The sequence below is a fragment of the Oncorhynchus kisutch genome, linkage group LG29 (genome assembly GCF_002021735.2).
Source record: "Oncorhynchus kisutch isolate 150728-3 linkage group LG29, Okis_V2, whole genome shotgun sequence".
In the NCBI taxonomy this organism is placed as follows: Eukaryota; Metazoa; Chordata; class Actinopteri; order Salmoniformes; family Salmonidae; genus Oncorhynchus; species Oncorhynchus kisutch.
This window is the reverse complement of record NC_034202.2, coordinates 3,215,403-3,353,895: the sequence shown is the minus strand read 5'-3', so window position 1 is coordinate 3,353,895 and position 138,493 is coordinate 3,215,403. Positions and strand designations below refer to the sequence as shown.

The following is a 138,493-nucleotide window of genomic DNA, read 5'->3' as shown; positions in this document are numbered from 1 at the left end:
ACCCCCAAATAAACACACCAGTCTATCATCATTTGGATCTTTAATAATTTCACACTATGGATCTTTAATCATTTCCTCACATAACACCACATAATGTTGTGACATTTGTCATGTCCATTGTCTCTAACTAAGCCCTGCCTGATTAAAATATCAAACACTCTATTTGTGTTAAGAACATCTGATGAGAGAACATCGTTAATGAGGGACTGACGGCTGTGTGAAGTACTAAAGGAGCCAAGCTCTGGGGTGTTTTGGAGAAAGAGAGAGAGCCTGCCTAACCATCATTAACAAATGTCCATACACACACACACAGGCATACTCAAACACACATTCTGACACACCAGGATAAAAGCGCACACACTGACACATGTCAGGATACATAAACTCAGTAAAAAATAAACGTGAACATAACAAGATTCAACAACAGACATAAACTGAACAAGTTCCACAGACATGTGACTAACAGAAATTGAATAATGTGTCCCTGAACAAAGGGGTGGGGTGGGGGGGAGGGTTTAAAATCAAAAGTAACAGTCAGTATCTGGTGTGGCCACCAGCTGCATTAAGTACTGCAGTGCATCTTTTCCTCGTGGACTGTACCAGATTTGCCAGTTCTTGCTGTGAGATGTTACCCCACTCTTCCACCAAGGCACCTGCAAGTTCCTGGACATTTCTGGGGGAAATGACCCTAGCCCTCACCCTCCGATCCAACAGGTACCAGACGTGCTCAATGGGATTGAGATCCGGGCTCTTCGTTGGCCATGGCAGAACACTGACATTTCTGTCTTGCACGAAATCACGCACAGAACGAGCAGCGTGGCTGGTGGCAGTGTCTTGCTGGAGGGTCATGTCAGGATGAGCCTGCAGGAAGGGTACCACATGAGGGAGGAGGATGTCTTCCCTGTAACGCACAGCGTTGAGATGGCCTGCAATGACAACAAGCTCAGTCCGATAATGCTGTGACACACTGCCCCAGACCATGACGGACCCTCCACCTCCAAATCGATCCCGCTCCAGAGTACAGGCCTTGGTGTAACGCTCATTCCTTCGACGATAAATGCCAATCCGACCATCACCCCAGGTGAGACAATACTGCGACTCGTCAGTGAATAGCACTTTTTGCCTGTCTTGTCTGGCCCAGCGGCGGTGGGTTTGTGCCCATAGGCGACTTGATGCCGGTGATGTCTGGTGAGGACAGGCCTACAAGCCCTCAGTACAGCCTCTCTCAGTCTATTGCGGACAGTCTGAGCACTGATGGAAGGATTGTGCGTTCCTGGTGTAACTCGGGCAGTTGTTGTTGCCATTCTGTACCTGTCCCGCAGGTCTGATGTTCGGATGTACCGATCCTGTGCAGGTGTTGATACATGTGGTCTGCCACTGCGAGGACGATCAGTTGTCCATCCTGTCTCCTTGTAGCGCTGTCTTAGGCGTCTCTCACAGGACGGACATTGCAATTTATTGCCCTGGCCACATCTGCAGTCCTCATGCCTCTGTGCAGCATGCCTAAGGCACGTTCACGCAGATGAGCAGGGACCCTGGGCATCTTTCTTTTGGTGTTTTTCAGAGTCAGTAGAAAGGCCTCTTTAGTGTCCTAAGTTTTCATAACTGTGACCTTAATTGCCTACCGTCTGTAAGCTGTTAGTGTCTTAACGACCATTCCACAGGTGCATGTTCATTCATTGTTTATGTTTCATTGAACAACCATGGGAAACAGTGTTTAAACCCTTTACAATGAAGATCTGTGAAGTTATTTGGATTTTTATGAATTATCTTTGAAAGACATTGTCCTGAAAAAGGGACATTTCTTTTTTGCTGAGTTTTCAAACACTCACTCACACACACGCACACACACTGACACATGCACATACATGACTCCTTCCTCTATTGACACTTTCTGTCCCGGCTACACACATACACACACAAACTGCCTGAGTCATTTGAAGACCAGGAAAAATATTTTTGAATGAGTGTGGAGTGTTTGAAGGAGGATTTGAGGTCCTGTGTGGCTCAGTTGGTAGAGGCACAAACACTATCTGGGTTGTGAGTTCTCGTGGGGGACCAGTATAAACAAATTTAAAAACGTGTGCACTCAATGCTGTAAGTCACTCTGGATAAGAGAAATGTAAATGAGATTGTGCACAAGTCCCATCTGGTGAGGAATGACAACTGTTTTAATACATACACTTATAAAGAGGAGTGGGTTTAGTTGACATGCTATGTCTGTTTCTCTGTCAAGATGTTATTTGATGTCCTGCTGTTTCTACAGCCTTTGAGGGGGTTTGAATTGGAGTATCATCATTAAGGACTTTCAATGAGTCACCCGTGACGAAGACAGATCCTCTTCTTTTTCATTTCCAGTTTATAAGAGATCTGGCTGTTCACTCTTTCACAGGGAAGTTGAGTTCCATTTGTTTCTAATTCATTAGTTTGTCCATTAGTGACCTAAGATGAATCTTTGATTGGTCTGTAACACCATACTGTGTCCCGTTTAGTTGTAGATGCTGTGTCACGCCTGTGATGTGATGTACTGTACAGTCATCCATTTTCTAGGTATCTTAGCACTGTATATTGACGGGACTACAAAAGTATTTGACATCTGGTAGAGGAGAGCACACACACACACACACACACAGAGGTGTTATATGGAGTGCCTTGTCTAGGAATCTGAACGAAGCGGAACACATTAAATATTCCTTTTGAGTGGAACTCCAGCCACATATTTTCAGACAGAGGGATTTTGCTTTGCTATATTTAACTCAATGTGCTGTACACAAGGACTTTGAATGTTCATTTGGAGCAGTCGCAGAGATTAAAGACTAGGACAGTGGGGCCTGTGAATTGGGAAACTGTGGGGCCATTTACATTTATTTATCACTTACGGCTACCATTTTTGCTCCATATTTAATCCCCCCTGCTCTCTCTGTGAGGCTGCCATTTTGGGGAATGCCTGCAGTAGTGGCACTGTCTGGTTGCAGTGAGTGTTTTCATTGATTCAATGTCCATTTTGATGGGATGCTGGGCTGGACATTAAGAGTTGACCCACCTTTTGGGGCCACAAAAAACTCCATCCTGACTGGGTGAGACTGGTGAAACCATAGTGGGTATTGACTGTCGTGGGTTATTTATATATTGTGGTCCTAGAGTGTTTCTGCCGTAAGTTCTGCAGTGTTTAGTTCCAACCAGTTCCAGGAATAAATCAATATCAGAGAATAACTAAACTACACTAGAGCCCCTGGTCTAAAACACATCAACTCACAAACATACGCTTTGTGTTGAGTACTACTGATATAGTCTATGTATGTACATACAGTAACTGTCACCCTGTTGTCTCCTTTGCTGAACTATCACAACTCCCACTGTATTATTTGTAGACTTACCAAGATGATTCAAAATACCGGCATTACGATTACTGCACATTTATATTCCAGCTGTTCATCCTTCTCTATTCCTGTTTTCTATCACTCCTGGTGATAATCTGCCTTTGTTCCAGTGGGTGGATGGAGTGTTCATCGGATTAATGCTAGATTACTTTTAACCTCTGCTAATATCTACTCTCGACTCATTCTGTAATACCCTTTTCACACTATTGTGTTGACCTGAACCATACTGTGCTGGCTCGGATCATTTATCTTGACATGAAGAACCAGGCCAGTGCAGCCCAGCTCGGCTTGACTCAGTAGTGTGAAGAGTTCTACAGGAGTCTGATACATCTGGTGCTGAAGGAGGAAGATGCCAGGGCAGAAGCCAAGGCTCAGATACAGTCTCACTGGAAGGCAAAGCTGCCAGCTTCACCCTAAAAGATGTTCTGTATAAGAAGCTGAACACGTGTGCCGGTGAGGGCACCCCCGAACCACTTGGGGGCAATAGCGCTGACTCGTCTCTGTGCTCTATCCATGACTGGTGCCTCCAGAAGCCTGAGTGTCAGCTGTCCAGGCAGAGCAAAGAGGGCGGTAAGCCAGACAGACTTGATTTCAAGGCCCCCAACATGGAATTTGCCCGGAAGAGGCTGTCGTTCGAGGAGCGAGAAGACAGCGGCATGTGTCGGCTCTCTCCCGGCATTCATGAGAGCCTCCACACCAGCCCTGAGGGCCTGAACCCCAAGATGTTCTCTGGGAGGGGGGAGGGAAGCGCCGTGGAGAAACTCCAGCTCATCTCCTCCAATGAAGGCTCCCTCAGGAAGACCTCCTCGGAATACAAGCTGGAGGGGCGTCTGGTCTCCTTCCTCAAACCCCTGGAGGGCACCCTGGACATTGGCCTTCTTTCCGGGCCAAGGGTGTCTAAAACAGACACCTGCCTCTCTAAGTTGGCGAACAGCGATGGCGGCTCAATAGGGATACCCACATGGCTGCAAAGCCCAGTTGAGCGGCAGGTGTTGATTCCCCTGCTCAAACCCTCTGACAAGCAGAAAAGCCCGCCCACCAGTATACTAAGCCCTGCAGCTGTTGTGGCCCTCAGCAGCCCAGTTCCCGCCAAAGAGGATAGTATTTCCAACACTGGGTTTAAATGCAGTAGCAGTGGTGAGATGCCATGCGACAGACCTAGTCACAGTGAACCCCCTATGGCTTCCTCCAAGGCAGAGGTCTCCGACTTTGGTGGGAAACAAGAGAGCAGGTCCAGTATGATAGCTCACGATCATAGGACATCGCGCCACAGCGCCCACTTTTCCCACTGCGGGAAGACGCCCTCCATACGGGAGGTCAGCAACGAAGACCAGGAGGAGGAGGTTGAGCCACCTCAAGAAACTTCAGCTCCTGCACAGCAAAACAACATTGACGTTTCCAAGACATCCAATACAGTTGTCGCCGCAAAGCCAGGGAATCCCAGGAAGACTGCACCATCCGTCCCTGCTCCAAACGTGGAGGTTCATACAACTGCCCCTCATGTAGCTGTACCAGTGAAGCAAAGTTCAGAATGTCAGTCAGGGCCCAGTTACCTGCAGAGCAATGAGAAACAAGGACCAGCTGAGAATACAGGTAGCATCACTACATTCGTACAATATATTGAGAGCATTCGTATGACCACAGGAATGCAGGCATGAAGCAACAGGTCATGTTTTTTTATATGTGTCAACAACACACACAATGTCCCAGGACCTCAACCCAAGTAAAACGCAAACATACACACACAAGCTAGCACAGATCTGTCTTCAGCCCTGGACTTTGGGCTATTTATGACAGGTTCTTTAACACTGTAGAGACGGAGACAGAAAGAGACAGAGCCTCTGATGTCTACCAGTATGTGTGTGTTTGTCTATGAGTATCGCTTTGGTTGTGTCCCCTGTTTCATGTTTCTTATAGCAGGATTTGTTTTTGACAGTTTTACAAACAACAGTATCCAGTTCAAACCCTTGGCTGTTACGTGAAACATTGGGGCCCTTCTCCTACAGAGTCTGAACTGGGTTACTCCGTGTGCATATAAAAAACCTGGGGGGTTCACACTACAACATCATAGTGAAAAAGCTGCCCGAATGACACCGTGGTTGTCACAGTCTGTCATGGCTCAACAGACGTACCTTCCATTGCAAAATCCGCTCCTGGAAAGTTGTCAACAGAGCACTGCCTGCCAGACTGACTCCTACTGTTCCAGAGTGACACAGGCCTCCTGAGTGGAGCAGAGGTCTAAAGCACTGCATCACAGAGCTATAGGTGTCATTACAGACCTGGGTTAGATTCTGGGCTGTATCACAACCGGCCGTGATCGGGAGTCCCATATGGTGGCACACAATTGGCCCAGTGTCGTCCGGGTTAGAGGAGGGTTTGGCCGGGGGGGGGGCATTGTAAATAAGAATTTGTTCTTAACTGACCTGCCTAGTTTTAAAAAAGTTTAACAAAAACAAATGTACTGTTCGTGTTCCCTGGAGTTTGGTGTCTCTGGTGGGTGTGTGGGTGTCAGCTCGACATGAATAATGGCCTGCCAGTGTGTGTTTTTGCCCGGCAGTGAGAGCGATTAGGTCTGACTTGCTCTGCATGTGACAGTCTGAGCAACACGTGATATACGTCAAAGAAAAGGCTCAGCTTTCATTTTTCCACCGTAACACTTAATTAACTCATAAATGCACTCATCCACAGCAGGACCATTGCTGGTGATCTTCACCTTTTGCAAAATCGTTGAATAAACCATCACAGACTCAGACTCACAGACCCCCCCTCCCCTGCAGACTGTAGTTTCACCACCTGCCCCTGTAAAAGAGAACACTGTTTTTGGAAAGCAATGCAACCTGGTGTGCTGTTTTATACCATTGTCACTCACCCAAAGCATATCGTTTCATTGAGTTCCAAACAACAACTCTCTCTGTTGTATGAATAATACAGCTCTACATGGTGTGTTAATTAATACCAATGGATATTACATTATTACCATGAATCTGATACTGCAGGAGCTGTGGTCACCCAGGGGGATGTACAGTAGGGCAGAGGTTGCTTTTAGATTAGAAGAGTTTATTAGTCACTTGCACAGGGTTGCAGATGAAATTGCAGAGTACAGTGAAATTCTTAAGCGAGCTCCAACAGTGCAGGTCAAAACGAGAATTGAATGAAACAATAATAAAAATCATCACAATAATAATTATATTTACATATTTACAACTGGGGGGGTGGGGAGGCGCAGCAGACGGGGAAGAGAGAAGGGAATAAAACAATAATAAAAATAATAACATATACCTATGTTCAACTGTGACAATGGGGGGGAGGGGGGCTATTCAGCAGCCTGTAGGTCTTCTTGGCTTCCTGTGAGACAATGAGTGTACCAACCTCTGTAAAGCCTTGCGGTCAGCATCGGTGGAGTTGCCGTACCAGGCTGTGATGCAGCCCGACAGTATGCTCTCGATGGTGCTTTTGTAGGACACTGTGAGGACCCTCGGGGGCAAGCCTCATTTCTTCAGCCTCCTGAGGGTGAAGAGTCACTGTCGTGCCTTCTTTACCACGGTGTATGTGTGGTTTGACCATTTCAGCTCGTCAGAGATGTTTACGCAGAGGAACTTTAAGTTTTTGACCTTCTCCATGGCGGCCCCGTTGATGTGCCCAGCCTGGTTCCTCCTGAAGTCCACAATCAGCTCCTTTGTTTTGCTGACGTTGAGGGAAAGGTTGTTTACCTGACACCACGCCTTCAGAGTGTCTACCTTGTCTCTGTAGGCCGTCTTGTTGCTGTTGGTAATCAGGCCTACTACTGTCGTGTTGTCAGTGAACTTGATGGAGTTGAAACTGTGTGAGGCCACGCAGTCGTGGGCATACAGGGAGTACAGGAGTGGACTGAGGATGCACCCTTGTGGATTAGTGTGGAGGAGGTAATGTTGCCTACCTTCACCACCTGGGGACAGCCCGAATGCTTCTGTTCTGCAGAGTTAAATAGAGGACAGGATAAATGGATGACATTTACTAAACAAGTGGAGAGAGTTACAGTGGGACAAAAAAGGATTTAGTCGGCCACCAATTGTGCTAGTTCTCCCACTTAAAAAGATGAGAGAGGCCTGTAATTTTCATCATAGGTACACTTCAACTATGACAGACAAAATGAGAAGAAAAAAATCCAGAAAATCACATTGGCTGACTAAATACTTTTTTGCCCCACATTAAGTGGGGGTGTAACACAGGGATGTGTCTTGGGGCCATTGCCATTCTTTTGCCATGGCCTATTCACCTCTGCCTCTTTGTCTGTATCCCACCCAGGGTCTTCTATTAACCTCTGAGACTGAGGGTTCCCATGGGGCCCAGGGGCTTGGCCTGGCTGAAGGTGTGAGATGGTCAGGTCTCTGGTGAGGTTGACCCCACCATTTGAACCTTCCACAGAGAGAGGAAGACAGAGAGATAAAGAGTGCAGGTGAACCCCTCTGTTTGAACCCTTCTTGAAAAAAGAGTGGGGAAGGGAGGGAGGGAGAGAATCCCCCACTGACAGAGCGATAGGACAGAGAGATCCTGAGAAGAAAACTCTGCTCTCCAAAAGCCAGCCAGGGCCACTGCCCCGTAGCGCTGTAAAGATTAGTGTGTGTGTGTGTGTGTATGTGTGTGTGTGTGTGTGTGTGTGTGTGTGTGTGTGTGTGTGTGTGTGTGTGTGTGTGTGTGTGTGTGTGTGTGTGTGTGTGTGTGTGTGTGTGTGTGTGTGTGCGTGCGAGAGAGAGAGAGAGGCTGAGTGTAAGATATCATTTTAATTTTAACTATTTAATTGGCATTCTTTCTCCAATATATTTACAATGACATAATTCACAGATTTTTATGTTTTACATATGTAATGTATACAATAACTATCAGTGAAGGATCCTCAGAGGAGGAAGGGGAGGAGGACCATCCTCCTCAGTGAATTTCATTAAAACATATATTTTAAACATTAAAAAAGTTGTATTTTTTGATAATACTATACTAAATGTAGTCACGCCACACTGTTTTGAAATTAAGGTCTATAGTAGCCTCAACAGCACTAGGGTGTAGGGTGCAGCATGGTGTAGCTGGAGGACAGCTAGCTTCCATCTATGGGTACATTGACTTCAATAAAAAACCTAGGAGGCACATGGTTCTCACCCCCTTCCATAGACTTACACAGTAATTATGACAACGTGTTCTAACTTATCAGAGCTCTTGCAGCATGAACTGACATGTTGTCCACCTAATCAAAGGATCAGAGAATGAATACAGTACTGAAACCATAAGCTACAGCTAGCTAGCACTGCAGTGCATGAAATGTGGTAAGTAGTTGACTCAAAGAGACAGAAAGACAACTAGCTGGCTTAGCCTACTCAAATACCAGGCTCAAACAGAGGGATGCTATGTTAGCTACAGTGGCTTGTGAAAGTATTCACCCCCCTTGGCATTTTTCCTATTTTGTTGCCTTATATCCGGGAATTAAAATATATTTTTTTTGGGGGGGGGGTTTGTATCATTTCATTTACACAACATGCCTACCACTTTGAAGATACAAAATATTTATATTGTGAAGCAAATAAGAAATAAGACAAAAACACTCAAAACTTGAGCATGCGTAACTATTCAACTATTCAGCTGCAAGTCTCTTGGGGTATGTCTCTATAGCTTGGCACATCTAGCCACTGGGATTTTGCCCATTCTTCAAGGCAAAACTGCTCCAGCTCCTTCAAGTTGGATGGCTTCCCCTTTAAGTCATACCACAGATTGAGGTCTGGGCTTTGACTAGGCCATTCCAAGACATTTTAACCACTCGAGTGTTGTTTTAGCAGTATGCTTAGGGTCATTGTCCTGCTGGAAGTCCCAGTCTCAAATCTCTGGAAGAGGAACAGATTTCCCTCAAGAATTTCCCTGTCTTTAGCGCTATCCATTTCTTCAATTCTGACCAGTGCCTGCTGATGAAAAACATGGTGTTGGGATGGTGTTCTCTGTTTGATGATAGGTGTTGGGATGGTGTTCTCGGTTTGATGATAGGTGTTGGGATGGTGTTCTCGGTTTGATGATAGGTGTTGGGATGGTGTTCTCGGTTTGATGATAGGTGTTGGGATGGTGTTCTCGGTTTGATGATAGGTGTTGGGATGGTGTTCTCTGTTTGATGATAGGTGTTGGGATGGTGTTCTCGGTTTGATGATAGGTGTTGGGATGGTGTTCTCTGTTTGATGATAGGTGTTGGGATGGTGTTCTCGGTTTGATGATAGGTGTTGGGATGGTGTTCTCTGTTTGATGATAGGTGTTGGGATGGTGTTCTCGGTTTGATGATAGGTGTTGGGATGGTGTTCTCGGTTTGATGATAGGTGTTGGGATGGTGTTCTCGGTTTGATGATAGGTGTTGGGTTTATGCTAGCATAGCGTTTTTCTTTATGGCCAAAAAGTTCCATTTTAGTCTCATCTGACTTGAGTACGTTCTTCCATATGTTTGGGGAGTCCCACATGCCTTTTGCCGAACACCAAACGAGTTTGCAAATTTTTTTCTTTAAGCAAATTTTTTTCTTTCTGGCCACTCTTCCGTAAAGCCCAGCTCTGTGGAGTGTACGGCTTAAAGTGGTCTTATGGACAGATACTCCAATCTCCACTGTGGAGCTTTGCAGCTCCTTCAGGGTTATCTTTGGTCTCTTTGTTGCCTCTCTGATTAATTCCCTCCTTCCCTGGTCCGTGAGTTTTGGTGGGTGGCCCTCTCTTTGCAGGTTTGTTGTGGTGCTATATTCTTTCAATTTTTTAATAATAGATTTAATGGTGCTCCGTGGGATGTTCAAAGTTTCTAATATTTTGTTATAACCCAACCCTGATCTGTACTTCTTGGTCTGTACAACTTTGTCCCTGACCTGTTTGGAGAGCTCCTTGGTCTTCATAGTGCTGCTTGCTTAGTGGTGTTACAGACTCTGGGGCCTTTCAGAATAGGTGTATATATACTCAGATCATGTGACAATTAGATTGCACACAGGTGGACTTTATTTAACTAATTATGTGTCTTCTGAAGGTAATTGGTTGCACCAGATCTTACTTAGGGGCTGTAATGTAATGCATTGTAGCAGGTGTACTAATGCGTTAGTTCTATTCTCTATGTTGACTATGACATGACTTTAGCTAATATGGTGACAACGATGTAGGCTGTGTGTAGTGGTTATGATATGGTTTGGCTTGGAATGTTTTTTTCACCTGGTCACATACAGCTGATGTACTGTGCATTGAAGTCCACAAGCAAAGGGAAAATGTGAGACGAGGAGAGTGCATAGATGCGAGAAGGAATACAACGTGGCTGCTATGAAAGTGAACTGTGTTTACGCGTGATCAGGGGTGTATTCATTCCACCTATTCTGTTGGAAAATGTTTCTTAAACGGAAGCAAATGTAACAAAACGGGGATAAACATACCTGAATATGTCCCATAGAAACACTCATTTGCAACTGTTGGACTAATGATTACAGCTTAGACCAGCTAGATGCAGGCAAGAGTGTGCAAAGTGGTATAGAATGTGTCACTCTCTGTCCATGTGTTACTGTCTGTCACGTCAGATGTTTCTCTCAACCTATGTGCACTTAATGTACATTGTCAACTTTTATTCATAGGCTAGGTTGTAGCAACCTCATGATGGGTGTAGGGAAAATGTTTGTATCGTGTAGTAACCTAAACCTATCGCTGTTACATTGTACCTGAATGGAATATGAATGATAGTCATCCAATATACTGTAATAGAAATAAGGCCATGCTCATGAAAAAATTGTCCTTACTCATCTTAAACAGCACCAACAGCCACGGACAACTATGTATTCATACTATGACTCTTACATGGGATGTCTACTACCTTATGACATATTTAGTCATTGTTTGTGTGCGTCTGTAAGTTGTTGTTTATATAAATTTGTATCTGGAGTGTGGATTATTTTTTTTAAACAATACAAAAATATTCACACAAAAATAATCTGCACATGCTTCATGATGGCAAAACAAATAAGCATAAGGCTCTTGAATATTTAAAGAGATCGTCAGCAGATGTGGTTTTCCTTCAAGAGCTACACTTCACAAGAGGAGAAATAGAATATTTAAAGAGTAACTGGGTTGGAGAGGCCTATGCTGCCATCTACTGTATATCCACCCAGGGGCAAACCTGGTATATATATACTACAGACTCAATAATTCATGCCTTCTGGGAGTGCTATAAAGTCCAAAAGTGATGGCAGGGTTAGAAAGCTGGCTATTAGAAATTGTACAATGTAAATGTACTTTTAATCCAGATATCTGCATATTTGAAGACATAGTATATGGGGGTGTGGTGAGATACCCAATGGGTTGGACAATATTATTTTTGTCACTTATATTGACGAAGCTGTCATTTTAATACTGGAAGTAGAATCCAACTGAAGAATCAAATGTTTTATGATCTAAATATTGAAAAAAAACGGACAGATACAACATAACACAATTTTAGATTGGAAACAGGGTGTGGATACGTGTGGGTCTGAGTAAGTGTCGTTCTATGGCTCGCCTTGTCCCCTGATCTTGTCTCCGTGTGTATCTGTGAATTTATGTATATGTACAGCAATAGCTAAATAGGTTAGACCTTGACTAGATTATAGTATATACATATGAAGTGGGTAAAACAAGATGTAAACATGATTAAACTGACCAGTGTTGCATGTCTACACTATGTACATAGGCATTAGCCTCTAAGGTGCAAAGGTTGAGTAACCGGCTGGTAGCCGGCTAGTGACAGTGACTAAAGTTCAGTGCAAGGTACTGGGTGGAGGCCGGCTAGTGGTGACTATTTAACAGGTTGATGGCCTTGACATAGAAGCTGTTTTTCAGTCTCTCGGTACCACCTTTGATGCACATGTACTGGCCATACCTTTTGGATGGGAGAACAGGCTGTGGCTGGGGTGGCTGAGGTCCTTGATGATTTTCTTGGTGTTCCTGTGACACTGGGTACTGTAGATGTCCTGGAGGGCAGGCAGTGTGCCCCCAGTGATGTGTTGGGACCACACCACCCTCTTGAGAGCCCTGCAGTTGCGGATGTTGCAGTTGCCATATCAGTTGGTTATACGTTATACAGCCCAGGAAGATATGCTTAATGGTGCATCTGTAAAAGTTTGTGAGTATCCATGCCAAATTTCTTCAGCCTCTTGAAGAAGCTGTTGCACCTTCTTCACCACATTGCCTGTGTAGGTGGACCATTTCAGATTGTCAGTGATGTGTACGCCGAGGAACTTGAAGCTTTTCACCTTCTCCACTGCTGCCCTGTCGATGTGGATGGGGGTGTGCTTCCTCTGCTGACTCCCGAAGTCCACGATCAGCTCCTTCATTTTATTGATGTTGAGGGAGAGGCTGGCACCACTCTGCTAGGATCCTCACTTCCGCTCTGTAGGCTGTCTCATCATTGTTGGTAATCAGGCCTACCACTGTTGTGTCATCTGCACACTTGATGATTAAGTCGGAGACATGTGTGGCCACACAGTCAATGGTGAACAGGGAGTACAAGAGAAGGCTGAACACACACCCCTGTGAACAACCCCTGTGTTGAAGATCAGCGTAGTGGTGTTGTTGCCTACCTTTGCTTAAATGTCTTACTCACGAGAGCTCACAGTCTTCGGGAGCGGCGGGGGCTGTGTTTTCCTTGTAGCGGGCGAAGAAGGTGTTTAGCTTGTCCGGTAGCAAGACATGGCTGGTTTTCCCTTTATAATCCATGATTTTATGGAGTCCCTGCCACACACTTCTTGTGTCTGAGCCGTTGAATTAAGACCTCCAGAATCTATCGCCCGCGGTTCAAACCCCCACCTCGACTCTATCTCGGGTCGCACATCTTAATTCCGCCATTGAACAAAACGCTTCTGAGAAATGCAGTCCATGATTGTGTCATTGCAGAGGGGCCAAAGACAGAGGACTTCATTTGTTGTTGGCTGTTCTATTTTTTTTTGTCCTCCTAAAATGTATTCAGTGTATTCAAGCCCCATTGATCCCTCCCTCTCTCCTCGGCTCTCTGACGTGTGAGGGACAGAGAGTCCCAGTGGCCGGTGCAAGGTTAAAGGAAGCCTGGGTTTGAACTCTCCGCTCTGAGCCCACCATTATGGAAATCAAACACAGGCTTTGTCTCTCTGCTCCCTCTGTACTGAGTAGATTGATGAGGGAAAAAACAATTTAATCAATTTTAAAATAAGGCTGTAAGTTAAACCAGATCAGAGTCCAGCAGTCAGAATCAGTTCAGCTCTATTGCTGATTATTTGATTCATACAGGTGATTCCTCACAAAACGAGAGCTAAAAAAGACCATTTGCTCACATTGTATATAGACTTATTTTTCTACTGTATTATTGACTGTATGTTTGTTTTTTCTCAACTTGCCTACCTGGTTAAATAAAGGTGAAATAAATAAATAAATGATTTGGGTGATTTTCACGAAATGTAATCCTTAGAAGAGTCATTTGGAGGAAGGATTGTTGACATAAATTTGACAGTTGTATCTTTAAAGCATAATTAAAGTTAGTGTAGTCATCATTGTAACTATCCTGCAAATCACCAGCAGAGGGCGACCATTTTTTATACATTTTCACATTCACTCCATTGAATTGGATCATGACTCTAAAAGTAGCAGAGATCCCATTCCGGAACTTTGATATGCCCATTGGGTATATTATGTTGTCATAACATTAGCCAAATCAACTTTTTATTTAGTCAATATTCATGTTTATATTTTTCAATATGAATAAATGAAGGTAAGAAAATTGTTATTGAAATCAAAATACTACTCGTGTTACAGAGCAAGCGGTAAAGCGTCACATGACATCAAATGTAGCTTTTAAGCACAAAAAATGATTCATTATTTATATTAGATTCATTATTTCTCAATTACACAAATGTCTAATATACTGAACAAAAATATAAACGTAACAAGCAACAATTTCAATGTTTTTAAAGAGTTTCAGTTCATATAAGGAAATCAGTCAATTGAAATGAATTCATTAGGCCCTAATCTATGTATTTCATATGACCTAGGCAGGGGTGCATCCATAGGTGGGCCTGGGAGTGTATAGGCCTACCCACTAGGGAGGCATGCCCAGCCAATCAGAATGAGTTTTTCCCCACAAAAGGGCTTTATTACAGACATAAATACTCCTTAGTTTCATCGGCTGGTCTCAGACAATCCCACAGGTGAAGAAGCCGGATGTGGAGGTCCTGGGCTGGCGTGGTTACACGTGGTCTGCGGTTGTGAGGCTGGTTAGACGTATTGCCAAATTCTTTAAAATGACATTGGAGGCAGCTTATTGTAGAGAAATTAACATTAAATTATCTGGCAACAGCTCTGGTTGACATTCTTGCAGTCAGCATGCCAATTGCAAGCTCCTTCAAAACTTGAGACATCTGTAACATTGTGTTGTGTGACAAAACTGCACATTTTAAAGTGGCCTTTTATTGTCCCCAGCACAAGATGTCCCTGTGTAATGATCATGCTGTTTAATCAGCTTCTTGATATGCCACACCTTTCAGGTGGATGGATTATATTGGCAAATGAGGAAAGTTTAGTAACAGTGATGTAAACAAATGTGTGTACATAATTTGAAAGAAATATATTTTTTGGTGCATGGAAAAATTCTGGAATCATCAAATCAAATCAAATTTGTCACATGCGCCGAATACAACAGGTGTAGTAGACCTTACCGTGGAATGCTTACTTACAAACCCTTAACCAACAATGCAGTTCAAGAAATCAAGTTAAGAAAATATTTACTAAATAAAGTAAAGTAAAAAAATAAAATGGAAAGTAACACAATAAAATAACAACAATGAGGCAATATATAGGGGGTACCGGTACCAAGTCAATGTGCGGGGGTACAGGTTAGTCAAGGTAATTTGTACATGTAGGTAGGAGTAAAGTGACTATGCATAGATAATAAACAGTGAGTAGCAACAGTGTGAAAACCAGGGGGGACCAAAAGTTTGGACACACCCATTCAAGGGTTTTATTATTATTTTGACTATTTTCTACATTGCAGAATAATAGTGAAGACATCCAAACTATGAAATAACACATATGAATCATGTAGTGACCAAAAAAGTCAGTTGTGTTGTGACATGGTAAGGGTGGTATACAGAATATAGCCCTATTTGGTGAAAGACCAAGTCCATATTATGGCAAGAACAGCTCAAAATATGCAAAGAGAAACGAGTGTTTCATTACTTTAAGACATGAAGGTCAGTCAATACGGAACATTTCAGAGTTTGAAAGTTTCTTCAAGTGCAGTCGCAAAAATCTTCAAGTACTGTGATGAAACAGGCTCTCATGAGGACCGCCACAGGAAAGGAAAATGCAGGGTTACCTCTGCTGGAGAAGACTCATTAGAGTTACCAGCCTCTAATGCAGCCCAAATAAATGCTTAACAGACACATATCAACTGTTCAGATGAGACTGCATGAATCAGGCCTTCATGGTCGAATTGCTGCAAAAAAACAATACTGAAGGACACCAATAATAAGAAGAGAATTGCTTGGGCCAAGAAACACGAGCAATGGACATTAGACCGATGAAAAATGTCCTTTGGTCTGATGAGTCCAATTTTTAGATTTTTGGTTCCAATCGCCATGTCTTTGTGAGATGCAGAGTAGGTGAACGGATGATCTCCGCATGTGTGGTTCCCAATGTGAAGCATGGAGGAGGAGGTGTGATGGTGTGGGGCTGCTTTGCTGGTGACACTGTCAGTGATTTATTTAGAATTTAGAATTGATTTAGAAAGGCACACTTAATCAGCATGGCCACCACAGCATTCTGCGGGTATATGCCATCCCATCTGGTTTGCGTTTAGTGGGACTATAATTTGTTTTTCAACAGTACAATGACCCAGCATACCTCCAGGCTGTGTAAGGGCTGTTTGACCAAGAAGGAGGGTGATGGAGTCCTGCATCAGATGACCTGGCCTACACAATCCTCCCAGCCTCAACCCAATTGAAATGGTTTGGGTTGATTTGGACCGCAGAGTGATGGAAAAGTAGCCAAAACATGCTCAGCATATGTGGGAACTCCTTCAAGACTGTTGGAAAAGCATTCCAGGTGAAGCTGGTTGAGAGAATACCAAGAGTGTGCAAAGCTGTCATCAAGGCAAAGGGTGACTACTTTGAAGAATCTCAAATATAAAATATATTTTGAATTGTTTAACACTTTTTTGGTTACTACATGATTCCATATGTGTTATTTCTGTCACACCCTGATCTGTTTCACCTGTCTTTGGGATTGTCTCCATTCCCCTCTAGGTGTCACCCATCTTCCCCATTATCCCCTGTTTAGTTATACCTATGCTCTCTGTTTGCCTGTTGCCAGTTTGTCTTGTTTGACAAGTCAACCAGCGTTTTGTCTCAGCTCCTGCTTTTCCCCAGTCTCTCTTTTTCTCGCCCTCCTGGTTTTGACCCTTACCTGTCCTGTCTCTGAGCCCACCTGCCTGACCACTCTGCCTGCCGCTGACCCTGAGCCTGCCTGCCGTCCTGTACCTTTGACCCACCTCTGGATTACTGACCTCTGCCTGACCTGACCCTGAGCCCCCGCCTCTGGATTATCGACCCCTGCCTGCCTTGACCTGTTGTTTGCCTGCCTCTGTTGCTGTAATAAACATTGTTACTTTGACACATTCTGCCTCTGGGTCTTACCTTCAAACCTGATATTTTCATAGTTTTGAAGTCTTCACTATTATTCTACAAGAAAATAGTAAAATAAAAATAAAGAAAAACCCTTGAATGAGTAGGTGTCTCCAAACTTTTGAGTGGTACTGTAGTTCCTGGATGGCAGGAAGCTTGGCCCCAGTGATGTACTGGGCTTTACGCACTACCCTCTGTAACGCCTTTCGCTCGGATGCTGAGCAGTTGCCATATCAGGTGGTGATGCAACCGGTCAGGATGCTCTCAATGGTGCAGCTGTAGAAATTTTTGAGCATCTGAGGACCCAAATCTCAAGTCTCCTGAGGGGGAAAAGGCATTGTCGTGCCGTCTTCACAACTTTCTTGGTGTGTTTGGACCATGATATTTTGGTGGTGATGTGGACACCAAGGAACTTGAAACTCTCGACCCGCTCCACTACAGCCCCATCGATGTGAATGGGGGTGCATTCGGCCCTAATTCTTATTTAGTCCACGATCATCTCCTTTGTCTTGCTCATGTTGAGGGAGAGGTTGTTGTCCTGGCACCACACTGCTAGGTTTCTGACCTCCTCCCTATAGGCCGTCTCATCATTGTCAGTGATCAGGCCTACCACTGTTGTGTTGTTAGCAAACTTAACAATGTTTTTTAGTCGTTCTTGGCCATACTGTCATGGGTGAACAGGGATTACAGGAGAGGACTAAGCACGTACCCCCGAGGGGCCCCCGTGTTGAGGATCAGCGTGGCAGATGTGTTATTGCCTACCCTTACCAACTGGGGGCGGCCCGTCAGGAGGTCCAGGATCCAGTTGCTTAGTGATGAGCTTTGAGGGCACTATGGTGTTGAACGCTGAGCTGTAGTCAATCAACAGCATTCTCACATAGGTGTTCCTTTTGTCCAGGTGGGAAAGGGCAGTGTGGAATGCATTTGAGATTGCATCATCTGTGGATCTGTTGGGGCGGTATGCGAATTGGAGTGGGTCTAGTGTTTCCGGGATGATGTTGTTGATGCTAGCCAAGACCAGCCTTTCAAAGCACTTCGTGGCTACCTATGTGAGTGCTACTGGGCGGTAGTCATTTAGGCAGGTTACTTTCTTGGGCACAGGGACCGAGAAAGTGAAGGTACAGACACCTCACAAGTCCTCAAGTGGCAGCTTCATCAAATAGTACCTGCAAAACACCAGTCTCAATGTCAACAGTGAAGAGGCGACTCCAGGATGCTGTCCTTCTAGGCAGAGTTGCAAAGAAAAAGACATATCTCAGACTGGCCAATAAAAATAATTAAGATTAAGATGGGCAATAGAACACAGACACTGGACAGAGGAACTCTGCCTAGAAGGCCAGCATCCCGGAGTCGCATTCAGTTGTACAACTGACTAGGTATCCCCTTTCCCTTCCTTTATACTCAGTCCAATTCCACATTTTGTTCAATGGAGACAGTGCAGTTCGGCTCTAAACACACGTTTCTAACGCAGCACGTGAGCAACGCTTGGTGGAAAAAGAAATGAATGGCAGCACTGTCATTTTTCGGCACTCAGGGTGTGTTGTCAACGTATGGCCTCTAGGTGTCAGCCAGTAGCTATTCTAGCCTGGTTCTGATTCGAGCAGAGGAGTGGAAACTGGAAAACTGACTGCACAATCTTGGATTCTACCGAGAATGGTGACAAAACAACACAACTTCCAGGTAATCACTATAGTAGAAAGGTTATGAAATAGGTTACATTGTCACTGTTTGGATTAAATATGAGCAGTGGCTGTAGCACTATGTGAAATTCTTCCCAATCCTCCCAATACTGGTTCTGGGGACCGAAAGGGGTACACATTTTTGTTTTTGCCCTAGCACTAACACACCTGATTCAAATAATCAAAGGACTGATGGGTTGATTAGTTCAATTGTGGTAGTGCTAGGGCAAAAACGAAAATATGCACTCCTTTTGGTCTTCAGGACTAAGATTGGGATGCTCTGTGTAACATATCAATAAAGTGACCAACCCTTGAGTTGACTACCCTCATAGAAATAGATAGCTGCATCAACATGATCAACATTTCACTTTCTCTTCCTTTTTTCTCACTTTCCAACTAAACTTTCCCTGGGCAAAGTTGGTCATTTTACTCACCACTGTACAAAGTACACTAAGTTCTCTACATCACATTCAAATCAATGCTCTGTGTAACATATCAATAAAGTGACCAACCCTTGAGTTGACTACCCTCATAGAAATAGATAGCTGCATCAACATGATCAACATTTCACTTTCTCTTCCTTTTTTCTCACTTTCCAACTAAACTTTCCCTGGGCAAAGTTGGTCATTTTACTCACCACTGTACAAAGTACACTAAGTTCTCTACATCACATTCAAATCAAGCGTTATTTATATAGCACAATTCAGACATAGATGCAATGCGCTTCACTGGAAAAAAACACATTAAAAACTTATATAAATTAAAACAGAAATATCTACTACACAACAAACATCAATTCAGACATAGATGCAATGCGCTTCACTGGAAAAAAACACATAAAAAACTTATATCAATTAAAACAGAAATATCTACTACACAACAAACATCAGAGGATAAAAAACACTAAAGAATAACAATAAAAACAGAAAGATTACAAACCACCCCAAGGAAAAGCAAAGCTAAAAAGGTGTGTTTTAAGATCTCTTTTAAATATGTCCACTGTTTCGACCCCCGTCAGGTTCTCTGTCAGGCTATTCCAGAGGCTGGGAGCATAGTAACTAAAGGCTACCTCTCAATGCCTCTTGGTCCTAGGCTTTGGGCTATTGTGGTTGACACTATCAAACAAAACTAGCATGCAGCCAATGAAACATTTTTATGAAATTGCATTGCCTAATCAGTGATATGGAGTAAACAGCGGAGCTTACAGCTACAGTGAAGAAACGGACAGAGGCATTGGCTTTGCTGTATGTTGAGGCACCCATAGAGAAGGAACTACAACTAGAGGCCAGTTATTCTGTCAGTGAGCAGAGCTCTAGCCTGTCCTGACAGAGGCATTGGCTTTGCTGTATGTTGAGGCACCCATAGAGAAGGAACTACAACTAGAGGCCAGTTATTCTGTCAGTGAGCAGAGCTCTAGCCTGTCCTGACAGGCCTGTCTCTGCTCAGGAACTCATTGTTCTGTTTTTCCTCTCTGTGATTTCACCATAGCCTCAGCAAATGCATTCCACACACACAGTGTACACACCCACACACATACATGCACCAACACTCACCATAGCCTTGAGACATACATTCCCTAAAGTCAGAGGGCAGACCTGCTTCCTGTGACATGTTACACACTCACTCACACTATGAATATTTCTGCTGCAATCAACCTCTTCACTTGAGGTCCAAGATTCCACCCCATGCTTCTCCTAAATGACTAGTATTGGTATTCTAATTCCTAATTCTATGGCTTCTCCCTTGGCCCCTCGGGATAGCCGTGGGTGGATAAAGGATGATCCAGATCACTAAACCCTGACAGAAGGGAATGCAGATCCACTCTGCCAGTCAGATCAATTATTCAGAACAAGAAGATAAGGGCATTCTCACACACTGACTTTTTCATGCTAGACATGCTGCTTTGTGAGTTAATTTATTTTGGCACTAAACCAAGATAATGTAGGCTAGCCTGGTTTGTTAGGCCCACCGGGGTTGACAGACAGAGACCTCGTACAGAATTATACTTTATAAGGCTTATAATATAAAATACTTATACAATACTTAGTTTGTAAAATATCCAGTATATATCCAGTATATATCTGTCAACAATTATATAGGCCTATAGTATTTGGTCAGAGTATTGTTATATAAATGGTTTAATTGTATTGCTCCCTCTACCTCTGAGCAGCCCAAAAGTCTTCACAGATCGTAGCCACAGGGGGCACTTTCCACTGAAATTGAAACCCACCCGCTTGCTGACCAAATTACGTACCTAACTCCAGGCGCAAGGAGGCGCTGCTGTCCATGTCGAGGACACACGGTTCACGGTAGTGCTGTGTTGGTCTCAGCACCTCGCTCAGTGAAAATTGCTTGGAGACCGAGAAGAAACAGTTTAATACATCGTTTCATGTACATGTGTGTGCCACAAGTCTGGTCTCGTACCTCCAGCGAATTCATCTCACGGACACGTGTGAAACAACAATGCGGAGATAATTGAGGGAGACACGGCGCGACAGTTTCTGTTTGTTTTTATTGCGAGTGAAATCACTGCTGGCGACGAAATGTCGGGGAAAATAGAGAGCAAGCAAGGTAAGCAGTCCAGCCGACTGGCGCCTCATACCACTGCTCTATCCTGGGGACTGGGATATCACACACATTGGGGACGGGTAGGCCCGGCTTGGGGGTCTCGTTGCGTCCGGGACTCTTCACATATTTTCCATAGGAGGCGTTTTTTTTGCCAGCCGTGTTTCTCTCTTACCCAGTAGAGTAAACGGGTTTTCCACACCATGGCTGTGTCGGGGTAACGGTGTAGAAATGTTCGCCAGTTAGCGTATGTTGACCAACAACATTCTAGCTAACTAACGTTAGCACTTTTCCTTAGCTTGTAAGATAGTAACGGTACTAACGTTCAAATGGTGCTAGTACTCGAATAAATAACTAAGTATTCGCTCGCTCAACTTAATCTAGATACCTTTCTCCTTTACAGATGTTCTCTAGTTAATGTTAGCTTAACCAGCTGTGCTGGCTAAGTTTTAAACCAGTGGGGCAACGCCACACAGCAACAAGCATATCTTCTGTGCTAGACAACTTATTTGCAGGCTAAGTAACTAAATTTGACCTCCAGCTTTAACTGGGGTTGCAATCACACCGGACTAATGTATCACACCCGCCCTCCCTGTGTTGTCAAATTGACTTTCCATTGTGCACGTGGCATATCTGCTTTGCAATGACATGTGTTGCAGCAGTGTCTGCCACAATATTTACAGTGTCCACGCTGTGATGCAAAAGTGAACTATGTGTAATACAAAGTGAAGGCATCCTTATCTAGGAATATGGCGTTCAGTACAATGGGAGGCCTGACTTCATCGCCTGGTGAAGGGAACTATCTCCGCTAGTAGCCCACCCCTCCAGCTGTCTCTCTGTTTCGCCTCTTGACCCCCGCGGTGATGCCTGCAGCTCACGGTTGCACACACTACACTTTGGGCAGTGGTGGGAGTGTGTTTTCCACAGAGAGACGGCCCACCAAACAGATGTAAAGTTTCCGACTGTATGTCTATTAGTTCTTATGGCAGTAGCAGAGCCATTGGATTGTTGCAACCTGGTCTAAGATTATTTCGTATTATTCTGTACGTAAAGCCAAGACAGAATTTAGTATGTTATGTTTGGTATGGTTACTTAAGGCTGGGTGGGTGTATAACACAAACATCTAGCAACCCAAAGGTAGCAGTTCGAATCTCATTATGAACAGCTTTAGCTTTTTAGCCACTAACTTCATACTACTTTTTAGCAACTACTTAGAATGTTAGCTAACCTTAAATAACTCCTAAACTTATCAGCAAGCTATGTCAGCAAGCTAGCTAACAGTGGCCACCTAGCTAGAATTCGTGACATTTACATTTAGCAAATTCGTAACATCTAGTAAATTGTCATTTGTAACATATCATACGAAATGGGTGATGGACATCCCAAAAATAACATTCCGTTCGATGCAAAAAAATCATAAGAAATGAAGCGTCACAGATTTACGTACAGAATAATACTAACTGCTCTGAGACCAGGTTGATTGTCTGAGCTGCCCTAGATGTGTGCATATGTATGACAGAGTGATATGACATTAAAGGCTGCGTTTTGTCCACACACAAAGATTCACACAATCCTGTCTCTGAGCTCTACAGACAATTGCTTTGACCTCATGGTTGGTTTTTGTGCTGACATGCACTGTCAACCTTATATAGACAGGTGTGTGCCTTTCCAAATCATGTCCAATCAATTACATTTATCACAGGTGGACTCCCAAGTTTTAGAAACATCTCAAGGATGATCAATGGAAACAGGATGCACCTAAGTAAGCTCAGTTTTGAGTGTCATAGTAAAGGGTCTGAATACTTATGTAAATAAGGTATTTCGGTTTTTATTTATAATACATTTGCAAAAGTTTCTAAATACTTGTTTTCACTTTGTCGTTGTGGTATTGTGTTTAGATTGATGAGAAAAAACAAACAATTTAATACACTTTAGAATAAGGTTGGAAAAATGTGGGAAAAGTCAAGGGGTCTGAATACTTTCCGAATATAGTAAATGTTTTCTGCGCTATGAGAACGACTGAATGTCATGTGTGGCTGCCTGGCTGGTCCCTTGGGGTTTGTCCGCCTGCGCATGTTTACCAGGTCACCTGTTCAGTCTGCTGTCTTTGCCGCTCTGTTCTATATGTGTCCATCAATTCCAGATCTGTCCCCCCAGGGCAGGGCAAACAGACACACTATGTTGGATGCAAGTAAGCTGGAAAGAGGGACTAGGCCCGGCCTGGGCGCCATGGAAACAAGCTAAGCTGAGGCACACCAGTGGCACAAGGACTGGATGTGTAGCTACTGTAGGAGAGCTGGAGAAAAGCACATGTTTTGTTCCCCAGAGAGAGAGGGAATGAAGGAAAGATAAATGGGTGTCTGTGTGGCCTGTAAGAGGAATCTTCAGAGTTTGGTCTTGTGGTCAGGAAGAGCGAATTTGTCAAATTCCTTGACACCGGGCAATACTTTAACTAAAGGGGGAGAGTGTATGTACAGTGCACTGTATGTACATTCCGATTAATCGGTCGACCTCTAATAGAGAGAGCTGATGTAAGCGGGCAGTGGTGGTATGTCATGTCACTGTTAGTAATAGTGTCCGTGTAGAAACACAGGCTTTATAATTAGCTCAGTGACTTCTGTCTGACCGGACAGAGCCAATGGAGCAGCCGGCCACAGCGTAACTGATCCATCCATTTCCTTATTTTAGCCTCTCTGCCTGCCCTACCCCTAGCTGTGTGTGCATGCACACGCCTTACAGACCAGACCACAAGTCTTCTGGATGAGCAGGCAGCACAGCGACACTGGCGGCATAAAAAATATATATTTTGCCTCTGCTGCACTGTATAGACTAGAGATAGTCTCCCTTCTCCAGTGTGCTACAAACAAACAATACCAAGTAGCTTTTATTATGACAACAGGGTGTCTCACAGGGTTCATGTAGGTTTTGCTGACTGAAAGAGTGCTCAGCTATAAGCCGTGGTGCTGCAATTTTGAGTATTTTAGCGGTCCCTTGGAATGAGAGACTTTCACTTACTCTGTAGACCTTAGATGTGCTTTAATTGTGTTTGGGAGCGCACAAGTGTGAGGGGGAGCCAGAGAGGGCGGAAACCGACTGGAGGCTTGGTTGGAATGGAGTTACTGACGGAGTACTGTCCTATCTGGAGGAACCAAGGATGGGATAAACAAATGGATGGAGGAGAGCAATGCAGAGCTGAATACTACATTGGAGGAATGCAGTCTTCTTCCAACAGAAGATTTTCATGGTCAGAGTGCTTTACAGTAGCTACTGAGGACACTGTTGGCATCAGTTGGGGAGCCCAGTAAAAATTGTGCTAGGAGTTGCAACCCTGTAATCTTTTATGAAATTCCTCTTGTACAGATCCATTTAGCACTGAAGTGATTCTCTCAGGGGTTGTGCAGCATTCACCCCAGTTCCAATTAATTCCTGGTTATCTGTGGTGTTCAGTCATTTGATGCAGTAGGACCAAGTGATTTGATCCCTGTATATACATCATGGGTCTGACCTCCCACCCCTTAGATCTAAATGCCAATCGATATTCAATGAATCCTTCTCTGGATGTCACTGATACAGACAGCCATAGACTTGCTTTCCTTGATGACTGGCCTGGACTTGTTTACTAAGATCCTCTGCTAAAGGAGACTGGAGTATGTTACTCCTGAAGCCCATTTCTCAATACTTATACAGGATTCTTCTTCAACCTCTCTTGATTCAGGGAAAGTTTTGAGCCAGCTCATCGTTAAGGATATTCTATTCCTATGATCTTTCTACCCATGTTTTGTGGTCTAAGGACGGCAGTTTAGTGAGTGACTAACATGGACACACGTGGACTATGAATTGGCCAATCTTCGGTCTACGTGAAGTGACTGACTGACATGGACACACGTGGACTCTGAATTGGCCAATCTTCGGTCTACGTGAAGTGAGTGACTAACATGGACACACGTGGACTCTGAATTGGCCAATCTTCGGTCTACGTGAAGTGAGTGACTAACATGGACACACGTGGACTCTGAATTGGCCAATCTTCGGTCTACGTGAAGTGAGTGACTAACATGGACACACGTGGACTCTGAATTGGCCAATCTTCGGTCTACGTGAAGTGAGTGACTAACATGGACACACGTGGACTCTGAATTGGCCAATCTTCGGTCTACGTGAAGTGTGGAGTTCATAACACTTACAGCAGCAGCTTGACTGTCAACAACAGTTGTGAAATGACTTCTACTCTGTGAATTTGTCGGTGATCATCATCTAGGTAGCCTAGCTTACATTCCCCTGAGCTGACTGTAAACAGTCGTTGGACAGTAACTCAAGGTTGTGTCAAATTGGACAACCTGGACCAATGTCTGAATGGAGGACTGCAGGACTCCTAGATAGGAAACACAAGCTGGAGGAGCCAAGGCTCTTCTGAAGATGCAGATTCTTTACACAGAGAACTAGATGAGGAACAATCAGGTGGTTTAAACCAACACACACCTGGTCACATCAACAGTAATTGCACAACTATGGGGATGTATGGTGATCCTCAAACACTGATCATGTTTCATATTGAAGCATTTCTATTTAGTGGTCGTTGGTTGAACCGTTTTATTTTACTTGATCTGTTGATTAGATGAAGACCAATGGAAGTATTTGTTAGTTTGTTTCACTCTTGCACCTCAGTAGGCCTATTTTTTTTCTTGCGCTAAATGCCTCCACGCTTGAATATGTTCTTCTTTTGGGATGGATGGAAAAACCTTATTTTCTTCTCAAAGTCGAGCCATTCAAAGCCATCCTGTTTTTAGAGCTTTTATGTAAAGAAAAATAGAAGTGCTGGCCGGAATGCAGCACCGGGGACATTCCTCCCTGGGCTTTTTGTGTATTGTGGCATTTGTAAAGGTGCTCATTTGCTGTACTGCAGTTTAGGGTGGAACCAGCCAGCCAGAGGAGTACACTAGCAACAGCTCTCCACAGCCTGGCCTGTGCAGAGTAGACTGCATGGGCCTGGGCTCTCAACCCTGAGTCGTCTCACTGTTTCATCCATCTGATCCATCTCGTTTCATCCACCAGCTTCAGATATATTGAAAACAGTATTAGCCTCAATGAGGAATTGGTGTTTGCACATTGTTATTATAATTGACCAACTGAAAAGATGGCGCTGAAGAACATGGCTGACGTTTTCTCCCAAACAATTGTTACATTATTTTTATTTTTTTGCCTTTTGTGTAACTTATTTTTTAGCTTATTGTGTACATAATGTTGATGCTACCGTATCTTATCACCCAAAATAACTTCTGGACATCAGAAAAGAGTACTCACCGCGGACTGGAAAAAACTTTTCCTTGAACGAGTTTGATGAGAAGGATATCCTGCTTTCATTGGAACAGGCCCAGATCCACCACTTATGTGTGAAGAAAAGATGCCGGGAAAGGGGTTGCAGATCGGGGATCCTTCTGAGAATCCGGAGGCGAGCGAGCAAACTCCCAATGCCTTCTGTTCTCCTTGCTTACGTGCAATCGTTGGAAAATAAAATTGAAGACCTACTATTAAGATTATCCTACCAATGGGACATTAAAAACTGTAACATCTTATGTTTTACTGAGATGTGGCTGAACGAAGAAACTAACAATATCGAGCTGCCGGGATTTTCCATGCACCGGCAGAACAGAGACGCTACCTCTGGTAAGACAAGGGGTGTGTGTGTGTGTCTTTTGTCATTAACAGCTGGTGCTCAATGTCTAATATTAAAGTCTCGAGGTGTTGCTCGCCTGAGGTAGAGTACCTTATGATAAGCTGTCGACCACACTATCTACCAAGAGTTTTCATCTGTATTATTCATAGCCGTCTATTTACCACCACAAAGTGAAGCTGGCACTAACCAACTTTATAAGGCCATAGTCAAAGAAGAAAATGCTCACCCAGAAGTGGCGCTCCTAGTGGCCTGGGACTTTAATGCAGTCAAACTTAAATCAGTTTTACCAAATTAACAGCCTGTCACATGTGCAACCAGAAAAACAAAATCCTGGACCACACTTACTCCACACACGGAGATGCATACAAAGCTCTCCCCCGCCCTCCAGTTGGCAAATCTGACCATAATTCTATCCTCCAGATTCCCACTTGCAAGCAAAAACTGAAGCAGGAAGTAGTGACTCGCTCAATACGGAAGTGATCAGATGATATGGCTGCTACTCTACTGGACTGTTTTGCTAGCACAGACTTGAATATGTTCCGGGGTTCATCCAATGGCATTGAGGAATACGCCACCTCAGTCATCGGCTTCATCAATAAGTGCATCGATGATGACGTCCCCACAGTGACTGTACGTACATATCCCAACCAGAAGCCATGGATTACAGGCATCATCCACATTGAGCGAAAGGCTAGAGCTGGCCGCTTTCAAGGAGTGGGAGACTAATCCGGACACTTATAAGAAATCCCGCTATGCCCTCAGACGAACCATCAAACAAGCAAAGCGTCAATACAGGATTAAGATTGAATCCTACTACACCAGCTCTGACGCTCGTCGGATGTGGCAGGGCTTGAAAACTATTAGACTACAAAGGGAAACCCTTATGCGAGCTGCCCAGTGACGCGAGCCTACCAGACGAGCTAAATGCTTTTTATGCTTGCTTCGAGGCAAGCAACACTGAAGCATGCACGAGAGCGCCAGCTGTTCTGGATGACTGTGATAACGCTCTCTGTAGTTGATGTGAACAAGACCTTTACACAGGTCAGCATTCACAAAGACGCTGGGCCAGACGGATTACCAGGACGTGTCCTCAGTATGTGCTTCACTGACATTTTCAACCTCTCCCTGTCCGGGTCTGTAATACCTACATGTTTCAAGCAGACCACCATAGTCCCTGTGCCCAAGGAAGCGAAGGTAACCTGCCTAAATGATTACCGCCCCGTGACACTTACGTCGGTAGCCATGAAGTGCTTTGAAAGGCTGGTCATGGCTCACATCAACAGCATCCTCCCGGACACCCTAGACCCACTCCAATTTGCATACCGCCCCAACAGATCCACAGATGAGGCAATTTCCCACCTGGACAAAAGGAACATCTATGTGAGAATGCTGTTCATTGACTACAGCTCAGCGTTCAACACCATAGTGCCCACAGCTCATCACTGAGCTAAGGACTCTGGGACTAAACACCTCCCTCTGCAACTGGATCCTGGACTTCCTGACAGACCGCCCCCAGGTGGTAAAAGTAGGCAACAACATGTCTGCCACGCTCATCCTTAACACTGGGGCCCCACAGGGGTGTGTACTTTGTCCCCTCCAATATTCCCTGTTCACCCACGACTGCCAAACGACGTCTCCAACACCATCATTAAGTTTGACGACACAACAGTGGTAGGCCTGATCACCGACAACGATGAGACGGCCTATAGGGAGGTGGTCAGAGAATTGCCAGTGTGGTGCCAGGACAACAACCTCTCCCTTAATTTGAGCAAGACAAAGGAGCTGATCATGGACCACAGGAAAAGGCGGGCCAAACAGGCCCCCATTAACATCGGCAGGGCTGTAGTGGAGTGGGTTGAGAGTTTCAAGTTCCTTGGTGTCCACATGACCAACGAACTATCATTGTCCAAACACACCAAGACAGTTGTGACGAGGGCATGAGACTCAGGAGACTGAAAAGATTTGACATGGGTCCTCAGATCATCAGTGTTCTACAGCTTCACCATCAAGAGCATCCTGACCGGTTGCATTACCGCCTGTTATGGCAACTGCTCGACACTACAGAGGGTAGTGCAAATGGCACAGTACATCACTGTGGCCAAGCTTCCTGCCATCCAGGACCTATATAATAGGCGGTGTCAGAGGAAAGCCCATAAAATTCTTAGAGACTCCAGTCACCCAAGTTATAGACTGTTTCTCTGCTACCACCCGGCAAGCTGTACTGGAGCGCCAAGTCTAGGACCAAAAGGCTCCTCAACAACTTCTACCCCCAAGCCATTAGACCTCTGAACAATTCATAAAAATCGTATTACTTTTTATTTTAGCCTACTTGGTAAATATTTTCTTCTTCTTGAACTGCACTGTTGGTTAAGGGCTTGTAAGTAAGCATTTCACAGTAAAGTTTGATTTGAAAATGTGCTGTATATCTAATTTCTTATCTCTCCTCGTTTGTCCTTCAAGCATCCACGTGGGTTTGTATCATCCTGATATCCAATAAGGAGGGGACTTGCAGCGCATGGAGCGTCTCAAATAGAACCAAGTTCTATTTTAGCTCTTGACTACGTAGATGTTCGTGGAATGTGGCCGGTGAGGTTTGCGTGTTAACCTTTAACTTTGGTCAGGCTATATTGAAAAAACATTGATTCCACTCATTCTAGGTCAGTTTTGTTTCAAACTAGTCAGTAGCTTTGATTGTCTGTGCCATGTGAAAAGTAGCGGCAACATTTACTTGCGATATTTAGCATTAGCCTCATTAGCCCTGTTAATTTGTAACTTCGTAATAACTGCCTCTTTGGCTCAGCCGGTTAGCAGTGTGTGAACCGAGATACCCTGGTGTGCTGCTAGCTTCGCATAGAGAGAGAGGCTCCATAATTGAGGTGGTTGAGTCCATCATTGTGTAATTACACAGCGCAGAATGGGGTAATGCCTTGTTTTTGTGTGTGTGTTAGAGGTCGACCGATTATGATTTTTCGATTCCGATTATTGGAGGACCAAAAAAAAAAGCAGATACCGATTAATCGGCCGATTTGATAAAATAAAATAAAAATATTTGTTATAATGACAATTTAAAACAATACTGAATGAACACTTATTTTAACACAAAGTGTTTAACACAAAGTGTTGGAGAAGAAAGCTAACGTATAAGTTCCTTGCTCAGAACATGAGAACATATGAAATCTGGTAGTTCCTTTTAACATGAGACTACAATATTCCAAGAAGGAATTTTAGTTTGTGGTTATTATAAGACTATTTCTCTCTATACCATTTGTATTTCATTAACCTTTGACTATTGGATGTTCTTATAGGCACTATAGTATTGCCAGTGTAACATTATAGCTTCCATCCCTCTCCTCGCCGCTACCTGGGCTCGAACCAGGAACACATCGACAACAGCCACCCTCGACGCAGCATTACCCATGCAGAGCAAGGGGAACAACTACTCCAAGTCTCAGAGCGAGTGATGTTTGAAACGCTAACTAGCTAGCCATTTCACATCGGTTACACCAGCCTAATCCCGGGAGTTGATAGGCTTGAAGTCATACAGCGCAATGCTTGAAGCACAGCGAAGAGCTGCTGGCAAAACGCACGAAAGTGCTGTTTGAATGAATGCTTACGAGCCTGCTGATACCTACTATCGCTCAGACTGCTCTATCAAATCATAGACTTAATTATAACATAACACACAGAAATATGAGCCTTTTGTCATTAATATGGTCGAATACGGAAACTATCATTTCGAAAACAAAAAGTTTATTCTTTCAGTGAAATACAGAGCCGTTCTGTATTTTATCTAACAGATGGCATCCCTAAGTCTAACTAGGCAAGTCAGTTAAGAACACATTCTTATTTTTAATGAACTGCCTTGTTCAGGGGCAGAATGACAGATTTTCACCTTGTCAGCTCAGGGATTCAATCTTGCAACCTTACGGTTAACTAGTACAACGCTCTAACCACCTGCCTCATGAGGAGCATGCCTGTTACACGAATGCAGTAAGCCAAGGTAAGTTGCTAGCTAGCATTAAACTTATCTTATAAAAAACAATCAATCATAATCACTAGTTATAACTACACATGGATGATGATATTACTAGTATATCTAATGTGTCCTGCGTTGCATATAATTGATGTGGTGCGCATTCGCGAAAAAGGGCTGTCGTTGCTCCAACGTGTACCTAACCATAAACATCAATGCCTTTCTTAAAATCAATACACAGAAGTATATAGTTTTAAACCTGCATATATATATATAGCTAAAATAAATCCAGGTTAGCAGGCAATATTAACCAGGTGAAATTGTGTCACTTCTCTTGCGTTCATTGCAAGTAGAGTCCGGGCATATGCAACAGTTTGGGCCGCCTGGCTCATTGCGAACTAATTTTGCCAGATTTTTACGTAATTATGACATAACATTGAAGGTTGTGCAATGTAACAGCATTTTTTAAATAATTGTCATCCAAAAATACCGATTTCTGATTGTTATGAAAACTTAAAGTCGGCCCTAATTAATCGGCCATTCCGATTAATCTGTTGACCTCTAGTGTGTGTGTGTGTGTGTGTGAGTCCACTGTGGCCTGTTCAGTCACTTCAGCTGAGCAGTGTGTGTGAGTAATAGACTGTGTCCGACAAGCAGCAGACTGGTGGGAGATCTAAAGACCAGCTAGCTATAGTAGTTAGCCAGTGCAACCACAGCTGAGCCACGCGGCAGTGGAGGCGGGTCCCTGCCTAAAAATGTCATGCTGATATGTCATGTCCACTTATTTGCTTCGTGCCGTGACGGAACCAACTCGTGACGGAACCAACTCTTCTCCAACACACATGCACACTCTGGATATTGGGTAATCAATAATATACTTAATATGGGTCCATCACAGAAACACACACTGTCTGTCCTGCAGCAGTTTGTGTATGTAATGTGGATTCAACCTCTGCTGTATTGCGTAATATTATGTTTCTGTAGCCTCAGCAGAGCAGGGCAGCATAAATGGCAGCAGCCCAGGCTGACTAGGGGATGGGACGAGGCATGTGGGGAATGTGGAACTCCAGGGCTCCCTTTTTAGGTGTGTGAGTGTGAGAGAGAGAGCGCGCGCTGGGAAACGGGCAGGGCTGTGTCAAAAGACAGAATGGGGGTATTTGAAAGAAGGGGGATATTCCTTCACTCCATGGCAGCTGAGTATATCACATGACCATTTTCCCATTTCTGAACCCAGTTGAAATAGGAAGCAGAGAGGGGGGTGTGATATCTCATTCCCTCTCTTCCCAACCCCATGGCAGGGTTTGCCCTCTCACCAATCCCTTAGACATCTGACTCAAAACTGTGATCAGAACCATGAGTTTTGTGATCTGTTGCACCACTAATCGTTACATATCTGGATATTATTTTGACAATATCGCAATACTTCTGCGTATTGGCACCAAAGCATCGTGGTGGCAGGGTAGCCTAGTGGTTAGAGTAACCGGAAGGTTGCAAGTTCAAACCCCCGAGCTGACAACGTACAAATCTGTCGTTCTGCCCCTGAACAAGGCAGTTAACCCACTGTTCCTAGGCTGTCATTGAAAATAAGAATTTGTTCTTAACTGACTTGCCTGGTAAAATAAAATAATAATAGTATCGTGAGGTCCATGGCAATTCCCAGCCCTGCTATCCAAACCATATCTTTCCTCATGATTCGCCCAGTTGCATTCGATTTAATGCTATTGAACCCCCCCCCCCCCCCCCCCTCCAATAGAATGAAATTGGACAAATCATGGTGAAATATACAGTTGTTGAAAGCCTGGGCAGAGGTGAAGTGCATGCAAGTCTTTTCTAATATTCCTTTCTGGTGGAGATTCAGCATGGAGCAGGTGTGTGTGTGGCGCGCTGTGATGGAGCAGGTGTGTGTGTGTGTGTGGCGCGCTGTGATGGAGCAGTGATTGTCTAATGAGAAACGGTCTTATACCATAGTGACATCATGGGCTAAATAGAAGCACTCTACTGTCTTCAGAACTGGATCATTTATTTTTTTTGCCTCATAAAATTATAGGGGAAAAAATGGTTTGTTCTATCATAAAGCTGTGATTGACAAAAGGCTGAGGCTATAGGCTTTCATTCTTGTTATTTTTGAAAGACCCAACTTTAGGACAGCACCTTCGTAGGCTAGAATATTTGGCAAATAATAAATAAATAATTGTTCATAACTTTTATATGTTATTGGTCTTTTAACCTCTCTTGGAGGGATTTTCCCAGCCTGTATGCATCATTTCTTAAGCTTAATTTAAGCTTAGCTTAGTTTAAGCTTAAACTTGATTCAACTTGTCATTTTATTTTTCTATAGGCTATTGGTATTGTTTGCTCTCTCTCATTATTAGTCTCCTGACTACCGTACGTTTTTAGCCTATTCTATTAGCCTATATAAACCAAATAAAGCGTAGCTTTCATATTTATATAGCCTATCGAATGTGGAGAAATGGGAATATAGGCAATGTCTTTTTTAAATGGCTAAACACAAGATATTTAAGGAATATCTGTTTCTATTAAAAAAATGAACAGGTTTAGGCTATAGCCCATGCATCCGACAGAGAGAACAAGATTTTGTGCTGCTTTGGTCTAATTTTCCGCTCTGTCTGGCCTATATTCCTCTCTTGCATTCTGTATCACATATTTCTTGAAATAGGCTATAGCAAATAGTTAAATTACTCGGAATGTCACTTGCTGCCCTGTTGTGCGCTGCGAGACTCCATGCCAATCATGTTCAAATAGCCTAAACTCCTCACACAACTCAGTACCTCGAAGCCAGTTCCAATGCTTTTTGTCATTGTCGCATCACAATGTCGTCACCATTGACGATGGCTGTCAATCATCATCGATAGGTGATGCTATTGTAATATTGCCCAAAACTTTCCCCCTCCTCTCCCCCTGCAACAGGCCGTCTGGAAGCCAGACCGAGGTAGGGACCTAACCTTGCAAGTCCTGCCCCACTCAGAGCCTTTCCTGTGTGTGAAATGTTTCCTGCCATCGTTCTCACCTAGTGCCAGCAATGAGAGATCATTTTCAGCACTGAAACAGAGAGAGAGCTGAATGAACAGGAGGATTGTGTGGCGCGTGAGGGAGAGGCAGAGCGAGAAAGAGGCTAGTGGTACTCTCTTCTCGCTAATGTGCTAAAAGCCATTTACTCATAGTCATCAGTGCTTGCTCACTTCAGCACTGCTTAAGTGTAATTGGCTCTTCTGGGGACTTTGTGCTCAAGAGTGTCTGGCGGCCTTTCTCTAGCCATCTATCTCGAGCTGGTCTGTCTCCTCTGTTTGTGGAGCAGTTTCCAAAAATCTATTTTGGTTATTGAACCTCAGTAAGTGAAGTGGATTCACACCTGGTGTGTCTTGCTCGAGGGCACATAGATTATTGTTTTTTCCCCCACTTTGTCGGCTTAGGGATTTGAACTAGTGACCGTTCGGTTACTGGCCCAATGCTCTAACGTCTAAGCTATCTGCCACCCCCCAGTACAGGACATTAGTGTACTCAACTCAAATCAAATGTTATTTGTCACATACACATGGTTAGCAGATGTTAATGCGAGTGTAGCGAAATGCTTGTGCTTCTAGTTCCGACAATGCAGTAATAACCAACGAGTGATCTAACTAACAATTCCAAAACTACTACCTTATACACACAAGTGTAAAGGGATAAAGAATATGTACATAAAGATATATGAATGAGTGATGGTACAGAGCGGCATAGGCAAGATGCAGTAGATGGTATCGAGTACAGTATATACATATGAGATGAGTATGTAAACAAAGTGGCATAGTTCAAAGTGACTAGTGATACATGTATTACATAAAGATGCAGTAGATGATATAGAGTACAGTATATACGTAGACATATGAGATGAATAATGTAGGGTATGTAAACATTATATTAAGTAGCATTGTTTAAAGTGGCTAGTGATATATTTTACATCAATTCCCATCAATTTCCATTATTAAAGAGGCTGGAGTTGAGTCAGTGGGTTGGCAGCAGCCACTCAATGTTAGTGGTGGCTGTTTAACAGTCTGATGGCCTTGAGATAGAAGCTGTTTTTCAGTCTCTCGGTCCCTGCTTTAATGCACCTGTACTGACCTCGCCTTCTGGATGATAGCGGGGTGAACAGGCAGTGGCTCGGGTGGTTGTTGTCCTTGATGATCTTTATGGCCTTCCTGTGACATCGGGTGGTGTAGGTGTCCTGGAGGGCAGGTAGTTTGCCCCCAGTGATGTGTTGTGCAGTCCTCACTACCCTCTGGAGAGCCTTACAGTTGTGGGCGGAGCAGTTGCCGTACCAGGCGGTGATACAGCCCGACAGAATGCTCTCGATTGTGCATCTGTAGAAGTTTGAGTGCTGTTGGTGAGCCAAATTTCTTCAGCCTCCTGAGGTTGAAGAGGCGCTGCGGCGCCTTCTTCACGATGCTGTCTGTGTGGGTGGACCAATTCATTTTGTCTGTGATGTGTACGCCAAGGAACTTAAAACTTACTACCCTCTCCACTACTGTCCTGTCAATGTGGATAAGGGGGTGCTCCCTCTGCTGTTTCCTGAAGTCCACAATCATCTCCTTTGTTTTGTTGACATTGAGTGTGAGGTTATTTTCCTGACACCACACTCCGAGGGCCCTCACCTCCTCCCTGTAGGCCGTCTCGTCGTTGTTGGTAATCAAGCCTACCACTGTTGTGTCGTCCGCAAACTTGATGATTGAGTTGGAGGCGTGCGTGGCCACTCAGTCGTGGGTGAACAGGGAGTACAGGAGAGGGCTCAGAACGCACCCTTGTTGGGGCCCCAGTGTTGAGGATCAGCGGGGTGGAGATGTTGTTACCTACCCTCACCACCTGGGGGGGCCCGTCAGGAAGTCCAGTACCCAGTTGCACAGGGCGGGGTCGAGACCCAGGGTCTCGAGCTTGATGACGAGTTTGGAGGGTACTATGGTGTTAAATGCTGAGCTGTAGTCGATGAACAGCATTCTCACGTAGGTATTCCTCTTATCCAGATGGGTTAGGGCAATGTGCAGTGTGGTTGAGATTGCATAGTCTGTGGACCTATTTGGGCGGTAAGCAAATTGGAGTGGGTCTAGGGTGTCAGGTAGGGTGGAGGTGATATGGTCCTTGACTAGTCTCTCAAAGCACTTCATGATGACGGAAGTGAGTGCTACTGGGCGGTAGTCGTTTAGCTCAGTTACCTTAGCTTTCTTGGGAACAGGAACAATGGTGGCCCTCTTGAAGCATGTGGGAACAGCAGACTGGGATAGGGATTGATTGAATATGTCCGTAAACACACCAGCCAGCTGGTCTGCGCATGCTCTGAGGGGGCGGCTGGGGATGCCGTCTGGGCCTGCAGCCTTGCGAGGGTTAACGCGTTTAAATGTTTTACTCACCTCTGCTGCAATGAAGGAGAGTACGCATGTTTTGGTTGTGGGCCGTGTCAGTGGCACTGTATTGTCCTCAAAGCGGGCAAAAAAGTTATTTAGTCTGCCTGGGAGTAAGACATCCTGGTCCGTGACTGGGCTGGTTTTCTTTTTGTAATCCGTGATTGACTGTAGACCCTGCCACATACCTCTTGTGTCTGAGCCGTTGAATTGCGATTCTACTTTGTCTCTATATTGACGTTTAGCTTGTTTGATTGCCTTGCGGAGGGAATAGTTACACTGTTTGTATTCGGTCATGTTTCCGGTCACCTTGCCCTGATTAAAAGCAGTGGCTTGCGCTTTCAGTTTCACGCGAATGCTGCCATCAATCAACGGTTTCTGGTTTGGGAATGTTTTAATCGTTGCTATGGGAACGACATCTTCAACGCATGTTCTAATGAACTCGCTCACCGAATCAGCGTATTCGTCAATGTTGTTGTTTGACGCAATACGAAACATATCCCAGTCCACGTGATGGAAGCAGTCTTGGAGTGTGGAATCAAATTAGTCGGACCAGCGTTGAACAGACCTCAGCGCGGGAGCTTCTTGTTTTAGTTTCTGTCTGTAGGCAGGGAACAACAAAATGGAGTCGTGGTCAGCTTTTCCGAAAGCAGAGCGGGGGAGGGCCTTATATGCGTCACGGAAGTTAGAATAGCAATGATCCAAGGTTTTGCCAGCCCTGGTTGCGCAATCGATATGCGGATACAATTTAGGGAGTCTTGTTTTCAGATTAGCCTTGTTAAAATCCCCAGCTACAATGAATGCAGCCTCAGGATATGTGGATTCCAGTTTGCAAAGAGTCAAATAAAGTTCATTCAGAGCCATCGACGTGTCTGCTTGGGGGGGAATATATACGGCTGTGATTATAATCGAAGAGAATTACCTTGGTAGATAATGTGGTCGACATTTGATTGTGAGGAATTCTAAATCAGGTGAACAGAAGGACTTGAGATCCTGTATGTTGTGACCACACCGCGTCTCGTTAACCATAAAGCATACGCCTCCGCCCCTCTTCTTACCAGAAAGATGTTTGTTTCTGTCGGCGCGATGCGTGGAGAAACCAGCTGGCTGCACCGACTCCGATAGCGTCTCTCCAGTGAGCCATGTTTTCATGAAGCAAAGAACGTTAGTCTCTGATGTCCCTCTGGAATGCTACCCTTGCTCGGATTTCATCAACCTTGTTGTCAAGAGACTGGACATTGGCGAGAAGTATGCTAGGGAGTGGTGCGCGATTGCCGAGCAGTTGCCGTACCAGGTGGTGATACAGCCCGATAGGATGCTCTCGATTGTGCATCTGTAAAAGTGTGAGTGTTTTAGGTGACAAGCCACATTTCTTCAGCCTCCTGAGGTTGAAAAGATGCTGTTGTACGTTTTCCCCATGCTGTCTGTGTGGGTGGACCATTTCAGTTTGTCCGTGATGTGTACACCGAGGAACTTAGCTTTCCACCTTCCCCACTACTCTCCCATCGATGTGGGTAGGTAGGTGCTCCCTCTGCTGTTTCCTGAAGTCCACGATCATCTCCTTTGTTTTGTTGACGTTAAGTGCAAGGTTATTTTCCTGACACCATACTCCGAGGGCCCTCACCTCCTTCCTGTAGGCAGTCTCGTCATTGTTGGTAATCAAACCTACCACAGTAGTGTCATCTGCAAACTTGATGATTGAGTTTGAGGCGTGCATGGCCACGCAGTCATGGGTGAACAGGGAGTACAAGAAAGGGCTGAGAACGTTCCCTTGTGGGACCCCATCAACCAATTGAGGATCAGCGGGGTGGAGATGTTTCCTACCCTCACCACCTGGGGACGGCCTGTCAGAAAGTCCAGGACCCAGTTGCACAGGGCGGGGCCGAGACCCAGGGTCTCGAGCTTAATGAAGAGTTTGGAGGGTACTATGGTGTTGAATGCTGAGCTGTAATCGATGAACAGCATTCTTACATAGGTACTTCTCTTGTCCAGATGGGTTAGGGCAGTGTCATTGCGTTGTTTGTGGACCTATTGGGGCGGTAAGCAATTGGAGTGGGTCTAGGGTGTCAGGTAGGGTGGAGGTGATATGATCTTTGACTAGTCTCTCAAAGCTGATGATGACTGAAGTGAGTGCTACAGGGCGATAGTCGTTTAGCTCTTACCTTAGCTTTCTTGGGAACAGGAACAATGGTGGCCCTCTTGAAGCATGTGGGAACAGCAGGCTGGGATAGGGATTGATTGAATATGTCCGTAAACACACCAGCCAGCTGGTCTGCGCATGCTCTCAGGACGCAGCCTAGGTTGCTTTCTGGGCCGGCAACGTTAACACGTTTTAAATGTTTTACTCACGTTGGCTGCGGTGTAGGAGAGCCCGCATGTTTTGGGAGCGGGCCGTCTCAGTGGCACTGTATTGTCCTCAAAGCGAGCAAAGAAGTTGTTTAGTTGGGAGCAAGACATCGGTATCTGTGACGGGGCTGGTTTTCTTTTTGTAGTCCGTGATTGACTGTAGACCCTGCCACATACGTCTCATGTCTGAGCCGTTGAATTGCGACTCTACTTTGTCTCTATACTGACGCTTAGCTTGTTTTATTGCCTTGTGGAGGGAATAGCTACACTGTTTGTATTCGGTCATGTTTCCGGTCGCCTTGCCATGATTAAAAGCAGTGGTTCGCGCTTTCAGTTTTGCACGAATGCTGCCATCAATCCATGGTTTCTGGTTGGGGAATGTTTTAATCATTGCTGTGGGTATAACATCGCCGATGCACTTGCTAATGAACTCGCTCACCGAATCAGTGTATACATCAATGTTATTGTCCGATGCTTTCTGGAACATATCCCAGTCCACGTGATCTTGAAGGGTGGAATCAGATTGGTCGGACCAGCGTTGAACAGACCTGAGCACGGGCGTTTCCTCTTTTAGTTTCTGTCTATAGGCAGGGAGCAACAAAATGCAGTCGTGGTCAGACTACAGAAAGTGAAAGAAAACAGTTATCAGCTGAATATAACAATATGCCAGTGGAAGGGAGGACAGTAGCAGGTGACCCAATTGTGGTTTGTGACTATGATTTCCGATTGGAGCCAATTCAATTATTATTATAATTTTTTAAAACAACCTTATGGAACAATCCTTGGATAGCTTTTCAGAATTCACCGATTTTAAAATGGTCCACATGGAAAACTAAAGGCATAGACTTAATGACTTGGTAACAATAAATTAATTTATTTCCATGACCGAATAAAAAAGGAAATTTTTCCCTGACCATTGTAGATAGTTTCAAATACTTGTAACTTAATTTACATATCACATTTCAAATTTGGAGTCTTTGTTCTGATGTCGAAATCTTGAGGGAATCTTATTTGAGCCAGAAAAGGATGTTCATAGGTGACCGACCGGCTCGATTCGGCCTTATGTAGCAACTTTTGAAAGTATTTCTGCTTTGAAAGTTGAGAAACTTGTATCCTCCAATTTTGAGAAAATGGCCTTTGAATGTATTTGGTACCTGCTGGAGAGCTCTTCTTTGTCTACAATCAGCATCGTTCCCACCCTCTTAAGCTTTAGACCCACCCATCTCTTTTAGGATTGATCTGAGCGTTCTGTTCTAACAGCAGTCAAGCACCCAAGCTTGCTAGCTACTTCCAGACACACATGAGAGGACAGCTTACTGATCATTTTACTTGCCCTAGCAGAGCTATTTAGGCTGTTTTTATGTTACCAGAGCATTGACGGATGCAAATGTGCTGCTTGCAACAATTTTATGCTTTTTTGCCAATGTTTACTGACACCGGCCATATTCAACAGGTGTTGAGCGTTCGTAAATTTGTCAGTTATTCTGCGCATTCCGACGAGAGCGTTATGGAATCAGAGTAGATAGACACTGGTAAATTCGCTCTGGCTATCAACCGTTTCGCAGTGACATTCCATTGAAATGGTTACTTGCATAGACGAGTCTCTTGGAACTACCCATCCCGGATCCGGGAGAATTGTCATCAACTACACTAATTAGCATAGCGGAACGGTCAAAAAATATTACTAGAAAATATTCAGATTCATGAAATCACAAGTGAAATATAGTGAAACACAGCTTAGCCTTCTGTTAATCACCCTGTCATCTCAGATTTTGAAATTATGCTTTACAGCCAAAGCAAGTCAAGCGTTTGTAAGTTTATCGATACCCTAGCATAGCATTATGTCCAGCTAGCAGCAGCAAGCTAGGTCACGAAAATCAGAAAAGCAATCAAATTATTTGTTTACCTTTGAGCTTCTGATGTTTTCACTCACGAGACTCCCAGTTAGACAGCAAATGTTCCTTTTGTTCCATAAAGATCATTTTATACCCAAAATACCTCTGTCTGTTGTTCACGTAATGTTGAGAAATCCACCGGAAATAGCGGTCACGACAACGCCGAAATTCCAAATTATATCCATAATATCGACAAACATGGCAAACGTTTTTTATAATCAATCCTCAAGGTGTTTTTCCAGTGAAAGGAAATCTTGATGCTACAGCAGACAATGACATTCTAGACGATTCTGTGCTTCCAACTTTGTGGCAACAGTTTGGGGAAGCCCTTTCCTATTTCAGCATGACAATGCTCCTGTGCAGAAAGCGAGGTCCATGCAGAAATGGTTTGTGATTGGTGTGGAAGAACTTGACTGGTCTGCACAGAGCGCTGACTTCAACCCCATCTAACACCTTTGGGATGAATTGGAATGCTGACTGCAATGCAGGCGTAATCGCCCAACATCAGAGTCCGACCTCACTAATGCCCTTGTGCCTGAATGAAAGCAAATCCCTGCAGCAGCGTTCCAACATTTAGTGGAAAGCCTTCTCAGAACAGTGGGAGCTGTTGAAGCCGCAAAGGGGGGAACCAACTCCATATTAATACCCATGATTTTGGAAAGAGATGTTAGAGGAGCAGGTATCAGCATACTTTTGCATGTAGCCATCCCTTAACAAAAAAAAAATATAGAGACTCTCAGCTTTCATGTCACAACCAATTTGACATGCTTCTATAAACTTCACGTTGGTGCTCATGGGTCCTTTTACATGGAAATGACCCATAGTGTTTGTCTCCCTGGATCAGATTTTATGTGGCTCGCTGCTGTCAGCTGGTGTTTGAGCAATTGACTGTGTTTCTATCAATACAGAAAAGGCCCTAGACAAGACTGGAGGAAAGATGGCAAAACAATTTGCACAATTTCAGTGTATAAGAGACAAAGACCAGAGTTCATCTCATTGTCACTGCATGCAGCTGACTGATGCAAATTTCAGTTTGTGATTATTTAGTTAGCCTGCTTATTTCACCCCAGCCCAGCCTCTCACAACAATACGCTGAAACACACAGCAGGGCTGGCGGCCAAAATACATGCAGAGAAATGCATCAAACTACAATAACTGTACACAAAACGTCACTTGAAAGGCCTGGAGTGTTTTTATTTTTATTTCACCTTTATTTAACCAGGTAGGCTAGTTGAGAACAAGTTCTCATTTGCAACTGCGACCTGGCCAAGATAAAGCATAGCAGTTTGAACAGACAACACAGAGTTACACATGGAGTAAACAATAAACAAGTCAATAACACAGTAGAAAAAAAGGGAGTCTATATACATTTTGTGCAAAAGGCTTGAGGAGGTAGGCGAATAATTACAATTTTGCAGATTAACACTGGAGTGATAAATGATCAGATGGTAAATAAATATAAACAGTATGGGGATGAGGTAGGTAAAATTGAGTGGGCTATTTACCGATAGACTATGCACAGCTGCAGCGATCGGTTAGCTGCTCAGATAGCAGATGTTTAAAGTTGGTGAGGGAGATAAAAGCCTCCAACTTCAGCGATTTTTGCAATTCGTTCCAGTCACAGGCAGCAGAGAACTGGAACGAAAGGCGGCCAAATGAGGTGTTGGCTTTAGGGATGATCAGTGAGATACACCTGCTGGAGCGCGTGCTACGGGTGGGTGTTGCCATCGTGACCAGTGAACTGAGATAAGGCAGAGCTTTACCTAGCATGGACTTGTAGATGACCTGGAGCCAGTGGGTCTGGCGACGAATATGTAGCGAGGGCCAGCCGACTAGAGCATAGAGGTCACAGTGGTGGGTGGTATAAGGTGCTTTAGTAACAAAACGTATGGCACTGTGATAAACTGCATCCAGTTTGCTGAGTAGAGTATTGGAAGCTATTTTGTAGGTGACATCGCCGAAGTCGAGGATCGGTAGGATAGTCAGTTTTACTAGGGTAAGTTTGGCGGCGTGAGTGAAGGAGGCTTTGTTGCGGAATATAAAGCTGACTCTAGATTTGATTTTAGATTGGAGATGTTTGATAGGAGTCTGGAAGGAGAGTTTACAGTCTAGCCAGACACCTAGGTACTTATAGATGTCTACATATTCAAGGTCGGAACCATCCAGGGTGGTGATGCTAGTCGGGCGTGCGGGTACAGGCAGCGAACGGTTGAAAAGCATGCATTTGGTTTTTACTAGCGTTTAAGAGCAGTTGGAGGCCACGGAAGGAGTGTTTGTATGGCATTGAAGCTCATTTGGAGGTTAGATAGCACAGTGTCCAAGGACGGGCCAGAAGTATACAGAATGGTGTCGTCTACGTAGAGGTGGATCAGGGAATCTCCCGCAGCAAGAGCAACATCATTGATATATACAGAGAAAAGAGTCGGCCCGAGAATTGAACCCTGTGGCACCCCCATAGAGACTGCCAGAGGACCGGACAGCATGTCCTCCGATTTGACACACTGAACTCTATCTGAGAAGTAGTTGGTGAACCAGGCAAGGCAGTCATTAGAAAAACCGAGGCTACTGAGTCTGCCGATAAGAATATGGTGATTGACAGAGTCGAAAGCCTTGGCCAGGTCGATGAAGACCGCTGCACAGTACTTTCTTTTATCGATGGCGGTTATGATATCGTTTAGTACCTTGAGCGTGACTGAGGTGCACCCGTGACCGGCTCGGAAACCAGATTGCACGGCGAAGGTACGGTGGGATTCGAGATGGTCATTGACCTGTTTGTTGACATGGCTTTCGAAGACCTTAGATAGGCAAGGCAGGATGGATATAGGTCTGTAACAGTTTGGGTCCAGGGTGTCTCCCCCTTTGAAGAGGGGGATGACTGCTGCAGCTTTCCAATCCTTGGGGATCTCGGGCCATATGAGAGGTTGAACAGGCTGTTAAAACCTGTTATGGCTGCGATCCCCGTACAGGGACCAACATCAGGGGAAAATTCCGAGTGACAACTAAAAATACAATTTCGTAACATTAAACATTCTTGAAAATGCAAGTGTCTTACACCCTTCAAAAGATTAGAATCTTGGTAATCAAACTACGTTTTCCAATTTAAGCCAGCCTTTTATCTGTTAGTCATTTTCGACGGAAACACTTCTCTGGTAAGAAAATGTGCAGTTTATATGCGTATTCTAGAATATTCGCATGAAAATCTGTTGTAAATTGGATGGAAACGAAGCTACTGTCTAGCTTGTTGTTTTGGTGATTGTTAGTTCTTATATTATAGATTATATTATAGATTGTATATTATAAAAAAATATTTGTCCATTTTCTTGTCTACATACTGTACTTTATCTGGTTTCAGTCATTTAAGTGTACACTGAGCATTTTTCCATCCCAAAAATGGAAAAGTACTCTGTTTGGACATGGACTTCTTGAAAAAATGCTGGATTTCAATGGCAGAAAAAGACCTTATGTCCAAAATTTATTTTCGGCGGTAGGTACTAATACTACAAATGTTCTGAGCAGATCATTTAAGAAAAAAAAAATACTGGAAAGTTGGCTAGTAGCTATTGGCGCCATCTTGTTATACTGTAGAGTGGAATAGAGTACAGTACACAGTAGAGCACATTAGTGTTGAGTTCACGAATGTACTGTACTGAACTATGCTCTACTATACTGAACAAAAATATAAACGCAACATGTAATGTTTTGGTCCAATGTTTCGTGAACTGATATAAAACATCCCAGAAATTTTCCAAGCTTATTTCTCTCAGATGTTGTGCACAAATTTGTTTACATCCCTGTTAGTGAGCGTTTCAACGTTTCCAAGATAATCCATCCACCTGACAGGTGTGGCTGATTTAACATCGAGCTGATTTAACATCATGATCATTATACAGGTGCACTTTTGCACCAGTTTTGCTGAGGAGTATTTTTGTCTGTAATAAAGCTGTTTTGTTGGAGGAAAAACAAATTCTGATTGGCTGGGCCCGGCTCCCCAGTGGGTGGGCCCGGCTCCCCAGTGGGTGGGCCCGGCTCCCCAGTGGCTGGGCCTGGCTCCCCAGTGGCTGGGCCTGGCTCCCCATTGGCTGGGCCTGGCTCCCCAGTGGCTGGGCCCGGCTCCCCAGTGGGTGGGCCCGGCTCCCCATTGGCTAGGCCCGGCTCCCCAGTGGGTGGGCCCGGCTCCCCAGTGGGTGGGCCCGGCTCCCCAGTGGGTGGGCCCGGCTCCCCATTGGCTAGGCCCGGCTCCCCAGTGGCTGGGCCCGGCTCCCCAGTGGGTGGGCCCGGCTCCCCATTGGCTGGGCTTGGCTCCCCATTGGCTGGGCCCGGCTCCCCAGTGGGTGGGCCCGGCTCCCCAGTGGGTGGGCCCGGCTCCCCATTGGGTGGGCCCGGCTCCCCAGTGGGTGGGCCCGGCTCCCCAGTGGGTGGGCCCGGCTCCCCAGTGGGTGGGCCCGGCTCCCCAGTGGGTGGGCCCGGCTCCCCAGTGGGTGGGCCCGGCTCCCCAGTGGGTGGGCCCGGCTCCCCAGTGGGTGGGCCCGGCTCCCCAGTGGGTGGGCCCGGCTCCCCAGTGGGTGGGCCCGGCTCCCCAGTGGGTGGGCCCGGCTCCCCAGTGGGTGGGCCCGGCTCCCCAGTGGGTGGGCCCGGCTCCCCAGTGGCTGGGCCCGGCTCCCCAGTGGGTGGGCCCGGCTCCCAAGTGGGTGGGCCCGGCTCCCAAGTGGGTGGGCCCGGCTCCCCAGTGGGTGGGCCCGGCTCCCCAGTGGCTGGGCCCGGCTCCCCAGTGGGTGGGCCCGGCTCCCCAGTGGGTGGGCCCGGCTCCCCAGTGGGTGGGCCCGGCTCCCAAGTGGGTAGGCTTATTTCCACCTATTTCTGTGCCCCTGCCCAGTCACATGAAATCCATAGATTAGGGCCTAATGAATTTATTTATATTGACAAATTTCTTTATATGAACTAACTCAACAAAATCTTAGAGATTGTTGCATTTATATTTTAGTTCAGTATAGATGGATATTGACAAAGTTATGCAATGTGAAAATATTGTCCCAGTTTTGTTGTGTACATTATTGATGGTCCCTACTAGCGCCAGAGATAGGCTATCCAATGTCAAACCAACTTTGCCACTGTCGCACACCAGCCAGCTGAAGTAATTGGCCTGGCTGAGGTGACGCAGGGAGAGCTTAGACCACACTGGTCTGGAAAGGAGGCCGTTTGTTAATGCAACATTTGCTCAGAAATTGTGCAAGGGCTTTGATTGGTTCTCTCAAATGTTTTTTCCCCTTGGGAGTTGAAACCTCTCATTGTTTGGAAAGGGGCGGCGCTCGTGGGCTGTGAGTGTTTGAGTGAGAAAGAAACAGAGAGCCAACAAGTAAAAGTATACCCCCCCTTCATTATCGACAGATTGTGCCAACATTAAAGAGCCTTTGCAGAATCTGAAAGCAAGAGGACTTTGAGAGTTAGGTGTTAGCCACAATAGAGTAGTATGGTTTGTTAAATTTTGAAATCAATGGTTTTTGTTTGGCATACAATCTTAAATAAAAATATCAACGGAATTCCATTACTGAGGATTTTCCCCTATATTTGAGTCTCTATTTTGAGTTGTTTTTCTCTTGTTTATGTTATTGTTGTCGTTGGCAGGGCCTGTTGCATCCTTTAGCTACACGGTTTGGATGAATAGCCTCATGAATAGCCTAGAGTGGTCTTTGTGTGTGTGTGTGTGTGTGTGAGCACGTTGAGTGTGTTTTTGGGTCCGTGTGTGTGCCTGTGTGTGTTTGTCCGTGTTTTTAGGTTTGGGCGGTATACCGTATACCGGGGTATTTGGAAATAGCCACGGGAGGGTTTTTCTATACTGTTGAAACAATGTATTAGATTATTTTATGTATACATTTGAGTAGTGGTTAGCTTCTTTCAAAATCAAGCTTCATAACAGCAGACAATCCCCTCCTGCATCAAGAGCCTTGCTGTCTAATATAGTTTTGTGTGTACTTGTATAACTTAATCAGCTGGGATGTCTTTCCTGCAAAGGCTTTAGGTCAGGGACTGTAACATTTTCTTAATGCACTCGTTAGCATTTAGTGAGCATTCTCTATGGGATTTGACATTAACTTGTTAGCATTGCTAACCTACAGATTGCACATGCTCAGTGGGATTTGAAAGTAGTGTCCCATGTGTTCAGTGTCTGTGTTACCGAATAACCCGGTATGGCACAAGGTCAGTATGACAATCTGGGTACCGCCCAATCTTCGTGTCTGTGTGTGTTCCATGAGTGTGTGCTTGCGTTTTTGTTCCATGAGTGTGTGTGCATATACAGGACAATTGAATGACCCAGCCCCCAGGCACCGTGCTGCCCCCCATGGACACCCATAGGGGAGAGTGGGGTAATTTGAGCCACCCTTGTTTTTAGGAAAACATACACAAAATGAATCATTTGACCAAATATTTAGGAAGAGGTCGTCATTTCATGGAAAGAAGAAACAGATCCCCAAAGTTTTTTCACCAAGTCTAACAAATGTATTATGTTAGAGGATTCATGATGCTTGTATCTAAACCAAAGTTTATATTTATTATTTTGTTCTATACATCAGTTGGGGTCTCCTATAAGCTTCAATATAAGGTCCTGAACCTAACATGAAGTGCATCCGCATAGCTGTGTGGGCTAATATAGTCCAAATGTAATGCAAGGCATTATCGCTGGGATATGGGGTAACAGCAGGGCCTGCCCTATGTAAAAAAGGTTCATTTTTGGGGGGTAAAACAGTTTTTATTCGGCGTTAAGTCTGTGTTAAAAGATTCTTAAAATACAAAAAAAGAGTGGTTGTGTTGAATTGTGGGAAATGAAGATGGACATAGTTTTAAAACAGTACTGGCAACCACTTAAAGAAAATATATATGATTACATGAATTCTGATTTAATTCCAGGGATACGCAACATCCTGAAATACATGTAGATATCTTTGTTAGAAAGAATACCATATTTCCCTTGATGGAGTGATGCTGAATGTACAAAATCGCTCATCTTACCCTACTGGCTGACCTGAGCTGGTGACATGCCCTCAAAAAGATCTGTTGTCAAAATAACGTTTTTACATTAATTTTATGTGGGCGTACACATGTGTATGCCTGGTACGCCCACTGCACTTGGAAACATTCAATCCAATAACTAGACTTTATTGGGAACACGCTGGAAAGGGGAGAGGGAGTACTTCAGTTTCAGCCTTACTATGGAATCGAAATAGTTGACCTAGCCTTTTTCCAGCCTTTTGCATATGGATTAGCTATAAAGCCCAGGAGGCTTTCTGCTAGTTGCTGGGCTGTTTGAATATGCTGGATAGGCTATATCGGACACACACAGGCCTTTAGTTTGTACCACTAGGCTATTCTCTTTGATGCAGCGTGCATGTGACAGGAGAGACTCATAGATTTAATGGGTTTTGTGTGTTTGGTTTTTTCCTCTCCTCAGGCCCCTTATGGTGTAGCATTGTGTTTTAGCGCCGGCCCTAATACGGCTTGTGCCTTGCACCGCTCACCCACATAATCAACACGCCATTAGTGAGAAACGTCACTCCCCAAGGCAGAAAGAGAGAGGGTGTGATGGTGACTTAGTTGAACAGTGGCATTGAGACGAGACTCGGCCAGTGTTTGTGTGCTCCACACAATGTACACACAAACCCTTAACCCAGCCATTTCCTTACTGTCAAAGTGCTACTGTCTTACATTTGACACAATGGCTTCTCTGAGTAGGTGTTGGAGCATGTTTCTCGTAGTTCTATTCTTCGAAGGAAGACTTTATGACTATAAGTGGTATCATTGTAGTCCTGACGCAGTGTATTGGAATGGTATTAATGGGCTATGGCTCATTCAGTATTGTTTCAACAGCATGTGTCTTAAGTTAGGCTACCTTTTTATAAGCTTTAATAATACCCCCCACATATAGTTATCTTTAAATCTCCTCACCAAAGAGCTACTAATTTCCTGTTTGGATTCGCAGTTTGTGTCAGTGATTGCTGTATACCACATCACGGCTGCCGTTACTTTGACTAGTCTTCTCTTTCTAAAGGTCAAAATCAAATCAAAATCAAATCAAATCAAATTTATTTGTCACATACACATGGTTAGCAGATGTTAATGCGAGTGTAGCGAAATGCTTGTGCTTCTAGTTCCGACAATGCAGTAATAACCAACAAGTAATCTAACTAACAATTCCAAAACTACTGTCTTATACACAGTGTAAGGGGATAAAGAATATGTACATAAGGATATATGAATGAGTGATGGTACAGAGCAGCATAGGCAAGATACAGTAGATGGTATCGAGTACAGTATATACATATGAGATGAGTATGTAAACCAAGTGGCATAGTTAAAGTGGCTAGTGATACATGTATTACTTAAGGATGCAGTCGATGATATAGAGTACAGTATATACGTATGCATATGAGATGGATAATGTAGGGTAAGTAACATTATATAAGGTAGCATTGTTTAAAGTGGCTAGTGATATATTTACATCATTTCCCATCAATTCCCATTATTAAAGTGGCTGGAGTTGAGTCAGTGTCAGTGTGTTGGCAGCAGCCACTCAATGTTATTGGTGGCTGTTTAACAGTCTGATGGCCTTGAGATAGAAGCTGTTTTTCAGTCTCTCGGTCCCAGCTTAGATGCACCTGTACTGACCTCGCCTTCTGGATGATAGCGGGGTGAACAGGCAGTGGCTCGGGTGGTTGATGTCCTTGGTGATCTTTATGGCCTTCCTGTGACATCGGGTGGTGTAGGTGTCCTGGAGGGCAGGTAGTTTGCCCCCGGTGATGCGTTGTGCAGACCTCACTACTCTCTGGAGAGCCTTACGGTTGTGGGCGGAGCAGTTGCCGTACCAGGCGGTGATACAGCCTGCCAGGATGCTCTCGATTGTGCATCTGTAGAAGTTTGTGTGCTTTTGTTGACAAGCCACATTTTTTCAGCCTCCTGAGGTTGAAGAGGCGCTGCTGCGCCTTCTTCACGATGCTGTCTGTGTGAGTGGACCAATTCAGTTTGTCTGTGATGTGTATGCCGAGGAACTTAACTTGCTACCCTCTCCACTACTGTTCCATCGATGTGGATAGGGGGGTGTTCCCTCTGCTGTTTCCTGAAGTTCACAATCATCTCCTTAGTTTTGTTGACGTTGAGTGTGAGGTTATTTTCCTGACACCACACTCCGAGGGCCCTCACCTCCTCCCTGTAGGCCGTCTCGTCGTTGTTGGTAATCAAGCCTACCACTGTTGTGTTGTCCGCAAACTTGATGATTGAGTTGGATGCGTGCATGGCCACGCAGTCGTGGGTGAACAGGGAGTACAGGAGAGGGCTCAGAACGCACCCTTGTGGGGCCCCAGTGTTGAGGATCAGCGGGGTGGAGATGTTGTTGCCTACCCTCACCACCTGGGGGTGGCCCGTCAGGAAGTCCAGTACCCAGTTGCACAGGGCGGGGTCGAGACCCAGGGTCTCGAGCTTGATGACGAGCTTGGAGGGTACTATGGTGTTGAATGCCGAGCTGTAGTCGATGAACAGCATTCTCACATAGGTATTCCTCTTGTCCAGATGGGTTAGGGCAGTGTGCAGTGTGGTTGAGATTGCATCGTCTGTGGACCTATTTGGGCGGTAAGCAAATTGGAGTGGGTCTAGGGTGTCAGGTAGGGTGGAGGTGATATGGTCCTTGACTAGTCTCTCAAAGCACTTCATGATGACGGAAGTGAGTGCTACGGGGCGGTAGTCGTTTAGCTCAGTTACCTTAGCTTTCTTGGGAACAGGAACAATGGTGGCCCTCTTGAAGCATGTGGGAACAGCAGACTGGTATAGGGATTGATTGAATATGTCCGTAAACACACCGGCCAGCTGGTCTGCGCATGCTCTGAGGGCGCGGCTGGGGATGCGGTCTGGGCCTGCAGCCTTGCGAGGGTTAACACGTTTAAATGTCTTACTCACCTCGGCTGCAGTGAAGGAGAGTCCGCATGTTTTCGTTGCAGGCCGTGTCAGTGGCACTGTATTGTCCTCAAAGCGGGCAAAAAAGTGATTTAGTCTGCCTGGGAGCAAGACATCCTGGTCCGTGACTGGGCTGGATTTCTTCTTGTAGTCCGTGATTGACTGTAGACCCTGCCACATGCCTCTTGTGTCTGAGCCGTTGAATTGAGATTCTACTTTGTCTCTGTACTGACACTTAGCTTGTTTGATAGCCTTGTGGAGGGAATAGCTGCACTGTTTGTATTCGGTCATGTTACCAGTCACCTTGCCCTGATTAAAAGCAGTGGTTCGAGCTTTCAGTTTCACGCGAATGCTGCCATCAATCCACGGTTTCTGGTTAGGGAATGTTTTAATCGTTGCTATGGGAACGACATCTTCAACGCACGTTCTAATGAACTCGCACACCGAATCAGCGTATTCGTCAATGTTGTTATCTGACGCAATACGCAACATCTCCCAGTCCACGTGATGGAAGCAGTCTTGGAGTGTGGAGTCAGCTTGGTCGCACCAGCGTTGGACAGACCTCAGCGTGGGAGCCTCTTGTTTTAGTTTCTGTCTGTAGGCAGGGATCAACAAAATGGAGTCGTGGTCAGCTTTTCCGAAAGGAGGGCGGGGCAGGGCCTTATATGCGTCGCGGAAGTTAGAGTAACAATGATCCAAGGTTTTTCCACCCCTGGTTGCGCAATCGATATGCTGATAAAATTTAGGAGGTCTTGTTTTCAGATTAGCCATGTTAAAATCCCCAGCTACAATGAATGCAGCCTCCGGATAAATGGATTCCAGTTTGCAAAGAGTTTAATAAAGTTCGTTAAGAGCCAACGATGTGTCTGCTTGGGGGGGGATATATACGGCTGTGATTATAATCGAAGAGAATTCTCTTGGTAGATAATGCGGTCTACATTTGATTGTGAGGAATTCTACATCAGGTGAACAGAAGGATTTGAGTTCCTGTATGTTTCTTTCATCACACCATTTCTCGTTAGCCATAAGGCATATGCCCCCGCCCCTCTTCTTACCAGAAAGATGTTTGTTTCTGTCGGCGCGATGCGTGGAGATACCCGCTGGCTGCACCGCCTCCAATAGAGTCTCTCCAGTGAGCCATGTTTCCGTGAAGCAAAGAACGTTAGTCTCTGATGTCCCTCTGGAATGCTACCCTTGCTCGGATTTCATCAACCTTGTTGTCAAGAGACTGGACATTGGCGAGAAGTATGCTAGGGAGTGGTGCACGATGTGCCCGTCTCCGGAGTCTGACCAGAAGACCGCCTCGTTTCCCTCTTTTTCTGAGTTGTTTTTTTGGGTCGCTGCATGGGATCCATTCCGTTGTTCTGTTTGAGAGGCAGAACACAGGATCCGCATCGCGAAAAACATATTCTTGGTCGTACTGATGGTGAGTTGACGCTGATCTTATATTCAGTAGTTCTTCTCGACTGTATGTAATGAAACCTAGGATGACCTGGGGTACTAATGTAAGAAATAACACGTAAAAAAAAAACGCGAAGTGAGGCGGCCATCTCTGTCGGCGCCGGAAGTTGCAAGTGATCTTGACTAATTTGTCAGTGATAAATAAGACTTCCCCCAGATAGTGGCATGATAGGCATACTTCCTCATCAGACTTAGATGTAGACATAATTGTTTAGAGCCTACGCGAATATCACGTTTGTCAAAAATAGATTTTATAGTGGTGTCACAACCATAGAGGGGAATCAAAACACATTCCAGGGTGTGCGTTATAATAGTACTATAGATCTACTAGTACTGTCTATAGAGTCCTAATATGGATCCCTCTGTGCATTGCATTCTCACTATGCTCTGTTAGACATGGTCCACCAGTCCGTCAGTTCCCATTAACTCCAGTGTTTTCCGTAAATGCAGGGAGTTCCGGGCTGGGAGTTTGTCCAGGGGGCATGCAGAACGAGCTTTATTTTGGTGGCCTCTAATACATATCTAATGCTAGGATCCATCCCAAAAATACACAGCTAAATTATTGAATACTTTAAAGTAAAATTATTTGTGGTATTGAGTTGAAAGACATTACAATTAAAATGACTGAAAATGTATGAATTCAGTGTGTTAGTAGTTTTAGATATCGTCTAGGCCTAGGGTCCTGTGTGGCTCAGTTGGTAGAGCATGGTGCTTGCAACGCCAGGGCTGTGGGTTTGATTGCCATGGGGGACCAGTATGAAAATGTATGAATTCAGTGTGTTAGTAGTTTTAGATATCGTCTAGGCCTAGGGTCCCGTGTGGCTCAGTTGGTAGAGCATGGTGCTTGCAACGCCAGGGCTGTGGGTTTGATTGCCATGGGGGACCAGTATGAAAATGTATGAATTCAGTGTGTTAGTAGTTTTAGATATCGTCTAGGCCTAGGGTCCCGTGTGGCTCAGTTGGTAGAGCATGGTGCTTGCAACGCCAGGGCTGTGGGTTTGATTGCCATGGGGGACCAGTATGAAAATGTATGAATTCAGTGTGTTAGTAGTTTTAGATATCGTCTAGGCCTAGGGTCCCGTGTGGCTCAGTTGGTAGAGCATGGTGCTTGCAACGCCAGGGTTGTGGGTTTGATTGCCATGGGGGACCAGTATGAAAATGTATGAATTCAGTGTGTTAGTAGTTTTAGATATCGTCTAGGCCTAGGGTCCCGTGTGGCTCAGTTGGTAGAGCATGGTGCTTGCAACGCCAGGGTTGTGGGTTTGATTGCCATGGGGGACCAGTATGAAAATGTATGAATTCAGTGTGTTAGTAGTTTTAGATATCGTCTAGGCCTAGGGTCCCGTGTGGCTCAGTTGGTAGAGCATGGTGCTTGCAACGCCAGGGTTGTGGGTTTGATTGCCATGGGGGACCAGTATGAAAATGTATGAATTCAGTGTGTTAGTAGTTTTAGATATCGTCTAGGCCTAGGGTCCCGTGTGGCTCAGTTGGTAGAGCATGGTGCTTGCAACGCCAGGGTTGTGGGTTTGATTGCCATGGGGGACCAGTATGAAAATGTATGAATTCAGTGTGTTAGTAGTTTTAGATATCGTCTAGGCCTAGGGTCCCGTGTGGCTCAGTTGGTAGAGCATGGTGCTTGCAACGCCAGGGTTGTGGGTTTGATTGCCATGGGGGACCAGTATGAAAATGTATGAATTCAGTGTGTTAGTAGTTTTAGATATCGTCTAGGCCTAGGGTCCCGTGTGGCTCAGTTGGTAGAGCATGGTGCTTGCAACGCCAGGGTTGTGGGTTTGATTGCCATGGGGGACCAGTATGAAAATGTATGAATTCAGTGTGTTAGTAGTTTTAGATATCGTCTAGGCCTAGGGTCCCGTGTGGCTCAGTTGGTAGAGCATGGTGCTTGCAACGCCAGGGTTGTGGGTTTGATTGCCATGGGGGACCAGTATGAAAATGTATGAATTCAGTGTGTTAGTAGTTTTAGATATCGTCTAGGCCTAGGGTCCCGTGTGGCTCAGTTGGTAGAGCATGGTGCTTGCAACGCCAGGGTTGTGGGTTTGATTGCCATGGGGGACCAGTATGAAAATGTATGAATTCAGTGTGTTAGTAGTTTTAGATATCGTCTAGGCCTAGGGTCCCGTGTGGCTCAGTTGGTAGAGCATGGTGCTTGCAACGCCAGGGTTGTGGGTTTGATTGCCATGGGGGACCAGTATGAAAATGTATGAATTCAGTGTGTTAGTAGTTTTAGATATCGTCTAGGCCTAGGGTCCCGTGTGGCTCAGTTGGTAGAGCATGGTGCTTGCAACGCCAGGGCTGTAGCTCTGCGTTGTGTGTGGTTGATTGAGACGTGGACTTTGGAGATCAGGTTGTTTTAATTAAGCAGAATTCTCGCATCCAAAAGATATAGAGCCACATATGTTCTTTTATACAAAGTCATGCGCCCATGAGTAGTCCTACAGGTATGATTGAAGAATGAAGCAGGTGTTAAACGTGGGCTTTACTACACAGAAAGCAGCAGTTGACTACTCCATTGTCAACACTTTAATCAAATCAGTAGTATCTATCTTTTAATAATAGCATATACATATTTTTTGCTTTAATAACCTTCAATCTTTTTTCTTTTAGCATATTTTGGACCCTTTCTCCACTACCTATTGTTCCTGCAGTGAGGATTCAACATCTTCATCGAATGTTTATAATTTATCTGCATATAATCGCCAAAAAGCAGTATGCTCATTAGGGAGCCAAATTGATTGACTCTCAATGATGCGATTTGGTCCCTTTCCCCTAAAAGAGCTGTTCCTTCCTAGAAGAATGGGTAGACACACCAGAGGAAGGAAGCTTCCCCCCCATGCCTACAAGTCATTGAGTTAACATGTGACGTAGTCACACTAGTCAACCCTTCTATATGGGAGTAGATGGAGAGTGGTTGGTCACTGGAGTCCCACAGGGGGTGTGCACCGACACCGCTCCCCTTTACACAGTCTGACTTCCTCTCCGCCCCAGCACTCCTTCCTGTGGCTCATTGTTCTGGAGCACGGCTCAGACCGGAAACCCACCAGGAACAACGCCACCAATCGCTGGACTGGACCCAGTCCTCCATGACTTCTCACCTCACGTGCCTAGAGTAGTCTAGCATTCCATTCCTCCGTTCCATTTCTCTGTGGGCCTCTTGCTCAGTGTTCTACAGCGTGACCATTCACTCACATTTGCATCTAAAAATAGATGTGCGAACTGAACAAGTAACTTATGAGCTAGGGATATGCTAAATAAGGCTAACAAAGTACGAAATTAGCATGAAAGTTAGCAAACCAAATGCACAGCTGGATCCCTGAGCTGGAGAGAAATTATTCGGCCCATCTTAGAGTTCAACCTTTTATAGGTCTAAGATTTGTAACTAAACTCAGCAAAAAAAGAAACGTCCCCTTTTCAGGACCCTGTCTTTCAAAGATAATTCGTAAAAATCTAAATAACTTCACAGATCTTCATTGTAAAGGGTTTAAACACTGTTTCCCATGCTTGTTCAATGAACCATAAACAATGAATGAACATGCAGCTGTTGAACAGTCGTTAAGACACTAACAGCTTACAGACAGTAGGCAATTAAGGTGACAGTTATGAAAACTTAGGACACTAAAGAGGCCTTTCTACTGACTCTGAAAAACACCAAAAGAAATCTGTGGAACATCTGCATGAATGTGCCTTAGGCATGCTGAAAGGAGGCATGAGGACTGCAGATGTGACCAGGGCAATAAATTGCAAATTGCAACGCCTAAGACAGCGCTACAGGGAGACAGGACGGACAGCTGATCGTCCTCGCAGTGGCAGACCACGTGTAACAACACCTGCACAGGATCGGTACATCCGAACATCACCTGCGGGACAGGTACAGGATGGCAACAACAACTGCCCGAGTTACACTTGGAACGCACAATCCCTACATCAGTGCTCCGACTGTCCGCAATAGGCTGAGAGAGGCTGGACTGCGGGCTTGTAGGCCTGTTGTAAGGCAGGTCCTCACCAGACATCACCGGCAACACCGTTGCTGGACCAGATAGGACTGGCAAAAATTGCTCTTCACTGACGAGTTGTGGTTTTGTCTCACCAGGGGTGATGGTCAGATTTGCGTTTATCGTCGAAGGAATGGCCGTTACACCGAGGCCTGTACTCCGGAGCGGGATCGATTTGGAGGTGGTGTGTCCACAGCATCATCGGCGTGAGCTTGTTGTCATTGCAGGCCATCTCAATGCTGTGCATTACAGGGAAGACATCCTCCTCCCTTATGTAGTACCCTTCCTGCAGGCGCATCCTGACATGACCCTCCAGCATGACAATGCCACCACGCACAGAATGAGCAGTATTGCTGATTTCCTGCAAGACAGGAATGTCAGTGTTCTGCCATGGCAAGTGAAGAGCCCGGATCTCAATCCCATTGAGCACGTCTGGGACCTGTTGGATCGGAGTGTGAGGGATAGGGCCATCCCCCCCCCCCCCTGAAATGTCTGGGAACTTGCAGGTGCCTTGGTGGAAGAGTGGGGTAACATATCACAGCAAGAACTAGCAAGTCTGGTGCAGTCCATGAGGAGGAGATGCACTGCAGTACTTAATGCAGCTGGTGGCCACACCAGATACTGTCTGTTACTTTTGATTTTAAATCCCCCCCTTTTTGTTCAGGGACACATTATTCCATTTCTATTAGCCACATGTCTGTGGAACTTCTTCAGTTTGTCTGTTGTTGAATCTTATGTTCATACAAATATTTACATGTTTCAGTTTGCTGAAAATAAACACAGTTGACAGTGAGAGGACATTAATTTTTTTGCTGAGTTTATCAAGCATTAGCAGTGAAATTCAAGTGTAACTTTGTCTCTTGCGCTGCACAACAGTGGATAGGCACATTACGAAAACTTCTGTTTTCTCCATTAGCTCTTTGTAAACAAACATACCATCAGTTGCTTTGAGGAACGGCCCTGTAATGAAAAAATAATGCAATAGGTGAAATTAAGAACACAATCTTCTGTATCTATTAGCCTAGTGCACAAGTTGCCTGCGGGTATTTATTCAAAAATAAGTATATATTTATTTATTTTGGTATTGACAGTATTTAAAATCATACCTTGGCCATTTCCAAATACCCTGGTATACACTGTATAACACTTAAGCCTAGTATGAGCACATGTGCGAGTTGTGATTTTGAAAAATGTGTTGCTGTAGCTATTTTCAAAAGTATTTCTGCCATGTTTTCAGAGCTGGTAATTTATCATACAAACTACGTAGAGTCCCATAAATCTCACCTAGTCTGTGATGATACCAGTATCGCAAAAAATGTTCCATGGCAATAATGAAAACACGAAGCAGACCAAACTCTTTGGTTCTTCAAAATCTGCTGTATCGTCCAGAACCCTAATCGCATTTTGTGAAGTGTTGAAATATATATATTTTAAAAGTTTTGGTCGAGTTGACCCGGAAGTCTTTGTCCTCGTGTTTTCTTGGCTATTTACTTTTTTTCACACACTAGATTAGTTTTTAAAAATTTTAGTTTGCGCTTGCTCAACTGCTAGTAAACAGATGTAGGAGAATCTCATGTCTTACAGACAGACATGTGAGTTCCCCCTTTACCCCTTTAACATTTTGTATATGTTTGGAAAAGCACAATTTAGGAGCACCAGAAAAAGAGTTTTTTTTTTTTGATTGATTGTCATCTAAGCTATATGAATTCTAGATGCTTTAGAATGTTGTGCCCTAGTAACTAATATGTAACACTGTAAAGACATTTGTTTATTCGAATACCTGTCATTGTATTTACAATGTAATTTGTGGAATATTAGGTTAACTACATTGTGTAAAAGCACAATTTTCCAATTGAGATGCATTACATTAAATTGTACACTGTCTCTTTTAAAAACGTCAGGTTTGTGATGACAACATACAAGAGAGCAGTCATTCATTCATTGCTATGATCATTGATCTTCTGAAGAAACTGCCTTTTCCTTTCTTTGCCCCCAAGTGTTTGGATATACTGGTAAAGTTACCACATTGTTAGCTAGCCAATGAGGTAACATGACTGAACAAAGTGGTTAACGACGCGCAAGTAGTTTTAGAATGGTTTATGAATGTAAAATGCGGTTCTTGCAATCCGCTATAGGAAGATAAAAATGTTCCACTGGTAATATGGGTCAGATATTTTGACCTGTTTGGGCTATAAGGAAGCCGTTTTTGCTGTAGTAACGGAAACTATGGTACAGCGAAGCCTCATTATTACTGCTATTATTATTATCAAGGAGATGTCTTTCCTAGTCGCACAGTGCTACCAAAATAAAACAACTAGTCACACAGAAAAATATTTTGTCGCATATGCGACCAAATTGGTTGCACTTCAGAGCCCTGCTAGCACTAGCCTCTGTTCTACGAGGTCTCACGGCACTATTTCAGTAATACACTATATATATCCTGTATTATAATAATAATTATAATTAATTTAGCCATTATGTGACATTATTACATTACTCCGACGATGGTGGAGCATTCCATTATAGAAGTATTAATTTATGCGAAGACTAGTGTGTGTATGTACCATGGTTGTGGTAATTGCAGAAGCTGCTCTCCTAACCACATTACATCTAGCTTGTTTTTTTTGCAGCTGACTAACTTTCTCTCCTTCGGCGTCACGAATGCAAAGTTTCAGATCAGGGTTAGGATTGCAACAGCTGAGGTATTTTAGACTATTGAGACTGTGCACTGGTGAGCGTGGTGTGTGTCTAGTCTCCATGTCAGCCACTTAGTGAAGCTGTTTTTAATGCTTCTTATTATGGGCTTTTAACTATACATGTTTCTACATCACTGGTGTTTTCATAGTGTCGCACGCACACACACACACACACACACACAGTCTGTCCACACACAGTCCCAGCCTCCCATTGTACTGTATCTCACTACGGAGAGAAGAGAACAGAATAGGGAAGTGATTGCTAACTCTAATTTAGTCATTCTCCACACACCAATTTCTGATAATGTGCTTTGATGAAATGGGGGGAGTCTTGCTTTGTTCAGAGTATGATTCACTCATTTAATCATCCCTGCGCTACTTTTAGCTGATATTCTCTCGCTATCTCTCTTCTGTCTGTCTCTCTCACCCTCTTTCTGTTCCCCTTTCTCTCTCCCGCTCTCACTGGTGGTCACATTGAACTCTTCCCATTACTTAACATCTGGCACCGGGACCTGTGTTTCTCCCTCTGTCATCATTTAGCCTAGCAGCCTCCAATTACACACACTTCAATTGAACATTACCTACTAGCCCTGTGGTTCAATGGTGGGTGAACAGCTGCAATAACCCAAAACACAGTGACCCCTCTCCTCAGACCACACCAGTGGGTGGAGATGCAGCTGTCATGTAGAGTAAACACCTGTACAGTTGAGGCCAAAAGTTTTGAATGACACAAATATTAATTTCCACAAAGTTTGCTGCTTCAGTGTCTTTAGATGGGCAGAGCCAAGGACGAGCCAGTAAGATCCTATTGGCACGTTCTAATATTTATTTGCCTATTTCCTCTAGGAAACGCTTACTCTGTTTAGTGCCACAACTCAATTTGCCCTCCTAAACAATGCCGTTTTTAGAAACAAAGGGTGAAGTCTACAAAACATAGTCCACTCTTACAGATTCTAGCTTTGGAAACAGAAAACTGTATGGAAATAAAATGTTTAACCAATGACTAAATTTGCATAATGTCTGACAAAATTAATCTCGCTCCATCTTCTCCCACTGCCGGCTACTGGGCTTCCTCTCTTCACCATATTTGGTAGTGAGTGTAAACACCAACTGGATGCTTCACATTTATACATCCAGTGAAATGTCATTGTTGTATCTGTGGACATAGCGACCAGAACTAACACATTAGTAAACCCGCTACAATCATGCAGTGCAATAAGCAAGCAGTGTAGCAGTTACACAGGCGGGCCCCTGTGGCAATACATTTCATAAAACCAAAAGCTTACCTTGACTTGTAAGAGTTCCAGTGTTGGATATCCATAGCCTGCTAGCGAACATAACATCCCTCTCAGTTTGAACCGGGTGTATGAGTAAGCTAAACTAGTTAGCTGCATTCACTAGCTAATTGAAAAAAAAATGTTTTAATAAAAAATAATATACATTTTTTTTTAGACCTTTTATTTAACTAGTCAAGTCGGTTAAGAACACATTCTTATTTTCAATGACGGTGGGTTAACTGCCTTGTTCAGGGGCAGAATGACAGATTTTCACCTGGTTCCCCGAGCTGACATCTTGCAACCTTACAGTTAACTAGTCCAACGCTATAACCACCTGCCTCTCTCGTTGCACTCCACAAGGAGCCTGTTACGCGAATGCAGTAAGCCAAGGTGAGTTGCTAGCTAGTTAAACTTATCTTATAAAAAACAATCAATCATAATCACTAGTTAACTACACATGGTTGATGATATTACTAGATATTCTCTAGCGTGTCCTGCATTGCATATAATCTGACTGAGCATACACGTATCTAAGTATCTGACTGAGTGGTAGTTGACAGAAGCAGGCGCGTAAACATTAATTCAAACAGCACTTTCGGGCGTTTTGCCAGCAGCTCTTTGTGTGTGTCTTCGTTGTGTGTCAAGCATTGCGCTGTGTTTGACTTCAAGCCTATCAACTCCCGAGATGAGGCTAGTGTAACCGAAGTGAAATGGCTAGCTAGTTAGCGTGCGCTAATAGCGTTTCAAACGTCACTCGCTCTGCATGGGTAACGCTGCTTCGAGGATGGCTGTTGTCGTTGTGTTCCTGGTTTGAGCCCTGGGAGGAACGAGGAGAGGGACGGAAGCTATACTGTTACACTGGCAATACTAAAGTGCCTATAAGAACATTCAATAGTCAAAGGTTAATGAAATACAAATGGTATAGAGGGAAATAGTCCTAGAATTCCTATAATAACTACAACCTAAAACTTCTTTCCTGGGAATATTGAAGACTCATGTTAAAAGGAACCACCAGCTTTCATATGTTCTCATGTTCTGAGCAAGGAACTTGAACTTTAGCTTTCTTACATAGCACATATTGCACTTTTACTTTCTTCTCCAACACTTTGTTTTTGCATTATTTAATCCAAATTGAACACTTTTCATTATTTATTTGAGGCTAAATAGATTTTATTGATGTTTTATATTAAGTTAAGACTGCCCAGGCTCCATCAGCCCAGTAAAATAAAAAGCAAATTATAAAAAGCTATGCTCACTCTGCTGTGCCTCACAAGTAATACAAAAACTGATCTGTTACCAGTGTGATCATTTAGCCTACCTCAGATGTTGAAATACAATTTAAAAAATAGTCTGAGAAGAACAGCAATGCATTGGCAGGGCAATTCAAGCAAAGCCAATATGCAGTGATAATGATTTAAGCCTAAAGCCTACTGTACCAACTTCATTACTACCGTACTGTTTTTAAATATGTTCGTGTTACATAGGCTTATGTTGAAAAAATATATATACAATATATATACAATCTGAATGGTAGATCTCAGCTTGCGTTTTGACTCAGAAAGTGATCTTGACTCAGAAAAGGTTGGTGACCACTGCTCTAAAAGGAGCACCTAGTCTAAGAGACTATTGATCGAGCCAGAGAGAGACAGGAACAGCAATGTGTTGCATTGTCTCTCTTCCCCCAGGATTTGTACTGCATGTGTCTAGACAGTGCCCCCCCCCCTCTCTCTCTCTGTTCCACTTACTGCTGCTGGCACTAAAAGGGACAGACAGACCGAACACGCACACTATTTATAGGCTATCCCCTCTAAAGAGAACACTAGCTACTAGCTCATAGCTGCCTATCTGAAGCTCTACGGTCTTTCAGCCATTGTGATTTTAGGCCATTGCATGTGTATTAGGTACCACAAATATAAGAAAGCAAAAAGATCAGGCAATAGAACATTCTTTAGATAATTTCGTTGCCCTTAGAATTGATAACAAGTGATGCAATTTTTATCTTTTGAATGAATGTCAAGTCATTGAAGCATTTCTAATCCAAATAGTCAGTATGATTCTGTGTGAAAATGAGTCAGACATTATCTGAGCATTGTAGTTTGGGGGCAGCCAATCATGTTGATATGTTGGATCAAATAATAATACACTGTTCAATCATCATAATTCAGAGAAAAAGACTGAATTAAAGGTTAAAATGAGTCATTTTTATTTGTATATGATTTGTCAGTACATTTGTGTAAATGTTTTGATATACAGGTCACGTTTGGCTAACTGGATGGATATCTCAATATTATTACTATCTCTCCTCCTAGGGGTGAGTGACATCATCTCACTGTAATGAAGGTGTGTCCAGGAGTCATACTGGATGGATATCTCAATATTATTACTATCTCTCCTCCTAGGGGTGAGTGACATCATCTCACTGTAATGAAGGTGTGTCCAGGAGTCATACTGGATGGATATCTCAATATTATTACTATCTCTCCTCCTAGGGGTGAGTGACATCATCTCACTGTAATGAAGGTGTGTCCAGGAGTCATACTGGATGGATGTCTCATAACCACACCAAACACGTGCTACTTGTTCTACTTAGAAGCCTGCTGATCTATGGCTGCATTCATGTGCTGGTTATAAGGAGATGGAGGAAGAGAGGGATTTGATTTTATTAGGATCTCTTTTAGTCCCCATTTGGACTCATCTTCCAAGAGTCCTTAAACATTAAAATACAATTTATAATACAATCACATTTTCACATATAACACAATGTTAGAAACATACATAATACACGGACATATTGGCCAGATAAATACTGTGAAGAGGGGGGACATCTATTTGTATCTGTCTTTCTCTTTAACCTCTCTTTCCTGGTGGCTTACAATAGTGCTGTTTAGTATTTATCTCCTGCCTCTGTCAGTCTGTGTGTGTTGTGGGGGAGGGGGGCAATTCACCCGGGGGGGAGCGGAGCATGGATCACTCCCTTCTTGCCCAAATCTCTAACAAACTTCAGCGGCTTGGGGAAACTCAGCTAAATTATGACCCAAAAAATGATTCATGCTAAAATTAAAGTAAAAAAAAACATATAGTTGCAATTAACTGTCTAAACAACTCAATGTTACATGGCTACCTTCAATTTTGATTTGATATCCAATTAATGAAGCATGTCATGCATTAGTGCTTCGAATGTGTCCTCAGGTGTGATGACATAATTCATGTTAATATAAAGGTTTAAAGCCAGACTCCCAAATACATTTTCTCTCTTTTTTTCTGGTTTAAATGATTTAAAAATGACAAAAGATTAATTTGCCATTTGGGTCACGTCAAGGTAATGGTGTAATGACATGCATTTTTACCGAACTGTTCGTAAGGGGACCTCTGTTTGGTCTGCACTGTGAACCCAAATGGATACATAGAAAATAAAAAGATATCACTAGGCTATTCCTACACTGTTTATTTTTTTATTGTAAAAACATGTCATGCTATTCTGTTAAAAACAACTAGAGCCTATGTGCATGTTGTAATCAAAATTCAAATCTTAATTGGCTCATTTCAAACTGTCCTTTTGAGGTGCAGCCAGGAACTAGTTCTGTACGATGGCGAATGGTGGGGTCGATAAACCAGAATTGGAGGATCTGCCATAATTGTTTAATTCTCCAGGTTGGGAGCATTTTGGCTTCCTTGTAGGTTACAACGGCAATGGACAGACCATAGTGGATAAAACGGTATATCGCCACGCTCAACAAAAATAGCCTATCCAACATCTAAAATATGTTGACACATTTACACCGACATCCCCCTAGTATACCCGGAGGAAGACCGAAACGCAAATAAACAAAATATCAAATAAAATTGTATTAGTCACATAGACATAGTTAGCAGATGTTAATGTGAGTGTAGCGGAATTCTTGTGCTTCTAGTTCCAACAGGTGCAGTAATATCTAACAAGTAATCTAACAATTCCCAACTACCTAATACACACATCTATAGGTGTGAATGAGAATATGTACATACAAGTATATGGATGAGCGATGGCTGAGCGGCATAGGCAAGGTGCAGTAGATGGTATAAATACAGTATATACATGTGATATGAGTAATGTAAGATATGTAAACATTATTAAAGTGGCATTGTTTAAAGTGACTAGTGATCCATTTATTAAAGTGGCCAGTGATTGGGCCTCAATGTAGGCAGCAGCCTTTCTGAGTTAGTGATTTCTGTTTAGCAGTCTGATGACTTTGAGATAGAAAAATGGCTTCTATCTCTCTGTCCCAGCTTTGATGCACTGACCTCGCCATTCGGATGGTAGCGGTGTGAACAGGCAGTGGCTCGGGTGGTTGTTGTCCTTGATCTTTTTGGCCTTCCTGTGACATCGGGTGGTGCAGGTGTCCTGGAGGGCAGGTAGTTTGCCCCCGGTGATGCATTGTGCAGACCGCACCACCCTCTGGAGAGCCTTGCGGTTGAGGGCGATGCAGTTACCGTACCAGGCTGTGATGTGATACAGCTCGAAAGGATGCTCTTGATTGTGCATCTGTAAAAGTCCTTCAGGGTTTTGGGTGACAAGCCAAATTTCTTCAGCCTTCTGAGGTTGACGAGGCGCTGTTGCGCCTTCTTCACAATGCTGTCTATGGGTGGACCATTTCTGTTTGTCTGTGATGTGTATGCAGAGGAACTTAAAACTTTCCACCTTTTCCACTGATGTCCCTTCGATGTGGATAGGGGGGAGTTCCCTCTGCAGTTTCCTGAAGTCCACAGTCATCTCCTTTGTTTTGTTGACGTCGAGTGAGAGGTTGTTTTCCTGACACCACACTCCCTCACCTCCTCCCTGTAGGCTGTCTCGTCGTTGTTGGTAATCAAGCCCACTACTGTTGTGTCGTCTGCAAACTTGATGATTGAGTGGGAAGCGTGCATGGCCACACAGTCGTGGGAGTACAGGAGAGGGCTGAGCACGCACCCTTGTGGGGCCCCAGTGTTGAGGGTCAGTCAAGTGATGTTGTTTCCTACCTTCAACTCCAATTGCACAGAGCTGGGTTGAGACTCAGGGCCTCCATCTTGATGATGAGCTTAGAGGGTACTATGGTGTTGAATGCTGAACTGTAGTCAGTGAACAGCATTCTTACATAGGTATTCGTTTGGGGACCTGTTGGGGCGGTATACAAACTGAAGTGGGTCTAGCGTGGCCGGTAAGGTGGAGGTGATTATAATCCTTGACTAGCCTCTCAAAGCACTTCATGACGACAGAAGTGAGTGCTACGGGGCGGTAGTCATTTAGTTCTGTTATCTTTGCCTTCTTGGGTACAGGAACAATGGTGGCCATCTTGAAGCATGTGGGGACAGCAGACTGGGATAGGGAGCGATTGAATATGTCCGTAAACACACCAGCCAGCTGGTCTGCACATGCTCTGAGGGCGCAGCTAGGGATGCCGTCTGTCTGGGCCAGCAGCCTTGCGAGGGTTATCACATTTAAATGTTTTACTCACGTCCGCCACGGAGGGGGAGGGGGGGGTGCAGTCCTTGTTTGCTGATTTTGGTTGGGGCCAAAGAAATTACAAGAGCAATATGTAGGCTATGTTTTACAGGCTTTGGTTTATAGCCACGGATTTGCGCCCATTCTCAGTGGTTGAGAATAGGGGATTTCAGCACTTAGTGAAATTCCTAGAGCCACCTTACGAACTTCCCTCTTGCACCCATTTCAGCAACCGCCTAGTACCTGCTCTATATTACATTTTTTTGGTTACATTTTCATTGTTGAACATAAGACTGTAAAACACCAGGAAATCAGCTCCATGATTTATAATTTTGGAAATCTGTTCCCAAGTATTCCAACACATAATAGAAGACACATGATATGATACAAATGTAAGCAGGCTTTAAAATGATTGTTTTAGCTCCAGAGAAGCTGTAAAACAGGGAATAACAAAAAATCTGAAGACATTACAACCCTGCACAACATCAATTCACCTCCCAAGTTTAGATAAGAATAACCACATACAAAGAAAATATATATTTTTTTAACCTAAAGTGCTGGTACTGCTTGATCTTTGGCAGCGGCCTGAAGTACGGAGTCAGGTGTTGTTGCCAGCCATAGCTTTCCACCAGCACCGTACCATCCTCCAGTCCAACCAGCTGTGGGATGTTGATCCCTGTCACAGTGCTGTCCTTCACAACACCAGCGATCTCAGACAAAGTGTTCACTCTGGTCTTTCTGAAGTGCTGCGTGATGAGCCCGAAGCACCAGCACCAGGGGCAAACTTGGTGTGGCCTGTGATCAGGAAGTGAAGGTCAAGATTGTGGTGGAGCTTGTGCATGGTCCACCAGGCACAATACCAGAGCACAAACTTGTTCTTGTTTTGGCCACTGCAGTTATCACACGTGTTTTCCCAGCTCTGTAGTTGGTGAAGAAATGGTGCATGTAGTTGATGACATCGCTGCTGCCTTTGCTTGGGCCAGTTCTCTGACCATATGACTGGTGGATTAGTCAGGTGTGTTGTACTGATGAATGCTGAAAGACAAATTCCAGATACAAATGTTTTAGCATTATTATACAATAGATGTGAAATGGCATTCTGGGAACATCACTAACGTTACACACAAGTTAATGTTAGCTAGCAAGCCAGCCCCCTAACCTCAGCTAACATTAGCTAGCTAACAGCAAGCTTTAACTTGGGATCTTTTGTTTAGACATGTCACGTTTAATGTTAGCTAGCTAGTTACAAAATGAACTATAATCCCAATCCATAGAGTAACGTTACTAGCAATACAAACCGATTGTCATAGCTTTAGCTTGCTAACCAAATAGCGTAAGCTTTAGCTTGCAATGAAAACAACTTTCTGACCAAATTAGAAACATATTATATCTGTAGCTAGATTCTTGCCTGTATACATGGATGAAAGCTTCACGGCAACTGCAACCCCTTTTTATAAGACATCCTGTGTTTCCATTTAGTTTGCATAGCTTGTTTTGTCGATAGCTCCCGATAAATTCAGGGCAGCAATGTTATTGAGAGCAGTAGCAACATATTTGCAGTTCTCCATGGATAAAATATATTTTGAAAACTGCAGTCAAGTTATTATCTACGCAGCAGCTCATTTTATAGACACGATGCAACATCGCAGACCAATCCAAACTCATCTTTCGGCATGTCCAGCCCACTCATTATCTCAGCCAATCATGGCTAGCGAGAAGGTTGCTGACATTTTTTGTGGCTAAACCAACTAGGCTTGTTATTTAACAATTTTATTCGTATTTACAGATGATATGCTTGAGTTTGATTTTAAGGCACATGAAAGTTCGAGAAGGCATTTCTGACAAAAGCATTTTGAAAAAAATGTAAGTTCAAAAGGCTCTCCTGTGATGTCGTGACTTGTGGCATATGCCTAGTTTCCTGAATTGGGTCTAGAATAGCCATTTAGAATAAATGAGACTCGCTGAGTCTAGCTTTAATGATACCCACATTTTTATTCATTATTCTGTCTTTAAATCAGTAATCATATTCTGTCATTTCAAATGAAAAACATCAATTTCCTTAATAACAATAACCAATTGTAATAACCAATTGTCTCACTATTATATTTTTAGTAAGATTCACAGTAATTTTGCTAAACCTAGATAAAAAGCCATAATTTTATCATAATATTACCTGCCTCGTGCTTAACAATTATTCATACATTTGGTCAACATCTTTTTCCCATGTGTGCGTGTAGATGCTTGAGCGCCTGTGTGTCTGTGAGTTGCTGTATGCGTGCACTCACTATCAGCCTGGCTTCTCCAAGATAGGAGCAGAGCCTGGCAGTGCGTCGACCAGACTGCGACCAGCAGCAGTGTTATCGACCAGGGGACGCTGAGGACAGCGTGGAAATGTGAACATGATTAGACCTGATAGCATCTCTGTTGTACCCTCAGCTGGACACAGACAGATAGGACTACACCAGCCTGGCTGCTGCTACTGTTGGGCCCTGCACTAATACAAACACACATCTACTGCAGTGGTATTTTGTCAAGGCTATGATCATTGATTGGCACTCTCACTTATTGATCTGCTTCTAATTATATTATTTCTCTCTGCCTTATATTTTAGCCTGGGTGGTGTTCATTAAGGCACCGTAGCAAAAAACTTTGCAACAGAAAAAAAACTGTTTTCTCTTGGACAAGTTCAGATCGTAACTCCCAGTTTCAGACAGTTTTGTGCCTGCTGAACACGACCCTTCTCTGACATTTACTATGGTTCCGAAGTCCTACATATCTAATAGGCTACTTCAATCTTCCCTGTCTTTCTCTCCTCCTCCTCAGACTCGCAGCGCTCCCACCTTTCCTCCTTCACCATGAAGCTGAAGGACAGGTTCCACTCTCCAAAGATCAAGAGGACCCCATCGAAGAAGGGCAAGCAGCTGCAGGTCGAGCCAGCCGTCAAGAGCCAAGAGAAACCTGTCAACAAGGTGGGTGGGTGGGAGGTAGAGCTAAGCAATACCAAAAATGATATTGTGATAAATTGACCTTTTTTAGGCACAGTTACTTTCCATTAGGGCTCTAGACAGATTTTTTTCCAGTGCCAAGCAGGACATAAAAGGAGTTGACTATTTCATCTAACATGATCAGGGAATGCATGATGGATATTTTGATGTGCAAACATGTCAAAATAGGATGCAGAATATTCAGATGTATCTTTTTGACTCTTTATATAGATGAATTTGGCCTAGGCTATGCTACATTATTCACCACCTGAGGAAGTAGGAACTCAAAAAACATTGGCTAAGTATGATATTGTTGCTAGATAGTCATGCAATTGATCTAACAGTACTTTCACCGCATATGGCTCTGCTCTGTTCCGCCAGCGCGTCATCTGAATTACAGACTCCGTTATTTCCTATATATTGAGAGTTTAGAAATCATTTTTAATTGTTATACCTGCATAGTCTATCCTAATTTTTTAACAGAAGTTACAGTAACAATTAAATTGTGAAATGTTGCTCAACTGACCTACAATGCCTTCAGAAAGTACTCATACCCCTTGACTAATTCCACATCTACACACAATACCACACAATGCCTTCAGAAAGTACTCATACCCCTTGACTAATTCTACATCTACACACAATACCACACAATGCCTTCAGAAAGTACTCATACCCCTTGACTAATTCTACATCTACACACAATACCACACAATGCCTTCAGAAAGTACTCATACCCCTTGACTAATTCCACATCTACACACAATACCACATAATGCCTTCAGAAAGTACTCGTACCCCTTGACTAATTCCACATCTACACACACTACCACACAATGCCTTCAGAAAGTACTCGTACCCCTTGACTAATTCTACATCTACACACAATACCACACAATGCCTTCAGAAAGTACTCATACCCCTTGACTAATTCTACATCTACACACAATACCACACAATGCCTTCAGAAAGTACTCATACCCCTTGACTAATTCCACATCTACACACAATACCACACAATGCCTTCAGAAAGTACTCATACCCCTTGACTAATTCTACATCTACACACAATACCACATGCCTTCAGAAAGTACTCATACCCCTTGACTAATTCTACATCTACACACAATACCACATAATGCCTTCAGAAAGTACTCATACCCCTTGACTAATTCCACATCTACACACAATACCACACAATGCCTTCAGAAAGTACTCGTACCCCTTGACTAATTCCACTTTATATTGTTACAGTCTGAATTCAAAATGCATTAAATATATGTTTTATCACCCATCTACACACAATACCACATAATGACAAAGTGTTTTAAGAAATGTTTGCAAATTTATTGAAAATGAAATGCAGATGGCTGATTTACATAAGTATTCACACCAGAGTCAATACTTTGTTGAAGCACCTTTGGCAGCGATTACAACTGTGAGTCTTTCTGGGTAAGTCTCGAAGAGCTTTCCACACCTGGATTTTGCAACATTTGCCCATTATCCTTTCAAAATTCCTTAAGCTCTTTCAATTTGGTTGTTGATCATTGCTAGACAACCATTTTCAGGTCTTGCCATAGATTTTCAAATGGATTTAGGTCAAAACTGTAACCTGACCACTCAGGAACATTCACTGTCTTCTTGGCCTGCTGAAAGGTGAATTGATCTCCCAGTATCTGCTGGAAAGCAGACTGAAACAGGTTTTCCTGTAGGATTTTTCCTGTAATTTTCTCAATTCTGTGTATTTTTATCCTGAAAAACTCCCCAGTCCTTAACAATTACAAGCCTACCCATAACATGATGCTGCCACCACTATGCTTGAAAATATGGAGTGGGTTACTCAGTAATGTGTTGTATTAGATTTGCCCCAGACATAACACTTTTTATTCAGGAACAAAAGTTAATTGCTTTTCCACATTTTTTGCAGTTTTACTTAAGTGCCTTGTTGCAAACAAGATGCAAGTTTTGGAATATTTTTATTCTGTACAGGCTTCCTTCTTTTCACTCTGTCAATTAGGTTAGTATTGTGGAGTAACTACAATGTTGTTGATCCATCCTCAGTTTTCTCCTGTCACAGCTATTAAAACTCTTGAACTGTTTTAAAGTTACCGTTGGCCTAATGGTGAAATGCCTGAGCGGTTTCGTTCCTCTTGGTCAACTGAGTTAGGAAGGACGCCTGTATCTTTGTAGTGACTAGGTGTATTGAAGCACCATCCAAAGTGTAATTAATGACTTCACCATGCTCAAAGGGATATTCAATGTCTGTGTTTTGTATGTTTACCCATCTACCAATAGGTACCCTTGTTTGTGAGGCATTGTAAAGCCTCCCTGGTCTTTGTGGTTAATCTGTCTATGAAATTCACTGCTCGGCTGAGCGACCTTACAGATAATTGCATGTGTGGAGTACAGAGATGAGGTAGTCATTAAAAAATCATGTTAAACACTATTATTGCACACATAGTGAGTCAATGCAACTCATTATGTTACGTGTTAAGCAAATGTTTACTTCTGAATTTGGCTTGTCATAACAAAGGGGTTGAAAACCAATTGACTCAAGACATTTGAGAATTTGTAAAAATTCTGAAAAACATAATTCCACTTTGACATCATGGGGTATTGTGTGCAGGCCAGTGACATTTAAAAAAAATGTAATACATTTTAAATTCAGGCTGTAACACAACATTTGGAAAAAGTCCAGGTGTGAATACTTACTGAAAACACAGTATGCTTGCGCTTATCAGAATGCATCTCTCTCTTCACACAGGTGTGAATACTTACTGAAAGCACGGTATGCTTGCGCTTATCAGAATGCATCTCTCTCTTCACACAGGTGTGAATACTTACTGAAAGCCCGGTATGCTTGCGCTTATCAGAATGCATCTCTCTCTTCACACAGGTGTGAATACTTACTGAAAGCACGGTATGCTTGCGCTTATCAGAATGCATCTCTCTCTTCACACAGGTGTGAATACTTACTGAAAGCACAGTATGCTTGCGCTTATCAGAATGCATCTCTTCACACAGGTGTGAATACTTACTGAAAGCACGGTATGCTTGCGCCTATCAGAATGCATCTCTCTCTTCACACAGGTTCATGCACGTTGCTGTTGACCAAATCATTGTTTTATAACCAAATAATCATCAGGACATTGTGTAGCCTAATCACCGAAATTACAGATTGCTTCAGGAAGAGGACATTGTGGTAAGAGGAAGGCAATATCGGAGTCTTTCATTTTCAGGTTTATGGTTCCAATTCTAGTGGGAGGGGTGCTAGTGTGTGTACTCGCATGTCGTGGGAAACCAAGCTCTCCCGCCTATCCCATGCTCTTGTTTACCTGTGTGTGTGTGTGTGTGTCGTTTTCCATCCAGTGCCTTTCTATTGCTCTGCCATATTGTGTGTTTGTGTGTGAGAGGTTCCCGTGGGTTCTCTGTTGCTGGGGTATTGGTGCTAGCCTCAAAGCGTGAGACCCAGGCTGCTTCCCAAATGGCACCCAATACCCTATATAGTGCACTATTACCCATAAAGCCCTGGTCAAAACTAGTGCACTAGGGGATAGGGTGGTGGAGTTCTCATACAGACATGAATGGAGCTGAAGCTGGCCAGTTTCATGAATGAACACTCATTCCCAAGGCTATTAGGATAATGACTTGACTTCCCCAACAGTGTTGTATATGGCTTAGTGCCATATGAGATAGGGATTCTCATGGTGGTGCTTTTAACACTGGAGTTGTGGGTTTGATTTATGGTTGGGTGATATTACGATAGCATCGTCTATCAACGATGATTGACTGCGATCGTTGTTTGTGACGACATTGTGAGGTGACAGACAATTGTTTAGCCTATTTGAGGTTGACTGGCGCAGCGCATAGAGTAGCTGAGTCTTGCAGCTCACAGCAGGGGAGCAAGTGACATTCTGAGTAATTTGCCTGTTCCTATTTGCTATATCCTATTTCAATAAATATATTATATAGCCTACAGAACGCAAGAGAGGAATGTAGGCCAGACAGAGCAGAGAATTCCTTCAAAGCAGCACGAGATGTCCAGTCAGAAAATATTGTTTCGCTCTCTGTCGAGCATTAGACTAGCATTTGGGTTCCCGAGTGGCGCAGCGGTCTAAGGCACTGCATCTCAGTTCAAGAGGTGTCACTACAGCCCCTGGTTTGAAAAAAAAAAGGGTCATTTTCTCCAGATATCCCTCATTATAAACAATGTACAGTCCCTAGTAATAAGAGAGAACAAGGAAAATCCCTCCTTGCGATGTTGAAAACCAAATGGCCAATAATCAATGATTTATATACACTTGTTGACTGACAGGTTTTAAAGCCATTGGGTCTCCATCTTGGCATTCCCTCTCCCTCTCCATTGTCATTTTTATTTTATTTAGGAAACTATAGAAATGCATTTATTAATGTTTACATTTGTTTTTTGGTTTATTCTATTACAGACACCTTTTAATGCACACTTTAAAGTCATGTTATTTGAGCTAAACATAAACATTAATTTAAGAAAAAAATGTTTACCTTTGTTTAACGAGAAGTCCATTAAGAACAAATTCTTATTTACAATGACGGCCTTGTCAGCTCGGGGATTCGATCTAGCATTTACTGGCCCAACGCTCTAACCACTAGGCTACCTGCCGCCCCATTCATAACAAATCAAATAAAACATTTTCCTTAAGGTAAGGAAAGGTATCCTTAAGGTATCTTTTTTTTTAAACATTCTTATATTACTGTCCCCACTACAACAACAAAAAAGACTTGTATACATGTAATTTTGTCCTTGAATCATTCTAATTTAAATGCTGTAGCATTCCATACATTCCTATGGAGGACTACTTCTTCTGGGGAGTGCCAATATGGTCAACCGGTCTCTTCAAAGCATCTCACTGTCCAATCTGCAATCCAGGGTTTATATACATTTTCATAAACTTTGATGTGTCAAAAACTAATTCCACAGATGGCAAGTGTCTGTGGGTTTTTGCTCCTCCCTTGTACTTGATTGAAATAAGGTCACTAATTAGTAATGAACTCCCCTTATCTGGTTGTCAATGTCTTTATTGAAAGGAAATTAACTAAATCCCGTAGACACTAGGCCCTCCATTGAACGAGTTTGACACCCCTGCTTTAAGACGATTTAAAGTTAGGAAAAGTAGCTTATTTCCCAAATATTCTAGCCGAAGGTGTCGTCCTGAAGTATTTGTGGCTTTCAAGAGTAAAAGTTTATAGCTAAGCCTAGGCTATTCTCAATCGCATCTTTGAGGGATAGAACAAACAACATTTCTTTTTTCTATGTGGCAAACAAAGCAATTATCCAGTTCTGAAGGCTGTATCCAGCCCATGATGTAGGCCTATAACCTAGCTCACTACGATAAAACATCCTGTTCCTCATCACAGTCACTGCTCCATCATGTGCACGACACACAAACCTGTTCTGCTCTTCCACCAGAAAGGAACATTTGAAAAGATTTGCCATTACCTGCACTTAACCTCTGCCCAGGCTTTCAACATTATCTTTTGTCATGATGCGTCCAGTTGCATTTGATTTTGCGCTATATCCCTACTGTTGTTTTAGCTGATTTTATACATTTTTTTAAATACAAAAAATAGGCCAATAGGGACGATGGCATCGTGTATCACAATGTTTTATGGGTACATAATCGTGATAGATCAAATGTTGACATTGCCTAAACCTCGTTAGGATATTTGGGTACAGTGGTTCCTCCTTTAAAAGTTGTGATCTTGCACTGCGTTACTTAGAGGTACCCAGCGTCACGGCTTCATTGCTCCAGACCACCACAAGGGGGAGTTATGCATTTGGTTCCCAAGGTTTTTATATGACCAATCATATGACGAATTTTGACGCTAGCCACCCATAACATGGGTAACACATAACATTTGGCGTTCTTCAACAAAGATTGCTGACGAAACATTACGGTGGAACCAAATGTAAGTTGTTATAACGTCATAACGAGTCAATCAAACTTTTACAATTGAAAGGAATATATTAACCTCTAGCGTCGAGCAATCCCGTATCCGGGAGCATAATTATAGCCTCAAGCTCATTACCATAACGCAACGTTAATTATTCATGAAAATCGCAAATGAAATGAAAGAAATATATTCACTCACAAGCTTAGCCTTTTGTTAACAACACTGTCATCTCAGATTTTCTAAATATGCTTTTCCACCATAGCTACACAAGCATTTGTGTAAGAGTATTGATAGCTAGCATAGCATTAAGCCTAGCATTCAGCAGGCAACATTTTCACACAAAAACAAGAAATAAAATAAATAAATAAAATAATTTACCTTTGAAGAACTTTGGATGTTTTCAATGAGGAGACTCTCAGTTAGATAGCAAATGTTCAGTTTTTCCAAAAAGATTATTTGTGTAGGAGAAATCGCTCCGTTTTGTTCATCACATTTGGCGAACTTTTTACCAAATGAACTCCATAATATCGACAAACATGGCAAACGTTGTTTAGAATCAATCCTCAAGGTGTTTTTCACATATCTATTTGATGATAAATCATTTGTGGCAGCTGTGTTTCTCCTCAAAGCAAACGAAAAATACACGCAGCTGGAGATTACGCAATAATTCCAACGGAGGACACCAAGCGGCCACCTGATAGATGTAGTCTCTTAAGGTCAATCTTCCAATGATTTGAGTACAAATACGTCACAATGCTGTCGACACCTTGGGGAAACGACAGAAAGTCTAAGCTCATTCGTGACCCATACACAGCCATATAAGGAGACATTGGAACACAGCGCATTCATCTGGGGCACTTCCTGTATGAAATTTCATCTTGGTTTCGCCTGTAGCATTAGTTCTGTGGCACTCACAGACAATATCTTTGCAGTTTTGGAAACGTCAGTGTTTTCTTTCCAAAGCTGTCAATTATATGCATAGTCGAGCATCTTTTCGTGACAAAATATCTTGTTTAAAACGGGAACGTTTTTCATCCATAAATTAAAAGAGCGCCCCCTATATCCAAGAAGTTAATGTAGAGAAACGATTGTGCATATTTTTTTGTCATAAAGTTAATTTACGAAAATCGCTTATTTATCAAGTTATCTTACTAGCTACCATTAGCCAGCTAGCTAATGGAGAATGAATTTGTAATTCGCGTTTTAATGTTTTAGGGAAACCAGGCTGTCATCATGTGAAACAGTGGATGTGAAGAATCTAGCTAGCTAAAGCATTTACTGCAAATTGAATGTACAATTGTGTAAGCTTGCCTTCTAATGCAGCTGAAGTAACATAGCTAGCTATTTACTTGCTTATTGTGTATTTGAGGATGAAAATAACTGTATGCCTATGGATGTGTAGTTAGCTAGTTCCGAACTAATATTAATACCAATCTGTAAACCTCAGCTATCATAGTTGTATCAACTTCAAGTCTGAATGGCATTAATGAAGCCTATGTGTAACAGGTGTGAAATGGTTAGCTAGTTAGCGGGGTGCGCGCTAATAGCGGTTCAATCAATGACGTCACTCCCTCTGAGATCTTGAAGTAGTTGTTCCCCTTGCTCTGCAAAAGCAGCAGCTTTTGTGGAGCGATGGGTAACTATTCTTCGAGGGTGCCTGTTGTCGATGTGTGCAGAGGGTCTTTGGTTTGAACCCAGGTAGGGGCGAGGAGAGGGATGGAAGCTATACTGTTACATATGGATAGAGTATAATATAATAGCTTTATTGTGCCAAGGATGCAAGTCCTTAATTACACATGTACTGTAGTTATTACCACGCATGAGATTCCCACATTGTAGCCTGTACATTGAATATATTCACTGATCATGTACTTTTCCTTGGCAAATAAAGGTGTGGTTCAGATAAATCTGAGACATTCTTTTTCAGTCATTTCAAATTATTTGAATGATGCTGTGTCTGCATGTACAGTGGGGCAAAAAATTATTTAGTCAGCCACCAATTGTGCAAGTTCTCCCACTTAAAGAGAGGCTTGTAATTTTCATCATAGGTACACTTCAACTATGACAGACAAAATGAGAAAAAAAATCCAGAAAATCACATTGTAGGATTTTTAATTAATTAATTTGCAAATTATGGTGGAAAATAAGTATTTGGTCAATAACAAAAGTTTATCTCAATACTTTGTTATATACCCTTTGTTGGCAATGACAGAGGTCAAACGTTTTCTGTAAGTCTTCACGAGGTTTTCACACACTGTTGCTGGTATTTTGGCCCATTCCTCCATGCAGATCTCTAGAGCAGTGATGTTTTGGGGCTGTTGCTGGGCAACACAGACTTTCAACTCCCTCCAAAGATTTTCTATGGGGTTGAGATCTGGAGACTGGCTATGCCACTCCAGGACCTTGAAATGCTTCTTACGAAGCCACTCCTTCGTTGCCCGGGCGGTGTGTTTGGGATCATTGTCATGCTGAAAGACCCATCCATGTTTCATCTTCAATGCCCTTGCTGATGGAAGGAGGTTTTCACTCAAAATCTCACGATACATGGCCCCATTCATTCTTTCCTTTACACGGATCAGTCGTCCTGGTCCCTTTGCAGAAAAACAGCCCCAGAGCATGATGTTTCCACCCCCATGCTTCACAGTAGGTATGGTGTTTTTTGGATGCAACTCAGCATTCTTTGTCCTCCAAACACGACGAGTTGAGTTTACCAAAAAGTTCTATTTTGGTTTTCATCTGACCATATGACATTCTCCCAATCTTCTTCTGGATCATCCAAATGCTCTCTAGCAAACTTCAGACGGACCTGGACATGTACTGGCTTAAGCAGGGGGACACGTCTGGCACTGCAGGATTTGAGTCCCTGGCGGCGTAGTGTGTTACTGATGGTAGGCTTTGTTACTTTGGTCCCAGCTCTCTGCAGGTCATTCACTAGGTCCCCCCGTGTGGTTCTGGGATTTTTGCTCGCTGTTCTTGTGATCATTTTGACCCCACGGGGTGAGATCTTGCGTGGAGCACCAGATCGAGGGAGATTATCAGTGGTCTTGTATGTCTTCCATTTCCTAATAATTGCTCCCACAGTTGATTTCTTCAAACCAAGCTGCTTACCTATTGCAGATTCAGTCTTCCCATTCTGGTGCAGGTCTACAATTTTGTTTCTGGTGTCCTTTGACAGCTCTTTGGTCTTGGCCATAGTGGAGTTTGGAGTGAGACTGTTTGAGGTTGTGGACAGGTGTATTTTATACTGATAACAAGTTCAAACAGGTGCCATTAATACAGGTAACGAGTGGAGGACAGAGGAGCCTCTTAAAGAAGTTACAGGTCTGTGAGCCAGAAATCTTGCTTGTTTGCAGGTGACCAAATACTTATTTTCCACCATAATTTGCAAATAAATTCATTAAAAATCCTACAATGTGATTTTCTTTTTCTTTTTAATTTATTTTCTTCTCATTTTGTCTGTACCTATGATGAAAATTACAGGCCTCATCTTTTTAAGTGGGAGAACTTGCACAATTGGTAGCTGACTAAATACTTTTTTGCCCCACTATGTATTACAATTATACACTTCAACAATGTTTACCACTCCTGCTCCTGGGACATCAATGATTACACATTGTAACTATGCAATAGACTAGAAACATGATTGATTTGTAATTCATATATAAAGAAGAAAAACTATGCATATCTAACTCCCTTAATTCCTCATTGATCTGAGGACACAGGATAGTACTTCAATGAGATACTTAATTTCAACCAGTGGAGAATGTGAAACGCTTTTTGTGAAAGGAGTCCATTATCCAGGTGTTACAAATGCATAAATGCATTATAATTATGATCATTGTAATATTGTTTTATAAATACAAGTTCAATCTGTACAATGCACATATGGTGTACTTTATAAAATGAGGAAGAATGACGAGGTGAGGAGAGAGGTGTAAAAGACAGAAAGGGAAAGAGGTATGAACAGTAGCAGACATTATATGATTCTTGAATTACAGTGCTACCCTAATATTCTCTCAGTTCATCACATTTGCTGTGTCTCCTAACCTCCGGGCCAACTGGGGGGCCATCTCCGGGCCATCTTAAGTGCGGGTGAGGTGGCGATGATGGGACTGGCTTCCTCTCTCACATCAAAACATACCTGCAGATGAGTGACAGATGGATAGAGAGCATAATTATGCCTTGTTTTTTAAAATTCTAATTTATTATTATTTCTATGTAAAGCATCTCTTCAATAATACTTCCTGTTGACCCGACCAAGTGACATCTCAACTATGATCATGCTGTGCCCTCTGTGTCAGCCAGTTCAGATGCGGGAGGGGTTCATCAAAACAGCTGATATAACCTAGAGGATTTAGGGAGAGGGATGAAGTGAAGAGAGACTTATTGTGTGTGTGTGGTCTCACCTGGTGTTATGCTGAAAAACAGACACATGAGGACAAACAATAGAAGATGATGTCAATAGAAGATACTGTATGTGACGCAGACACTTATCGGAGTGTACCTGAAACATTTAAATATAGAGCGCTATGTGTCTCACCACTTGGTTATTGCAAGTCTAACCCCCAGGGAAATCATGACTTGGCAGCAACAGATAGTCCAGTGAAAATGGCTGTGTTCATGTGGTGTAAATCTGAAAATTAGCAGCTGACATCTTAAAGGTTTTTTAATTAATGCATGTGAGACAGGTTCCATGTACAACAAGACAGGCAGAGATGGAGAAAAATAATACAGAACATTTTAATTACCTCTGGTTATGGACTTTTGCCACAGTAAAGCTTCCCCGGCCTGTTCCTCAGACAGTGAACACCTGGAAATATCTACATTTTCGACCCCTTGATCAGCTCGCTCTCTGAAAGTAAAGAAAATAGCTTATTTTTTTGTAGATATGAAAACAATAACTGAGATATGACCGTTGAATCTAAAGCAGCAGATGTCATTTTCAGGATACGTCAATACAGCCCAGTGCTGCTTATCTGAGATGCCATCTTCATAGGTGTCTGCTTTGACTTCCTTTGTGTCGGAAAAAAGTTGATTTCGGAACAATTATTTTTGATTGAAAATAGAGTTTTGCTCTCAAAACTAAGACACAAACGTACCCCCATAGCATATAACAATTTGCCTGTGAATAACCACACCTTCATACAAATGTGCTACTGTATGCAGAATTCTTGACGCACAACCGAAGATGCTGCCAAATCCTGCCAGCACGCCCACAAGCGAGCCACTCAGGAGCAGAATGATGATGCATGGAAGAGGGAAAGGAATGAGATGGGAACAACGATTTGTTGCAGGTTGGGAAGGGGTGCTAATAGCTGAACAATAGACTATTCAACCTTTACTAAAGAATAGTCTAATAGCCGAGCTAGTTGTGAACCCCCCCCCCCCCTCTCCTATCACAGACCAGATTTGCCCTGACGACCAAAGTAATGACTTTTCAAATAAGTTACCTTACACGTTATGTTGGCTGACAATTTGTTAGCTACGCTGTCCTTAAGACGATAGAATGAGTCAAAATTCACCCAAAGCTGAGAAACGGCTTAAGAACGTTGGCTAAACTGGAACACTAGCAAATTAATGGAATCAAACGTTCGCCTGTTTTGACTGGAGAGATGCTTAGAAATCCATAAAAAATGTATCTCTTTTTATTTTACCACTACAATATGTTCGTCGGACGAAACTGGAAAAAAAACTTGTGTAGAAAGTAAACATTCGCACCTCGATGGTGTCAACTGTGCTTATGTCTGCGTAATAAAACCTGACTGTTTCTGGTCTAGCGATCGATGACAAACGCGCTCGCTGCCCAGACTTACATAATTACAAAGAGGAGATTCTCCTGATTTTTAAAATGGTGCCCATGTAACAGTTTTGCTTCCGTTCCTCTCCTAGCCCCTACCTGGGCTCGAACCAGGGACCCTCTGCACACACAGACCGCAGCAATCCTCAAAGAATCATTACACATCGCTCCACAAAAGCCACTGCCCTTGCAGAGCAAGGGGAACAACTACTTCAAGGTCTCAGAGCGAGTGACGTCACCGATTTGAACCGCTATTAGCACGCATCCCGCTAACTAGTTAGCCATTTCACCCTGGTTACACCCGACTCGAAAAAAGAAAAAAAAATTACACCGTGAGATATTTGGCGAAATAGACCGGCATGCCTCTCCATAGGAAAACAATGGGGGGAGCTCACCGTTCCAAGGGCAAAAAGTATTTTGGGGCTAGCATTTGATGACAACCGAGCTAGCTGCCCATACTTACGTAATTAGAAAGAGGATATTCTCATGATTTAAAATGGCGTCCGACTTGCGATGTGTATATTTAGATATTTTTCAAGATATTTGGCAAAATAGACAGACATGCCTATTTCCCCCATAGGCAACAATGGGAAGACCACAGAGTTCCAATATTAATTTAGTTTTCATTTTAACTATAAAACAACGTGAGCAGGTCTCATTGCCAACAATAGCGAAGCAGGCGTTGTGACCTTGACGATAAGCTGGGAATAGAACGTTCGGAAAGCGAGTTGGTGCTACGGTGCTCAATAGAACTAATAGGAGCTGGCATGGTGAAAAATGCAGATGTTGACTTAGTTATGTATCTATAACGAATTACTATGGGAATAAATATAACTGATTTACAGAAATATTGGAACAAAGTTGTCTCAAACAATTTAGAATCCTCCAATCCTGTAGCCTATTCCCGACTGTCACGTTGTACAGCGCCATATTTTCCACTCCATCCTAACGGACACCCTGAGGGTTTAATTTTTCTCTGAATGGAAACACCATAATATTAATAAAATTAATTAAGCCACATTTCTTCAAATCAATCCCATATACTATGTTATTACAAAAAAGGTTTTAAATTCTCTGGTAATGCCAATAGGGAATACTATCAAATGCTTCTCAAAGATGCCCTCTGGTGGTCAAACTAGATATAACTTACAGAAATATAAGAAATGGCAGAGAATTAAATGACGTGCCACAGAATGCAGCAGCATGCAGTGTCTGCAGTATGACACAACTTTTAAAGGAGGAACCACTATGTGTGGAATCTGTCTCTTTGAACAATGCTACATTTCATATTGTTTTTGTCAAAATGTGTGCTGTCATTTTTAAAGAGAGATTTGGGCAATAAAGCCCTTTCTCTACTTCCCCAGAGTCAGATGAACTCACGGATACCATTTTTATGTCTGCGTTCAGTTTGAAGGAATTTGCTAACTTGCATTAGCGCAATTGATAACTAGCGTTAACGCAATAACCCCAAGTCTATGGGAACAGCTAGCATGCTAGCTGTACCTGTAGAATTCCAGTCATTGCACTAATGCTAGTTAGCAGGGGCTTGCAAAACTACCTAAAATGTCCTTCATACTGGACACCGGTACATAAAAATTGTATCCATGAGTTCATCCGACTCTAGGGAAGTAGAGAAAGCTCTTCATTGCCAAAATCCCGAACCATCCCTTTAAGGCTGGAGTGACAGACTTACTGCCCAATCCGGCCCGCTGGTGGTTTGAGTAAAACCAAATCAAAACTGTGCAGAAATTATAATGGACCTATATTCATACAGTAAAATGGCTGTGCAGCTCGCTAATAATCACTAGACAGTCAGGGAGCATTAAATTCCACAAGCAATGGATAGAGGACTATTTTCTGCAAATTGTGACGTCAAGGAAGTATAACCAATTTTCATTGCGGTCCTCCCAACCTCATTGAAGACCGACTGCGGGCAAAATTTGTTTAGACACCCCTGCTTTAAGGGCTGGATTAAGCTTCCTTTGAAAATGCTCATTTTTTCCATCCATCAATTATTATATCATATGAAGAGGGTTTCCTCCAAGTTACCATGTTTCATTGTGTTCATTGGGGCCGTTTATTAGGATCCCATTAGTCGACGCCAATGGCGATAGATTATTGCGATAGAAAATGACAACAGGTTTCCATCCTTTCGTTGCCTACTGATTTTCATTCATTCTGTTCTGTAGAAGGTGAGTCGGCTGGAGGAGCAGGAGAAGGAGGTGGTGAGCGCTCTGCGTTACTTCAAGACCATAGTAGACAAGATTATGGTGGAGAAGAAGGTGCTGGAGATGTTGCCTGGCTCGGCCAGCAAGGTCCTGGAGGCCATTCTACCCCTGGTGCAGGTAGAGGCCCGGATAACACACAGGTATGTGGGAATGTAGAAGGCCTTACAGATGTTTAAAATGTATTTTCAATCAAAAAGATGCACTTTCAACGTGTTTTCAATGTATAGGGGGCTAGCATGCAAAATAGTATGCAGGTAAAAGTAGATGGGCTTAAGTGAGTATTTAGCATAGGTTAGTGGGATCTTAGTCTGTCATTTCTCATATTGTAGCCTAGGCATGTTGCAACTTAGTGATATGGGCTTTGTGCTACATCATAAAGCATTCTTGCAGATTTGCCACAAAATAACAGAAACAAATGGTGGCCCCAAGATGTAACTTCATTTTGAGATATCCCTTCATCTATTGGTTTCCTTACCCTGTAATCTATGGACAAGGTATGACATCGATCCGTGCTTTGGTTTTGTTTACCTGGCCACTGTTTCAAATGCAACATTTTTAGCATTTGTGGCACAAATCCAATGGTGTGATCGCTAACTGCTAGCTAGCTGCTTGTGGCCTGCTAAAAGTAATGTGTCGTGTCCTGTTGTAACATTTCTCTAAAAAAAAGGTACGGCTGTTGCAAAATGATCAGGATCTACACTTGACATATATGGGGGCATATGGTATTTCAGGAAGTGCACACAAGGGGCACTATTTCTTTAAAAATAAAAAATGCATTTGGGCACACAAAACCATTTAGGGTCTTGATTCCAGGCGGAGATTGATTGTCTCTGCTGTAAGCGAGAAGCTTGATCTAGCCGTCTAGCAAGTTAGCAAACCAAATACATAGCTGGAGCCCTGAGCAAATATAATTTATTTGGCACATCTTAGATAGTTAACTTATAGTTAATCAGTGGCATAGTATGCACCCCCGTATTGAAAATCATACCAAAGGTATGTATAGATACCGTGGTGTATGGTATACACCCGAGCCTAATAGTGAGGCATAATCACCTTCCTGGACTATTCAGTGTACATCTTGACCGGTCAGGTATTTCATACCATCGTGTTCATGTTGTCCCTATTAATCTCCTCATCTGGAATGTGACTCCCTGTGATGTAATCGACCGTAGCTGTTTAAAAAACAGCTGGTTAGAAATAGAACCGGGTCGCATTCATTAGTGCACACCGTAACAAAATGTTTTGTAACAGAAAACTAAGTTCAGGTAGTCCCTCCCCCTGTTTCAGTCCTTTTTCTTCTGTTTGCTGCCAAATGAATACGGCCAAGAACAAATCCTTCACTTAACAGTATATTTTATAGAACAGTCTTTCTTTGAAAGAGGGACTTGGCGTTCTCTCCTCTGGAATGGCTGTGCTTGCCAGAACTAGCGTACTGCTAGCACAGCGCCATCAGTCATTGTTGAAGGGGGTCAGATGTGACAGGTTTTGTATCCGGACCCTGTTTTTAGTGCTGAATAGTGCTTACAGTGGTTGAGGAATGGGTTCTGGGGGTCTGACCTCCTCAACTCACACACACACACACATCAGCCAAATTGTGCCTTTCCAGCCGCAGACCCCAAATCCGATAATACTTCTCAGGCCCCTAGAGGTCAAACTCACACTCCCCAAGTTAACAGGCCTATCGTAATAACCATACAGATCTAGATCACCGATCACACCCCAGCCTCAGGGACTACGCCTCTGCTTCTGGAAGAACCTGGGTCCAGTGCCCATTTTCATAAAGAGTCAGATCTAGGATCAAGTCCCCACTGTCCATGTAATCTTAATTATTGTGATTTAAAAGGAAAAAGTGATTGAGATGCTTATGAATACAGCCCCAGTTGTTATTGCTGAGTTATTTACTTGATTCTCCTCTTGCCTGTGTAGTTAGTTCATCCTGGCTACTAGCCATAGTCTTTGGCTCCACTTTGCCCATACAGCCCCCAGCCCAAATGTAGCTGTGTCATAGAAATATAATCTATAGACGGGGCTTGGAACCACTAACCCTGACAATTTGACTAGTAAACTCACGGGGAGGCTCGTTCTATAGATTATATTTCTATGAGCTGATTCCTGTAGAGGCAGTGGAGGGATATTCCAGAGTTGTGAATCAGCTGCAACGTGTTGGAACTGGTCTGAACCTTCACCACACCCTACTGTTTCTCAATGCCTAATTCAGCACAGACACTATACTGTAGTTACCAACCAGACAATTCCCTCCAGCACACAAACACATTCTGCATTTAATACCACCACAGGGGAAATATTGAGTTAACCCCAAGTGCGGATACATTTGGCTGTTGAAAAGACACCCTAGTAGTCCTTTAGTCTAGTTGTCTGTGTTATCAATCTATGGAGTCTGACATGAAATGTTGGCGTCCACGCCCTCCCACCCCCTATCCCACCTATCACTCGTGACTTCCCCCTTCTCTCTCCTTAGTTCGGCGGTGTCGTCGTGTCACAACCGTGTGTACCAGAGCCTGGCCAACCTGATCCGCTGGTCCGACCAGGTCATGCTGGATGACATCGACCTGGACGACAAGGACAACGTGGTTGCGGTCACCACCGTTATCAAGGCTGTGCTAGACGGGGTCAAGGTGAGAAGAGACGGTCGTGGGAATGTGAAACGATAGTTTTAAGCTGTAGTTGATTTAGTTTTCCTGGTACAAAGGAACCATTGTTTAAGTCCCAAAAGTACAAATTCCAAGCTGAATCAAGTGCATCTGAAATGTATTTTTGTTTAACCAGGTAGTCCCATTGAGGTCAGAAGACCTCTTTCCCATCAGAAACCTGGTCAAATTCTTTAACAAGTCATTCAATATGATAGTGTATTGGACACTATTTTAACCTCTGTCCCTTATAATAAATTGACACCACTTACAACAGTAGTTGTAGTGTGTAATGTACATTAAATGAATATCAATAGTTGTTGACTGGAGTTGCGTGCTTTTCTTAAAGGAACTGGTCAAACTCACCATAGAGAAACAGGAGCAGCCCTCGCCCACCACTCTCAACAAACCACCACCACCTATTGCCACACCTGAGAGGTAAGTGGACGTGCGCACACACAAACACCCCTACACACACCAGACTTGATCATTTCTCTCACTCACACATTCTCCTGTTATGTCTCCAGCACATCCGAGTTGCCCCTGACGGAACGGGAGCGGGAGATCCTGAGTAAGACCACGCCCACTGTCCCGCCCACCGAGGCTATGACGGACATGGCAGAGGAGGACATAGCCCCGCCCAAACCCCCCCTCCCTAGCCTGAAGATGGATGCGCTCAGGTTAGGAACATTGGGAGGCCATCTTTAGATATTATCGACAGTGTCTTATCAATAGTATGCAGCAGGTCCCACTAGACCAAATCTTTGGGCCTTTTGCTTTTAGGGCCCACAGTTTTCCTGGTCAAGTCAGGTGGTGAGAAGAAACTCAGGGTCTTATTTATGGTGTATTCAAAATGTTAAAATAATCTTATAGCGCTTCATCTTCTCATCCACCTGTCTTCATCTGCAATGAATTGAATTTGCTTCGAGATATTTAAAAAAACATTGGAGGTGAGGAAGCTACTAGACTATTGAGATGCACCCATTTGAGAGTGGTCTTTAAGCGGTCATGTAGATCAACTTTTTCACTCATGAAAAACGTTTCATCATTGCGGAACATTCTGCCCCCCTTCGAACGTCCGGCTGGATATTACCATCTATTGGCATACTGTAGACCCATGCAACCTCCCCCACCACGGTCTTATGTAAAAAGGGAAGTCCCCCCCCCCCCCCCCCCTTCCCACAGTCTATAAGAAGGAACCGGACATGGTCCTGCAATCTGGACTGTCTGCGGTCGGGGAAAGCAGAAGCGGGTCTGCCGACCGCATTGTGTCAGCGACTGCTTCTGTGATCCTGTAGCATTAGAACTTCTGAACTTGTTCTTCAGTGTAGGCAAATCTGTTTGTAAACCGAACAAGAATATAAAGTGTTAGTCCCATGTTTCATGAATTTAAACAAAAGATCCCAGCAAATTTCCATACGCACAAAAAGTGTTTCTCTCAAATGTTCTGTACAAATTTGTTTACATCCCTGTTAGTGAGCATTTCTCCTTTGCCAAGATAATCCATCCACCTGACAGGTGTGGCATATCAAGAAGCTGATTAAACAGCATGATCATTACACAGGTGCACCTTGAGCTGGGGACAATATAATTCCACTCTAAAATGTGCAGTTTTTGTCACACAACTTCACAGATGTCTTAAGGCAGCGTGCAATTGGAATGCAGAACTGTTGCCAGAAAAATGGAAATCAGCCGCCTCCGTCGTTTTAGTGAATTTAGCTTCCAACCGGCCTCATAACTGCAGACCACGTGTAACCACGCCAGTCCAGGACCTCCACATCCGGTTTCTTCACCTGCGGGATCATTTCAGACCAACCACCCCGGACAGCTGATGAAACTGTGGGTTTGCACAACCAAAGAATGTCTGCGTAAACTGACAGAGACCGTCTCAGGGAAGCTTATCTGCTCGTCGTCCTGACTATGTTTCGGCGTTGTAACTGACTACAGTGGGAAAATGCTCACCTTCGATGGCCACTGACACGCTGGAGAAGTGTACTCTCCACAGATGAATCCCGGTTTCAACTGTACCGGGCAGATGGCAGACAGCGTGTATGGTGTTGTGTGGGCGACCGGTTTGCTGATGTCAACATTGTAAACATAGTGTCCCATGGCGGCAGACAGGCCCAAACTACTGACAACGAACACTATTGCATTTTTTCGATTTGCAACTTGAATGCACAGAGATACTGTGACGAGATCCTTAGGCCAATTGTCGTGCCATTCATCCACCACCATCACCTCATGTTTCAGCATGATAATGCATGGCCCCATGTCGCAAGGATCTGTACACAATTCCTGGAAGCTGAAAATGTCCCAGTTCTTCCGTGGCCTGCATACTCACCAGACATGTCACCCATTGAGCATGTTTGGGATGCTCTGGTTTGACATGTACGACAGCGTGTTCCAGTTCATGCCAATATCCTGCAACTTCGCACAGCCATTGAAGAGGAGTGGGACAACATTACACAGGCCACAGACAGCCTGATCAAGTCTATGCGAAGGAGATGTGTCACGCTGCATGAGGCAAATGGTGGACATACCAGATACTGACTGGTTTTCTGATCCGCACCCCTACTTTTTTTTAAAGGTTTCTGTGACCAACAGATGCACATCTGTATTCCCACTCATGTGAAATCCATAGATTAGGGCCTAATAACAATGTTATTTCAATTGACTGATTTCCTTATATGAACTGTAAATTGTTGCATGTTGCGTTTATATTTGTATTCAGTATAGAATTCTACCAAAGAGGAAGTGAAGCGAAGATACAACTGAAACATGAATCATTTTTTATTGACTTGAGATGAGGGTTTATTTATGAACTAAGCCTAATTGAGTCTGTGAAGCTCACTTTCATAGTATCTCATCTGCTACTAAGGATGTGTCTCAAATAGCACCCTAATCCCTATGTAGTGCACTACTTTTGACCAGTGCCCCATAGTGTTCTAGTAAAAATCAGAGCATTATATAAGGTATTCACTATGTAGTACAGTATATATTTTTTTAACAGTGCCCATAGGGATTTAGTTAAAAGTAGTGCACTATTTAGCAACCTTCCGGTTACTAGTCCAACGCTCTAACCACTAGGCTACCCTGCCGCCCCAGTACAGTATATATTTTTTTTAACAGTGCCCATAGGGATTTAGTTAAAAGTAGTGCACTATTTAGGGAATATGGTACCATTTGGGACATCCACTGTCAATGTGGAAAAACCAGACTATGTTCAGACTTTTAAAACATTTTATCTCAAACGAATTGCAAAAATCGCTGAAGTTGGAGACTTTTATCTCCCTCACCAACTTCAAACATCAGCTATCTGAGCAGCTAACCGATCGCTGCAGCTGTACATAGTCTATTGGTAAATAGCCCACCCTTTTCACCTACCTCATCCCCGTACTGTTTCTATTTATTTACTTTTCTGCTCTTCTGCACACCAATATCTCTACCTGTACATGACCATCTGATCTTTTATCACTCCAGTGTTAATCTGCAAAATTGTAATTATTTGCCTACCTCCTCATGCCTTTTGCACACATTGTATATAGACCCCCCCTTCGTTTTCTACTGTGTTATTGACTTGTTAATTGTTTACTCCATGTGTAACTCTTTGTTGTATGCTCACACTGCTATGCTTTATCTTGGCCAGGTCGCAGTTGCAAATGAGAACTTGTTCTCAACTAGCCTACCTGGTTAAATAAAGGTGAAATAAAATAAAAAATAAATAAAAAAGGGGAATTCTAATAATCTAGAATTTTTAAGCCTAGAAGATCTTCCTCTCTTAAATTGAAAAGGATAGTCATAAGAGGTTGGAAACTGAGGGTTATAGGCAGGCAGTCACTTATTCAGTCACTGTGTGCTTAAGGAAGCAGAGCTTTGACAAATCCATAGACCTTGGGCTTAGCCAGTAGATCAGATAATATGACAACTAGGATTTTGAATTGCACTGCTGTCTCTCTTTTTCTCACTCTTCCTCTCCTCTCTCCCTCTTCCTCCCGCTCTCTCACTTCATATTTTTTTCTGTGCTTTCCATCCCTCTCTCCATGTCTGTTGGGGAACAGAGCACACTTGGCTACTGACCACTTTGTAGCTGCCCAAAGGAGATCCACAAAGACTGACACGTATGTTAGCCTATAGGGTCATTCCCCTGCATCATGAAATCCCGCCCCCTTTATAACTATCCAATCCGGATCCCAGAAGTGTCTTGATTGCTAGAGGAACTGATTAGTGGAGTGCTGTATCTTGCACGTTTGAGTTCCTAATTATGCGTCATTGCCTCATGGCGCACAATGAAGCCCATGTCCAATCAGGGGAAAGCTTGGTGCATGATTGTGTACCAATGATGTCATGTAATCATACATACAGTGGAAATCGGAAGTTTACATTCACCTTAGCCGAATACGTTTAAACTCAGTCTTTCACAATTCCTGACATTTAATCCTAGTAAAAATCCCTGTTTTAGGTCTGTTAGGATCACCACTTTATTTTAAGAATGTGAAGTGTCAGAATAATAGTAGAGTGATTTATTTCAGCTTTTATTTCTTTCATCACATTCCCAGTGGGTCAGAAGTTTACATACACTCAATTAGGATTTGGTAGCATTGCCTTTACATTTTTTACTTGGGTCAAAAGTTTTGGGTAGCCTTCCACAAGCTTCCCACAATACGTTGGGTGAATTTTGGCCCATTCCTCCTGACATAGCTGGTGTAACTGAGTCAGGTTTGTAGGCCTCCTTGCTCGCACACACGTTTTCAGTTCTGCCCACAAATGTTCTATAGGATTGAGGTCAGAGCTTTGTGATGGCCACTCCAATACCTTGACTTGGTTGTCCTTAAGCCATTTTCCCACAACTTTGGAAGTATGCTTGGGGTCATTGTCCATTTGGATGACCCATTTGCGACCAACCTGTAACCTCCTGATTGATGTCTTGTGATATTGCTTCAATATATCCACATAATTGTCCTCCCTCATGATGCCATCTATTTTGTAAAGTGCACCAGACCCTCCTGCAGCAAAGCACCCCCACAACATGATGCTGCCACCCCCGTGCTTCATGGTTGGGATGGTGTCCTTCGGCCTACAAGCCTTCCCCTTTTTCCTCCAAACATAACGGTGGTCATTCTGGCCAAACAGTCCTATTTTTGTTTCATCAGACCAGGGGACATCTCTCCAAAAAGTATGATCTTTGTCCCCATGTGCAGTTGCAAACCGTAGTCTGGCGGTTTTGGAGCAGTGGCTTCTTCCTTGCTGAGCGGCCTTTCAGGTTATGTCGATATATTGATTTGCACTTTTTACACCAAAGTGCGTTAATCTCTAGGAGACAGAACGCGTCTCCTTCCTGAGCGGTATGACGGCTGCGTGGTCCCATGGAGTTTACTTGCGTACTATTGTTTGTACAGATGAAAGTAGTACCTTTAGGTGTCTAGAAATTGCTCACAAGGAAGAACCAGACTTGTGGAGGTTTACAATTTTGACTGATTTCTTTTGATTTTCCCATGATGTCAAGCAAAGAGGCACTGAGTTTGAAGGCAGGCCTTGAAATACATCCACAGGTACACCTCCAATTGACTCAAATGATGTCAATTAGCCTATGAGAAGCTTCTAAAGCCATGACATCATTTTCTGGAATTTTTCAAGCTGTTTAAAGGCACAGTCAACTTAGTGTATGTAAACCTCTGACCCACTGGAATTGTGATACAGTGAAATATAAGTGAAATAATCTGTCTGTAAACAATAGTTGGAAAAATGTCTTGTGTCATGCACAAGTAGATGTCCTACCCAACTTGCCAAAACTATAGTTTATTAACAAGAAATTTGTGGAGTGGTTGAAAACAAGTTTTAATGACTCCAACCTAAGTGTATGTAAACTTTCGACTTCAACTGTATCTATGTATGTCTATGGTGTGTACACATCTTGAATGTCATCCATTTCTAGGGTTGGGGTCAATTCCATTTAAAAGTGTTCAACACAGGATTTTCTTCATTTCAGAGAATGTCCATAATACTAGTGGGGAAATAATACTGTGAAACACTATTATTTCACAATTAGCACCAGATGTATATTGGACATTTTCTGACATTATACAATACAAAAATCAATCAAACAAATCCTATGTGTAACAATAAAAAGGTACACCAAATGGAATTTCAGTGTACTTCCTGAATTGACTGGAATTGAAATGAAGCTGACCCCAACCCTGTTACTTTCCTTGTCATGGTCTCCATGGCTTGCTGATTTTATGCTGTGCCTTTAACCTGACATTGACTTGTGGTGATTGCAGTGTGATAACCTGGAAGGACCAACTTCCGGATGTCATTGAAAACGAGGCCTTAAGCACGTAATGCTGATTTTTACCAGAGGTGTGGATTCGAGTCACATGACTTGGACTCAAGTCTGACTCAAGTTACATTTGATGACTTGACCTGATAGTTTGACTGATACTTTGACTTGAGACTGGTGGCTTTAAATGATCTGGCCAGGTTTGTCACTCTTTTTGTGTGCACAGAGTCTCCGTGGATTACTCTCCACGCAGCCAGAGACCGTATCACACTTGGGGGGAAAAATGTGTTGGCTAGTGAAACGCTTACTCGGCTCTCTGATTCGACCAGCAAATTGTCAATCAACAAGCTAGCGCATTGAGAAGGTTATTTTAATCGGCTATATATAGACTACCATTTGTATTTCGTTTCTGCTTATTCGATCTGGTCACTAACATAGGCCTACGGCATTGGACCAAATTCTTATTTTTAAAAAAACATCTTATCTGTGCTTTAGAACCAAAGAGTTGCAGGTCTTGACTCTTGACCAATAGCCAGTCATCAGCATTGGTGTACAAAGGCAGACCAGAAAGCGCTTGTTTAATTTTCTCTGGTTTTGCCTGGAGGAAACAGAGTAGCCTACCTAAATGAATACAATCCATATAAGATACCATTTAGAAATGTGCTACGGATGTATCTTTGCCAAAACAATAGGCTACCTGGTGATTTCATATTTCAGATAGGCCTAGTTTGGGTGGGTTATAATTCTATACCTCAGTGGTGGTACTGGCTATATGTCTAAAGAGCTTTAACATTGCCTTCGATACTTATGGGATGAAGATGTAACATATTCTGGAAAATACAAAAAGGCTACAGACAGATCGTGCTTTCCATTCAGTCCTGCAAACTCTGCCGCATGTAGGTAGGCCATATCATCCTGCTTACTCTGGACTCCAGAGAAGTGACAATGTGCCATAATATCCCTAGTTGATATTGACTGCTAACATGAATGGCTTTAAGCTCAAAATGCAGGGTTAAAAAGCAGTTTATTTCTGTGTCTTGCGTTTTGAAAATGCATCTGCGTTTATGGCTGTAATGACAGGCTACATTTGGCAGTGATTGCGAGCATGCGCAATGTGCATGTGCGGGTGTCGCAAGCTTTGAACCACTGCTTTTTGGGGGTCCCAGGTCAAAAGGAAATCACTGAACTACCGAACAGATCGCTGATTTTCTGTACAGCTGTCTGTAGGATTGGGTACGGCGCAAACGTAAAATTGTAGGGAGAGAGACTTGCCATAAATGACTATTCAGCTCCACATAAACGAGGTGCTCAAGAATATGAACCCATTACTTTGCAAGCTCACCAGCAATGGGGCATCAAGCAACAATTACTAGCATCGGCCGACTGGGCTTTTGGTACGTCAACATTGCTTGAAATGTATAATTTACTTATGAAGCTTGCAACTGGAATATGTTTAAGTTAATAATCAATGTGTTGTAGACAAAATAATGAAAGGGCTGTCTGGTAGCCTCAATAAATAGACAAAGATTGGTAGTTGAACAAGTCCTTGTCTGTATAGATATATATTTTTTTTTTACTTGAAAAAACTTGACTCAACTTGACTTGCTCTTTGTATGGACGACTTTGACTTTACTCAAGATTGGACCGGTTCTACTTGGGAATTGATTTGAGACTTGGACCTTGAGACTTGCTTGTGACTCGAATAATAGTGAATTGGTCCCACCTCTGGATTTGACCATAATAACCCCTCAGTAACCAGGTTTCCAGCCAACCTTTTTATGTGAGCAAAGTACATGTTGGAAACAGCACCACTTTCCATATGTCGACAAAACAAAATACGCCCAGAGCAATGGGGGCGTGTTTGTGGCCCAGTACCTGGCCAGCGAGACGTTCCCTCTAGTCCACCGCCGCTGCCCGAGACACGGTCTGTAAAAGGTATTACGCGAGAGATGGCAATGGAAACGCCTTTATGCGCAAATATTGATATAATAACCATCATATGGAAGTCAAATTAGATTCACGCAATGATATGTTGTGTGGTCCTCCCACTATGACTCGATAAAGACGTTATTTAGGCTATAGATTCATTAAGTTATGATGAACTTCACAAGGTGGTGAAAGTGCATGGAGCGATTAATGCTGCTTTTCCAAATAAATATCTTATTCTAGTGTCAATGATGATCGATGCTTTGGCTGCCTTTTGACAAATAAAAATAATCTCTCTCTTTTGTCCATAATAATGTCATCGTGTTATCCCACCTGCACTGTATCTGCCAGCTGTTAGCTAGAGCACACGTGCCAAGACCAGAGTGGGCATATACACAACATTTATTTTTTGACAAAACCATCAGTGGCGTTGAAAACACGATGGAAACCCATTCAACTTTTTATGTGCACTAGGTAATTACAGAGGATTTCATCCGCAACAGGTCAGTTTAATGGAAACTCATCTCTGGTGGGGAAATGTGCATATTGTTTTTATGCAGATTGTAGTGTAGTCACGTGAAAATCTGTCGCCAATTGGAGGGAAATGTAGCTACTGTCATCCAGCTCAAGGAGCAGTAAACTGTGTGTGGGAACCAATGCCCCTGCTTGTATTTGTGAGCCTGGTTGTACATCAGAAGCCCGAAAAACAGGGTTGGGGTCAATTTGAATTGAAGTCAGTCAGTTCATAAAGTAAACTGAAATTCAAATTGACCCCATACACTGCTGAAAAATGTCTATTCTCACTGATGGTCATACATCCTACTTCGCTCTCTCCAGTCCTCCTCCGGCCCTGCCCCCAAAGAAGCGCCAGTCGGCCCCGTCGCCCACCCGGGTGGCAGTGGTGAGCCCCATGAGCCGTGGCTCCAGCCTGCCCTGCAGCGTCCATAGACGGGTACCAACACACACACCTCACCAGAGACACATACCAGTACTTTGTAAGGTTATTGTTGAGTAACACCCACATATTCCACTTGTCCAATGGTAATGGTAGTACAGTGGTCTAGAGAAACTTATGGTGTTGAATAGGGTGGATTACCAGGCGATTATAATGGGCCGATACAGACTAGTGATCAGACTTGATTAGGCCAGCCATTAACAGATCCTAGCTCCACAAAGGTCTCTCTTATTTCCTGAAACTGTGTTGCTGACATCTGTGTCTGTTTTTCATTGTGTTTGTCTGTCCACCTGCCTGTCTGTCTCTGTGTCTTTGCAGCAGCAGGACTATGAGCAGGAGTTCCTCCAGAGGCGTTTCTCAGGCGGTAGCCAGTCGTACAGGGGCAACTCCCCGCGCCTCTCGCCCTGCAGCAGCATAGGAAAGCTCAGCAAGTCTGACGAGCATCTCTGCTCCATGGAACAGGACAGCGGACGGTGCTCCCAAAATACTAGTTGTGAGACGCTGGGTAGGGATGCACACACAGGCATATATAGATAGAGAGATATATATATATACACACACCCATGCAGTTGAAGTTGGAAGTTTACACACTACTTTGTGCATGACACAATTAATTTTTCCAACAATTGTTTACAGACAGATTATTTCATTTATTATTCAGATTATTTCAAGGCCTACTGTCAATCTCAGTGCCTCTTTGCTTGACATCATGGGAAAATCAAAAGAAATCAGCCAAGACCTCAGAAAAAAAATTGTGGACCTCCACAAGTCTGGTTCGTCCTTGGGAGCAATTTCTAGACACCTAAAGGTACCACGTTCATCTGTACAAACAATAGTCCGCAAGTTTAAACACCATGGGACCACACAGCCATCATACCACTCAGGAAGGAGACGCGTTCTGTCTCCTAGAGATGAACGTACTTTGGTGTGAAAAGTGCAAATCAATCCCAGAACAACAGCAAAGGACATTGTGAAGATGCTGGAGGAAACTGGTACAAAAGTATCTATAGTCACAGTAAAACGAGTCCTATATCGACGTAACCTGAAAGGCCGATATGCAAGGAAGAAGCCACTGCTTCAAAACCGCCATAAAAAAGCCAGACTACGGTTTGCAATTGCACATGGGGACAAAGATTGTACTTTTTGGAGAAATGTCCTGTGGAAACAAAAATAGAACTGTTTGGCCAGAATGACCATCGTTATGTTTGGAGGAAAAAGGTGGAGGCTTGCAACCCGAAGACACCATCCCAACCGTGAAGCACGGGGGTGGCAGCATCATGTTGTGGGGGTGCTTTGCTGCAGGAGGGCCTGGTGTACTTCACAAAATAGATGGCATCATGAGGGAGGACAATTATGTGGATATATTGAAGCAATATCACAAGACATCAATCAGGAGGTTACAGGTTGGTCGCAAATGGGTCATCCAAATGGACAATGACCCCAAGCATACTTCCAAAGTTGTGGAAAAATGGCTTAAGGACAACCAAGTCAAGGTATTGGAGTGGCCATCACAAAGCCCTGACCTCAATCCTATAGAACATTTGTGGGCAGAACTGAAAACGTGTGTGAGCAAGGAGGCCTACAAACCTGACTCAGTTACACCAGCTCTGTCAGGAGGAATAGGCCAAAATTCACCCAACTTATTCTGGGAAGCTTGTCGAAGGCTACCTGAAATGTTTGACCCAAGTTAAACAATTTAAAGGCAATTCTACCAAATACTAATTGAGTGTATGTAAACTTCTGACCCACTGGGAATATGACTACTATTATTCTGACATTTCACATTCTTAAAATAAAGTGGTGATCCTAACTGACCAAAGAGAGGGAATTTTTACTAGGATTAAATGTCAGGAATTGTGAAAAACTGAGTTTAAATGTATTTGTCTAAGGTGTATGCAAACTTCATACATATATATATATATGTCGGAAGTTTGCCCTCATTGGCTTCCATGCATTTGAAACGAGAGCTTGTGTGAGGATGACGGACACGAGCTTGGTTAGAGACAGTTACTATCCAACGGAGTGCTGCGATTGGTTGCCCCAAATTCTGGGGGCGGGGCATTTTTTACGTGTGCACTTATCATACCCAGAGGCATATTCTCTCACACATGAGAGCACTCTATTTTTAAAATACTCACTTCAAATGTCAACAGCTTAACCGTAACCACCAATAAAAAAGCATTTCAAAGACTGTTTCCCTCTTTCTCTGTTTCTCTTCAGACAACACGGAGAGTTACGACCCAGACTATGACTTCCTCCACCAGGACCTCTCAGTCTTCACTGGGGACCCCCTCGCCCCCTCAGGGGTCACCTCTCTGTCGCCCCTCCCTGAGTCCCACAGCGAGACATCCTCCCCCGTCCCTCCTCCCACCCGCTTTAGCTCCCCACCCGCCCCCCACCCTCACCACTCCGAATACTGGACCCCCCAGCCCGGTTCTCACATCAGCCCCTTGCACCCTTGCCGCCTCAGCGCGCCTCCAGCGTTACCCCAGAAGAAGCGGCGCAGCGCCCAGGTGTCGCCCTATCCGGACGGGTGCTGGGGTGGTTCCTCGCGGGGGCCCCTCTACGAGAGGTTCCCCTCGCAGTACGATAACCTGTCGGAAGAGGAGCTGCTGCACCCCACGCCCCCCTTCCCCCTCTTCACGCCCATCTCACCCATGCCCCAGAGCAACGGGGGCGTGTTTGTGGCCCAGTACCTGGCCAGCGAGAACGCAGACGTTCCCTCTAGTCCACCGCCGCTGCCCGAGAAGAGGAACAAGCATGGTGAGTGATGGAGAGATGGGGTGTGGGGGAGAAAAGGATAGAAGAAGTGGAAGAGAGAGAATTACAGGAAAATTGAGAGAGAAGGAAAGAAAAAGAGCAGGAGGATGATTGAGGAAGGGAAGGAGATGGTTTAGGGAGATAATTGAGCAAAACACAGAGAGAGAAATTAAACGAGAGGAAGATTGAAGGAGGAAAGGATAGAGACTGAGGGAGAGAGGTGGTTAGAGTGCTAACTTAGCTGCAGTATCATTCATGCATGACTCATGTTTAAGAAATCTGCCACAGAGAATAGAGGGAGGAAGTGTAACTCCAGGACAAGCACAATGGACTCCTGATCCACTGGCAGTTGGGTACAGAGGTCGCAAATATGTAACTTCCTGCCAAGCTATGATGTCATTTCCTGTTGACATTTTTTATATTTCCATTTTTGTCATTTAGTGGACGCTCCAGAGCGGAAATCGAACCCACAACCAATGTTCCCTCTAAACTGCGTGGGCACAGTAGCCCTTCATAAATATTAGCCCACAGAGAGAAGCACGAGATTGAACTTCACTCAACTTTCTGGAGCAGTGGTCACCAACGGGTCGACTGGTCGATCTCCAAGGCATTCCTAGTCGATCGCAAAACATTTCTGTAAACAACGGTAGATGCATCCGATTTCTGTTGGCTGTAGATGCACCCGATTCAGCTGCCCTGCACTCCAGGTAGGCGAACGGCCCGCCTTCCTAGCGTGCCCAGAGTACGAATCAACTGCGCTATAGGCCTACCGCTGGCCAATCAGATGGCTTAGATGACCATGTCTGCAGTAATGTAGCAGGCATCAAAGAAAGCAACAGCAAAGTTGATACTCTGAGATTTCAAAACGTTTAAAACCATGACTGTCAACGAATACAGCAAAGAGATGCTGTTTTTATGAGTGAGTTCATGTTTAAGTTGTTACTCAGAAAAGTGTTGACAGTTCTAAGACATAAAATGCGTATTCTTCCTATTTCCACTCGGCGCTACAACAAGCACTGCAGCAGTAATGAATGAGTAGGAAAGTGTATCTATAGGCTTGTGGTGTTATTATTATTCTACACCTGCATTGCTTGCTGTTTGGGGTTTTAGGCTGGGTTTCTGTACAGCACTTTGAGATATCAGCTGATGTAAGAAGGGCTTTATAAATACATTTGATTTGATTAGTGGCCGGGGTCTTTTTTAATATTGAGGAATATTTCACTTTCTCAGTTCATTGGAGTAACAACATGAATTTGAGGCAGAAATAATGCGGTGCGACTCTAGTTTTGCCATCATCTGGAAGACTGTCCCTTATTGGTAAGGTATAGCGGAGGGATGTTGAGAGGTGGACCCTCAGTCTGCTGCTCTCTCCCTCCTCTGAGACGGACCAAGCCAATGTGCGGTGGGCCTATAGCTCACTGCACAAACCTCATTGCTGTTTTTAGTTGGTTAATGTTGCATAGGTTTACATTTCTAAGTCGTGTAGAAATAGAAATCTGAACGGTAGATCTTTGTTTAAATTTTGAATCCCAAGTGATCTTGACCCAGAAAAGGTTGGTGACCACTGTTCTAGAGTTTTCCCTGTTAACACTATCAATGTTTCCCTTTACTGTGGGTATTGTGATCAAATCAACGCAATATTAGTCACTTTCAATGCAACATACCCAAACAAAACTAACTATGCAAGAGATTTTGTTGCAGGCAAAATGCATCGGAGTAGGATTTCTATTGCATTGACATGCTCTACTCAGCCCATACTCCACACAGACCGGTGTGGTATAAAAAATCGGAGCTGCAGTAAGCCTATATGCAAATAGACCAATTATGGATCTCTGCCGTTTACTTTGAACTGTACTGTGTTAACAGCATGAGTGGTCGTGAGTAGATTAGCTTGTTTTGAGATCGAAGCGAGAGTTACATGCAGCCAAGTGTGCATTTTGTTCATATCCTTTGCTAGTTAGTGAGTTATTAGTCCAGTTATAGATTATTTGTAGTCAGCAATAGAGGAGTGATTGTTTTTACAAAAGCGCAAAATGTGTACATTTCTAGACATATTTGAAAAGCGAATCAGGTAAAGAACTTATTTTTTGCCTTAAAGGGACAGTGTTGCATTTTGAGACGGGCTTGAATAAGCAAAGTGGCCAATAGGCAGAGGGTAGCATAATTTGTCTGATTCTCTGTAATAATGGTATGGGAATAATAATGCATTTTATTTTGCAAAATGGTTTCTTGCAACAAACAACAGAATAACATGTTCAGTCACCTCATTGTCTGAAGGTGAAGTGGATAAACGGATGAATGTCAAGCCCAAAGGTCTCATGGAATGTAGGCCTACATTGATCACCACACATTGACTGCTACTGTAGGCTGAATGATAGAACAGCTATTTCCATGTTCAAATGTTATGGGATGCATTTTCTCCATAGTTTTTGATGGTTTTTGCGCTCAGCAAACCTGAAATTTGCTCAGTGCCCAAAAAAAATTGAGGGAACATTGCCCACAAGCCTGGCGTTGCAAGCTACATGCTCTACCAACTGATCCACTCGGGACTGTTGAACTATGATGCCACTTCCTGTCAAGCTATGCCATTTCTTGTCAAACTGACCCCTTTTAACATTACATGACCTCACTCCTATCTTAGGAACATGCAGAGCTAATATTGTGTTTAAGGGAGTTATCGTGTCTATGATTACGCTAATTCTTGCAGTTATAATTCCCTGCATCACATAAGATTGATGCATGGTAGTGTGCATATTAACATTTCACTTGAAATAACTTTTAATGTCTCGTCATGCCCCCCCCCCCCCTCAGTCCTGGCGTACATGCAGTTTGTGGAGGACTACTCGGAGCCCCAGCCCTCCGTGTTCTACCAGACGCCGCAGAGCGAGAGCATCTACGAGCAGAGGAACAAGCGCTTCCAGGACGTCTACGGCCTCAATGACTCCTTCAGCAGCACCGACTCGGTCCACGAGCCCCTGCCCGTACCCCTCTTCCCACCTCCCGCCTTGCCCCCCAAGCAGAGGCAGCTGGTGAGTGTCTGTGTGTGTGTGTTCCTCCTCAAGTCCTCACCACCCAATCACACATTATTTCACCCTTACTGACCACCCCGCCTCAGACCTCACCAGTGGAATTTCGCAATCCTCCGTAGAGATTGATGCACTGTTTATAATGGTGGAGCGAGCAAGTGCACACTGGGAAAGCGTGGAGAATTTGGATCCAAAGGTTTCTTGTGTAAGGTCTCCTTTCCAGGTTGACATCCATGCAGTCATGGTTGAGTGCTGAATGATGACATATTTTACTTGTAGGAGTTTAAGGTTGGTGATTTAACACTTTTAACTTAGTTTTAAATAAACAATTAAATGAGGAAATGTAAAAGGTGACAGTTTAAGCCCCCTGTGGTGAAACAGTGAGGTCATGGTGCTGCATGCTGTAGAGATCACAACAGTAGTTATTGCCTGGAGGTCAAAGGTGAGAGGTCCGATTCCCACGGTGGTTATATGCTGTATAACACCCCAGAGGACAGTTGACCCCTGTCTATATGTCATTGGCAACCAATGGTGTGGAACATGTGTCAACTATAAACTATTTTAACACCAAATCCCCCTACCCCAAAACATGTAAATGTTGGACTACAAATTGTGCCTTCCTGTGTTATAGTTAAGCCAAAATGTTTTCTATTCTACTGAGCCATTTACTTGTATGTTCATATTCTTATGTTTTATTTCTTATTTTGTTGCCTCTAGTTGTACAGTGTATACCATGTGTATACCATTTGTATCCCGTACAACTAATAAAACAAAACTACCCCCTATGGAGGTGAATGTGAAGCAGGGTTGTGTTCATGAGGACACGCAACATATAACAGTTAAATTAAATAGAGCATTTCTTATTGGACAATTCTAGGTAGTCCCTCTCCTGTTTCAGTCCTTGTTCATCAGTTTGAGGCCTGATGAACACGACCCAGAAGAAGAACTCTGAGGTAACTTGTGCTAGTGTAGTGGTTGTTGGCTGGTTGGCTGGGAAGGACAGTATTCCCGAGCTCCCTTCCTCCAGGAATCCATTCCTCATCAGTGTTCTCTTCATCTCTCCCCTCTTCTGTTCAGATCAGTCTCTCTTTCTATCTCTCCATCTACCCCCAGTCCTCTTCAGTCTGCCTAGTCTCTCTCTTTCTCGCTCTAAGTGGTGTATGTCACTGGTAACCCCTACCAGACAAGTTGAGACTTGCCTTTCTCAATATCATTCTCTCTATCGAATCCAGTCATTTTATCTTAGTCCTGGTTGCCCTAGGTTAGTTGAGACGTCTGTCTGATTGACAGTCCGGTCGGTCAATCAGTCAATGGAGGTGGGAACCCAGGGAGAGGGGCTAAGGAGGTCAGGGGGTGGTCAGATAGATTTGATTGGCCCAACCTCCTTCAGGTTAATGGAGATTGGTTCAACTTGGCTGTGGGTTGAGGTATAAAAGAGGTTAGATTCTACACACTGGTGTCATGTGGTTTGTCAGCCATTTTACTAAAGACTACACATGGGTAGAAACTAGATGGCTACTGGACTGCCCAATGGACTCAAGGGCTATTGACTGCGAGCCAGTAAGGGTGCAATGGATTCTGCACCCTTGAGTGGATATTGAGCTTAGTGCCGGATTTATCCACAACTAGAAACCCAGAAAATGAAATAGTCGTCTGGAGTATATTTATGTAAATCATGCATGGATGTCTGTGGGAGATTTGTATTCCAATTCCATGCCTGGATTTCACGTTGAGACTCCTGCAGACCTCACTACAGTACAATACTATAGATAACCTACCACTGAGCGACAGAGGGGTCATAATGCTCTGGTCCGCTGTTCTCCTTCTGCAAACCACCAACCACAGCCTTTTAGTTTGAGGATTTCTGTTGTACACTTTACTGTACTGTACAGTTCAACTGTATTTCTCTCCTTGTTCCTCCTCCTCTGTCTCTCCTGGTAATCTGGGCTGGTGGTGTAGGGGGCTTGAAGAGGGTGTAGCCTGTTTGTATCTCCTAGTCCTCCTCCTGCCTTCCAATAAGCCAACATGTTACAGGCTTTAAAGAAACTCTGACTTTACACGGCTTTGGGAAAATGAAAAGCAATTCAGAAGGTCTGCCAGTCGGATAATAAGATGGCAAGAGAAAAGGAGAAGAAGCGAAAATCCCATTTCTCCTTTCTCCTGTTTCGAGGTGTGTAGTTTGACCTGGTTTCTTTGAAGCAACACAGTCAGAGAGCAAGACGTCTGGTTTAAGATGGTCAGATCCAAACACTGTTTGAGTGATGGGCTAAACAGGTCTCGACTCTTTTGTGTTGTTCCAACCCCTAGAGAGGACGCTTAGCAATGACCTTTTCTGACCCTGTGGCTGGCTTCATGTTCAGTGTCCGCAACAAGGAGTCTTCTGTGTGTTTCTTCTTCTGTGGTAGACGTTTCTGCAAGACTTCATTTTGTACTAATGCTATCAACTTAACTCTCTTTAACTCTGTCTTTTATAGCACTGACGAAGGCTGTGAGGCCGATACGTAAAGCTTATTAAAGAGCAGTGATACGATCAAGGGCAGTGTGGGGGTTCCTTCTTCTTTCTCATCGCTCTGATTCTGAAACGGGATTTGATCTCACACTGCGTTCTCTTCTTAGTGTGATAAAGTTCTGTCTTTATTTTTTCTGTGTCTTCTACCTTTCTCTCATCTTCTCTTTAATTCTTATTTTTCTCCCTCTTCTCACTGCCCCTCCTTTTTTTCATTCGTTCTCTCTTCCTCAGGCCTCCCACTGTTCCTCCCCCTGTTCTTCCTCATCCTCCTCTCTGCCGTGCCACCTCCACCCTTCATTGGTGGCGGCAGCAGAGGAGGTGGGCTCTGGCCTGGGGCTCAGCCTATCGGTCTCTAGCTCCTCCTGCCTTAGTGGACACTCCTCGCTGACCACGCCCATGGTGAGTCTACCTGATTGGCCCCCGGTGGCCCAAAGGCTGGGCCTCCCGTGTGCTGTGATCTTGTGTGTTGTGTGGAACTGCCTGTATGATTTCCCTGGATCCACGTGGTGTGGTTCTGAATGTCCTGAATGGCACATGGTCCCTGTGTTTTGTTGTTTGTCTCTGGCATGGTTCCGACATTGATGGCGATAGCGGTGTGCTATCGTCACACACATGGTGTGTGTGTACTGACGTGTGCATTTTAATACTTCGGTTTAGCATCATAAGATGCAAAGTAATGCCTTTCTGATGTTTTTTTTACATTTTTTCCTGAAAACAACCGGCACAGAAGTGGTTGTGTGGAACAAGTGGAGTCAGAGGAGTCCCAAATGACAATTTTAGGAGGCGGATGATGTTGGTCTTAGGGTGTGGCCTGACCCCGTGTGACCCCTGGGTTTTGATGGGCACACTGAGGAGGTCGGGGGGGAGAGAAATGGTGTATATCTTCCTGTGGAATCTAGAGGAATGCATGCCATTTGGACCTGGTCTGATGTAAAACAGATTCCTCCTCCTGTCCTACTCTTCTTTCTCCTCTTCGTCCTCTCTCATTTTTCTACCACCTCCTACTCTACCCCTTTCTCCTTCCTGCTGACCTCTGCCCCTTAAATCAGATCCACTGTCTGTGTCTTTCATGTTAGCCTACTCCTACTCTACCCCTTTCTCCTTCCTGCTGACCTCTGCCCCTTAAATCAGATCCAGCATTATTTCTAGTTTAATTTCAACATCACATCATCTCCCTCCTCCTCTCTCTGATACACATATCTTGCCTCCCCCCCCACCCTGTGTGTTTGCCAGTGGAATGTTCACATTCCTCAAGTCCTCGGGGCATGATGTTTTGAGGCGATGTCATGGAGATGGGAGTCATTTACAGGAATTGATTTATTGCCAACAATGTAATTTCAGTGGAAAATTGATATTCTACGCTCTCTCTCTGTCTGTCTGTCTGTCTGTCTGTGTCTGTGTCACTGTCTGTCTCTGCCACTGTCTCTTTCTGTCTCTGCCTGTCTGTCTCTTTCTGTCTGTCTCTTTCTGTCTCTGCCTGTCTGTCTCTGCCTGTCGGTCGCTGCCTGTCTGTGTCTGTCGGTCTCCCTGTCTCTCTCTGTCTGTCTCTCTGTTTCTTTCTCTCTGTCTCTTTCTCTCTCTGTCTCTTTTTCTCTCTGTCTCTGTCCGTATCTGCCTGTCTCTCTGTTTGTCTCTGCCTGTCTGTCTGTGTCTCTCTCTCTCTGTCTCTCTTTCTGTGTCTGTCTGTGTCTCTGCCTGTCTGTCTGTCTTTGTCTGTGTCTCGGTCGGTCTGTCTGTGTCTCGGTCGGTCTGTCTGTGTCTCGGTCGGTCTGTCTGTGTCTCGGTCGGTCGGTCTGTGTCTCGGTCGGTCGGTCGGTCTGTGTGTGTCTCGGTCGGTCTGTGTGTGTCTCGGTCGGTCGGTCTGTGTGTGTCTCGGTCGGTCGGTCTGTGTGTGTCTCGGTCGGTCGGTCTGTGTGTCGGTCGGTCGGTCTGTGTGTGTCTCGGTCGGTCGGTCTGTGTGTGTCTCGGTCGGTCGGTCTGTGTGTCTCGGTCGGTCTGTGTGTCTCGGTCGGTCTGTGTGTCTCGGTCGGTCTGTGTGTCTCGGTCGGTCTGTCTGTCTCGGTCGGTCTGTCTGTCTCGGTCGGTCTGTCTGTCTCGGTCGGTCGGTCTGTCTGTCTCGGTCGGTCGGTCTGTGTCTCGGTCGGTCGGTCTGTGTCTCGGTCGGTCGGTCGGTCGGTCTGTGTCTCGGTCGGTCGGTCGGTCTGTCTGTGTCTCGGTCGGTCGGTCGGTCTGTCTGTGTCTCGGTCGGTCGGTCTGTCTGTCTGTCTCTGTCTGTGTCTGTCTGTCTCTGTCTGTGTGTCTGTCTGTGTCTGTCTGTCTCTGTCTGTCTGTCTCTCTGTCTCTCTGTCTCTCTCTGTCTCTGTCTGTCTGTCTCTGTCTGTCTATGTCTGTCTGTCTGTGTCTGTCTGTCTGTCTGTGAGCGCAGACCTGTGTTGTCAAGTATATTTTATGGTTGTATGTTTGTGGAGAATAGTATGGAGAACATTTGTTGGATGGAAAGAAAATAAGCTGTCCTTAAGTTTTCAGTGGAAACATCATAGTTCGTTCTCCCTCCTCTTTTGCCTCATACCCTAGGTGCTGTAGGTGTGTGTGTGGGGGGAGCATGCATGCCAGTGTGTGTGTTTATCAGTGATCTATGTGCTGGCTGCTCTGTGTGTGCTGGTATGTATGCAGGAACATGACGGGGTTGATATGCCCAACGTTTTACACACACATTCTCAGACAAACACGAACACAGGTGTGTTGTATGTTCAGGTGTGTTTTTGGCTATGTGAAAGGCATAGAAAGGTTGATATCATTCCATTTATTGTTATAGTATGTTGAATTACATTAGTCCAAGTTAGTAGGAGCTTAGGAGGTGCTGGAGACTTTCAACTTCACTTCCTTTTCAGCTTTGACCTGATCCTATCTGCTGTCTTTACCTTGTTCTTTTCTCCTTCTTCCTGGTTTCCCTTCCTACTCTCCACCAATCGCAGAGCTCGGACCAGGTCGCCTTGGCCAATGCCACCCTATTGGCTGGCAGCGGGGATGGGCCCGACTGTTCCCTGGCCGACCTATTGGGCTCTGTGGCCGTCTGTCTTCCTTCCTCTGAGACCACTTCTCGTCTCACTGACTCTCTCCTCCACACCTCGGCAGTGGTGAGCTTGCAGACAGACAGGCAGACAGACAGGCAGACAGACAGGCAGACAGACAGACAGGCAGACAGGCAGACAGACAGGCAGACAGACAGGCAGACAGACAGACAGACAGGCAGACAGACAGGCAGGCAGGCAGGCAGACAGGCAGACAGGCAGACAGGCAGACAGGCAGACAGACAGACAGACAGACAGACAGACAGACAGACAGACAGACAGACAGACAGACAGACAGACAGACAGACAGACAGACAGACAGACAGACAGACAGACAGACAGACAGACAAATCCAACTCCCAAACCTTTTATTTCGGCTATTTTATTACCCTACCTTGTGACTCTATTCTCCTATTCACTATCATGTGTAACAGACACAAATTTTACTGAAATACTGTACAGACTAAACACTAATCCCCAGTGCCACCTGGTGGCCAATTATTGACAGTTACGTCCAGTAGAATCCATACAACACAATGTAGTTGAGTGGAAGTGCTTCTCCATGCCTCATCTTACCTCTGAGCTTGCTGTCCCCATAGAGATAAAAATTTGTTTAATTCCATGGTCGTCCCTCTTCTCTTCACGTAGAGTGTGGACGAGGGTGGCGAGGGTGAGTATGTCAACCTGTACTCATCCAGCCAGGCCAACGGGGAGCTGCCACTCTGCCTCAGAGTAAGTAACACTCAACCTAGATCATAAACTCAGCAGTAAAAGAAACTGCCCTTTTTCAGGATCCTGTCTTTCAAAGATAATTCGTAAAATCCAAATACCTTCACAGATCTTCAATGTAAAGGGTTTAAACACTGCTTGTTCAATGAACCATTAACAATGAATGAACATGCACCTGTGGAACAGTCGTTAAGACACTAACAGCTTACAGACGGTAGGCAATTAAGGTCACAGTTATGAAAACTTAGGACACTAAAGAGGCCTTTCTACTGACTCCGAAAAACGGCAAAAGAAATGTGCCCAGGGTCCCTGCTCATCTGCGTGAACGTGCCTTAGGCATGCTGCAAGGAGGCATGAGGTCTGCAGATGTGGCCAGGGCAATAAATTGCAATGTCCGTACTGTGAGGTGGCTAAGATAGCGCTACAGGGAGACAGGACGGACAGCAGATCGTCCTCGCAGTGGCAGACCACATGTAACAACACCTGCACCGGATTGGTACATCCAAACATCACACCTGCGGGACAGGTACAGAATGGCAACAACAACTGCCCGAGTTACACCAGAAACACACAATCCCTCCATCACTGCTCAGACTGTCAGCAATAGGCTGAGAGAGGCTGGTCTGAGGGCTTGTAGGCCTGTTGTAAGTCAGGTCCTCACCAGACATCACTGGCAACAATGTTGCCTATGGGTACAAACCCACCGTTGCTGGACCAGACACGACTGGCAAAAAGTGCTCTTCACTGACGAGTCGCGGTTTTGTCTCACCAGGGGTGATGGTCAGATTCGCATTTATCGTCGAAGGAATGAGCGTTACACCGAGGCCTGTACTCTGGAGCGGGATCGATTTGTAGGTGGAGGGTCCGTCATGGTCTGGGGCGGTGTGTCACAGTATCATCGGACTGAGCTTGTTGTAATTGCAGGCAATCTCAACGCTGTGCATTACAGGGAAGACATCCTCCTCTCTCACCCTTCCTGCAGGCTCATCCTGACATGACCCTCCAGCATGACAATGCCAACAGCCATACTGCTCGTTCTGTACGTGATTTCCTGCAGGACAGGAATGTCAGTGTTCTGCCATGGCCAGCGAAGAGCCCGGATCTCAATCCCATTGAGCACATCCGGGACCTGTTGGATAAGAGGGTGAGGACTAGGGCCATTCCCCCCAGAAATGTCCGGGAACATGCCGGTGCCTTGGTGGAAGAGTGGGGTAACATCTCACAGCAAGAACTGGCAAATCTGGTGCAGTCCATGAGAAGATGCACTGTAGCACTTAATGCAGCTGGTGGCCACACCAGATACTGACTGTTACTTTTGATTTTGACCCCCCCCCCCCCTTTGTTCAGGGACACATTATTGCATTTCTGTTAGTCACGTCTGTGGAACTTGTTCAGTTTATGTCTCAGTTGTTGAATCTTGTTATGTTTATACAAATATTTACACTTGTTGAGTTTGCTGAAAATAAATGCAGCGAGAGGACGTTTCCTTTTTTGCTGAGTTTGTCCTCACCACAGATCTAGGATCAAATCATTCGATCCACAACCCTAACAGTAACCATTAGGGGGATGATCAAAGATCTGATCCTGTATCAGTGGTTAATATCTTCTACCTGTTCCATTCTAGCTGTGCCAACAGTTACTTTATGAAGACTGCATTTGTGTACATGATGTGTTGGTGTTCCATGTGTCCTGCTCCTCATCCTACCTTGACAGAGCTTACTCTTCCCCAACAGGAGCCCAACTCTGCTGACGACGTCCTTGAAGACTCCTCTCCACAGATGCCCTCCTCCAATAGCAAGGAGGCTTTGGACAAGGACAGGTAAGGGATTGAGTGGCCACTAGGGTTACATAAACACTCTCCCCGTTCAGCCGTTACGTCATCACTTGATCCAGTAATCCTAGAAGATTAACCGCCAATTGAATTAAATGGATACTGATTAATGACCAATTCTATATGTAAGCATAGAGAGAATTATTAGAAGAGACAAAGTCCATTCATCAATTTGAATGGAACATTTTTCATGGGTGACTATTCTATTATAGGTAATCATTCTATTTCTATGTATATAGGTACACTGATCTAATGGTGCGTCTGTCTGTCTCTGTCTATCTGTCTAGGAGGCAGAAGTCAACAGACTCTGCGCCTTGTGACGAGGAAGTGGATGAGCTCTCTCTCATTGACCACAAAGAGATCATGTCCAGGATTACACTAAAACAAGAGGTAACATATCCCTCATTCACTACGGCACTAACAGTATTACCACCAATGTCTATTGGCTAAGCATTGTATAGAGAAAAGTATGTGGTAGTCTTTGGCTACTGCGCTTTCTTTCAATGGGATTCTATTCATAATAACAATATAATATAGTCCATTTAGCGGACACTTTTATTCAAAACTAGTTCGTCATCCGTTTTAAGCCTTTTAAGAATGCGTGGTATGTGGTAGTCTTTCATGTATTATGTATTCATGATACATAATGTTAGTGAGACGCTGAAACAAAAGACTACAAATAAGAAAACTCTCACTACTGACCTCTAGAGGAAATTATCAGGAACTGCAGGGCACGTTTCTCCATTTAAATGCATTTTCCTTTTTTCTGTTTGGTGCAGTCTGACAGGCAGGAGAGTCTGTGTGTGTGTGTGTGTGTGTGTGTGTGTGAAATGGTGGTCCCCACTCTGCAAGGTCAGATGTAGCAAGAGGGAAGGAGAGAGAAAAGGGAGGAAAGGGAGGGAGGGAGGAAAGGGTGGGAGTTAGGGAGGGAGGGAGGAAAGGTTGGGAGGGTGCGAGGAAAGTGTGGGTGGGAGGAAAGGGTGGGAGGGGGGAAAGGGTGGGAGGAAAGGTTGGGAGGGAGGAAAGGGAGGGAGGAAAGGGTGGGAGGAAAGGGTGGGAGGAAAGGTTGGGAGGGAGGAAAGGGTGGGAGGGAGGGAGGGAGGAAAGGGTAGGAGAGGGAGGAAAGGTTGGGAGGGTGGGTGGGAGGGAGGAAAGGGTGGGTGGGAGGAAAGGGTGGGTGGGAGGAAAGGGTGGGAGGGGGGAAAGGGTGGGAGGAAAGGTTGGGAGGGAGGAAAGGGTGGGAGGAAAGGGTGGGAGGAAAGGGTGGGTGGGAGGAAAGGGTGGGAGGGGGGAAAGGGTGGGAGGAAAGGTTGGGAGGGAGGAAAGGTTGGGAGGGAGGAAAGGGTGGGAGGGAGGGAGGGAGGAAAGGGTAGGAGAGGGAGGAAAGGTTGGGAGGGTGGGTGGGAGGGAGGAAAGGGTGGGAGGGCGGGAAGGAGAGAGAAAAGGGAGGGAGGGAGGAAAGGGGATAAGAGAAGGGAGGTCTGATTAAACAACAAAGGACAGCTGTAGCGGTAAACAAGGGTATTTTTGTTGGGGATCTGTCAGCTTGTGTGATCAGCCTGTGTCCTGCGTATGCCAGCCAGCCCTCTCTCTCTCTCTCTCTCTCCCCCTCTCACTCATCAGTGGAGCTGGTGCAGGGCTGGAAGGGAGGGAGGGTGAGCATGGACAGAGAGGAGAGAGCTGCATTTTGGGCTAGACTGCATTTTTGCCCTAATCCTCATCAATTCTCTACCTAACCCTCTCTCTCTCTCTCTACCCCACCCCCCCTCTCTCTATCCCTCTATGCCCCCCGTGCTCTTTTTCTCCATCTATTCATCTCTCCCTCCATCTGTCTTTCTCATTCTCTCTCTCAGAATGATGATGGTCCTGACGTGCGTGCTGGATCAGGGGATATTCTGTTAGTCCACGCCACAGAGACGGAACGCAAAGGTAGGTCGCGTTTATCACAGTTTGACAGCAGCCCCCATTAGAATGTGTGGTTCTGGGTCAGTGGCACAGGCTGTGTATGTGTGTGGGTGTTTTCATACTGGACGGGATCCGATTACACTTTCTGTCTGTTAAATTGTATGTCAGTATATTGTGATGTCAGTATATTCTCCCTTTTCACTATGACATGTGAACAGTTATAGAATAGATATATCTCGCAATAGATAGAACATTCCCGTTTTCCAGATTGTTCTGTCAGAATGGAGATGACCTATTACCTATCTATTCATGTCCCCTCTCCATGCTTTCTAAAGTTCATAGGATCCATCATTAGTTCTCGACCTCAGACTTAAAGGGGTGGTGTTCTCCTCTGCTCTCCGACAGATCTGGTGTTGTACTGTGAAGCCTTCCTGACCACATACAGGACATTCATTAGCCCAGAGGACCTCATTAAGAAGCTGCACTACAGATATCCTTTTGAAGCTCACCGGACGTGTTGGTCGCCTCCAGTGTCTCGATGGCTAGATACTGTGTGTGTTGGGAAGACAGTGGAAAATGTGTGCATTTACTATGAGGAGAAAGAGTTGAGAATGCGTATTCTCCTTCACCACCAAGCACATATACCAGGTTCTGTCACAGTCCAGACACATTTAAGAAGCGGGTCAGCAAGAACACGTTCTTTGTGCTGGTTCGAGTGGTGGATGAGCTGTGGTGAGTATGGATGACCCACTCTCTCCATAGAGCCACACAAATGGCTTTTTACTCCAACAAGGGTCTCCAACTGTTTTTCTGGCCTGTAGCCAGATTGAAGAGATTTTGAAGGAATGATTTATTTATTCTCAAGTTGGACTTAAAGGATTAGTTGGCACGTTATTAAACACACATATATATTACAGTGATAGATGGTGATGGCCAGATGTGGAGGCGTTGCCTCACTTGTCCCCTGCTCTTTTCCTCCCTCTCGTTCTTCCCTCCCAGTCTGGTGGAGTTGACGGAGGACATCCTGAAGCAGCTGATGGACCTGGTGTTCAGGCTGGTGTGTAACGGCGAGCTGAGCCTGGCCCGCGTGCTCCGCAAGAACATCCTGGACAAGGTCTGTTTTCTGTTTCACATTACTTTGGACATGAAAGGCACCGTACTATCTACTGCAGGTCAAATACAATGGCATTCTAAACGTATTGTTGTCCAGGTGGAGCAGAAGAAGCTGCTACGCTGCACCAACTCTCTCAAGCCGCTGGCCGCCCGGGGCGTGTCCGCCAGGTAGGGGTCAACACGGGGTCAAGGGTCAGAGTATGGGAGGGTGCTAGAGCAACCTCTTCTTGCATTTGCTTGTGCTATTGATTTGTTTGCTTTCTCTGTCATGAAGCATTTGTGTGGGTGGGTGGGTTGGTTATGCTATCCACAAGGACAGGAAATCAAGGAACATTCTCCCTCGTGGGGGACATTTCCCACGTCTCATTGAGGACGAGAGCTATACTACATGACTAAGAATATGTGTGGACACCTGCTTGTCGAACATCTCATTGCAAAATCATGGGCATTAATATGGAGTTGGTCCCCCCTTTGCTGCTATAACAGCCTCCACTCTTCTGGGAAGGCTTTCCACTAGATGTTGGAACATTGCTGCAGGGACTTGCTTCCATTCAGCCACAAGAGCATTAGTGAGGTCGTGTCCTGATGTTGGGCAATTAGGCCTGGCGTTCTAATTTATCCCAAAGGTGTCCGGAATGTTCTCTTCTTCCAATTATTTGCCACAAAATTGGAAGCACAGAATGGTCTAGAATGTCATTGTATGGTGTATTGTTAAGATTTCCCTTCACTGGAACTAAGGAGCCTTAGCTTTGCTCCACTCCGGTCGACACTTGGCATTGCACATTGTGATCTTAGGCTTGTGTGCGTCTACCCAGTCATGGAAACCCATTTTGTGAAGCTCCCTACATACAGTTATTGTGCTGACATTGCTTCCAGAGGCAGTTTGGAACTCGGTAGTCAGTGTTGCAACCGAGGAAAAACCATTTTTACACGCTTCAGCACCCGGCAGTCCTGTTTTGTCGCCTGAGCCGTTGTTGCTCCTAGACGTTTCCACTTCTCAATAACAGCATTTACAGTTGAGCAGGGCAGAAATTTGACGAACTGACTTGTTTGAAAGGTGGCATCCTATGACGGTGCCACGTTGAAAGTCATTGAGCTCTTCAGTAAGGCCATTCTGCTGCCAATGTTTGTCTATGGAGATTGCATGGCGGTGTGCTCGATTTTATACACCTGTCAGCAACGGGTGTGGCTGAAATAGCCGAATTCACTCATTTGAAGGGTTATCCATGTTTTTTTGTATTTATTGTCTATTCTAAGCTTAGTGTTTAAGGTTAGAATTAGGGTAAGAGGTTAGGGAAAAAAGGATTTTGAATGGAAATTGATTTTAGGTCCCCACGGGAATAGAAGGACATAACTTGTGTGTGTTACTCCAGGCCCGGAACGCTGCATGACTTCCGCAGCCATGAGATTGCCGATCAGCTCACACTACTGGATGCAGAACTGTTCTACAAAATTGAGGTACCAGAGATCCCCTAACTATCTCTGCTTTTCTTCACCTTCGCTGCAGAGAAATTGATTTAACTCAATCTCTCCTCTCTCCTTATTTTTTCTATTTTGATAGATTCCTGAGGTGTTGCTTTGGGCCAAGGAGCAGAATGAGGAGAAGAGTCCAAATCTGACTCAGTTCACAGAGCACTTTAACAACATGAGCTACTGGTGAGAGCTGGACCTGAGCCTATACATACAGCCTGTCTATGCATTACCATATAAATCACCTAGCTTTGTAATGACCAGTCAACATCTCACAATGGCACATTTTCACTTTCTCACACACACACCATCTCGCTTTCAGTTCAATTCAAAGGGCTTTATTCGCATGGGAAACATATAGTACCAGTCAAAGGTTTGGACACACCTACTCTTCTAGGGTTTTTCTTTATTTTTAGTATTGTCTACATTGTAGAACAATAGTGAAGACATCAACACAATGAAATAACACGTATGGAATCATGTAGTAACCAAAAAAGTGTTCAAAATATAAATCATTCTCTCAACTAGCTTCATGAGGTAGTCACCTGGAATGCACATTTCAATTAACTTGGCTTAAGTTAATTCATGGAATTTATTTACTTCTTAATGCGTTTGAGACAATCAGTTGTGTTATGACAAGGTAGGGGTTGAACACAGAAGATAGCCCTATTTGGTAAAAGACCAAGTCCATATTATGACAAGAACAGCTCAAATAAGCAAAGAGAAATGACAGTCCATCATTACTTTAAGACATGAAGGTCAGTCAATCCGGAAAATTAAAAAAAACGTTACTTTTCTTCTGGTGCAGTCGCAAAAACCACCAAGCACTATGATGAAACTAGCTCTCATGAGGAAAGGAAGACCCAGAGGTACCTCTGCTGCAGAGGATAGGTGCATTAGTTAAGTGCACCTTAGATTGCAGCCCAAATAAATGCTTCACTGAGTTCAAGTAACAGACACATCTCAACATCAACTGTTCAGAGGAGACTGTGTGAATCAGGCCTTCATGGTTAAATTACTGCAAAGAAGCCACCACTAAAGGACACCAATAATTAGAAGAGACTTGCTTGGGCCAAGAAACATGAGCAATGGACATTAGACTGGTGGAAATCTGTCCTTTGGTCTGATGAGTCCAAATTTAAGATTTTTGGTTCCAGCCGCCACGTCTTTGTGAGACGCAGAGTAGGTGAACAGATGATGTGTGTGGTTCCCACCGTGAAGCATGGAGGTGGTTTGATGGTGCTTTGCTGGTGACACTGTCAGTTATTGGTTTAGAATTCAAGGCACACTTAACCAGCATGGCTACCACAGCATTCTGCAGCCATAGGCCATCCCGTCTGGTTTGGGCTTAGTGGGACTATAATTTGTTTTCCACAGGACAATGACCCAACACACCTCCAGGCTGTGTAAGGGCTATTTGACCAAGAAGGAGAGTGATGGAGTGCTGCATCAGATGGCATGGTATCCACAATCACCTGACCTCAACCCAATTGAGATGGGTTGGGATGAGTTGAGCTGCAGATATATGGGAACTCCTTCATGATTCCATATGTGTTATTGCATAGTTTTGATGTCTTCACTATTATTCTACACTGTAGAAAATATATATTTTTTAAATGAGAATAAAGAAAAATGAGGTGTGTCCAAACTTTTGACCTGTGCTGTATGTTTACATTGCCAAAGCAAGTGAAATAGATAATAAACATAACTGAAATAAACAATAAAAAATGAACAGTAAACGTTACTCACAAAGGTTTCAAAGGATAAGAGACATTTCAAATGGCATATGTCTATATGCAGTGTTGTAACGATGTGCAAATAGTTAAAGTACAAAAGGGAAAATAAATAAACAGAAATATAGGTATTTACAATGGTGTTTGTTCTTCACTGGTTGCCCTTTTCTTGTGGCAACAGGTCACAAATCTTGCTGCTGTGATGGCACACTGTGGTATTTCACCCTACAGATATGGGAGTTTATCAAAATTTGATTTGTTTTCAAATTCTTTGGAGGTCTGTGTAATCTGAGGGAAATATATGTCTCTAATATGGTCATACATTTGGCAAGAGGTTAGGAAGTGCAACTCAGTTTCCACCTCATTTTGTGGGCAGTGTGCACATAAACTGTATTCTCTTGAGAGCCAGGTCTGCCTACGGCGGCCTTTCTCAATAGCAAGGCTATGCTCACTGAGTCTTTACATAGTCAAAGCTTTCATTAATTTTGGGTCAGTCACAGTTGGTCAGGTATTCTGCCACTGTGTACTCTCTGTTAAGGGCCAAATAGCATTCCAGTTGTCTCTGTTTTTTGGTCAATTCTTTCCAATCTTTCAAGTAATTATCTTTTGTTTTGGCATGATTTGGTTGGGTCTAATTGTGTTGCTGTTGCTGTCCTGTGGCTCTGTGGGGTCTGTATGTGTTTGTGATCAGAGACCCAGGACCAGCTTGCTAAGGGGACTCTTCTGTAGGTGATGGCTTTGTTATGGAAGGTTTGGGAATCGCTTCCTTTTAGGTGGTTGTTGAATAGGACAGTTATTTTCTGGATTTGGATAATTAACGGGTATCGGCCTAATTCTGCTCTGCATGCATTATTTGGTGTTTTGCGTTGTACACAATGTTTTGCAGAATTCTGCATGCAGAGTCTCAATTTGGTATTTGTCCCATTTTGTGAATTCTTGGTTGGTGAGCAGACCCCAGACCTCACAACCATTAAGGGCAATGGGTTCTGTAACTGATACCAAGTATTTTCAGCCAGATTTTCAGCCTCACACGCAACACTTTGTTTGTCCTCTAGGGTGCGCTCTCTAATCATTCAGCAGGAGAAAGGCCAGGACCGAGAGAAGCTGCTCCTCAAGTTCATCAAGATCATGAAGGTAACCAATCTCTGCATTTATACAACCACAGCTCTTCCTATTAACTAGTATATTTAGTTGATGATTAACTCTCTGGACAACTGTTCTTGTCCTGTTTTTCTTTTTCCCATGTAGCACTTACGGAAGTTGAACAATTTCAACTCGTACTTGGCAATACTGTCTGCCCTGGACTCGGCCCCCATCCGCAGGCTGGAGTGGCAGAAACAGACCTCAGAGGTGAGTCAGACAGTAGTGGATCAAGTCTGACATAGAGAGATCTAGATATTCATACGCGTGTTTCAATTCTTTCTATGGAGTCTCACTTTAATATACTCAGGTATCGTGGTGTGCTATGGGTATAACACATTGTAACACACTTGTTCTCTCACAGGGATTGGAGGAATACTGTACGTTGATTGACAGCTCGTCGTCTTTCAGAGCGTACCGGGCGGCTCTGGCCGACGTGGAGCCTCCGTGCATCCCATACCTGTAAGTCTGTGTTTCATGTACAACTGAGCTAGGTAATGTTCAATGAAAGTGTTTGTGTGTTTTGCCTGTTCTTCCTAGGACTGTTTGTCTATATTTATCTCTCTTCTATTTCTCTTCTTCTCTCCTTTTCCAGTGGTTTGATCCTGCAGGACCTGACCTTCGTCCACCTGGGGAACCCGGACCTCATCGACGGGAAGGTCAACTTCTCCAAGCGCTGGCAGCAGTTCAACATCCTGGACAGTATGAGGCGCTTCCAGCAAGTGTGAGTATTTATGTTATTTAATCTTTATTTAAGTCCCATTGAGACCCATTGATATGAGGGGACAAGTGTGAGTAGAACTATTGTCCCATGAGAAAAGCATCCACAAAACTCCAAACAGATTGAGAGTGTGGTAACCTCACATTATGATAGATGAATATGTTATATTTAATGTAATTCAATAAGACTACAATAATTATCCCACGAGGTAAGCAGTGATCCACAGTGTACATTACAACCTCCATGTTAACCCCCATACAACAGAAGGTTGACCATGTACACTATTGAGTTGCACCCCCCCCCCCCCTCCCTTTTGCCCTCACAACAGCCTCAATTCGTCGGGGCATGGACTCGACAAGGTGTCAAAAGTGTTCCACAGGGATGCCGGCCCATGTTGACTCTAATGCTTCCCACAGTTTTGTCAAGTTGGCTGGATGTCCTTTGGGTGGTGGACCATTCTTGATACACGGGAAACTGTTGAGCTTCAAAATACCAGCAGCGTAGGAATGGCACACATATATGGCACACACCTGAATAGCACACATACTCAATCCATGTCTCAAGGCTTAAAAATCCTTCTTTAACCTTTCACCTCCCCTTCATCTACACCGACTGATGTGGATTTAACAAGTGACATTAATATGGGATCATAGCTTTCACCTGGTCAGTCTGTCATGGAAAGACATAGGCATCTATTTGATCGACTCGTTCTGTCTTTCCCACCCACCCCAGGCATTACGAGCTGAAGCGCAACGACGACATAGTCTGCTTCTTCAACGACTTCAGCGACCATCTGGCCGAGGAGGCGTTGTGGGAACTCTCACTGAAGATCAAGCCTCGCAACATCACCCGGCGGCGGACGGAGCGCGAGGAGAAGACTTAGGAAGGGGGAGGTTAGCGGTGCGGTGTGGCCCCCGAGACCACAGCCAGGGCTCGCCGAGGGACCTCCACTGTGCTACAGAAAGGATAGATGGATGGACACAATCAACTGGACCTCACTAACAGGGGAAGAGAGAATGACTAGGGCTGGACCAGACCAGAGGATATACAGTAGGCTAGTAGGGGGGAAAAGACTGCCATGGTTTACAGTGACTCTGTGCTGCTCTGATACACTGGGAGATTATGGGGAGATTATGATTGGGGTTACATTGGATTCTCTCCACCCAGAACTGCAGTTGGCAGGAGACAAATTCCTAACCAACGGTAGGAGAAAGACTGGTGCCAAGGAGCAGAGGAGAACTTCATATAAGGAGAGGAGGTGGAGATGTCGAACAACAGAAGAGACTGCTCCCTGTCCTCTCCCATTTGAATGTATAAATGTGTCAGCGAGTGTGTGAGGTGAAAGCTCCTCTAGATCCCCAGATATTCCCTCCCTCACCCTACAGAGTGTAGGCCATCCTGGGTCCCGACTGCTCCCTCTCCTGACTTAACTTCCTTGTATCCTTGGAATCCTCACTATTCCGGACTATATTCTGCCATGAACTCTGTCACAATGCAGACTTGACTGGGCAGGAATGTGGTTTTGGAAATGGTCATTTGAGGGGTTAGGCGAGGTGGAGGACCACAAAGGGACTAGACTTGTAACAAGAGTGTATTATTATTAATATTATGAATCATATATGGTTATGATTTATTATATACAGTGCTCCTTTTGTTCTTAAAAAGGATTGTCTATTAAGAGAAGTGCCATACCAATGTGCACTCAAAAAAGCAAAGCAAAAAAAGAGAAGTACTAAAGATGCTGTGATCTATGTCGGACATATTCAATCATCATGTTTGAGTAAGAGAACTGTCAGGCAACCAGGCCTGTGTCCCAGTAAAGGGAGGGGGGGGGGGGGTCTGGGTTCATCAGTCCATTGTGTGCTGTAGTTATTCATTATTCCTTTGGAATAATGGTGTCATCCAACTCATCACACTGTGCTTTCCAACTCCAATAAAACTGCTCTGTTTCTGTACATCACCGTCTGCTGAATGGAAGAGGTTTGTCATACTATGCTACTTCCTCGTTATGGGCCAAATCCCATCTGCACTCGTAACCTTTACATTATCATGCATTGATGTCAATGGGAGGCTTGTTGTGCTCGCACATTAGGGTAAGAAACACATTGGGGTAAGAAACACATTGGGGTAAGAAACACATTGGGGTAAGAAACACATTGGGGTAAGAAACACATTGGGGTAAGAAATAACCACAAGCCTCTGATAGTGAACATATTTTATTTCTTAAATATCATGGTCATTAGGAAAATGCTTTAAAAAATAAACTCACAAGGCATGAATTTACCATGGCATCAAGGGATCAGCCAGCAAATATTTCACAATCCGAACAGCCTACACATTAGAAGGTGATAAATATTGTACTCATCTGATCTCCACATGTTCAGATACAATATAACACATTTTAAGCAGCAAACAAAGCCAAAATCAAAACGGACATTTAAAAAACCATCTCACTCCTATGTCAGCCGGAAGTAGTCAAACCACTGCAGGCTAAAAATATACACATGGAAGACGGAGTAATTTAAAAAAAATTAAGAGTTGTCATACCTGCTCATGATATCTATATCAGTGATATATTAATGAATTATCTTGGATGTATTATCAGGGCTTCCCTATCTGATTGGATGCTCTGCAGTCTGCAGGTGAGTTACAGGAGCTAGTTTCCCCCCCCCCCCCCCAGCTCTCTCCCATCTCAAACCTAGTCAGTAAAAGCATCAACCCTCAATTCTAAATACATACTACAAAACACACACACACATATATAGTAGACAGACTGACAGACAGTAAACACTGATTTTTGTCTCAGTGGGGGCGACTGCTGGGCTCTAGTAGGACCCTCTTCCCTGGGGGGAAGTTGGCCAGGTCCCCCTGCTCCGAGGCGGCCCGCTTGAAGCCCCGGCTGTGCCCGTTGACCGCTCCTCCACGGTGCCACTTACAGAGGTCCCCATTCAAGATGTCCTGGATGTGCTGCACAATGAGGTTGATGGCCACTGTGGAGAGAAAGGCAGATTAATATGAGAGGGAAGGGAAAGAAGAGAGGGATGGAGATTCTTCATGATTCATGAGCGTTATTATTACCCATGTTGTCAACTCCTCGAGGAATAATGACATCTGCATATTTCTTGGTCTGGAAAAAAATAACCATTATCAATCTCATTTTGGTAGCTAATGCTCTGAAAAGACTGGATTTTGAGCAGAATATACAGTACCAGTCAAAAGTTTGGACACACCTACTCATTCAAGGGTTTACCTTTATTTTTTACTATTTTCTACATTGTAGAATAATAGTGAAGACATTAAAACTATGGAATCAATCATGTGGTAACCAAAAAACTTGTTAAACAAATCCAAATATATGATGTATTTTAGAGTCTTCAAAGTAGCCGTCCTTTGCCTTGACAGCTTTGCGCACACTTGTAATTGGGTCACATTTAAATGTCTCACTGACGTAAATCAGCTGACTGAATATGTGTTGTGTGTCATATTGTGTCCATAATTGCGCCTATTAATAATGTATTAGTGTCCAGTATCTGTTTGTGAATTGTAAGTGTGGCAGCGCTGGACATTTACAGGCAAGCAGAACTCCTCGAAGGCTGGCTTAACGAACGTGGTGTACTGGGTGAGGATCTGCTCCAGGTCTCTGCCTCTCTTCATATCCCGCAGAACTGCAGTCCACAACAAGCAGATCAGGACCAAGACGTGACAAATATGTATATCCAAGATGCTAGAGTGAAGTATGGGTATGGAAGTGCATATGACAATCTATAGATGGTACATCCTCTTAATTTGTGTGCCAGTAGTACCTCTGCGAGACAGTCTGACATCAGAGTCTGTGTCTACAAAGAGCTTCATGTGAAACATATCCCTCACTTCCTGAGAGTAGAAAACCAGGATCCCTTCAAACAGCACCACGTCAGCCGGGTACACTGTTATCCTGTCCTGCAGCCTGGAACACATAAACTAAACACATTTAGTACACACAAAGACACAATCTAATCACAGACAAACTTTCATGATTGGTATGTTTACTGAACAAAAATATAAACGCAACATGCAAAAATTTCAAAGAGTTACAGTTCAAATATGGAAATCAGTCAATTGAAAAATTTATTAGGCCCTAATATATGGATTTCGCATGACTGGGAATACAGATATTCAGCCATTGGTCACAGATACCTTAAATTAAAAGGTAGGTGTGACCACCATACACCTCAAGAAGTGTGATGGATATTGGATATTGGTGGGAACTGGAACATGTAATCGGTCCAGAGCATCCCAAACATGCTCAATGGGTGACTGGTGTCTGATGAGTATAAGAAGAATGGAAGAACTGGGACATTTTCAGTTTCCATGAACTGTGTACAGATCCTTGCAACATGGGGCCATGCATTATCATACTGAAACATGAGGTGATGGCGGCAGTGGGCTCAACAATGGGCCTCAGGATCTCGTCACGGTATCTCTGTGCATTCAAATTGCAGTCGATAAAAATGCAATTGTGTTCGTTGTCCGTAGCTTATGGCTGCCCATAGCATAACCCCACCCCCACCATGGGGCACTCTATTCACAACGTTGACAATAGTAAACTGCTCGCCCACACGACGCCATACACGTGGTCTGCATTTGTTAGGCCGGATGGACATACTACCAAATTCTCTAAAACAATGTTGGAGGCAGCTTATGGTAGAGAAATTAACATAAAATTCTGGGAACAGATGTATTGTATTACTGTTGATGATATCTGGAAATGTGCATGTACACCCTGGCCCATCTACTGTTGCTAGCCCCAATTCTGACTTGTGCTCTGATATCTGCTTCACTGATTTCTGCTCTCGTAAAAGCCTGGGTTTTCTGCGCGTTAACACTAGAAGCTTATTACCTAAAATGGATCAATTAAAAGTGTGTATTCACAGCTCCAATCCAGATGTGTTGGTCATTACTGAGACGTGGTTAAAGAGGAGTGCTTTGAATACTGATGTTAATCTTTCTGGTTATAACCTTTTTCGGCAAGACAGATCTTCCAAAGGTGGGGGAGTGGCAATCTTTACCAAGGATCACCTTCAGTGCTCGGTTGTCTCCACCTAGTCTGTCCCCAAACAATTTGATTTGCTGGTTTTAAGCATTAAACTTGCAAATAGCTCTTTGTTGACTGCTGCTGGGTGCTGTTGTCCTCTATCAGCACCGGCCTGTACCCTACCTGCCCTAAACTCTTTTCTGGCCCCTTACACCAAGTCTGAATTTGTCCTGCTAGGTAAACTAAACTGGGACATGCTTAAACCACCTGCCCAAGGTACACACCATCCCACAAGGTATGACTCCAAACACAAAGAAAAGGCTACTCTTTTTGCTGTTATCCTCACAAATAATCCTGATAGGTATCAGTGTGTTGTTTTCTTTGATGACCTTAGTGATCACTGTTTTACAGCCTGTGTTCGTAATGGCTGCTCAGGGAAACGACCTGTCCTGATTTGTCGTAGACGCTTGCTAAAAAACTTTAATGAGCAAGCCTTCCTTCATGAACTGGCCTCTGTAAAATGGTATAGAATCAGCTCGTCGAAGACGCTTGGACATTCTTTATTGATATTTTCAGTGATATTGTTAAACACGCCCCCATCAAGAAAATTAGAATTAAAAACAGGTTCAGCCCCTGGTTCGACCGTCACGGTCGAACCAGGCATAGTTACTCCACCTCAACAATTACATTTGGCGAAAGGCTTGGCACACGTATACTAAGGCTGACTGGCTCTTGTTCAAGCAAATGAGAAATAAGTGCACCCAGGCTATCTGGAAGGCCAAAGTTAGTTACTTTAAGAAGCAGTTCTCTCTCTGTGGGTCTAACCCCAAGAAGTTCTGGAAAACGGTTAAAGACCCGGAGAATAAACCCTCCTCCTCACAGCTGCCCATGTCCCTTAAAGTTGATGATGTGGTTGTTACTGACAAGAAGCACATGGCTGAGCTCTTCAATCACCACTTCATTAAGACAGGATTCCTATTTGACTCAGCCATGCCTCCTTGCCCGCCCAACATTTCCTCATCTCCCACCCCTTCTAATGCGACTATCCCCGACGCTTCTCCCTATTTTTCCCTTGCCCCGCTACAAAGTTTCTCCCTGCAGGCAGTCACTGAGTCTGAGGTGCTAGAGGAGCTCCTGAAACTTGACCCCAAAAAAACATCTGAGTCAGAGGGTTTAGACCCTTTATTCTTTAAGGTTGCAGCCCCTATCATCGCCAAGCCTATCTCCGATCTTTTTAACCTCTCTCCTTTCTGGGGAGGTTCCCATTGCTTGGAAGGCAGCCACAGTTCGTCCTTTATTTAAAGGGGGAGATCAAGTTGATCCTAACTGTTATAGGCCTATTTCTATTTTGCCCTGTTTATAAAGTGTTGGAAAAACTTGTCAATAATCAACTGACTGGCTTTCTTGATGTCTATAGTATTCTCTCTGGCATGCAATCTGGTTTCCGCTCAGGTATGGATGTGTCACTGAAACCTTAAAGATCTTCAATGATGTCATCATTGCCCTTGATTCTAAGCAATGTTGTGTTGCTATTTTTATTGACTTGGCCAAAGCTTTTGATACAGTAGACCATTCCATTCTTGTGGGCCGGCTAAGGAGTATTGGTGTCTCTGAGGGGTCTTTGGCCTGGTTTGCGAACTACCTCAAAGAAGGTAGGAAGTATAAAGTCAGGGGATCTGCCTTGGGGAGTACCCCAAGGCTCAAACCTAAGCACCACGCTCTTCTCAATTTACATCAACAACACCTCAGGCAGTAGGAAGCTCTGAGCCAGAAATTGAAGTTTTTCTAGGTGGCTCCCATTTTGGCTGTAGTGTTTCCAAGCGCGTGAATGAGAGCGCGTTCTTCAGTATTTTTCTCCGTTAACCTGTTGGTACTAGGGGGCAGTATTTTCATTTTTGGAAAAATAACGTTCCCAAATTAAACGGGATATTTTGTCAGGACAAGATGCTAGAATATGCATATAATTGACAGCTTAGGATAAAAACACATTGTCCCGGTTGATATATTATCGAATAGATATTTGAAAAACACCTTGAGGATTGATTATAAACAACTTTTGCCATGTTTCTGTCGATATTATGGAGCTAATTTGGAATATTTTTCGGCGTTGTCGTGACCGCAATTTCCAGTCGATTTCTCAGCCAAACGTGAAGAACAAACGGAGCTATTTCGCCTACAAAAATAATATTCCGGGGAAAAATGAACTTTGGCTATCTACCTGGGAGTCTCGTGAGTGAAAACATCCGAAGATCCTCAACAAGGTTGCCTGCTGCTAGCAAGGCATAATGCTATGCTAGGCTATCGATAAACTTACACAAATGCTTGTCTAGCTTTGGCTGTAAAGCATATTTTGAAAATCTGAGATGACAGGGTGATTAACAAAAGGCAAAGCTGTGTTCCAATATATTTCACTTGTGATTTTCATGAATAGGAAGATTTTCTAGGAAGATTTATGTCCGTTGCGTTATGCTAATTAGTATCAGATGATGACAACGGTCCCGTTCACGGGATGGGGTGTCACTAGAGGTTAAAGACAATAACGATTCTCCATCTTAAATGTTATTGTTTATTTACGTATTAGGGTACGTAAATGTTCTGGCCCTCAAAATTTCAGTTTGATGATAAGGTTGGGGCATAGCCATAGCAGAGTGAAATAGCATTTCAAAATTGAGTGTTTAGCACACTATTCCCTAAGGTTTGATTATAAACGTTGTTTGAATTGTTTGGAAAAGTTTATTAGTAACATTTGGGATTCATTTTGTATGCAATTTGATGGAGGGAAACTGGGTGGATTATTGACTGAAGTGTGCCAGCTAAACTGAGTTTTTATGGATATAAAGAAGGACATTATCGAACAAAAGGACCATTTGTGATGTAACTGGGACCTTTTGGAGTGCCAACAGAAGAATATCATCAAAGGTAGGGCATTTATATTATCGCTGTGTCACACCTGCCTGGTGGAAATATGTTTTTCATGGTTTTATATGCGGGGCGCTGTCCTCAGATAATCGCATGGTGTGCTTTTGCCGTAAAGCCTTGTTGTTCTCATGTGTTGTTGCCTTGCTATGTTGTCATCTTAGGTCTTTCTCTCTCTTAGGTCTCTCTCTCTGTAATGTTGTGTTGTCTCTCTTGTCGTGATGTGTGTTTTGTCCTATATTTATATGTTATTTATTTATTTTTAATCCCAGCCCCTGTCCCCGCAGGAGGTCTTTTGCCTTTTGGTAGGCTGTCATTGTAAATAAGAATTTGTTCTTAACTGACTTGCCTAGTTAAATAAAGGTTAAATGTAAAAAATTAAAACAGCTGTGGTGGACATTCCTGCCGTCAGCATGCCAATTGCACGCTCCCTCAACTTGAGACATCTGTGGCATTGTGTTGTGTGACAAAACTGCACATTTTAGAGTGCCCTTGTCTAATGTTCATGCTGATTAATCAGCTTCTTGATATGCCACACCTGTCAAGTGGATTCTTTATCTTGACAAAGGATAAATGCTCACTAACAGGGATGTAAACCAATTTGTGCACAACATTTTAGAAAAATAAGCTTGATGTGCGTATTCATTTTTTTTTCTGCTCATGAAACATGGGACCAACACTTTACATGTTGCATTTATATTTTAGTTCGGTGTGTTTGCAGATGAGCTGGGTTAGAGACATCTTAGGTCAAAGGTCATGTCTTAGTTCAAGAGTCAACAATCTGAGGTCTGGAATGTGTAGGGTGGGCCTCTTTGACCCAGTCTGTCTGAATTCAAAAAGGGCATTTCCAACTGAAATGATATGTTTCCGTATGGAGTGTTTACCTCACCTGGAATGCGTGACAAAGTCATATGTCGGCACCTCCACCACTGTCCCCTCCACAATATGCTTCAGGGTTTGGTACATCAACTCGTTGTCGAAAGCATCTGTAATAAACATTTCAACGTTATTCACTTTTTCCACCCAGATATGCATTTATTTTATGTTTATAATAATGATTACTTAAGTTAACCTACAGTTTTCACATTGTAGCTATAGTTAGAAGAACATTTGTCATTGCTTGATGTAAATGCATGAATGAATTGAATGAATGTAATCTATCAATTATACTTATGTTATTACAATATCCATACAGGCCTGTAGTACCTGGGTGGTCAAAATTGTACTGGCCCTTGAGTGCCCTGGCCTTCTGGTCAGGTGTCAAGACTTTGTAGAAGCTGTCTTGGCTGATGATGGCCACTTGCCTCTGACGATGGTCCACCTTATTCTGGCCCAGCAACTCCATGATTTTTGCACATACTGTTGACTAAAAATAAGAAACATAATTTCAGTTTGTTGATAAGGTTGGGGCATAACCATAGCAGAGTGAAGTAGCTGGCACATTTCAAAATTGTCTGACAGAAAACAAGACAATAATTTAATAGATGGCTTGGTGTCAAGTGACATCCTGATGTGTCTGCTTTCAGTGTTTTGCTTTCAGTTCATAGGAAAAACGAAAACTAGCTAACGTTAGCTAGCTACTTTACTGATTGTTGAATCGACCTAGCTAGCTACCCAGACAGCTAGCTAGATAGCTATTATTATGTAGCTAGTTAACGTTACCTACCTTGCCACTGGCAGTTCCTCCGCTAACACCGATCAGAAACGGACGGTGCCTTGGCCGCTCCATCTCAAGCGGTCTGGCAGCAGTCATGTCGGGTCAATTGTCGAAGAACTGCACGCTTTTGTTGCTAGTCAGCTGCCTTCCAAAACAATAATCTGTTCCCGTTCATATTTGTAAATACGCGAGAACACGGCCAAGCACTTCCTGGGGCAAAACTAATGTTTGTAAAAACGTCAAAATAAGAGTCCTCATTTGAAACTCTTTAAATGTGTTTATTCTGTAATGTTGCCATTCAATTGGCCACCATTCAGCTGTTATAATCATGTTATATTGCTTAGGTCTACTGGTTATTGGGGGGGGGGCGGACCGACGTTCCAAGGATCCCAGATAGCAGGGACAAAATACACACAGGAGACCGACGTTCCAAGGATCCCAGATAGCAGGGACAAAATACACACAGGAGACCACCAGGAGGAGCCCAATATAATTTTCATAGAAACAATCATAAGCTGCATCAAATGCCATGTTTATGTGGAGGGATGCACAATGATGATTAACAACCACTCAACAGTTGTTCCAGTGTTCGTTTTCTACATGTAGGCTATTTTAGACTCAAATGTCTAAGGGGGTTTGGACTGCACACAGAACAGTATCTACTGAAATTCCAAATTCAGGCAAAGTTTGTGCTTTCAAAACAATTCAAAACAAAAAATAAAAATATGGGGTCAAATCATGACCTCTTCAGGTAGGAAAGTCAGGGCTTGTTTTTTCACAGTTGTCTTGAATGCACTGACGTTTCCAAGTTCCCAGTTGTTTTGAATGCACCAGGTGTCCCCCATATGACCTCACAATGATGTCATAATGAGTATTAAAAATAAAAAAACTGCAGAGACGGTGCAAAGGTTTTTCAAAACTCTGCCTGGATCCTGAAGAGTATTTTTTTTAGCTTACCATTGACAACTGGAGTGAATCTACACTAACCTTTATTTAACTAGGCAAGTCAGGTAAGAACAAATTCTTATTTACAATGACGGCCTACACCAGCCAAACCCGAACGACGCTGGGCCAATTGTGCCCTACGGGACTCCCCATCACAGCCGGTTGTGACACAGCCTGTATTCGAACCAGGGTGTCTGTAGTGACGCCTCGCACTGAGACCACTTGCCTTAGACCACTGTGCCACTCAGGAGCCCTAATAGCTATTAGGTGCCTCGATTTATTTCTAATGAATACATGTTTCTTTCTAATTGCAGTTCTCCCAGAATTTCTATAGACATTTCTTAATTTCCACTTGGAAAAAACGATTTAATATCGAGGCTAAACTGATTGTGTGGACAAACTATAAGAATATACTTGTGAGAAGCTTAGGCTATTAGCCTACCTCAAAACACAAGATAGGCCTACAAAGATATCCTGGTAGACTGAATGGTCGATGTTTTTTTTTTTAAGTGCCTATTCACATAGATAGCCTACTCTTTACAGGTACCCCACTAGTAAATAGCCTGTAGGGGAAGAGGTCTGAAGTGATTTTTACATAGTTCTAGGATGCATCCCAAATGGCACACTATTCCCTATAATGTGCACTACTCTTGACCAAAGCCCTATCGACCCGGGTCAAAAGTAGTACACAATGTAGGGAATAGGGTGCCATTTTAGGACATAGCCAGACTGTATCTTGGACTATCAGAAAACACAAATTCAATATGTACAGTATCATTGACAGTAGCTGTGCAGTTATACACATTGTTACAGTGTGGTTTTTATTATTTTGATGAGATATATTGTATTTCAAGCATAGAAGTGGGTTAATTGGTTAAAGGGAAACTACACCCCAAAACTATATTTTGGTATTTGTTTCATTAGTCAACTGTTGATATAGTCCCAAAATGTTTTGCACATCAGCAATCGAGTTTTCAAGATGTTTAACTTTCAAAACACAGACCTGACCTGTATGATGCATTTTGCAATGGACTAATGAAACAAATAACAAAATATAGTTTTTGTAAAAAACAAAATGAAAATAGGCTTATATCGCTCTGGTCTGGTGATTGGTTGTCTGTCAGGGTGGGTGTGTGTCATGATAACATTATGTAACTGACAGTTAGACTTACAGGTTATGTCGTTGTCTTTTGTTCGAATTGTTTACCTGTCCGCTGTGCGGGGGAAATGATAATACACGCGGAACTACGTAGCTAATACTATTGTAACGGGGATCCTTATTGTAGCAACACACTTTTGGAGGGAAGGCAATCCTGCGCTGCGTTAGCTAAGTTTTCATGTCATCGGGTGTAGTTCATAAAGGTTGAAGAGTGTATGTTAGGATGAAGTGTGAATTCATGCCAGGAATAATAAGTGTGAAGTTTGATTTCCTCCCTTCTGTAATAAGCAGCCAATGAGGTATTTTTTCCTTTATTCATGTGTTTAATCTGAACCCGTTATAACGCCGGTTAAACTGTTATGTATGTAAGCACTTCAGAGTTATACCAAGCTAATAAGTCACTCGTAAAATAAGGTTGTACGAGTGTGCTTAACTGTATTTTTCATTTACTTTATAGTTCTCACGGAAGGTGACAATTCTGACTAAAACTACAGAATAAAGCCGCCAGTTAAAATCAAGGAACGGTTGTGCTCGTGGTTACTGAAGGGAGCTACACATTACATCACAATCTTTACGTCATTAAAAAAAACTGTGTTTAGAGATGTTGACAGCCTAAGTGGTTGGCCATAGCATTACTGTCACTTTACTGCAAATTGTCACTTAAGAGTTCAATTCGGGTTCAAAATCATTGCTATATCTTGGATGGTTATTTTGAAGTGTTTGGTGGTAAATAGTTGTGACCACTTGTGATTTAGTGGAACAATTTAATTGAGATTATTTAAATAATGTAAGAAGATTTATAAGCCATAGTGTCTATTTTTCAGGATTACAGTAATAAGGGAACTATGGAAAAGTTCTCCTTCCCGAGGTTCATCATAAGAATGGTTAGAATCTAATTTCTTTCTCACAACCTTCATAAAGTCAAAACTCCAGTGCTTTAAAATCATAATTTTGACATGAGCTTTTCTAAGACTGAAAATGACCAGCTTGTGTCATGATAACGTCTTATTACTGACTGCATATTTGTCATTATTTTAATTTTCTAGCCAATCAGACTGCACGGGACGATTCCCAAACTCCCCAGGCTCACAACACCCCAGCCTCACAACTTCTCACAACTCCCCAGCCTCATTCTAAGTACCAATCTCTATGCTAAATATGTCTTCCTTTTCTAAAGTGGTTCAGTCTAACAATTCATGGTCAATTGAACTAACTATGGCTTGATCTAGTGTCAACATTATACCTTCTTGATACTCTATATCAGGTATTCCCAAACACCCTCGGGGGTACGCCAAATAAAAATGTGATTAACATTTATTTTATTTTTTTATCTAAAATGTTTTATTTTTTTCTTCACATTTTCAAACAGTCCATTTATGTTTTCCAACGGGGCTATACATTTGGCTGAGGTGTTTTTCTCGCCTGAGTAGCCTCAGTTCACTGCCAAAAATAAAATGAAACCATCTAGTGTTCAGCGAAATAACAACACAATGTCAAATACAGGTAGCTTCGTCAAATAATGAACATCCAATCACATTAACCGTTACTCTCTCGCAGGAATTCCACTAACGGTCCGTATGTAGCCAAACGTAGCTGCTGCTCATTCGGTTTGCTCGAAAATTGATACATGTTTTTTTAAAAGCAAGGCACACGTCCATAGAGACAAATACCAGCTCTACGGGTAGTACTGCTACTACTAGCAGTACTACTACTAGTAGTACTGCTACTACTAGCAGTACTACACCTTCACCTGTCGACGGCACAAGTTGTTCTGCTTCCACGAGCACATCCAATGCCAGCATCAGTAATTCTACATTTGTTGTTAGCCCAGCTAGCATGTACACTGACAGTTGTGAATCTGATTGCAGCCCGGAAAGCACCGAACAACAGACATGGATGTTGGACCATCGAAGAGGCGCAAATATGATGAGAACTACATTGATTTGGGGTTCACTTATATTGGGAGTAGTGCCTTTCCTCAGCCACAGTGTGTTAGTACTTTTGCACATATATCTCACAACTTGATGAAACCTTCACTCATGCATGCTCATGTACTAAAGCAACAGATACCATTAATAAGAAGGGGCTAGAAGCGTCTTATATCGTGAGATACTGAGTGGCTAGGACAGGCAAGCCCCATACTATTGTGGAGAACTTCATTCTTCCTGCTGCTGCGGATATGGCTAGGACAATGCAGAGGGAAAAGGCCCCAAAAACTATACAGACAATTTATTTATTTTATCTTTATTTAACTAGGCAAGTCAGTTTAAGAACAAATTCTTAATTTCAATGTTGGCCTAGGAACAGTGGGTTACTGCCTTGTTCAGGGGCAGATTGACAGATTTTTACCTTGTCAGCTCGGATGCATCAGTGACATGGCATGTTTTGAAACCATTACTGCTTCGCATACAAGCCAGTGAATTCTATGCGTTACAGCTGGATGAGTCAACAGACGTGGCGGGCCTGGCACAGCTCCTGGTATTGTCCATTATTTTTATGGAGGGTCAATTAAGGAAGACATCCTCTTCTGGAAACCAGGACAACAGGAGAGGATATTTTTAAAGTACTGGACAGCTTTGTGACATCAAATGGACTTGGTGGTCAAGATGTGTTGGTATCTGTACTGATGGAGCAAAAGCCATGACAGGGAGACATAGTGGAGTGGTAAAGTGCGTGCAAGCAGATGCTCCCGAAGCCACTTGGGTACATTGCAGCATCCACCGAGGCTCTTGCTGCCAAGGGAATGCCTGACAGTTTGAAAGACGTTTTGGACACTACAGTGAAAATAGTTAACGTTGTTAAAGCAAGGCCCCTGAACTCTTGTGTATTTTCTGCACTATGTAATGATATGGGCAGCGACCATGTAACGCTTTTACAACTGGTTATCAAGGGGCAAAGTATTGACACTTTTTTTTAAATTGACCATAATTATCGGACACCTTTTTCTCCATATCATCGGATTCCTACCGCAAGCTCTGAACCTATTCACCTGGATCATCGCAGCTAGCTAGCTGCTATCCAATTGGCTTCTCCTGGCTAACGTCTCTGTCCCGAAGCAAGCACCAATTAGCCTGGAGCTAGCCTATGCTAGGCCCATCTCCCGGCTAGCTGAAGAGGTCAATCAGCTATTCCTTGGGCTACAATACCTATTTTGCCAATTGGTCTGGACCCCTTTTATTGCCGATACGGAGCCCCGCCGATCCATCACTGCCAGTCAATTTCTTGGGATAATCAAATCAAAGTTTATTTGTCACATGCGTTGACCTTACAGTGAAATGCTTACTTACAGGCTCTAACCAATAGTGCAAAAAAGGTATTACGTGAACAATAGGTAGGTAAAGAAATAAACCACAGTAAAAAGACAGGCTTTATACAGTAGCAAGGCTATAAAAGTAGCGAGGCTACATACAGACACTGGTTAGTCAGGCTGATTGAGGTAGTATGTACATGTAGATATGGTTAAAGTGACTATGCATATATGATGAACAGAGAGTAGCAGTAGCGTAAAAGAGGGGTTGGCGGGTGGTGGGTGGGTCACAATGCAATATAGCCCGGTTAGCCAATGTGCGGGAGCACTGGTTGCTCGGCCCAATTGAGGTAGTATGTACATGAATGTAGTAGCAGCAGCTTAGTAGCAGCAGCTTAAAAGAGGGGTTGGGAGGGCACACAATGCAAATAGTCCGGGTAGCCATTTGATTACCTGTTCAGGAGTCTTACGGCTTGGGGGTAAAAACTGTTGAGAAGCCTTTTTGTCCTAGACTTGGCACTCCGGTACCGCTTGCCATGCGGTAGTAGAGAGAACAGTCCATGACCGGGGTGGCTGGGGTCTTTGACAATTTTTAGGGCCTTCCTCTGACACCGCCTGGTGTAGAGGTCCTGGATGGCAGGCAGCTTAGCCCAGGTGATGGACTGGGCCGTATGCACTACCCTATGTAGTGCCTTGCGTTCAGAGGCCAAGCAATTGCCGTACCAGGCAGTGATGCAACCAGTTCTCGATGGTGCAGCTGTAGAACCTTTTGAGGATCTCTGTACCCATGCCAAATCTTTTTCGTTTCCTGAGGGGGAATAGGCTTTGATGTGCCCTCTTCATGACTGTCTTGGTGTGTTTGGACCATTCTAGTTTGTTGTTGATGTGGACAGATCTCAACCTGCTCCCCTACAGCCCCGTCGATGAGAATGGTCTGCTCGGTCCTCCTTTTTCTGTAGTCCACAATAATCTCCTTAGTCTTGGTTACGTTGAGAGATAGGTTGTTATTCTGGCACCACCCGGCCAGGTCTCTGACTACAATACCTATTCTGCCAATTGGCCTGGACCTTTTTACTACACGGACCCCTGCTGATCCATCACGACTGGTCTGCTGACGTAACGCCGCACGAGGGGGCTACAACAACCTTCCGTCACGATGTCCCTCTAAGGCCCTTCTGCTATCCCCAGCCCGCTAGCTGTCTGAATCGCCGTGTCTCCTGCCCGTCCAGCTACTCATTGGACCCTATGATCACTCGGCTACACATGCCTCTCCCTAATGTCAATATGCCTTCTTCATTGCTGTTTTGGTTATTGATTATTGTCTTATTTCACTGTAGAGCCTCCAGCCCTGCTCAATATGCCTCAACTAACCCTCTTGTCCCACCTCCCACACATGCAGTGACCTCACCTGGTTAAATTGATGTCTCTAGATACAATACCTCTCTCATCGTCACTCAATGCCTAGGTTTACCTGAACTGTATTCACATCCTACCATACATTTGTCTGTACAGTCGTGTCCAAAAGTTATGAGAATGACAGAAATATTAATTTTCACAAAGTTTGCTGTTTCAGTGTCTAGATATTTTTGTCAGATATTACTATGGAATACTGAAGTAATTACACACACACACACACACACTTCAATTGAACATTACCTACTAGCTCTGTGGTTCAATGGTGGGTGAACAGCTGTAATAACCCAAAACACAGTGACCCCTCTCCTCAGACCACACCAGTGGGTGGAGATGCAGCTGTCATGTAGAGTAAACACCTGTACAGTTGAGGCCAAAAGTTTTGAATGATACAAATATTAATTTCCACAAAGTTTGCTGCTTCAGTGTCTTTAGATATTTTTTGTCAGATGTTACTATGGAATACTGAAGTATAATTACAAGCATTTCAAGTGTCAAAGGCTTTTATTGACAATGATATGAAGTTGATGCAGAGTCAATATTTTCAGTGTTGACCCTTTTTCAAGACCTCTGCAATCCGCCCTGACATGCTGTCAATTCACATCTGGTCCACATCCTGACTGATGGCAGCCCATTCTTACATAATCAATGCTTGGAGTTTGTCAGAATTTGTCCACCCACCTCTTGAGAATTGACAACAAGTTCTCAATGTGATTAAGGTCTGGGGAGTTTTCTGGCCATGGACACAAAATATCGATGTTTTGTTCCCAGAGCCACTTAGTTATCACTTTTGCCTTAGGGCAAGGTGCGCCATCATGCTGGAAAAGGCATTGTTCGTCACTAAACTGTTCCTGGATGGTTGGGAGAAGTTGCTCTCGGAGGATGTGTTGGTACCATTCTTTATTCATGGCTGTGTTCTTAGGCAAAATTGTGAGTGAGCCCACTCCCTTGGCTGAGAAGCAACCCCACACATGAATGGTCTCAGGATGCTTTACTGTTGGCATGACACAGGACTGATGGTAGAGCTCACCTTGTATTCTCCGGACAAGCTTTTTTCCGATTGCCCCAAACAATCGGAAAGGAGATTCATCAGAGAAAATGACTTTAACCCCAATCCTCAGCAGTCCAATCCCTGTACCTTTTGCAGAATATCAGTCTGTCCCTGATGTTTTTCCTGGAGAGAAGTGGCTTCTTTGCTGCCCTTCTTAACACCAGGCCATCCTCCAAAAGTCTTCGCCTCCTGCCTGCTGCCATTTCTGATCAAGCTCTGTACTGGTGGTGCCCCGATCCCGCAGCTGAAACAACTTTAGGAGATGGTCCTGGCCTTGCTGGACTTTCTTGGGCGCCCTGAAGCCTTCTTCATAACAATTGAACCGCTCTCCTTGAAGTTCTTGATGATCCGATAAATGGTTGATTTAGGTACAATCTTACTGGCAACAATATCCTTGCCTGTGAAGCCCTTTTTGTGCAAAGCAATGATGACGGTGTGTGTTTCCTTGCAGGTAACCATGGTTGACAGAGGAAGAACAATGATTCCAAGGACCACCCTCCTTTTGAAGTTTCCAGTCTGTTATTTGAACTCAGTCAGCATGACAGAGTGATCTCCAGCCTTGTCCTCGTTAACACTCACACCTGTGTTAACGAGAGAATCACTGACATGATGTCGGCTGGTCTTTTTGTGGCAGGGCTGAAATGCAGTGGAAATGTTTTTGGGGGATTCAGTTCATTCGCATGGCAAAAATGGACTTTGCAATTAATTGAAATTCATCTAATCACTCTTCATAACATTCTGGAGTATATGCAAATTGCCATCATACAAACTGAGGCAGCAGACTTTGTGAAAATTAATATTTGTGTCATTTTTAAAACTTTTGGCCACGACTGTACATTATTTATTGAATCTATTCTACCTTGCCCAGAAACCTACTTTTACTATCTGTTCCAAACGTACTAGACAACCAGTTCTTATAGCCCTTAGCCGTACCCTTATCCTACTGCTCCTCTGGTGATGTAGAGGTTAATCCAGGCCTTGCAGTGCCTTGCTCCACTCCCATTCCCCAGGCCTTCTCATTTGTTGACTTCTGTAACTGTAAAAGTCTTGGTTTCATGCATGTTAACATTAGGAGCATCCTCCCCAGGTTTGTTTTATTCAGTGCTTTAGCAAACTCTGCCAACCCGGTTGTCCAAGCTGTGTCTGACTCCTGGCTTAGGAAGGCCACCAAACCCCAGAAATTTCCATCCCTAACTATAACATTTTCCGACAAGATAGAACTGCCAATGGGGGCGGAGTTGCAATCTACTGCAGAGAGAGCCTGCAGAGTTCTGTCTTACTATCCAGGTCTGTGCCCAAACAATTTGAGCTTCTACTTTTAAAAATCCACCTTTCCAGAAACAAGTCTCTCACCGTTGCCGCTTGCTATAGAACACCATCTGCCCCCAGCTGTGCCCTGGACACCTTATGTGAATTGATTTCCCCCCATCTTTCTTCAGAGCCTCGTGCTGTTAGGTGACCTAAACTGGGACATGCTTAACACCCCAGCCATCCTACAATCTAAGCTTGATGCCCTCAATCTCACACAAATTATCAATGAACCCACCAGGTACAACCCCAAATCCGTAAACATAGGCACCCTCATAGATGATCCTCTTAACCAACCTGCCCTCCAAATACACCTCTGCTCTCTTCAACCAGGACCTCAGCAATCACTGCCTCATTGCTGGAACAGATATAAGATCTCAACGCTCACTACCTCATTGCCTGCATCCGTAATGGGTCTGCGGTCAAACGACCACCCCTCATCACTGTCAAACGCTCCCTAAAACACTTCAGCGAGCAGGTCTTTCTAATCGACCTGGCCCCGGTATCCTGGAAGGATATTGACCTCATTCAGTCAGTAGAAGAAGCCTGGTTATTCTTTAAAAGTGCTTTCCTCACAATCTTAAATAAGCATGCCACATTGAAAACATTTAGAACCAGGAACCGATATAGCCCGTGGTTTACTCCAGACCTGACTACCCTTGACCAGCACAAACACATCCTGTGGCGTACGGCATTAGCATCAAATAGCCCCCACAATATGCAACTTTCAGGGAAGTTAGGAACCAATATACACAGGCAGTTAGGAAAGCAAAGGCTAGCTTTTTCAAACAGAAATTTGCATCCTGCAGGACAAACTCCAAAAAGTTCTGGGATACTGTAAAGTCCATGAAGCACCTCCTCCCAGCTGCCCACTGCTTTGAGGCTAGGTAACACTGTCACCACCAATAAATCCACTATAATTGAGAATTTCAAAAAGCATTTTTCTACGGCTGGCCATGCTTTCCACCTGGCCACCCCTACCCTGGTCAACAGCCCTGCACCCCCCACAGCCACTTGCCCAAATCTCCCCCATTTCTCCTTCACCCAAATCCAGATAGCTGATGTTCTGAAAGAGCTGCAAAATCTGGATTGGAAAGCTGCTGCGGTCATCCCCCTCTTCAGAAGGGGGAGACACTCTAGACCCAAACTGCTACAGACCTATATCTATCCTACCCTGCCTTTCTAAGTTCTTCAAAGCCAAGTTAACAAACAGATCACTGACCATTTCGAATCCCATCTCCGCTATGCAACCTGTTTTCCGAGTTGGTCATGGGGTGCACCTCAGCCACGCTCAAGGTCCTAAACGATATCATAACTGCCATCGATAAGAGACAATACTGTGCAGCTGTATTCATTGACCTGGCCAAGGCTTTCGACTCTGTCAATCACCACATTCTTATCAGCAAACTCAACAGCCTTGGTTTCGCAAATGACTGCCTCCCCTGGTTCACCAACTACTTCTCAGATAGAGTTCAGTGTGTCAAATCGGAGGGCCTGTTGTCCGGACCTCTGGCAGTCTCTATGGGGGTGCCACAGGGTTCAAATCTCAGGCCGACTCTCTTCTCTTTGTACATCAATGATGTCGCTCTTGCTGCTGGTGATTCTCTGATCCACCTCTACGCAGACGACACCATTCTGTATACTTCTGGCCCTTCTTTGGACACTGTGTTAACTAACCTCCAGACGAGCTTCAATGCCATGCAACTCTCCTTCCGTGGCCTCCAACTGCTCTTAAATGCAAGTAAAACTAAATGCATGCTCTTCAACCGATCTCTGCCCGCACCTGCCTGCCCATCCAGCATCACCACTCTGGACAGTTGTAACTTAGAATATGTGGACAAATACCTAGGTGTCTGGTTAGACTAAACTCTCCTTCCAGAATCACATTAAGCATCTCCATTCCAAAATTAAATCTCATGCTGTCAAACCAAAGCCCCATATACTACTCACCACTGCAACCTGTATGCTCTCGTTGGCTGGCCCTCGCTTCATATTCGTTGCCAAACCCACTGGCTTCAGGTCATCTATAAGTCTTTGCTAGGTAAAGCCCCGCCTTATCTCAGCTCACTGGTCACCATAGCAGCAGCCACCTGTAGCACACGCTCCAGCAGGTATATTTCACTGGTCACACCCAAAGCCAATTACTCCTTTGGCCGCCTTTCCTTCTCTGCTGCCAATGACTGGAACGAATTGCAAAAAACACTGAAGCTGGAGTTTCATATCCCCCTTGCTAACTTTTAAGCACCAGCTGTCTGAGCAGCTCACAGATCACTGCACCTGTACATAGCCCATCTGTAAATAGCCCATCCAACTACCTCATCCCTATACTGTTATTTATATTTTTGCTCCTTTGCACCCCAGTATCTCTACTTGCGCATTCATCTTATAATAATAATTTTGCACGCCCAATTTTTCAGTTTTTGATTTGTTAAAAAAGTTTGAAATATCCAATAAATGTCGTTCCACTTCATGATTGTGTCCCACTTGTTGTTGATTCTTCACAAAAAAATAGTTTTATATCTTTATGTTTGAAGCCTGAAATGTGGCAAAAGGTTGCAAAGTTCAAGGGGGCCGAATACTTTCGCAAGGCACTGTAATTTATGACAGTTTTGTAAATTGGTTTGGTAGCGGTATTGACATTGTTGGTTGGTTAGCAAGCAATTGATGTTACACATCATTTCACATTTGGGAAAATTTGTCCCACCGCTTGATAGCTAGCTGTCGTTAGTTCAAATAAAGCAAATTATGTACTAATATGAAAGGGAAATTGTAGGCTAAACTATGAAGTATGAACACCCCATATCTTAATTTAATGAATGAGGTCCCATGCAGAGGGTTCTCTGTTGAACGTAGACGTGCTTTGGGCACGATGCTTAGATGGTAGATGGTACATGGCAAGCCGGAAGTCATTGTTTTCAATAAGAGCACAACGGAAAATGCTGTTGAGACTGGCGGTGAATGCCGTCAGCTGCCACGGTAGACGGGCCTTGCCGCCAGAGTTCAAATATTTCAACTTCTGCCTTCTGCCATAGTGTTGTTTTCTACTGGATGTTGATTTGCACTGTTTGTTTACTGAACTCACCATAGCAATGCATATTGTCATGCTGGCTTTCTTTTGCGTCACCCTCCTTGCTTTCTTGTCCCGCTATACCGACTGGTATGACGCTTTTTGTGTCCCTCGTCTAAACCTAGCATGAGGCAAATTTTACAATTATCGTGGAGGATTACTTGCACAACCAATCTAATTACTTTGCGTGAATGATATCTCAACTTTAAACAATGCGAAATTCGAATACAAAATCATTTGTTTAGCTTTCTATTCTGTGGCTGCATGAAATAGCAAACAACGTGAATTCAGCGATTACATTTGTTTACTTCATCTTTGTGGCTCCCTGATGAAACAGTAACATCTATTACATACCCCAACCAGAAGCGATGGATTACAGGGAATATTCACACTGTATTAAAAGGTAGAGCTGCCACTTTCAAGGAGCGGTACTCTAACCCGGAAGCTTATAAGAAATCCCGCTATATCCTCCGACAAACCATCAAACAGGCAACGCGTCAATATAGGACTAAGATTGAATCGTACTACACCGGCTTGGACGCTTGTCGGATGTGGCAGGGCTTGCAAACTATTACAGACTACAAA

The 138,493-nt window shown here is 43.8% G+C and overlaps 2 protein-coding genes across 4 annotated transcripts; one reads left to right on the top strand and one right to left on the bottom strand.

Annotated features, from left to right (window-relative positions):
- Positions 1 to 20,937: 20,937 nt before the first annotated feature.
- On the top strand, positions 20,938 to 118,086 carry LOC109874014 (rap guanine nucleotide exchange factor 1). Of its 3 annotated transcripts, XM_031808946.1 has the most exons (28): positions 20,938 to 21,270; positions 68,201 to 68,346; positions 82,279 to 82,457; positions 84,797 to 84,953; positions 85,315 to 85,403; positions 85,493 to 85,645; positions 89,024 to 89,083; positions 94,006 to 94,120; positions 94,442 to 94,628; positions 96,344 to 96,886; positions 99,695 to 99,912; positions 102,650 to 102,817; positions 105,394 to 105,555; positions 106,138 to 106,221; positions 107,952 to 108,037; positions 108,337 to 108,439; positions 109,903 to 109,978; positions 110,360 to 110,444; positions 110,594 to 110,686; positions 110,954 to 111,068; positions 111,165 to 111,235; positions 112,441 to 112,525; positions 112,629 to 112,723; positions 115,326 to 115,404; positions 115,519 to 115,620; positions 115,775 to 115,872; positions 116,006 to 116,134; positions 116,864 to 118,086. In XM_031808946.1, exons 1-28 carry the CDS (start codon positions 21,243 to 21,245, stop codon positions 117,012 to 117,014), a joined length of 3,657 nt encoding a protein of 1,218 aa, XP_031664806.1. In that variant the 5' UTR covers positions 20,938 to 21,242; the 3' UTR covers positions 117,015 to 118,086. The 3 variants fall into 3 exon arrangements, with proteins under 3 accessions (XP_031664806.1, XP_031664808.1, XP_031664809.1); XM_031808948.1 differs by lacking the exon at positions 89,024 to 89,083 and having other exon boundaries at positions 20,939 to 21,270; XM_031808949.1 differs by lacking the exons at positions 102,650 to 102,817; positions 105,394 to 105,555 and having other exon boundaries at positions 20,940 to 21,270.
- Positions 118,087 to 118,331: 245 nt separating this feature from the next.
- LOC109874378 (uridine-cytidine kinase 1) lies at positions 118,332 to 125,951 on the bottom strand. Its single transcript, XM_020466261.2, has 7 exons — positions 125,728 to 125,951; positions 125,268 to 125,427; positions 124,951 to 125,047; positions 119,935 to 120,077; positions 119,702 to 119,796; positions 119,210 to 119,258; positions 118,332 to 119,121 (listed from the first exon to the last, which is right to left on the bottom strand). The coding sequence occupies exons 1-7, from the start codon at positions 125,812 to 125,814 to the stop codon at positions 118,934 to 118,936; spliced, it is 819 nt and encodes a 272-aa protein (XP_020321850.1). The 5' UTR covers positions 125,815 to 125,951; the 3' UTR covers positions 118,332 to 118,933.
- Positions 125,952 to 138,493: the final 12,542 nt, after the last annotated feature.

Bases quoted from the DNA above. Each gene is read 5' to 3' on its own strand.
- LOC109874014 (XM_031808946.1), top strand. From the start codon at position 21,243: ATGTCGGGGAAAATAGAGAGCAAGCAAG. The intron at 99,913-102,649 runs GTGAGTGTCTGT...TCTCTTCCTCAG, and splicing joins CCCCCAAGCAGAGGCAGCTG to GCCTCCCACTGTTCCTCCCC. The intron at 115,873-116,005 runs GTAAGTCTGTGT...CTCCTTTTCCAG, and splicing joins CCTCCGTGCATCCCATACCT to TGGTTTGATCCTGCAGGACC.
- LOC109874378 (XM_020466261.2), bottom strand. From the start codon at position 125,814: ATGACTGCTGCCAGACCGCTTGAGATGGAGCGGCCAAGGCACCGTCCG. The intron at 125,428-125,727 runs GTAGGTAACGTT...TCTTATTTTTAG, and splicing joins GAGGAACTGCCAGTGGCAAG to TCAACAGTATGTGCAAAAAT. The intron at 120,078-124,950 runs GTGAGGTAAACA...TATGTGTTCCAG, and splicing joins GACTTTGTCACGCATTCCAG to GCTGCAGGACAGGATAACAG.